At 41.2% G+C, this 143,530-nt stretch overlaps 3 protein-coding genes across 9 annotated transcripts; all 3 read left to right on the top strand.

Annotated features, from left to right (window-relative positions):
• The first annotated feature begins 20,963 nt into the window (after positions 1 to 20,963).
• Positions 20,964 to 25,566, top strand: abhd13 (abhydrolase domain containing 13). Its single transcript, XM_075479465.1, has 2 exons — positions 20,964 to 21,153; positions 22,484 to 25,566. Exon 2 carries the CDS (start codon positions 22,518 to 22,520, stop codon positions 23,571 to 23,573), a length of 1,056 nt encoding a protein of 351 aa, XP_075335580.1. The 5' UTR covers positions 20,964 to 21,153; positions 22,484 to 22,517; the 3' UTR covers positions 23,574 to 25,566.
• Positions 25,567 to 26,257: 691 nt separating this feature from the next.
• tnfsf13b (TNF superfamily member 13b) lies at positions 26,258 to 30,146 on the top strand. 3 transcript variants are annotated; one of them, XM_075478676.1, is made up of 6 exons: positions 26,258 to 26,995; positions 27,117 to 27,231; positions 27,966 to 28,022; positions 28,233 to 28,357; positions 28,632 to 28,782; positions 28,905 to 30,146. In XM_075478676.1, the coding sequence occupies exons 1-6, from the start codon at positions 26,774 to 26,776 to the stop codon at positions 29,015 to 29,017; spliced, it is 783 nt and encodes a 260-aa protein (XP_075334791.1). In that variant the 5' UTR covers positions 26,258 to 26,773; the 3' UTR covers positions 29,018 to 30,146. The 3 variants fall into 3 exon arrangements, with proteins under 3 accessions (XP_075334791.1, XP_075334790.1, XP_075334789.1); XM_075478675.1 differs by having other exon boundaries at positions 27,096 to 27,231; positions 28,245 to 28,357; XM_075478674.1 differs by having other exon boundaries at positions 26,259 to 26,995; positions 27,096 to 27,231; positions 28,905 to 30,144.
• Positions 30,147 to 35,361: 5,215 nt separating this feature from the next.
• On the top strand, positions 35,362 to 142,309 carry myo16 (myosin XVI). Of its 5 annotated transcripts, XR_012772546.1 has the most exons (36): positions 55,073 to 55,585; positions 62,800 to 63,069; positions 73,565 to 73,635; positions 74,027 to 74,170; positions 80,383 to 80,491; positions 82,179 to 82,303; positions 82,401 to 82,526; positions 85,155 to 85,230; positions 87,177 to 87,327; positions 87,454 to 87,604; positions 87,967 to 88,077; positions 90,719 to 90,784; positions 91,900 to 92,027; positions 93,457 to 93,562; positions 94,904 to 95,021; positions 95,459 to 95,606; positions 95,880 to 95,997; positions 98,626 to 98,743; positions 99,446 to 99,517; positions 100,523 to 100,664; positions 102,657 to 102,729; positions 106,821 to 106,973; positions 107,489 to 107,689; positions 110,241 to 110,316; positions 113,259 to 113,455; positions 114,474 to 114,554; positions 115,728 to 115,933; positions 123,649 to 123,751; positions 124,447 to 124,543; positions 124,646 to 124,919; positions 126,999 to 127,381; positions 127,501 to 128,754; positions 131,160 to 131,312; positions 131,667 to 131,749; positions 133,729 to 133,838; positions 138,291 to 138,378. XR_012772546.1 is itself a non-coding variant. In XM_075479463.1 (35 exons), the coding sequence occupies exons 2-35, from the start codon at positions 62,835 to 62,837 to the stop codon at positions 138,459 to 138,461; spliced, it is 5,820 nt and encodes a 1,939-aa protein (XP_075335578.1). In that variant the 5' UTR covers positions 35,362 to 35,493; positions 62,800 to 62,834; the 3' UTR covers positions 138,462 to 142,309. The 5 variants fall into 5 exon arrangements, 4 of the variants coding, with proteins under 4 accessions (XP_075335578.1, XP_075335579.1, XP_075335577.1 ...); XM_075479463.1 differs by lacking the exons at positions 55,073 to 55,585; positions 133,729 to 133,838 and adding an exon at positions 35,362 to 35,493 and having other exon boundaries at positions 138,291 to 142,309; XM_075479464.1 differs by lacking the exons at positions 55,073 to 55,585; positions 133,729 to 133,838 and adding an exon at positions 43,056 to 43,215 and having other exon boundaries at positions 138,291 to 142,309.
• The last annotated feature ends 1,221 nt before the right edge of the window (positions 142,310 to 143,530 follow it).

Genomic DNA, 143,530 nt, shown 5'->3' with positions numbered 1-143,530 from the left:
TAAGAGAATACACTAACTTTCCATTGAATTATTAAATGATCCGATCCGTTTTTATGTGCAACAACCTGTGTCATGAAGCACAAGCTTCACCGTAGGTCATCAAATCATTTTTTCTTTGAGGGGAAGGTGGAATTATATGAAGGAACAACAACACAACAGAACACTAGTAAGAATAAAGTCTTGAACAAGTGGAAGGCTGCTGAACAACCGTTGGGTTTGAGCTTGTTAGTTTGTCATTATTGTTAGATTCCTATAAATGGGTCCTGTCTCATCATCTGTGTAGCAAGCACACAGCTTGCAGCATGGCTCTTTAAGCAATTCTCCTGGTGGTTTGACAGGTAAGGGTAAAAAAGGGGGGATGGAGAAATAAAGAAAGCTACACTTAGAGTGTTGAAAGTAAATTACAGTATTTATCTCACCCTTAAAGCCACTAAGCCACAATAATTTGTATTTAAGGCCTTTGATTCTGCAGTTTGTTGTTGAGAGGTGGAAATTACTTCTCTTACATTACTACAATACATCTATGGACTTAGCGTCCCTCTGCCAAAACATGATGTGAGAACATATTTAAAACCCAGGAATTTAATACATAATTTACAATGGAAAAAGTTTCAGCACCACGGATAGCTCACCTGTTGTTACTTTTACATAAAATAATATGTGGAAAAACTGCACCCAGACACAAAACAAAAAAGAGCTAACAATCCCATCTTGTTGGGTATTTGATGACATTACACCTTTCACTGAGTTGTTTAAGCTAAAAAAAAGTTATTAGGTGTCACAAAGATTAAGTTAGTCACATAGTCACCTTGAGCTCTGCTGTCCTGATTAAAGGGAAGGCATTTTGCAGATGACAGGATTAGCATATTCATTACCAAAAACAGTATAGGTAAAATAATCAGAGTCCGTTTGATGTTTTGGGGGGCTTTCATCTGTGATTTGTATCTGCATGTAATGGCAGCTTAAAGTTCATGTTCAGTGGCCAGATTTTTATGGGAACATTATCTGGAATTGAAATGGCGGATGGTGCTATGGCAAACATCTGTTGTGTCGTTGCTATGGGTGCCTGAATGCTCATTCATCACTCATAGCTCTCACATATTATGTCACTGCAGGATACTGTGATCTTGCCTCATGGGGATAGATGTCCTACTTCGGCTGGGATTGTGTAGTCTGTCCTTAACTGTATTTGCTCAATTTCATGCTCCGTCTTTGACCCTGACTGTGATGTTTGTGCGTGGATGTGTGCACCTGTCTTCCCCTTGATGCAGGGACCCAGCGAGGAGCATCATAAAATAATTTCCATGCCTCCAGTTTGAGTGGTTTGAGCTGAACCCCTGACATATATCAGATCCTGAGAGGGTACTGGTGCACAATATAGGGAGAGTTGTCAGTTTCACACCACCATGGATATTTTCTTATCTGCTTGTGTATTTTTGCATGTGAAGGAGATGCAGGTAGTGTGAAGGAAAGAGGAACTGAGTAGAGAGAAAGAAGAGGGGAGAGGGAAAGAGAAAGGTAGAGCATCTGTTAGATGAATGCAGATTGCTGGCCCTTAAATCTGGAGCCATCACAGTAACAGTATGGGCTGGGAGACATGACTCATCCGCTATCCCCCTTCAACATGCGTTGAATTGATTGTACTGTCTCACTGCAGTGATAGCTCTTGCTAAATGACAGATAATTTGCACATTTTATTGCTTTGCCATATTTTGATTTTAAGTTTCTGGGAATACAACAGAAGGAAATAATGGTCTGGCTTGTCAAAGGCACTTGAATGTCTGTTTATGTCATTCAGATGAAGCGCAGAAATCTGCGCGTAAGTGTCAGTTTAAAAGAAAAACAAATCAAAATTAGCCAGACGTACAAGCTGGTGCTTGTTTTTAAGTGCCAGAAGCGGAGAACAAGGTCAGAGAAATGAAACAGGTGACATCATCTGTGCACATGGCCACTGGTCAAATCGTGTTATATCAACAACCATAACACCCCCTATACACCAGGTCAGGCATGGACAGGAAAAGGACCTCCAAAGATGAATTTGTCACCAGTTCTTTTGCCCTTCATTGTGTGTTTTTGCCCTTCTTTGTTCTTTTTCCTCCTTCTGATGGCACCATCTCTATACATCCTTAACTCCCCCTGACTTGGACGTGAATATTTCTTTCACTTTTCTCACTCATCGCTAACCCCTCTTCCTTTTCCCTCTCTTCTTTAGGCTTTCATCTGTCTGACGTCAGAGAGGAGAAAGAGACAGGCTGAGCATTGCTGATTGGTTGGAAGAGACAACACCCTCAGCACAGACTCATGCCCCAGCTTGGATGTTGCAAATTGGCAGTACAAGTGTGATATAAGCTCCATCAGGAACATTGGTCTATCATCTTTTAATATCGATTAATCAAACATGATTATCATTCAAGCATAAAAACGAATTAGTAAAAAGATAAAACATTGTAACTGTCTGCTGCAGTAAACACAGTTTTCTCAGCTCTTGTCACAGCAGGACATTTATTTATTTGTTTATTTGTTTATTTATTTAAGTGTATCTGGTATTCTAATCTTTAATGTATACAAGTGGGAACCACAGTGAGTTAATCCATTCCGACTTGATGCAACACTGGCGTCCTTTTAAGATTGTGTGATGCTTAAATCGCATTATAATTTCCAAGAAACACAATTACTGATAAACATATGGTGCAAAGTTACATTAAAAGCCTAATTTAACCCCTCGTATGGCTTTGCTTCATGTTTCTAGTGTCTTTAGGCACGGAGGAAAAAAAAGCTTTCAGTGGAGAGGTTTATACTTTCAAGTAAAATCTCTGATTTTATGAGGCTTTTTGATTTAAATGTTTTGTCTAATCTTTTAGTCTTTAGTCTGGGCTTAAAAACGCATCTTAATACATATGTAATGTAGTGCAGTACAACATACCAATCCAAATAATGAACACACTGTATCACTGAATTTGTATATTTCTGCTGATGTCCCCATGTAACTGAATAATCTACACAATTAATGGAACCCTGTTGCACCAGCCTTTCTCATACAGTCTTATGCAGCCATTGACAATCTTTGCACAAATATACTAATGTATTTATTTATATATATATACTGTATATACAAATATAAAGTCATCCCCGCCCTGTTTCAGCTACACATGAAATTTGAAGGAAAAATACACATATGCAAAGAAAGAAAGCAAAGAAATACTCATAACACTCGTAGATAATTATGAGCATACAGGGGTGAATGAAAATTATTGTTTGTCAATCTATTTAGAATAGACTTGCAAAGAAAAGGGCATGTCATTTTTCGAATTAGAAATCCAGAGTGACTGTTATGGATCTGGCATGTGTTTGAATGATGAAGTTTTTCCAAGATATTTTGACTTTTCCTAGTTTAGCACTGGTTAATTGGTTTATCTAATGGCTTGTGTTACTCTTATGCACAGTGGTTCACTACAAAAGCTTACAGGGACTCTAACCTAAGGCCATTATTAGTCCCACCTATAATTCTACTACCGTGTGACAGAGTCACGCCATTAAAAAGTTTGCAAAATACATTTGCATTGCTGAAGTAGTCAAGAAAATAGAGACTAGGAAATAGACAAGGACATGTATATAAAAAGATGAACAAATGATTGATAAGTAAATAAGAATTAAAAAAAAAAGAAAAATAAGAGAAGCGAAAAGATGGTTTCCAGTAACAAATACAATTATTCTAAAGCATGTCAATTCATTTTGACATTGAATTACCTGATTGCATGTAAAAAGAAGAAGAAAAAATGTAATTTTTAATTTTCTTCTTCTTGAATGAGCAGTCTTTTGTCTACAACTCAGTCCCTTTAATTCCTGGGATACACCCAGAGCTGATGTTTCTCATCAGTATTTTCTGCTACACTGCCATAATAAAGCAGGTCAAAACCAAGTAGTTTGGCATTGAGAGACAGGGAGTAGATTGTGATGCAGCCTTCTGAAGTTTCTGGTGAATCTTGTATTCAGTCAGTTTCTCTAGATTTATTTATTCATTTCCATGTCTCCTCGGTTCTTCTTACTCTTTTACATTTTTTTGTTTGTTTGTTTTTGTTTTTTTTACAAACGGCTATCACTCCATAATTAAACTCGTGAGGTATTAAAGCAGTGATGGAGATGTAACTGTGTACTTCAAGCTTAATCCTCACTCAGCACCACCTCTGCTCAACCTTGCAGTTTTACTCTCATGATCGATTGGCTCGCCCTATTTCCATTCCAGGAATCTCAGAGGGGCTTATCAATGCAGCACAGTTTCCCAAGGACAGTGCCCATTCCCATCATGTTCCTGTATTCCTGACCAATTGTATATTCCCATTGTGCAGCCTGGATGTCTGTTCTCAGCCAGCCTGCAGCTTCAAAGGAAATACCTGTCAGAGAAGAAAGCTTTCACCCTAAGAACAGAATAATATAGAATACAAAGACATATTGGCTTAGCTTTGTTAATGTTGCTATTTGCATTATTGTGTGTATTATCAGTATAATGCAACTATCATTTATATTCCATTTAGCCTATTTTATGGCATGCATCTACATTTTAAAAGGCCAAATATATTCAAAACATTATAGCTAAAGCATCTGGAGTCACAATATTACTAGTTTGCAACAGTTCTATTCATTAAAGTAATACAATGTAACTTCTCAAAAAGCCCACTATGGAGCTCCCCCTACAGGCTTGGAGGTAATGTACGGTTACAGTGTCGTAAATACAACACCCTTTCGCTTTCACGTTTCACGTTTGTTGACGAACCGGCGAGGAGTCAGAAGGTGCAAGCTATGTTGACCTAAAAGGTAAGAGTAATCAAATATACCTGGGAGCGTGAGAGGGGTCTATTTGTTTTTGCGGTAGGTGTGCCAGAAAGCAAGTCGAAGTACTTCCGCTCAGCTCCCGGGCCGGTCCAGCAAAGTTACATAGCGCAGTTTTTCCAACTTAGACCCCCGAAGGGCATAGGAGACAGGCCAATCGTAATTTTAAAACTCATTCTAGCCGCACAATTTTTTTCAAGCTGTTATTTTAAGGTAGAAATGTTACATAGTATTGCTTTAAAACATGGTTGCATGTGCAAATTATATGATTACATAGATGTTTATAAGTGAGGGTGTGGGTTTGTTTTCATCTGCTCTTACTCCGATGTTGCATCACTGATGGCCTGAGTCTGTATCCAGATGCTCTGCGTCTCTACACATTTTTATGGGGTGTGATTGCTCTCTCAGGGAAAGGACCAGCAGCGGAAGCAATGATCACACAGAGGACCTAACAGTTTTTTTTTTTTTAATCTTTATTCGAAGACCATCAAAGACTTTGACTCTTTAAGATGTGTTTCACAAATTACAAAATCCTTCGACTTATTAAACTGGAAATACTTCTTTGTTTATGATACTTTCACAGAACTGATGAGGAGGAGTTTACATATGATCTTATGTTTAATTGTTCCTTGAAGGGTAAAAGAAAATTCTGAAGTTATTTTAAGAGGGTTATGTCAGCAAGTAATTTAAATCATGAGATACAAATCAACATATTCATGAAGGACTGAGTGTTTAAGGGAGAAATGATGGCTAAAGAGTCTAGAGGATATCTATATGATATACCTATGGGCCAAGGGTTATTGTGGGATACTTTTCAAGCACTAAAGAGTTACAGTGCATTTACAAATATGAGTATAGACTTGACTCAGTGAAAATGAATCATCGTAACCTTGTTCAGAGGTTGCGAGCATCTGGAAATGGACCAACACAAATGTGTATTGTGATCAGACCAATCAATATTCAAGATTTCTTTTAGAAAAACCTTGTGAGACCAAAAGGATCCTCCAAACTGTTGTCAGCAACAATAGGCACTAATCTTTCTCCTTTTTTTTTCTACTGGCTGGCAGGGTCCTGTGCTTGTGTCATGTGTGGGCAGGCATGGCCTGGCGGGGCTGTTGCCCCTGAGTCCTGGGGGGCCTCTACCCTGTGGCCGTGGGGTCTTCGTCCAGGGCCTTCCTCTGCTGTCTTCTGGGTGGATGCGTGGTTGTTCCTGCGGTGGGCTGCCTCAGTTCTGTGCTCCATGGGGGCTGCTGGCTGCCTGGGTGTTGGGGCCCTCTCTGACTGCTTCTGATCCCGGGGGGGGTTGAGGTGGTAGCCCTTTACACCAACAACTGAGGACAATTCATGTAAAACTTGTACAATATATTTTGCATGTTCATGCACACGCGCACGTTCATTCACTCACTCACATGCTTATCATACAGCTGCTGTGCCATCCTGTTGTTTCAAGCTATCAGTATCCACATGTTCCATACTTGCTGCTGGTGCTGTTGCTGCTTGTGTTCTTTTTTGTTTGTTTGTTCGTTTATTTTTTCTTTGTCTTCCTGCAGATGGTCCTGGTTCTTTGCCTGATTACCCCACAGAGGCCGTAGGATGTTTTCTGTTTTGTCTTTCTTCAGATGAAGCATGTAGTTGTCCGGTTTTGTTTAGTTTTTCTCACTGTCTTCTCATGTAATTTCTTTGTATCTCTGTCTCATTTCTCTTTCTTTTTCTTTGCTCTCCCTCTTCCCTTGTCCCCCCCCCCATCAGGTTCAGCATTGACATGCATAAAGTATCTTAACAAAAAAAAAAAAAAATAAGCAGTACTTGGCCATCAAGGGGAGCTTTATATTCATAAAGCCTCCCTTGGCAAAGCAAATGTGTTTGGCATAACACGGTATTCAAATTACAATTCTGTTTGCCATGATGCTGGACAGGACAAGGTAAAAAAGAAAAAAGCATGCTTGGCCTTGTCACATGTCATGATAACAAAATGTTCTACCTATTTATCATGAACACATGGTATTGTCTTTTTAAAAACTTATCTATTCTGAATGGAAATTGTTGGGTTTTTTTTTAGCTCATTGAGTGTTTTAGCATATAACCAAACACTCTCAAAGTCAGAAGAATGTGAACTTTTATTTGAGAGTTGATGCTGTGTCAGTATGACTGCAACCTTATCTTTCCCTTTGCATTAGTTTGTCCTCCATTTACAGGAATGTTCGGATTCTTTCACAGCAGTAACCAGTTATGTGTGGCTGAAAGAAAATATGTTCTCCTCTTTGTTTGGAAGTCATTCGAATGGGAGTTGGCTGAGGGTTTGTAAGTTTGGTGTTCCCTGTTTCTTGTAATTCAATAAGTGGTTAACTCCACACTGGCTTGTAAAAAAAAATATGATCACTAAAAATAAAAGAGTAGGTCTATTTAGTTGGTTGTATTGTGATTGAACTGTGATCTCCAGCCAAGGAATCCTCACTATTTTGGTTAAACCCTGACTTTTACAAGCCCAAGTCGTCCTTTGCTTTTGTTTATCCTCCTCTTTACGTGAATTTGCTTAGATAGCATAAAGATGCTTGCTTAACATCATGTTGGCTTTAGTGCACTCCCGTCGATATCAGTTCCAAGCAGAGCTTCAAAAGGACACCGGCATGGCCGAAGGCTTGTCTTTACAGCCTGGGAGTACCTGTCATAAATAAATGTCATAAACAGAGGCTTTAGCAGAGCATTTCCATTTGATGTGTTTGATCAGTCCAGAGATATGTACACATTTCTGAAAAGATCCTAAACTCAGCTGAGTGTCAGGCTGAGTGTAAACAACAGACGGCAGAGTTTACAGGAACTCCAGAGCTGAGACCGAGGCTCCACACTCCAGCTGAGAAAGCTGACGCCCAGACTGAAGTGTTTATGTCACCAAGCATCCCTACTGTCGTCAGTGACCTGAGCTGGACCTAGTATACCTCATTTGCTCTCCAATCTTTCTATTAGTTGTCACCTGCTGGTCCTCTCTCTTCAAATTAGATTGACATTACATAAGAGAGATCAAACCGATTTGAAGTGGCTGCTCGTCAGCACCAGCACAGAGCTGTTGGCAAGAAATTAATTCAATATTCCTTTTGTGAAGAAAGTGTATACATTTTTATAAGCAATGGAGCAACACATAGAAGACCCTGGATGAACCTTTTTTATTATTATTATTATTATTATTTAAAACTTGATAAAGCCTCAATGTGAGAGCACCAAAAATGAGGCTGGCATCTTTAAATGTGCCTCTCGCTAATCTATGCAGTCAGAGAAAAGTACCTTCTGGAATATACAGGCCACCGGATTCGACTGGAGAGAAAAAAAAAAAAAAAGAAAAAAATGCATATTTCAGCTTCTGAAGGACTGGGAGCAAATCGTGGATAACATGCAATATAAATGGAATCCAGAGTCAGAAGTTATATGTTCAGAGCAATAAACGTGTAGGTTAGACATGAGTTGTGTTTGGAATGGATTAAAAAGAATGCCACTGTAGCTCTGCTGCAGATTTCTTTGTTGTTTCCTAAGCCTCACACTATGTACGTACACCGCTTACAGAGCGAGACACAATCAGGTACAATGTTTTCATTCCTTATGTAGCTATTTTACCTCTTGTTTTGTTTGATTGACAATGTAATATTTTGACTCCTTGAGAGAAATAAATGTATTATCTTCTTTGGTCTTGGGGATTACTGTTTGTGGTAATTCTTGTCTGTCATGTTTCCCTCCTTTTCTAAACTCTTTTCTGGTTAAGCATAAACTTCAAACCTGCTTGGTTCACTTGAGTAAAGTAAACATCCTGTTATGATTTAAATTTAAATGAAAAAAATGCTAAACTCGCTATGTCATTTGGTCCCGGGACATTGGGTTCTTATAGGAATACATACCACAGAAATTGGGATCATGCATATGATACATAACCATTAAAAGTTGAAATTTTTAACCATGCTAGCTGTATCTGCCTGTATGCTTGGAGTCTGACAATCAGTCAGCAGATCCTCCACTGAATCCTGTGGTTGTCCCTCAGCTTTTCCATAGTTCCTCAGTTTTATTTATACGCACAAATCACAACTACATTCATATTGCTCCAAGCCAAAAAATCCCAAAGATTTTAATGGTTTTTTTTCACTTCTTTATTCTATCTTAATCTTTAACATGTGACAATCATGTCGTTACTGTTGGCTACAGTTTGCCTCTCTGGGAAAAGAAAGATTAGGATGTTCAGCTTTTAAGTTTCCAGTGAAATGCATCAACAACAACAGCATGATGTCATGATGTGTCTACACACATTCATTAGACTGATAACTGAATGTTTTAGCTGCAAGACAGATGTAGATATTAGCGGCATTTTAAACAATTATGGTTTACATGGTCAAACATCATATCCACGTTACTACTCTCAATATTAGATCAGCATGCACACCCTCACAGAGGTGCTGAAGGGCCATATCGTTTTATTCTTGCTGGGTAACACAAGGTGGATTTGTAGTTGACGCGTGAAAAGGTGTTTCATTAAGTCCTTAATGTTGTCTTTGCTCTCAAGAAGTTACATTGATGAAGAAATCTTGTTGGAGCAGACCATAGACTTATAAAAAAGATGGATGTACTGAGAGGTCCAGAAACTTTATGCCTGATGTGTGGCGGCATTGCCTCCTGGAGTGCCTGCAACGACACTATAAATACAAACGTTGTGCTGTCGCGAAAAAAGTGTAAAACTCAAATGACACCAATCTCTTTAGGAAAACATTTATTAAGGAGAATAGATACATTTTTTTTTAAAAAGACACCAACACGACCTGACAGCAATCATCCCCTCCTGGCCATAAGGAGCATATTCCAAACATCTACTTTGTGGAAAAAACACAAGCTGCCACTTTATTCCTATCTTTTCTACCTAACAGTGCCGTTACACAAGTATCCCCCATTGCTACAATTTAGCTCCTGTTGCAGTGGTGTAAACGTTCTCTCGATGAGTGCTGCTTCTTTGTAAATAAAGCCAAGGTTCAGTCATGACATGACATTCTATGTCGCACGTGTAGCACTGCGCTGTTCTCAGCCTGGGCCCTTGTTCTGCGTCATCTATCTCATCACACAGACCAACCGACCTCAGATGACTTTGCAGACACACTCTGCAGTCTACAGTCACGTGCGGATCTCTCCCTCTCCCCTGGTGGTGGCTTGCTCTACTTCTGATCACATCATACATCTGTGCTTCGCTGGCCTATCTGAAATCTAAGCCCGAGTGAGAAAATCAAAGGAGTGCCCTCCATTAGCAACAGTTCGCACCTTGTTTTCATTTGTTTCTCTGTATCTTTATTTATTTATGACACACCGCCCAAAATTCATCTACCATGGGGTTAAGTGTAAGGACTGTGTGACTGTAAATTGTGTTATCTGCCCATTTGCAGCTCTCCGAGCACACTCCATAAAAGCAGCTTTGACATGAAGGATGTTTTTCTTTTTCACACATACAATCACAACTTTGCTCTACTTAAATGGCCATCCTCTTCTCTCTCGTGGACATTTTCCTCCTCTTTCTCCATCAGCTGCTCTCCTCTCTGCAAGGCTCTGCAAATATCTGCCACAGACAGAGTAAAGTTCAGGAAAAGGTCAAAAGTGATCAATTCCGCATTGACACCGTCCACTGTGTCTCTGCGTAAAACCAGAGTTTGAGGCCTGTTTTGCCAACTTTTCTTTCGATCAAGCATGTAAACCCTAACTCTGGTCATTAAGAGACGTCTAACGATAACATCAGTCCTCTGTTCTCACTGGAGCTGTGATGCATTGCACCACTCAGATGTTCCATTTAAAGGCAGAAGATCTGGGCAGCATAAATAATACACTAAAATTATGTCTGTAGTGAAATCAATCAGCTCAAGTGGATCAGTGTCATCTGATTCTGGGAGCTCCTGTCAAAGGGTGGGGCTAATTTATGGGGTCACAGGGGGGCCATGGCTTCGGCTGCAGTGATACACTGTAATCAAGGTGGGATCCAGAGCACTGAGGCCTGGGGAACATAAATCATCCAGATGAACTGCAGCTATATACTGCTGGGTGGTGCGCTAACTCACACACACACACACACCTTTGTCCACAATGTAGGACAAAGGTCCTGTGACTCATTTAAGCAGATATCAAATACTGTATTCAGGATGCACGTGTTCGCACACAGACACAGAACTGTCAGCTCTCTGTTAATTCCTGCCATTAACAGTGGTGTTTAAAGGTGTCTCACCAGTGCACAACTGCCAGTGTAAAGTACCTTTTCATTAAGCTTTTATTGTGCGGGCCTCAGGGGGAGGAAGCAAGGTGCTTGGCGGTGTGTACCTGCGCCTACGTGAATGTCTGTGTTTCTGTGCGAATATAGAGAGAAATGCTTGGAACAATGTAGAAATAAAGAGGGAAAGATGGGGGGGAGGAGGCTGTGATATATTGGCAAGATTCTGAAACTCCTGCCTTCAAATCACAAGACTGCCAGAGCAAAGGCTGTAGCACTGACTTACAGCAGGGTCGCATTACTTAAAATGGCAAGTTGGATCTATGTATATCACTGCATGGACTTGTTTGTTGATCCTTCCTCTGGTTCACCAAGGACCATTTTCCCTCAGTATTCTTCAAGCTACCATTTCAAGAGGACTGAGTACAATTAAATACAGTAGCATGCATACCTCTGGTCAAAGCTTCTGCTACTGTGAATAGCTATGTGTGTGAATAACCATCCAAGTTACAGTGGGGACATTTCCAAGTTAAAGATGATATATTTTTCAATATTTCTGACAACATTCTGTTTTCATTTCCACCTTTTACATTTTTGAAAACTTAATAAAAGGAAAATGATAGTCTAGGCTTACTAATATATCTTTAGTAATTATCAGAGATGTATTTAATGGCTCTGATTATTTGCAGGGATTTCCACTAAATTCCACCTAAAGTCTTCGTTTTTTTTTATTCTGTTAGCTCGATTCTTTCATTGGAAGCTCAAGAACAAGCCGGAGGAATCTCAAGTTAAATAAAGTGTTTATTGGTAGTCACACGTCAAGCATATCAGCGCTGGGCTCAGTGGAACAGAGCTCTCGTAGGAGATCCGTCAGACCGAGCCTCGATATCCGGGTATCATTTGCATTTATAGCTTCATGGGTTGGACTCACACTCGACCGAGTATGATTGGACATGAGTAGGTTCAACATGCTTCATCATATTCTCTGGATCAGCCAAACAATTTGTGCTTGTGAATCTTGCACCTGCTTTCCCAGGCTAATTGTTTTGTCTCCCTATTCCTGGATCACTTTAGGTCATCATGGAAAAGTACAGAGACTATTTCATTCATAATGTCTAAGAACAAAGCCAATTTAAACAATTCTTAGGCTGTATTGCTTACATTGCTCTACTGAGTCGTCCACTGTGGATTTGAGTGTTTGGATCATGTGTATTTTTGATCATTATTCTGTTATAGCAGACCTCCTCCTTTTATCTTGAACTTTTTTTACAGTGTCTCGTTTGCTCGAAAAATTGTCTTGTATTTTGATTTATCAGTCTTTCCCTTTACCCTGTTGGTTTGAAAAAGGCAAAATACCTATGCAGGGAATTGTCCAATATGTATACATTACACATATTTTTGGTCTCAACAAATGTAAAATGGAAATGTCTTGACATGGAAACGTGACTGTTCTCTCTGAGTTTTTCGTGGTCTTCCAGACATTGTCTTGACCTGCACCATTCTTGTTAACTTCCATTTCTTAATCACATTTTTCTTTTTCATCATGATGAAATGGCAACCTGAAAAAAATGCTTTGCCCTCTCAGCCATCCTCTCCTCAATTAGCATTAATTACTTTAAATTTCATGGTGTGAGGCGGCTGCTTACAGTGGAAGCACTAACAGCTGCTGATTTTTAGAGCAAGGTTTAAGATGAAAGACTGTTAAGAAAGCTCTGAAATTTGCTTTTCTTTTTCTTCCCTAAAGGTGACTGTGAACAAGAAGAAGATTAAGTTTTGAGAAGAATCTTCAACTTCTTCATCTTCTGCTGAATGAACTGTAAGTGGTTACAGAAATTTTGCCCAGGACTGGCATTCTGTGGCTTTCTTTGTACGTTATGGACATAAACTGTGTGTCTGGTCATTGGATTCAATGCATTGCTAAAGTGGTTTTGAGTGGATATCTAATTGTTAAGCCTTTAGTGACTAACAGAGAATGTCAGGTAGCCTCCAACTGAGCTGTTAAATTATTTGCAACCCAGTGCAGCATGTTTCTGCTGACATGCTCTGATGAAGAAGTACTTTCTCTTCCACTTGCATCATAAAAAAACATTACTTTCTAGGCACAGCCCTACTCTAGCTAATTATAATGTTGATACTACCAAAAACAGCCCTCATTTTGCTGGAATGTACGTAAAGGGACTCTCTTGTGCAATTTGCATTCAAGAGGGAAGAAGTTGAAATAAGCCATTGTCCAATTTTGCCTTTCTAAAGATACAATGTTGCAAATGTGACAAATCGTGACCTTAGTGGTCAACTTCCAAATTACAGAGGCATCATTATCTCCTTTTTTACATTTTGTCGTTCAGCAACCCTATTTATCAGGTGAGCTCCATTAATCAATGGTCAAAAACTACAAAAACTGAGCAACAATTACTCCAGCCTGCCTTTTTAACCCATCTTCTTTTTCAATAAATGTACACTCATACTCACGGAAGCATGCAACCCACACTCCAGAGCACAAACACACACACTTATTAAATGAGAAATGAAAGATGGCCTTTTCCGTCCCCACGGGATGAAATAGTAACCTTTAATCTGGACCACAACCCTATCCGTTTCTAATAGAAACTAGACTCTGCATGTCTTCTGGTATCAGCTTTATCAGGATTGATCTCCCAAAACAACTCAAACCATCACTTATTAGCGGTCTGACTGACCTTCACAAAGTGACAGAGCTTTCTCCAAATTGAATGAATTTGCTCTTTGAGTGAAAAGCGATTACCAATGTGAGCCTATGTGCCCAAAGATGCCCACAGATTACCCTCTCTTTACAAACCTCTTGACTTCACTTGGACAACTTGGCTTTATTTTTCAAGGACAGTAGATTCTACCACAGTGCAGAGTCTCCACAGGCTAAATCGAACACACTGTAATCACAGCCTGCCCTTGATATGGCACTTTTTCAAAATGGCCTCACTGCTGACACAATTTTATGGCTGCTCATCCCTCTAATAGAGAATTCCCCCTCGCAGAGAGGTACATTTTTGGTTTTCTCCAAAGCTGATGAGCACTAGGCAGCACATATTGAACTGAAGCCGGGGTTAAGAATTTGTGTATCAATAGGTGATGGCAGTCAGAGAGGAAAATTACCGTGTACATCATCAATTTCTGTTCTTCAGCACAGGTAGTTAACTTGACCATGAAAGGGGGGTAACAATGATTCATTAACAGTTCCATCAATTCATGATAATTACTCGCTTTACTTCTTATACATAGACTACACTTTCAAATCATCCAATTCGAACCAAAAAACCGAATGTTTCTGATTTTACTTTACGGACTCACTGGTGGCAGCTGAGGGGGTTACTCTCTCAGAAGAATAATTGGATCTTTGATGGAAAACAATTATTTGCTTTAGTGCTATGGCACAGTAAAAGGGACAAAATTAAAGACTTCTGCAAGGTCAGCCAAGGCTATATCCTTAATGATGGGCAGTGGCAAATGAAAGACTGGATATGACATGAATTATCGCCATCTCATATTCCACCACTTATTAAAGCCAGCCTATTAAAGCATGCTGTTATTATTGTACTGACTAATAGCTGGCTTCAACAATATGGCCTCCACTATCAGTGGCTGCATGGTGATGTGGTGTTGTTCCTGATTCAAATCCCCCACAACCCTGAACTGGATTAAGTGGGTATAGAAAATGGATGGATGGCTTGTCAGTGATCTTAATTTTGTCCCTTTTATTCTTCCATGTGTTCCTCTGACTTAAAGTAGCACACTAAACTCCAAACAGCTGTTAATAGGCTTAGCATAAAGTCTTTAAATGCAGGGGAAAGAGCGAGACTAGCTCTGCAAAGGTAAAAAAACATCAAGAGGTTTTGATTACCTTTGAACTTTGGATGGAGCCAAACTAACTGTTGCCAGCAGATTCCAATCTGTATAGCTAAACAAACTATCTCCTGACTTTAGCTTCTTGTTTAAGGCACAGGCATGAAAGAGGAGTCGATAACTGTTCTTGCACGGACCATTTTTAATCAGATTAACAGTCCAATCAGAATTAAAACGTCTAATGTAAACACCTCTTATCCGATCAGGCTCAATCAGAAATAATTTTCAATTGGATTGAGAAGAGTCGTGTAAACCTTTTTGATAATCTATGCAACGGGAAAGTGTTACCATGTATACACGAATGTGTTCTTTCTGAGTATGTTCAGACCACACTGGAATAAGGGAAGGAGATGAGTTTCCAGTGAGCAGAATTCTGATTGAATGCTTTGGAGCTTGAAAACAATAAGCTTTTCAGATCTCCTTATTTAGTGTTCTGGAAACAGTTTGTATCTCTAACCAGAAGAGATCTGATTAGATTTTACAAATATGTGTCCATGTGTTTGTCATGTCTGTGGGTTGTTCTTAGATTTTTGCTTGTGGTTGTCTTACTTTGGATTTGGGACTTCAAGTTTTCTGTATTAGTTGATTTAGTTTAGGTTTGGTATTTGTTTCATATCCTGTATTCTTGTTTTGTTTCCTCGGTTTGTTTAATGCTCTTAGTTGGTCCAGCTAATCTAAAAAAAACTGAATTCTGGCATTTTTACTTTTCTTAGAGAAATGAGGAGGAAGCATACCTGGATGGGTGAATTAATATAACACTTGAAAGCTGCTTTATCTAACAGCTATGGTAAGTAGTGGTGCCGCTCTGGAGTGGTCTGGGAAGTCAAAGAAAGCTTTCACTGAAAGTGTTCTTTTCAACTTTATTTTTGGCACAATGGCTGCGTGTCCTAATTTTCTATTCCTGTCATCAGATGAGTCGGGGCAAAGACCACAAAAGAGACGAATACTAAATGAAATCACTCACACTCTAAAGATAGTGAAGATCTGATAGGTGCCTTCATGGAAAATGGTGACCACTCTTTGTCAATGGCCCTCTTGTCATGGAGATTATACCGTATGAACAGTCAGGAGTGACTGTCATGACCCACTCATCATTACAGAAAAGCCACAGCTTTACATCACAATCCAACCTATTTATGAAACAATCCCCTTTTCCCTTTGTAATTACCTTGTGTATTGTTCATCATTACTTTATTGAATTGGAATTTTTTTCTACTGCCTCCCCTGCACTTCCTGCAGTTTAGCAGAATGTGAACCATATTTCACGCAGGAAAGCACACTCATGTACTCATGAACGCACAAACCTATAGACAGGTTAATTATACTGATAGATATCATCATGGGTATGACAGAAGGTTTATTTGCAAGGGAAATGAGGAAAATGTAGCCTTTGACAAATGTCTACCTCTTCACCACAGGGTACCTCCTAATTGCTGCTCGAGATATTCAACAATTTCCACCCAATTCATTCCTGGCGGGCAAAGAGTATAGGTCGCTCTTTGATGCATTGTCCCAGTGGCAGGTAGGCCATCGCTGTGTGACATACATCACTAAAAAATGCAGTGTTGTGTTTAAAACGAGTTGCCATGTGGCCACCCTCACTGATTCCGAGCAATGCTCTGTCTCCAAGGTGACAACACATCTTAAATTGTAGCCATGGACACCAACATCCATCACCTTACCTACAGATATTCAGTGAGCTGCAAGTCAAAGAGGCCTTACTTAAGATAATGTCATACAGACTCAAGTATGTCTTTCATAATACCCAGCAAACAATGCAATTTACTAGGTGTTAAAGTCACAGCATCAGTCACAAAAGGTGCCGCCTGATGGAAACATCAGTCAAGATTCTGCATAAAAGCTATTCTCATGTAATCAGAGGGAACCATGGGTGCTTTGTAGAATTGTATTCTACCGCTCTTTTGTCCCGAGCAGCATGGTGTGAGGTGAATGATAAGCATTTTATTTGGCCTGATGCTATGATATTCTCTGCCAGGTCATCACAGTCACTCCTCGTCCTATAGCAGCTCTGAGTTCGTGTTATTGAGCTTGGGCCCTCCAGCTGTTTAGAGAGCTATATTTCAAGTAATTGAGTCGTGGGACTGAAAGTGCCGACGCAGAGCACGAGTTTGTGCACGTGTGTCTGTATGCATTATATGTGTTTTGACTATCATGTCAAAGGTAATTGAGTTGCAGGTAAGAAAGAGGGAATTTGCCAGCTGTCAGTCACTTATAAACCGAATCTATCAGAAAGCAGCACTTCCTTTAATCCAAAGAAACAGGTATGAGTGTGCAGATGTGTGTGTGTGTGCGTGTGTGCGTGTGTGTGTGTGTGTGTGTGTGTGTGTGTGTGTGTGTGTGTGTGTGTGTGTGTGTGTGTGTGCGTGTGTGTGTGTGTGTGTGTGTGTGTGCGTGTGTGTGCGTGTGTGTGTGTGTGTGTGTGTGTGTGTGTGTGTGCGTGTACTTTGGAGCTCTTTGGCGGCAGATCATCTTTTTTTTTTCCTATGTGTGTACTTGCCCACCATTCATTCTAATGCATATATTAAATAAAATGTCTCCTATTCGGAACATCCTGTACCAAAGACATGGCGACTGCACCATGAACAGGAATTTAATTTCAGTGTTGGGGGGAGGGGCGACAACCAGAAAAATTTCTGAAGAGCAAATGCTGAGGGAAACACTTTGATGGCAATTATTTCATCATCATTCAACAAGCCCCTGCCCTTGTGCTGTAATTTGACTTACAGCACAAGGGCTTTCTTCTTGGTCTTTCCATCTCTCTTCTTCATGGAATAGGCGTGAGGTGTCCTCTATACTCTAAAGTACACACCGTGCAGCACAACACATGTTTTTGCTATTCTTAATGCAAACACCCTGTATCTCTCTGATAGTTTCTTTCCTGTCTGAGCCCAGCTCTGTTCTCTGTGTTGCTTCCCTCTGATGACACCTTTGTGAAACATTTTCATCAGCACGTCCTTTCCTTTCTCATGAAGACTTTATCAAGCGGCCTTTGATAGAAACAGGAACATTCTTTAAACTGACTGTATTGATTCCCAGAAAAATGACCGGATGTCTCTACTTCTCTCTCATTTCTCTGTTTCTCGGTTATTTCATGGCTTCCTAACAAGTGTATTAAATGTATTAACAAATATACGTACCTTATTCAGTACGACAAAAAAGCTAACAACACGAATACTTTGGGAACTACTATTTCATAGAAGTAAAGATGTTGACTAATTTAAACTGGTTTGACTGGGTCCCTTTTTTTTGTATTAGTTATGTTTATACCACTCAGGTAATGTTACAGTAGTATTGGTTGTGATGTTGCAGTGCTCACTTAAGCTAGCATATTAATTCACTTTATTATCAACTGTCTGTTTCATCTGTTGTTTACTACACTCACTTTGACCATCGGGACCTGAGCGCTTGAATTCGTTCTTTGCCTGCCTGGAAAGAAATGTAAGAATCCTTGTGAATTGTGGGTTACTTGAAGTAAATATATTTTTTCCCACATCTTTTCAGAGCTACTGTGCTCGCAGATCAAACTGTCTGAGGACTCACAGGGGGGTGACCCAATCTTTCAAAACATTCCAATCCATCTTTTTTGCATCTATAATCAGCATGGGTATTCCAATGCATTTCATTCAATTATGTCCAATAACATTGCCAGTTTTTAAATTCTATATTGGGAGAAAAACTTTTTTTTTCTTAAGATGGGTGTTTTCCTGACCTCCTTGTCGCCACATGATTTGAAACTACGCACTGCAGTGTGATTGTAGCTTTGAACTCAACTTAACTCAACTCAGCTTTATTTGTATTCCACCTTATCGAACACACAGATGCAGCCGAGAGAGCTTTGCAGAGCAAAAACACTACCACTGAAAAGACATGGGGAACATGAAATGTGAACAAAAGCTATTTGCAACAACTACAACAGTAAATACTCATGTGAACAGCTGTGAAATCAGGCATTCCAGAAAAAAAGGGTTAAAAACAAATATCAAAGTACACAAAAATTTGCAAAAATCTCATTCAAAAAGGCAAGTTTTAAGTCTAGTCTTAAAAACTTAATATATTTGAACAACCATCCTAAATAATAAATGTACTTTGAACGAAAACATGCTAAAACAAATCAGTTCAAGATGAAAAAGTATGGTGGCTCATCCTGTTTTTAATTCCGGGTGGTTTATTTTAGCAAAGTCACTCTCCCTCCAGATGCTGTTTTTCCAAGGGAATCTTCCTTAAAGTGGAGCACAGGGGAGCGTTTTTACCAACAGGAAATGGTCCGCTTCTATAAAGATAGTTTACAATCTCTTTTGTGAATCTCATTGTTGTGATATCAGGAAAAGCGCTGATCGACTGTTGTTCCAAAGGACGACAGCCGCTGATGTTAAGATTCTGCGAGACAAAATAAAATGGCATATACACATAAGCTACAACTTTTCGGTAACAATACGTTCAGCCACAGTACACAGTAATCAGGCAGATACATCATTTATGTCGCTGACACACGCTGGCTATATCTTAACCTCTTTTCTCCACAGTAATGTATACCAAACTTCTCCTCAGTGACCTCAATGTTTCAACTTTAAGCTTGTTAATAATACACAATTAATCAATGTTAATGAACTGATTTATGTTCATTAATACAGAAACTATGCGTTTTCATACGCTGAATATGTTTTTAGTTCACAGTATTCTGACTTGATTTTCTAAGTTTTAACCATGTACATGTTGTGATGCTGACTCGATCAACACAGAATCAAATCAGTGAACCTCAAGGACAGAGCTGAGCAGCCAACAGCTGCTCTGGTCGGCACGTAATCTATCCGTCTGCTGCAAGGTCACACTGAGCAGGAGCAAGATGTTAAACACAGTGAGACCAATGAGCAACCAACACAGACAGGGTAAATCTCAACAAATAAGCTACTTTTTTAATTCCGTTTAAGCTATATCTTGATATATATATTGATCGTTGTATTCTCCATTACAGTTCAATTTTTAAATTAGTTTATGGTTCACCACATAATTAGGTGCGACTCTGCGGGAGAAGGTTTAATTCCATCAGTCGGGAAAATTCCTCAATTACCTCATCTTTTCTCATTTTGTTGACCTGACCTTTTAATAGCAGCTGACGGGGCCTATTGAGCTGTTGTCCCAGGTAAACAGGAACTGAGATTAAGATTGTTTGCAGGATGAAGTACAATCTGCACTTTTACTGTGGAAACTTTGTTCAAAGACATTTCCATCAGCGCCTGACATTGTAAGTGTTCCTACTGATTTTGCCAGCATTTGAAACCTGTTTCAAGTGCTTTTTTTCAAAGCAACCATTTATTAGAAGGTTTACATGTATACTGAAATATATCAATATAACCTTTTTTCTTGCTGAACTCGACCCCCCTTACTAATTTACCCCTTTCACACAGTGTAAAGTCAATAGTTAGTGGTTAGTGTTAGGCTAAGGTTGAATATTGATTCACTCGCAGTGCTGTAAGTAAAAGAGTGGGGGACCATCGGAAAAGCAGCCTTTTGGTGGTTACTATTGATTTGTAAATGCCTTGGTCAAGATCAAGCATACGCAAAAATACTATATCATGAAAAGCAGACTAAAGTAGCAATTGTTTGCTTCTCCATGCAATTAAGCATTACATTGGTAACCCCCTTCTTTTTTGAAGGATCTATGAGTCGTAGAACTTCATCTGAAATTGATGTTGGGTTATCAAGAAAATATTCCAGAGCCGTATATAGAGAAATACGGCTCTGAAATATTCTTTGTAAGAGCAGCACCTGGTGGGCAAAAAGCGAATAACACAAGACTGTTTGTACAGTAGTGACAAGGGGACTTTACATTAAACCACTGTTGTCAATATTCCAAGAGCGTTGTGTTGTGTTGTACAATAGAGGTTATACATGTTATTTTATCAATATTATCAGCAGCTGCTACGCTCTCTTGGAGTTGTAATACGCTGGAACGCTGTATAAATTAATCTATACGGACCATAAATATACCGGAACTGCGGTCCTTATCTCCACCTCAACACGGAACTTACGAGAGTTACACTAGTAATGCTAATCTACTGTGTAGCTTCGCCGGTTGTTGCTGTCAGTCAGTTGCCTTTTCTGCATTAACTAGAATTTTGCAAGCCGGTACGGAGCTGAATGACAGCGACTGTGCTGTCTGCGTGCCTCTGTTCAGTAAAGATTCCACGCAGCTGTGACGCTAAAATGAGAGAAGGGTGAGTAGGTGGCTGCCTAGCCAACCATTTGATGAGCTGGCTAGGTAGCTAACTTAAAAAGCTAATTGTAACCGTGCTAACAGCACCAGGCGAGGTAATGCTAGCAAAGGAAAGCTTAATGGTTAGCATACTTGTCATTGGGCTAACTCGTTTGCAGCTAGCGTCGATTTCTTTAGGATTTAGGCCACGTTTTACAACACTCAGCGGTGACTGCCGCTAACGTTAGTTCATGTTGGACAGCTTCTTGTGAAAGCTCTCCTGACGGCTGCCGTAAGGAGAGCTTTCACCTTGTTTTGTTTTTGTTTTTTTTCAGGCTGGCAGCAGCTGTCACCATCTCTTCCTTGTGGGTGGGGTCGAGTCATTTTTAATTTTTGAATTCACATTCACTGCACCCAGCAACACTGAAGTTGTCGCTGACTTTCCGGAGAAGCCCCACATCATATATGCATTATATTTGACAAATATGCGACGCGGGGGCTCTCTAAGACGAGTTATGTCAGCTTGTGACAGACGAGGGATGCTTGAGACGGGTTGCATTTGTTGTCACCTCTGGAAAACAGTGGCATAGCATTTTTTTTATTTTTTTTTTGGTATTTCACCATTACTAGCAAGGGAATTTATAGTGCCGATTTCAATTGCTGAATGTTTTTTGATGACAGCTGTTGCTAGGAGTATAACCGTTAGCTTTTAACTGCTGTCGCGTCGTGAAATGTTTGACAGGTTTCGTTTAATCCCTTTTTGTTTTGCGTTTCCATTTTCCAAAACTGTGTCCACAAGTTGACTGTGTTCCACAAACCCGATTGCTTCCTAAGAATAGATTTGTGGTTGTTTAATCCTTACCAAAAAGGTTTTTTTTTTTTTTTTTTTGGTCTCCAGGGAAAATTGTTTTGCAGCAAAGCAAAAGAAGAGCCTTCTGTTGAGAATGCAATAACTCAGATTTATAACAAAAACGTGTATGTCAAACCACTAATGTAACGCTTATAGTAGCTTAAAATTAGCTGATTAACCCTTTCATCATATATATTTTTTTTAATGTGATCATGTCCAGTTAAACCACTGAAAGAAATAAAGGTACAATTTAAAAACAATGTATTTTAGTCCAGCCAAACTCAACACAAAAGCATCGGGAAACTACTGTCAAATTTCCCTACATTTTTATAGTCATTAAACTAAACTAAACACTCAATATTTGTTTGCAACGGCCTTGTACATTATGGTACATTGGTATACTAATATATCCTGGTAAATGATGTATTGTTTTAAACTGAGTGACGATTTCTGTACAGAGTACCTGAACATTCCCCTCCTGTTTGGCTCTCTGTGTTTGCAGGGTGTGCGTCTTGTGATTCAGATTGTGTGCAGCCATGGAGAAGCCCTGGAGGCTGTGGGGGGCAATGGAGTGTTGTACCCTGACTCTGGTCTCCTGGTCCTGGGGCGCCTGTCGAGTCTCCCTTTTGGCCCTCATCCTCACCTTCCACTTATACGGAGGTTTTTTCCTCCTTGCACTCATTCTGGCATCTGTGGCGGGAATTCTCTACAAATTTCAGGACGTTCTCCTGTACTTCCCTGACCAGCCATCCTCCTCCCGCCTTTATGTTCCGATGCCAACAGGAATCCCACACGAGAATGTGTACATTCGCACCAAAGACGGGGTGAAGCTCAACCTCATACTGCTTCGTTACACAGGAGGGGACGCAACTCCTGGAGTTACCTCAGGAAGTCAAGGCAGCCCCACTTCCTCTGCTCCACCTACAATCCTTTATTTCCATGGTAATGCAGGTAACATTGGTCACAGGGTGCCAAACGCTCTGCTGATGCTCGTCAACCTGAAAGCAAACGTGGTGCTTGTGGACTACCGTGGCTACGGAAAAAGCGAAGGAGAGCCCAGTGAGGATGGGCTGTACCTGGATGGCGAGGCCACGTTGGACTACATTATGACCCGCCCCGATCTGGACAAGACAAAGGTGGTACTCTTTGGTCGTTCTTTAGGAGGTGCTGTGGCAGTGCGCTTGGCATCAGCCAACCCTCACCGCGTAGCAGCCATTATCGTTGAAAACACCTTCCTGAGCATCCCCCACATGGCCGCAACCCTCTTCTCCTTCTTGCCCATGCGCCTGCTGCCCTTATGGTGCTATAGGAATCAGTTCCTGTCCTATCGGCAAGTGGCGCAGTGCCGCATGCCTTCGCTGTTCGTGTCAGGTTTGTCGGACCAGCTCATCCCGCCAGTCATGATGAAGCAACTGTACGAGCTTTCTCCTGCACGGACTAAACGGCTGGCTATCTTTCCAGAGGGCACACACAACGACACGTGGCAGTGTCAGGGCTACTTTGCTTCTTTGGAGCAGTTCATGAAAGACTTGCTGAAGAGCCATGCCCACGAAGAGAGCGCTCAGCCCTCAGCTAGCGTCACCATTATCTGATGAAACAGTCAGGACTGACTGTGTCTACAGAAGGGACTGAACTGACTTTCGGGAAGAATGTATGTGTTTGGGGTTTGTTCGGGTTTTTTTCTATGCTTTTTGATTGTTTTTTTTTTGTTTGTTTGTTTTTTTTCGCTCTTTTTACTCTTCTGTACATTTGATATGTTTAAAGTGTTTTCACAATTTCAAAGTTTTAAGATGTGGTAACAGCATCCTCCGCCGGGGCTTTTGTGTCGCAGCTGTGAACGCATGTATTTATGACCAGAGGATACGCGCCCACGCCGCAGCACGTTTCACAATCGCTGAGAGATTTGCCGTTGAATCCGCTGAAACGACTTGAAATCAGTCCAACAGTTTCTTGTAGTATCGGTACCGCATACAGGGCCTTCGAAGTCACTGAAATCTGAGAATTACGGGAATCAAAATGAGACGTCTCGGTATCTAAATTCGTGAGTTACAATAACCTGTGGAAGCGGGCTGTAAATGTATATATATTTGTTAATACATTGCACTTTTCTGTTTAGATTTAAAACCAAGTGTTTATTATGTGGGCTAACATCTGAGCAATACTTTAAGAAGCATGAGGATGTGTTTTATTTTTGTTTGTTTATTGCAGTGGGGGGGTTGTTCTCCTTCCCTTTAGGCATTAAACATCAGTCATGTCTATGCTGCAGTAAATAAATATTTATTTTCACACTTGACGAGTTTCTCTGTCGCACTCGCGTAAGAAGCCCTGTTTCACGACTATGTTCAACCTCGCTGAGTTGATGTGGTCAGAAACGTAAGGTGACTTTTTTTTTACACGCTGCCTGATTTAAAAGGAAAAAAAAAACTTTTGAACTTTGAACATCTGTTTGATTAAGATTAGGAAAAGCCACAAAGCTGCTGAACGAGTACCGCGTCCCGTTAAAGATGCAGGATAGTTGTTCTTTATGAAACGGGCCTCGGTCGAGCAACTTTGGCGTCTATAATTTGGTAAGAAGCATTTATGTGGTTTGCTATACATGGACAGGTTTGGTTTTGTTCAATTCTACCTTTGTACTTTGCTGTCAGAGTAGTATGTTGGCTGAAAGAGTAAGCAGCTGCTTTGATCCTCTTGCCCCAACTGATCATTTGGAGTTACGGTAAATCTGTTGGAGGCACCGACTCAAAAGCTATGATTTCGTCCCAAAAAAAGTGTTGGTTTTTTTTTCATCTTGTGCGTTTAAGATTGAGGCCTCAGTAGTCTGAGTAAGGCTAATGTGGTGAAGAAACAATCTATTGAGAAGATAGATTCCAAAAGGGGATTTTTGAGAAACTGATATTATCAGCTCAAGCTAGACTTCATGTTAACTTCCACCGGACTGTGGGTTTTGTCCCCCGTCTCATACGCTTGTTACCCCGGGAGGTTAGTAATAAATGACTACCTTGAACAGCTGTTCTTTCAACCTACATATATACAGTATATGCCAATGTGAGCTCTGTATCGAGTTAGCTTTGTGAAGACAAAAATGAACCTGTCAGGAAGTAGGAATAAAGTGTGAACGATTTTAATCAAATGTTGTGATTATTTACTAACTGTTATTATCAGCCTTGTAATTGTTAATTGGAGGATTTTGCCCCCCCCCCCCCCTCCCTCTGTGGCAGAATGGCTTTACTCTCTTGGAGGGCTTTTAATGAGCTAATTAACCTTTCTTGCATGTCTTCCACGGGATGGAGCAGAGCCTGACGATTGAAAACATTGTTCTCCGCTCCTGCTTTCTCTAAATGCAGCACGCTGCACTGCAGTGGTTTGGAAGCCATTCGAATGCATTCAAAAGATCTCTTTAGCCATATTTGATTTTAAAAAATAAATAAATAAAAAAACAAAAATAAAAAAAAGATAGATGGCATCGAAAGACCAAATCTGTGTGTTTGTCACCGTAATCACAACTTGAAAATTGTCTAAAGGTCACTATGAATGTAAGTGGTGGTCTTGAATGAACATGCTTTATAAAAGATTGTGTACTGATAATTCTTTCTCCCATTTGTGTGACTTTTCTTTTTTTTTTTTTTTCAAAATAGTGGATGTCTCTGCCAGGTGTCCAAATTCACTGTGGAACATATTTTCATATATGTTCATCTGTCCGGATAGATTGGAATGTACACTGTTGGCGTCATTTGGGATTCACAAGTTGCTTTTGCAAGCCGGCATGTGATCACTTTGAGCTGGCGTACTCCTGTAACGAGCCCGCATGGTGTTGAGATGCTCAGCTTTTCGTGTACCATGAGATTCATCGTGACTGTTGCTTTGAGGAAACGGCGATGAGGTACCTGCCCAAACAGACATCTGAATGACTTGTTGTTCTTTTTTTTGTTTGTTTGTTTCCCATTTTAAAAAGAAGAAAGTTGTTTTCTATTCCAAAACTCTTGTCAACTTCTTTTGTAAGCACACATTTTCACTTTCTATTTTCTGTACTGTTAACATGCAATAAATTGTTACATTAAAACGTCTTTTTTCTTTCTTTTTTTTTTTTTTCCTTTTGGGTGTTTTTTTTGGAGCTCCGATTTCTAAAACAATTAGTTTTTCTTTGTGTCACTTCGCATTTTTTAGTCTGGGCATTAGTCTGTTTTGCCGTGTTATGGTGCTGTTCAAAGTTGAAGTAATTTTTGCACTTCCTTTTTTTTATCAGTCTGCGTCAGATTCTGACGCGTGAGATATCAATAATAATGTCCGTTTCTCCTTCTTAGTCTGAGATCATTGAACCCTTTTTTCGCCGCCGGGTTGTCGCTCGGCTCTCCTGGGCAGAATTTGGGTTTTTAGTTTGTCCGGAACGGGAGGAAGCTGAGATGTGTTTGGTCGTGGTGAAGGAGGATGGTTGAGAGAGATTTCTGGTGGCTGCTGGTCAGGCAGGAAGCTGCGAGTGTGGTTAGCTGAGCGGAACAATAGAGGGGAAGCTGTTTGCCTTTTTTTTTTTTTTCTTCTACTGTATTTGTTCTGCGCAGGTTATAGATCAGACGACTGGATGGCAGAAACGAGAGCTAAGGAAGTCCGTCTTTCTTAGAGAAAGGAATGAGCTACAGTAAAGCTTAGAGCCTTTTCTAACAGAAAAACTAACAGAAAAAAAAAAAACAACCGCCATTCCAGGATCTGTCAAAAACAGAAGCGGTTCAGGAGTTCGGATGTTAAGACTGGTCATGCTGCCAGTGTGAGCTCTTTCAGGGTTTAATGTTCACCCGCAATGGCAGCTCTTGCCAGTGTGGAGCCGGGAACTGGACATGGTGCCGGTGAAAGAAGGCTGTCCTGGCCAGTTTTCCTGCTGACACTCGCTGCTGTCACCTCCTCCTCTCTTTCAGCTTTGTCCCTGTACCAACTGGTGGCTCTCAGAGCTGAAGTAGAGGGACTCAAGTCAGACATCAGTCGCAGGAGAGAAGAGGGACAAGAGGTCGGACGCAGGGGTCAGGTGAGACGACTGCGATCGCCGGGGGGGGGGGGGACACGGGCCGAGATGGGGAAACGACTTGTAAAACATGTAAGTCCGTGTGCCTCACTGTGTTTCTAAGGATCGGGTCGTGTCTGCGCAGACGGAACATATCGGCGGCAGGAGAAGCAGCCAAGAACCTCCGCAGCAACCCGGGTCTCAGCATGCCTTCAGCCTAATGAGGAAGAAGAGAATGGTGCCTGGAACAGAGATGTTAGGTAAGACGGTAGCAGAGGAAGGTCAGTGTTCACATACTGTATGAAATTGGGCTTTTACAAAGTGTGCATGTTCTAAAGATCCAGTATCTATACTGCTGTTTCATGCTGACAGACACACGCACACACAGTGGATCATTCGCAGTGATGAAAAGCAACTCAATACATTTACTTTAAGTATTGTGCTTCAGAGCAAATTTGATGTACTTGATGTACATTGTACATTCTGCTCCACCACATTTAATTGAAAACTTGCGCGTTCGTCTCATGATCTCATGACACAGTGCATTATACAGTAAGAGTTTGAATTGTATATAGATATTTATTTATTTATTTTGATCTCTTTTTTTAATTTGGCTACTGTCGCCAACAAAAAAGTGAAGAAAAAAAAATGTCCAGGTTAAGGCCAATTCCAGATGCCTAAGAATGACTGTTTTCTAACAAATGATGACATTTCCCTTTATTTTCACACCTATTTTTTCCATCAAAATCGATTTGTGCGTGGGAAGTTTGTTTTCACTCACTTTTTCTGCTTTCACCAGTCACCCCGTGATGTATTTGCTTCCACTTGTGATCGAGGTGTGAAAGTGCTTCAGTAGTGAAACAAGCTTGCTTGTGTGCTATATACGTCAGTCTGACCAACCAGACCTCTTTTACTTTGACTGCGTTTTACCTTTTTTCTTAATGAAAGAATAAATATATGTGCTGAAACAAAATTCTCTTGTGTTTTGTCTCAGTTTCTCAGCCCTGCCTGCAGCTGTTGGCTAACAACAGCAGAAAAACCTTCAATAAAGGTACATACTGACATTGTCTGACATTGCAGCAGGGTGGGACAGTGTTTTAAAATTTGATCTCATGTTTATTTGCTAAGCTCTCTTCCTCAGTTAACTGGCATCAATCACGCCAAAAATGACAGATGCAACATACGTCCCCTACTGAGACTGATAGAAACACGTTTGCGTGTTCACTTGAAGTGCATTTACACGCTTTACATCTTCAATCAGAACTTGCCTCAGGCTCGTACACAGGTATCCCTTGGCAGGCTGGGCTGAGGAGAGGCTCTGCCCTCGAGGCCGTCAGTGACCGCATCGAAGTCAGAGAGGAGGGCTTCTACTTTGTGTACAGTCAGGTAGGTCAGCTTGCTGCTGTTTTGCCTTTTTTTCCACAAGGGGCTGCTGTTACTCTATTACAAATCTCCATTTTATTTTTTTTTTTCTTCACATAGTGCAGTAGGGGGTGGGGGGGGCTGCACAGTTTAAGTATAGTTGGTTGATAGACCTTGAAGAAAGGTCATATAAAAAAAAAGAAAGAATGCAAATTAAACATGCACAGTATCAAATGCTCCACCACCCACGTAAGCACTGTGTTTCATGGATGTAACCCAGTGGTTCTGATGTGCGCAGGTCTTCTACACGGACAGCACCTTTACAATGGGCCACGTGGTGATCCGATGGAAGAGGTATGTTGTGGGAAACGAGGATCAGGACGTTCATCTCTTCCGCTGCATCCAGAGCATGGACCCCGTCCACTCGTTCAACACATGCTACACGGGAGGTGAGCGCGTTTGTCTCCAGTCGGGTTTGGTGGGTGGTAATAGCCGGGTCAGGGTGATCGATTTCTGTTGCTTGAAGTAAATGCAACTCCAGAGTCTTACGTGGACATTTGAATCCCCCCAGGAATTGTGAAGCTGGAGGTGGGAGACTACTTGGAGCTTCTGATCCCCCGGTCTATGGCCCACGTGTCTCTGGAAGGAGATTCCACCTTTCTGGGTGCTTTGAAACTTGCTTAAAGTGCGTCGCCTCACGCCGAAGGAAAAGGGATGATGTTGCTGGAGAGAGGTGGCGTAGTTGGAGGAGAGGGGAACAGCACAGCAGTTCTGGTGACCTTGCCTGACTTTTTGGTGTTGTGAGAAAATTGACAGGAAAACAGCCATTCCTCCATCGGCTGAATGACAGGCTGTGTGGCTCAATTCTGCTTTCTTTATATAATCGCAACGCCCGCAAGGTTCAACTTATAAGAAATGTGTTACTTATGTCAAATCGCTCTTATACTGTTTGAATCGCTGATACATTCTCAATGTTTCTCGCTCGTATAAGCTTTTTTCACAGTCTGATTTCTCATCATCGCGCCATCTTTTGAAACTAAGTTTGTGTGTTAAACTGACTAATTCAGTTGCAATAAAGTTACAAGTGCTATTAAGATTCTGGGTGTAGATTGCTGTTCCCCATTTGGTCACAAGAACAGAAGTCTTTCGTGTGGGAGAACAAAAGAGAAACATCACGCTCAGGGTGAGCAGTGACAGTGAAAATCAAGCATGAGAGCATATTTTTAGCTTCTGGCAAATTATGTCTGCACTTTCAAAGGAACTGAGAATCCTGGAGGAAACAGTGGACAGCGAGGAAGAGTCACATCTGGGGAAGTGCACCAAATTATGACTAACCGATATCATTTATAGACCTTTTACATACATTTTTCTGTCAAATTTGATTATGGCGATCATGTCAGATTGCATAGATTGTATATGAATCAAAGGAAATCTCACTAATCACTCAAAAAGCCTTCACCTGCATATGCTTAATATATTGCACCAGCGTCTGATCTGTACAACTTTAAACCCTGCAGATGATTTGCTGGCATACCCAAGTGCTGTGGACGTTCTGTTGAGTGGTGGTCTTTTAGATTTGAAACAGGATTTCCTGTGGGACAGTGGAACACTGGAATACCTCCGAACGGGGATGTGCAGATACATCGGCCGATACCAATGTGTTCTAATAGCAGTGGCCGTCGTTTATCTGGTGCAACCTGGTCGTGTAACATTAACTTTGCACTGAAGTTGACATGATTTGTTTGCATTTAATTCTGTTGGGTTGAAAAAAAAAGGGTGATTGTTAGTCATCGAGTTTTTGCAATGCACATCTCATTATTTCCCTGGAATTAAAGGTTAGAATGAATAAAAACTATTTACATCTGTTAATAGCCAAGTTATTCTCTCTCACATTTGTGTTGGTTCTGCCCAGATACCAACAATCGGTGCATCTAAACTGCATTCAAAGTGAGAATTGTTTTTATTTCTTGGCTTTTCATGATAGAAATTTTCGTAATAGAAGAGTATTAAAATCATAGTCATCTCCAGCATTGTCACACACCACAAGTGTGCGAATATCTAGAAAAACACAGATTATTGACGTGGAAAAAAATCTGGTTGCTGTTTGGTTGTCAGGGAACAAAAGAAAACCACCAAATCGTGCCGACCCACCGGAAACCCAAGTGTTTTGTTTAGCTTTTTTTTTTTTTTTTTTTTTTTTTTATGCATTTTGCAGAGTTTGTTTTAAGCCAGTTCCCTTTAGAGACCATTTTAAAAACAACAAAAAATCAATCATCTAAGGTGGTGGTTTTTTTTTTTTTTTTCCTGTCTTTCAGACATATTTTCTAAGTTGTCTCATTGGAGATGCTGAATACACCACGTGTCGATCCTCCCTCCCACCTGCCGCATTCTGCCCTGTCTTTCTGTGTAACTAGCTCTCACACACACACACACACACACACACACACACACACACACACACACACACACTCAAACCTATTCAGGCTTTTTGTCATTTAGGGTGAGGAGTTAGACAAAACCTAGTGGGTGGTCACTTCTTCACCAGGCATTTTGCCCCTTGTGTCATGATTCCATATGACTACAACTTAAACCAAATGCTGAGTAGGGAAGAAGACAGACTAAAATGGGAGTACGGCCAGGCAAATTTAAAATGGGCTTAATGGATAGCAGTAACTACTTGTGGGAGAGAGAAAAAAATACACTATGAAGCCAAAACCCATGAGTAGAGCAGGCCAGGCGCGGTGACCCAAAGAAGTCACATAGGCTCTTTGATGAGCCGCCGGGTCTGTTTACCAGAGCGGCCGGCTGAACAAGCAGCAATTGAGAAAAAGAAGAAGTAGGAGGGTATAAGAGAAGACCTCTCCGATAAATGTGTCAAGCATGATGCTCCTCCTTCCCTCAGGCCAGAAATGTCTTTGTGTGATACCATGGTGACGGCTTGTGTGTTTGCGGAAGCTGATGTCACTGTGGGCTCGGCTCTCAAAAGAGAAACCAGCGTCTGACCGGGGAATCAGGAAATGGGACCTGCTGTGTACACATGCTGGCACTGTGTGTAGTTCACACGCTATACGCTCACACTTCAAACACAAAAACAGCAGATATCCCAAACATCCATGAAAGGAAGAGTTTGGCATGTAGAAAAACAGACTATTCACTTTCTGGCTGGAGATTATGAGCGGATACCGCTGGTGAAATCTGTGAAGTCTGTATGAAGTCTCTATTTGAGCTTAACAGAAACATTCACAGACACCTACTGTGTCTTGTTCAACATGTACAAAAAGGCTTGCAATTTTTCCGCATCTCCATCCATTTTTGTGACGCAAAAAGCTTCTGGTTGTGGCTTCATCAGAAAAGAACAAGATCAGATTGGCTTTTCTTTTCAAATTTTATGTCCTAAACAGGTGAATTCAAAGGAGGCATCAGCTTCAGTTTGTTAAAGCTAGTCTCCCTCAGTGTTTCATTTTTGCGAGTTGCATCCCTGGAGGATCTCAACATTTCTCTGTCCCCATCTGCACTCTCACGTCCTCCCTCCTCCCCTCTCCCTGTTTGGTAGCTTTCAGACAGGTCTGACTGATGACAGAGACTAAAGGTGATCCTGAATCCTGATTATAAAACCCAGCATGCTCTTTTTCTGCAACGAATCGCCACACTAACGCACAAGTTCCCACACTGCAGCTTATGCAATGCACAGGTTCTCATTTTGCACGTATGCAAACATTCGCCTTTTACTGCCCTTCCAAAATGTGCTGCACTTGCATGTCTGGCGGGGCTTTAATATGCTACATGCTTGTTCCATGTACATACTTATGTAGTATTTGGGGATTAGTTCGATTTGCTGCAGTCAACCCACAGTAATCAGGCTGATCCAGAGCCTTCCAGCTGAAGAGGCAGCAGAGCTGCCTGGATTTCTCATTTAAGTGAGGATTTGGTTTATCGACAAACTGGATTGTGCCATCAGTTGCTCTAAAGTCTAAACACCATGCTCTGAGCTTGTCATGTTGTAGTTATTTTTTTTTTCTTTTGGATTCAGCTGGAGGAGACACTAATTGTTTTTGATCTGAAAAATGGGCCTGGCCCTGCAGAGAAATAGGTTTGTTTGTCTTTAGCAACGTTACCATTTGTTCTCTTTTTGTTTTCCTCCCCTGACTACTTAAGATCAGACTTGAACATAATCTGATCTATAATTCATATTGTTCTGCCTCTGTCAGAAAACAAACCACGATAAAACAGCAGGGGTACATTCTGTACAGGGAAAGTCAGAACAGATCTTAAAGTTGTCTCCGTTCAAGATCATCTTTATGAATTTTTTTTCTTTCTTTGAGGCATTTTTTTTTTCTAAGGACGTGAGATCATTACACAATAAAGGAAAAAAAAAACATCAAATGGATGAGTGCATAGAGAAACTCTTCCCTCGTCACCCAAATCTCTACTCCGCTTTAAGGCTCTGAAATATAACGTTTTAGAAGTCTTGCAGACAGCCACCAACATTTGTCTCCACACACAGATATGTCAGTGTTGCTGGGAGTGTGCAGGTTGTTTGTGGAATAAATGTTCTCTGTTAAACTCTTCTGATAATTCATCCTGAATCCTCCATCATGTATTATGTCATATATTAATTCACTATTTTTTTTCCATCCCTGCTCACTGCTTTTTAGTTCTCTTAAATCTGGTAGTTTGGGTTTATCTCACAATTTCTTTGTTAATCACATTGTTAGAATACACACTTATTGGTCAGGTAGTGGGTATTGATATTATTCAGCAATAATCACATAGACAGACTCCCTGTTAACTGAGAATCTCCACTGAAATACCCTCAGCAACATTTTGCTGTTTACATTTGCACTTTCAAGAGGAACACTGAATCTCACGTGTTTTCTCCATCACACACAGGCTCAATAAAGCCTAGACTATTCTTCCAATACATTTTTTTTTTAATTTTACTGTTGTTTACCTGTGTATTCTTTTGAAAGGCTTCTTTTACAAGACGTTGACAAAGTAAGGTTGACATCAAGTCGAAAGAATCTTAGGTAATTGGGTTTGTTTATGCACTGTTCTCTAAAAATCTAAAGCATCAAGACTGTCTCACTCACTGATTAATACTCCATATAAATGAATACCTTGCTGAATGTATTTAAAAAGGATATTACTGATATCTTTTATTTTACATAAGCCACAAAATGGGGCATATTTTGTATGGGATCAGATTTATGCACAACATCAGTCTGTTGGTTAGTAGATCTTATACAGAGTTACTAAACTGCCCATGAGGTTCCTTGGATTTGTAACTTAAACGTATGCAAAGTGCATCCAGTTGGGACAAAGACATAGTTTGCGGTGTGCAGGAATCTGAGCAGAGCCAGGGATTTATTTCATGAATGTTTATTTGTATTGTGACAAGTGCTTAACATTAACAAATGCAGCACACCACGGTGACCTCAGCTAATCTGCAATGTCCATCCCCAGATGGGCTTTTTTTTTTTACGGCAAAAAACTGAAAAATTTAAAGATGACCATTTAGAAAGACAAACACAAACAATATGCGAAGGAGCCAAACAATACAGGACACAGGAATGAGTAACAGTGCACATCATAAAGGAGAAACGGCAGGTCCTTCGTGACTGTGTACCTGGTGTTTCTTTAAAAAACATCCGTCTTCATTTGAAATGATCCCAGTTACGGTCCGGTGAGTGAATTCCTCACCAAATAAAGTCCACGTGTTAATCCCTTGTACAAAAAAAGCTGTCACTCCCAGTGACGATATTATGTAAAGGCACTTAACAATTCCCATGGAATGCTCAACGAGTCACTGAGCCTGTGAGTGAGCGGAGCGACAGGGTCAGTGAGCAGCTGAGAAGCCCGATCCTGCACACATTGAAAGATGAGTTTAGATATGTTGGAAAATGTAATGAGATGTTCTAAATTCATAACATATATCTTAACATTCTCCATACCTGGTACAAGTCAGATAAAAAAAAAAGCTCATTTTCCCTTTCTGTACAAGGGGTGAATTTTAACATGACTATAAAATATCTACTCTTAAAGTTGTGCATCCCCACCCCATGTGCAAATTGTTCAGGTTCTCAATGAGTTTCAGCTTTTGCAAGCTACCTCTGGCGCTAAATGACAAACTTAGGCCCTCAAAAGAAAGCGGCATTCCACAAATCAATAGATGAAGCCATAGTAGCTGACCGTATCTCACATGCAGGTATTTTCTTAGAAGCCAAAGCACTGTGCAAACAGAGATTATGATGATAACACTTAAAAGAAAACCCAAAGGAACTGCCAAAGTCATTGCAATTCAGGCTGAAGGGAATCGGAATGTGTGAACAAAATCTGATGGAAATCCACCCCGCAGGTGCTGAGAGATTTCGGTCTGGAATAAAGAGATAAACAATGAGCCACAGCTGCATGGCTAAAAAAATGAGCCACAAAGAATGTATCACGAAATGAGGATGGATAGGATTGCTAAGAAACGGTCTCGGTGTGTTTGTTACCCACTGTCTGGTCCTGAACCAGTAACTCTTGGCTGGAAAAGAAAGGTGAGTTGAGGTTAGGAAGGAAGGAGAGTGTGCGGTAGCTGTCCTTATGGCACATCTGCTCTTTGCTGCTCTTTGCTGCTCTTTGCTGCTCTTTTGTCCTTCTGTTTTCACTGTTTTGTCTGAGTTTTCAGTTCCCCTCCCCTGATACGCCGCAGGGTACACAAACACACTCACACAATACAGATGTGATAAAGTGCAGCGTGTATGAAGTTGGGTGTCAGTCAGTCCCACCATCTGCTTATGAGCTTGTGATAAGCAGCTGTAATCAGAGATTTAAACTCCTGCCTCCCTCTCTTTCTCTTTCTCTCACTCACACTCTCTCTCTCTCACTGACTCATGCTCTCTCTCCCTTTCAACTGCTCCCCTTTATTCACCCAAACTGGCACACTCCCCCCCCTCTCCCTCCCTCCTCCTCCCTTTAACTCTCCGTCTCTCTGCTGGGATGTCAGAGGAGGATTGTAGCCCACTGGTGTAGATGTAGAGGGAGCTGGGAGTCGATATTTCTCCGGCTTGATCTGTTTGAGGGTCTTAGATCTCTGCAAAGGGGACCAGCCTGTCTCAGGATTTTATTTCCAAACTGGAAAGAAAACACTAAGAACTAAGACGAAATGCTCCTGTGAGGTATGGTGCAAACTGTCTCCTGCTCGCCTGTGTTTTCTGTTAAACTGTGTGTGACAATGTTTGTATATCTATCAAAGAACGAAAGCCCTTTTTTTTCCATGCCAATTTCTTTGTAAAGAAAGGCTTTTGTTTCATTTTTCCCTTTCGTATGCTTTTGTTTGCCCCAGTAAATCACGCGTGTGTCAACTAGCAGTGCAGAGAAAAGGAGGCTTGTTGGCTTGCTGACTCTACACCCAAACACACACTCTTTACAACAAAAAAAAAAAACTCTGAGGCAAATCTATGCCAGTTGGGAATAATCCCAGTCTCTTAGGATCTTGGGCACTGTGTGGTTGTATAACGTCTACAGTGTGAGCCTTACACTGTATGTGTTGGTGTTTGGAGAAAAGAAAAGTGGGAATAAAAAAACAAGGGGAGGAATATCAAAACAGAAGTGTGGCAGTAGTGGGCAAGCAAAAACAAAGCTGCGAGGTGAAAAGATTTAATGGTCTGTAAGGCTTTCTCCTTGTGTGACAGAAAACAGTGGAGTATCAGGACTGTGTCTCCCCCAAAAACTCTTTTGTTTCACAGGGGCTCACAGATGGCCTCATTCAGACTCGCCATCGAAACACACTCAGTGTGTGTGAGAGAAACAGAGAGAGACTGAGCGCATGAGGGGTTGAACTTGTTGGTGTTAAACCTTCGGGATGAGATGATTCAGAGTTGTTCAAAACAGTGGAAAAAAAATCAATCATGATGTAAAAGGAGGATCAGGCTTTTTGGTCACAGCCTTTCTTTCAACGTGATGTGTTTGTGTGCCTGCGTATGCGCGAAACCCATCTGTCCCCATGCTCAGCCAGACTGCGGGCCTCTGTGTCTGGCAGCAATGCGCCGAGCGACGTATCATTCTTTTCTTAAGCTGAAAAGATTATCACCGCCGCGCCACTTCAAAAAGGCCATTTTCACCGGCCGTGCAGTGGGTCAGCGAGGACATCAGCGGCTCGGCTTTCACCGCCACTGCCAAGCTGCCACTGTTGGTCCTTGAGCGTGGCCCTTGACCTCATCCGATCCAGGGGCACGGTGTGCAGGCTGACCATGCCCTGTGACCTCAGCTTTTTTTTTTTTTCTTTTTCCTTCTCCTATTTCTGTTTTCACTGTAAGATCTGCTGATATCTTTGAGTAGGAGCTCGGAGCTGAAATCTGTAGTCTGTTGGGCTGTGTCAGGACGCCCAGTCCCCTGTGCTGTGGTCAGCTGTTGAGCCACATGGTCTCCATGTTAGAGTTAGTCACCACCCTCCCTGATAATCATGGGTTGATTTATGGGCTGGAGAGAACGATTACGGAGAGTAGAATCTGGGAGTTGGGTTAACTATGCTTTCTGGGACTTTTTCTTTGCGAGAGAGCTTTTTTTTTATGGTTCAGTTGCTGTCACAACTCAAGAGGTACTGGAGTAGCCCAACCCAACCCCCAACCCCCCAATGTTTCACTCATGTAAAGCAGCTCACCAGCTGTGTTTCAATTCCGAAGTCCTGTGGCTCTGGCAAGACTTGAACAAAATCGTTCTTACATGAATAAATAGGGGAATACTTGTTCGTAGATGTTAGTAGCAGAGGGTTGCTTGATTCTACAGCAAATGTCAATGCTGCGCACTCAAGGATTTTTTTCTTTTTTTGCACAAAATCCCAGTTTTCCTACACTTAAAACCGAGGGAATCCTGTCGGTAAAAAGCTTTTGTCTACATTTTTCTTGCTCGGTCCACCAGTTTATCTATTCTTAGATTGGACTGGATGCTGGATTTCCTTCCCAGCTCCCATGACAGACAGCCTATCAGTAAGCCCTCAGCAAGAAAAGGGCTCCTGCACACACACACACACACGCACACACACAAACCCCAAGCAGATAGATGCATTTCATTTGCCTGACGTCAGAAGGCAGACAGCTGAAAGAAGCAGACAAAAGAGGAGGTAAAATGGGATTATGGGGGGGTTACCGTTCATCTGGACGGAAAGCCATAGTTTTATTTCACCTTTGAATCCGATTAGTGCAAACTGTAATCCGTGGCAAGATGTGCTCTTTAGAATTGCACGAGTTTAGATGGATATTTGCGATTTTTCTATATTAACAGAAATCACATGACATCTAAAATATTTGAAATATAGATTTGAATAGAAACCATGCATATTATTTAAAGCCTGAAAAATATTTCGACAGCAAATGCATGAAAAAATTCTGAGCCCTCCTACAGAGATATCGTCCTTGTCAAAACCTTGTGGCTAAGTCACCCACAATGCAACACTGACTGTTTAATCGGACGTTTAGGTATTGTGTTCAAAGCAAGCTAATATGCAATAATCCATAACATTTTCTCATCGGGATTTTTCTTCTTCTTAAATAGCATCTCAAATGTCTGTATGGGTTGATGTCTGCATAGGATGAGATCCAGACCATTCCTTCGAGCAAGGCCCATGGGAGTGGGCAGTTGGTTGACTCAAACAGCAGCTAAGCTAATGACAGGTGGTTGGATGCACTGCTGGCAGCAGCCACAACATGTTATCTGGTCGTGGAACCCTTCCAGCAGGCTAAGATTAAACCCAAACCTTTGGTCTAAGTTTCCCCCTCTCCATCTGATGAAATGCTGTCATGAAATCTGTGTGCAGGGCGTCAGCACTAAACAGGTGGAGCAGCTGACATGAAGGTTGACCAAGCCCAATGTGATGGTTGTGTTTGTCAGAGGAGAGGGAGGCTGCTCCCCATGTGACCTCATTTTTCTATCGACGACATCCTCTTATTAATGCTGGCATGCCGCTGCTGGCATGTGACAGGTGGCCATAGTAACTTCGTTTCCCTTCCAAAGCTATCATTGCACACTGTGTCACTAACAGGGACATCAATGCTAGGGCCGGTGTCAGGACTTGCTTATGTTTTTTACGCACGTGTGGACACATATTCCTTTTCACTTGTTGGACAACGGAATGGGGAAGCTGCAATTCATGCGAAAAATTTGATAAAATTGGTCAAATTTCTCCGCGAAGAGTGGAAAAAAATACAAACACTGAAAGCCTTTCTGGGCATGAGCAAAGAGGCTGGATGGAAACAGAAAAAGAGAAGAGGGAATGAGAGAGAGCAGCTGGTTCTCCCACTTTTCTGGAATGCATACACAGGCAGGTGTATGAAATGTAGCCGCTTCACTGCTCCCATCGCCACTAAGTGTCTAACACACACTGGCCCTCCCCCTTGCACACAGATACTTGTCCACCTACTAGGTTATTTTACTTGTAGCCAGACAGCATGTATTAGAGTGCAGAGTGTGTTCCCAGCTGCAGAGCTATGCAAATGATTTTGAACGGGATCGGTTAAGCATTCCCTTTAAAAAGACTGCTTTGATGTAGTCGAGAGGCCGTGGGGGGAGTTTATACTGAGATGAAAGATAACGTCTGACTGTGATGTTTGCGTGGCTGATTTCAAACATGTCATCTTTCACATTTAACCTCAATCAAATTAAGCTAGTACCTAATGGGGAATGATATCCTACCCCTGTCAATGTTATGATCTATTCCAGCTCCCCCCTGCAGATCTCAGTCAAAGTGTTGTCCATAGTGAGGAAAGAAGAAAAGAGTGTTAGCCAATTTTTTAAGAAAATGATGGATCACGGTAAAGCAAAGGTAAGAGGTTCTAATGTGCGGGATTATGCAAGTGATGACAAGAAGGAAGGTGTGGAGGTAGTGGTGACGGAGTCTTGTAATAATCTCTGGTCATTTTTTTAAGAGCAGGAAGAATTTCTGAAGCTAGGAATAATTTCAAGGTAAAGCAGATTCTCAGACCCTACTCAGGACGGAATCACTTCTGCTTTAGATTATAGGTTCTCACCCAGGATCCCACTAGTCTGGTAATTACATGCTGCTACTGGACTTGAAACCCAACCATCTCTTTACACTTTTATCTGGTCTCCCTCTTCTACTTCCATGGATCATGCTTACATTTGCCAGTTGACCTTAATGCGGCGTGGATGGCGTTTACGCTCAACCAGGGCCACGGCTAAAGTCTGGGACAGCAGGCTATAGAGGTGCAGGAAAGGGTTGGTAAGTGAAAATAAGTGTGATGAACTCAAATCTTCATCAACTGATCTCTTAACTGCAAAAGTATGGGTTCATTATGACACCCTGGTGTTGAATATTTGCAGTGACGCCCCAAGACAGTCACAGCTGCTGGTCATTGATGCGATCCATTAGAACGATTTGTTCAGTAATGTCCTAAACCGGTTCTTTATGGCAAAATAGGAGAAATGATGAGCAGATCAATGAGATGAAAACTAAATCTAATGCAGTGAGCACGCATCCAAAATATCTCCATATATTCAATCATACAGTGTGTGTTATTTAATTCAAACATGAATCTGATGAAAAATGAGTTACAGATTCACATTGAAAACAAGTCAATTCAATCTCATCATCGACCACAGTCTATGATACAGTTCATATAGGGACATTTATGGATCGTGTAGCATATGAAACGTTGTATGACACACAAATCTATAACTTTGTAGATCTCCTGAACGAACATCACAAATCAAAACTCATCATTGTACACGTCGGCTTGTTCCAGTTGCTATGGTTACCAGCTGTGGGGAAAACAGTATGGTAACTGCCAAATGTAGTAGCCTACTTTTTTTTTTCCTGCAGTTTGCTGAATTAATTTCCTCTTGTCTGCTCTGCCATCAGCGATCATTACAGCTGCTCACAAATCAACACCATGTCTTCAGAATAACTGTAAAAAACCTCCATCCAAAGAGCCACGGAGCAGGCTGCTATAAGCAGCAACTCAGGAAGGTTGAAGGGAAACTGAAAATGTGACCCCACGGAATTTTATTTCTGCCATTCCCTTCCGTCATCTCACTGTTGAGTCGCACAGGCGCTCGTGCCGTGCTCACATCGCCCGCGCGAGTTAACAAGCGAAGCTAGTTGACATTTAGGTAGCTACTCAGCAAACACCGCCCACAGGAATATATTGTTTTATATTAGGGAGGTTTCACTACAAGAACTAACTGGTGAATTTAGGGCCAGACTTGAAAAGTGAAAGTGGTTGGTGAAGAAAAGTGGACAATGTCGAGGTAAGACAACGGCCATGCTGAGAAGTCAAGTAGGCTATTTTCAATAATTCTGGAAATAACTAAAGAGCATAGCCGACAATTGAGGTCTGTGGAAGTAATGAATTCAAACATGATTCACTCCAACTGATAACTGCTAACCAGGGTAATTCCGGAAGAAGTTGCGGTGGTACTGATGCAAAATAATTTAAGATGACTTGATTAAATGATTTAAAACTGATCCAAGAAGCTATGTTGATGACCAAATGTCCAGCAGAGCGAGTTTTAAGTGAGAGTTGGGGTTGCCATGGTGATGTTAATTGCAACGTTCTGTCCCGCGAACTGAAAATGGACTCAAATTTTGTCTCAAAGCTCTGATATCTAAAGAAAAATTGCAACTCTATTTCACACATTGGTGCCTCCATGAGCGCAGTGGGGCTTTCTCGAACATTAGTATTATTAGACATTAGACATTTGAGTTTCTGGAGTGCAACATGAAGCAACCAGTCACTTCTAATATTCACTGAAAATCTTAATCCCATTCTATATTGGAATGCATGGGGCAGCTGGTTATATATCCTTGTCATTACATGTTAGATTGAAGACAAATTCTCCCATATTTGGATTAAAAAGAAAAAAAAATGGCCATCTACCATTCTGCTCTGAATGTTAATTCCACCCTAGCTTTGATCATTTATATGTTCATTTTAATTGTATTTTTTTGTCCCCTCATGATCAGTTGTTGAGTATTTCCTGAACAGTACAACATGCATATGTGAATAGTCATGGGAATGGTTGCAGCACACAGCCACTCGTCTTTGCATTTGAACTATGTTAGCTTACACCGGGTTTTTTTTTTGTTTGCATAGCACCACCAGTGATTATGTGACAAACAAACAAAGAGATATGAAGAATTGATGGTTTAGCAGTGATGCAGACAGATGGAGAGATTTTCCAGGAAGAAAGCACAGGAGGCTAATTAAAAAAAAAACACATTATCGGCAACAAAGAGGAAATCCATTTTCCAGAGGTGCCTTTCACTGTCTTACTTTAGTATTTCTTTGTAAACTCAGTGATTTGAAAAAAAAATCTAATTAATATGAGTCATACAGTTTCTTGTATGACTGATAAGTGGATGGTTACACTTCTGTCACAGTTTTGTTGTGTCTGTTCCTCTACTTGTGTGTGTGTGTAAATATGTGTGTATATATATATATATATATATATATATACATATATATTAGGGGTGGGGGAAAAAATCGATTCATGTCGCGATTTGTTTTATGGGATGATTTTAAAAATTGATTTTTCTCCCCTGAATCGATTACATTACGTCATATCCGTGTCCAGAAAAACTTCATAAATTCATTACATTAGGTTATGTTAAAACTAGCCCACATTTGTGCTGTGGGGACATTTCAATTCATTTTGTGACTGTAAACTTCAAAAAATGCTGTACATGTTAAGTACCTCTTTTTGTCTCAGTAGAAATAAATGTCAGCTGCTGGACTGACTGACACAGACTGATGTGCATTGCTTATGGGAATGACATTCATTCTAGAATTGTATGATTAAACTTTTTTGTTTTTTAAGGAGGAAGAAAATTGCAAGTACTGATTATATCGAATCGCAATTATCAAGAATTGTGATACAAATCGAATCGACACCTTAGAATCGTGACACAATCAAATCGTGACCAAAGCATATCGTCTCACCCCTAATATATATGTATATATATATAATTTCAGATATGTTGACAGCAGGGTGGTAAAAGGTACGACTGCAGATTCAAATGACTGAAATAAAGTAGCAATGTACGCCTGAAGTTTGCGGGTGTTGTAAAGAAGGGGCTTGCTCAGATTGCAGGCGCACTGGTGGAGACGGGGTTGGCTTGTAATTGAATAGAGAATGTGATGATGGTCAGGTTTTTCTTCCACTCCTCCAAGGTCAGAATAGGATTTATTAGCAGTGAAGCGCCATACTAATGATGGTGGTTGTCATTAACTATTCATCACGGCACTCTAGACTAAAGGGTTTAGGCTTGTGTGCAGTAAGTGCTAACAGACACAGACTTCTGTACTTCTGCATTTAGCACACATTTATTTCTTTGTGGCGTTTTTATCTGCGTGCAGAAGGGATGGCTCACCTCTAAACGAGGAGGATGTCTTTGCGAACTTCTTCAGGTGCCACTGCGTCTCTCTTTATTTGCTTGTCATTGGGTTGCCTTGACAAGCTCAGCGCATATGACCACAAACTCATCAGAACATGCAGGCTACACGAGGTGAGGGGGGGGGGGGGTCTTTTTTTTTTAAAAAGCTCCACAATGTGATAGTGGAGAGTACTGAGAAGGGGTGGATGCTTTTGAGTCTAGGGGTTTAACTGCACCCCTCATATGGAGTAAGTGGGCTGGGCTCACCAGAGTCTGGAGAGGGGGAGGGATGTAGAAAAAAAAAGGCAGATGTACAAGAATTTACAGCTACAAGCGGCGTAAGAGTTTCCATGGCTACATGAAAGGGATGAATGAATGACATCAGAGTGGTGGGGAGGTGAGGGAGTGTGAAATTGATTTTGGCGGTGGAGCACTGGGGAGACGACTCTCGCGACACATTTCTCTCCCCTCCGTACAACACTGGCGTCTGCCGTTGAAGTGGCTTTCTCTGGTAAGGCTTGGCTTTTTTTTTTTTTTTCTGCTCACCAGCCTTCTTACAGTGGAGGTTGAACATGAGAGTAATGGTGGCTGTGAGTGGGATTTCTTTTGTTGTTTTGTTTTTTTTTCTCTCATAAAACTCTCTCCAGGTCTTAACAGCGTGCGAGCCGAGCATGGAGGCAGATCATGTGCCTGTGTTTCATGTGGCGCTCCCGGCGTGTCATTGGGAATGAACGGAGAGGCAGATGTGCCATGCAGTTGTCATGGGTCTAAATATACCAGAGATGCTTATTGCGGAAGAATGTGTGTGTTTCTGGCTTGGAATGAACAGCTGACTGTGGAAGGCAGATGTCTGTGTACACAATCCATGCTTTTAAGTTGATTGTTGTGAAAGCGTTTATTGTCACATGTTGGGGCTTCAATTTAGAGGAGAGAGATCTTTATTGCGTAGCTGTTAAGCAACTTGATCTCTTCCCTTTCTCTTTTTTTTTTTTTTTTTTTTAATGTTAGAGGAGCCTTTTCGTCACCGTTGAGCTGTGAACTTGACTCCGTGGATTTAGGGTCGCATTTTCCTTTCGAGTGCGTCGCCGTTCCGTGACGAGTTCATTGGCAACGCTTGTGCCGTGTACTTTCCTCTCTGATTAATGGAGAAGCTGACCCGCATTGACCCCTGTAGGACGAAAGGGTTGCAGAGGAAGGATGGGATAACACAGCAAAGTCAGTCCTAGCTTTCAGCGTGTAGACGGACGACGGGGATATAATGGATTACATTAGCAATCAAAGGATTAATATTTGTGTTATTTGCAAAGCATTATCCTTTACTAGGACGATCAATTGGTCCCTATTTCTGATGGGTTTAGAGCAAGCAAAGTGAATAATGTGAACAGCAGAATTAGCATGAGGTCACAAAGCTGTTATCTGAACCAGATTATCCTGTTTTATTCAGCACATGAGTTCAGACTGATAAGATAGTAATAGCTGAGAATCAGGAGGAAAAGGTGGAATATTAAGTTTTAAACACAGCAGGAGAAATATTACTCTCAGGGTAATCGCTGTGTCCGGCCTCAGCTCAGTTGGAAGGCTCAGGGCATCAATTATTAATATGAAAGTGGATGAATATGCATGAGCCTGTTTCCGACAACTTAATTTCAGAAATAAACTGCACTGCAGGTTTTGGCTACTGTGCATTTCTGTGTATCCAGTTCTTTTATATGAAACTCTTGGTTGACGGTAGCTGCTATTAGGTGCAACCGGTGTGGGTATTTAAAGGGCTCCCGTGCAGATAATATAAAGCCTGGCTGGCACGACCTCTGAGTCAGTTTAAAAGCTCAGCTGAGTCCATGAGTGTGTGTCTGCCAGCTTTTTGGATTGCATGGTTTGGGAAACAAGTGGGTCAGTAGCAGACAGCCACGCAAGATCTCCAATCTCTCTCCTTGTTTTACTTCCAGAACAAACCTGCCCTGCAGCAAAACACAACCCAATGTAGTTTTCTGTTATTTTTTTTCGCTTTTCTGTTTGTTTTCTTCTTCCCCAGTGTTGAAAGTAAATCGAATGGCGGATCTAGGCCATTCCACTTTTGGCCTCTGATTCTGCATCCCTCCATGTGTGAGCTGGTTACACAGCGGGTTTCAGTTTGACTCGATAATATGTTCACTCTCTTCTTTCTGTCATACGAGAGAAGAGGCACCGTCTCAGAGTGGTTACCTGGTGACAAGATTAGTTGAGCCTGTACAATATTGATCACATGTAATATCTACAATGTTACATGTGCACGTAGTTGGCAGGGCCGTCTCTTTTTCCATTTGAAGTTTAAATTAATTTGAAATTGAATGAAGCCCCCCCTTTGAGTCAGTATATGCAATATTGACACTTTAACGTCACCATCATGTTCACTGGCAGGTCAATATGACATGCGATGGGTGAATTTTTGACAAGATATTTTAGAGCACACTCTGCAGCACATCAGAGTTAATTAAGCAGCGGCTAACGAAAGTGTCATCCCAATGTGGATGTTAATATTTGAACAGTGTTTTTCATTTTTGATTAGGTTACAAGAGTCCTCATTGTTGGTCCTTTCTCTTTGTGTCTAGTTTTAGTTTAATTAGTTTCGTCATGCCTTTGTAATTTCTTATCCTTTAACCGTTTTAAGGCAAAGCTGTCTTTGCTGTCTTCGACAGGGCGGGAGGAATATTTTTACGTTTTCACACCGTGTCCGTGCCACTTTGTTCCACACTTACAGTCTCTCTCTTCGGTTACCCCCAGACAGCCCTTCCAATCACAATCGCAGTCACGTATTATCGCCACCGCAAAACAGAAAAGAGTTGAGAAGCTGAATTCACTCATTTGTTTGCTAAATTGTTGGATAACATAAGTGGAGTGTTTGTTTCCATCTTGAGGGGGGTGTAGATGATTGATTTCTGATATTAATTCATGTAAATAACAAAATGAAAGTAAATGGAGAGCAGCTTTACATCCACAGCCCATGATGATTTACTTACCCCGGCTTTCATAGTTCAAATCCTTTACTTTCAACAGCCAGAATCATTGGCAGATAACAGATTGATTGGATAAAATTAAACTGAATTCTTTTCACTTTCAATTCAATTAATTTTTATTTATATAGCGCCAAATAAAACAAATGTCATCTCAAGGCACTTAAATAATAAAGTCCAATTCAAGCCAATTGGAATTCAATTCATTGTAATCATAATTATTTACAAAATAATCCAATTCATTCATATAGAGCCAATTCAAAAACAATTTCCTAGCTAAGGAAACCAACAGATTGCACCGAAATTTGTCTTCAGTCCAACTTCCCGTCCTGAGCGTGCCTGAGGCGACTGTGGAGAGAAACGACTCCCTTTTAACAGGAAGAAACCTCTGGCAGAACCAGACTCAGGAAGGGTGGCCATCCGCCTCGACCAGCTGGGGTTTGAGAAGACAGAAAAGAGGGGGAAAAAAACACTGTAACACCATTCAAAGGATATCTGTTGAAACTGGGAAACACGAGTTAATGACCACAATAATGTCACATATACATAATATCATTTGAGAAATATAAAGTGCTGCAGTTTGTTGCTGAATCATCTTCAGGACACTGTTTTACTAATCAGGAGCTATGTGTGTGGGTGACTTTTTGATTTAGTTTTGTTTTATCATTTAAAAAAAAAATGTCATCGACTCTTATTTGACAGTATTTACAAATGTGTACAGATACACTAGCATTTGACACAAGTACCAACACATTTTTGAGCCACATTAACAGTAATTATTATGGCATGGCTCCCATCGTGCATCTTTTCTGAAGCCTCTGTCACTACAAACACTGTTACAGGAAGAGGCTGTCTTTAGGATCACCTTTAGCTGTATTCTTACCGCTGTAACATTGATGTTATTTAGCTCATTTGTGTGTAAATGAGGATATAAGACGCTAAGCACGTCACTATAATGGGCTATGATTTTGTTTTAGCTGCATTTGTCTAGTTTAATGTTTAAAATTGTTGCTGTTGGCGACATATTTTTATCTTTTATTCAAGAATTTACATTGTAGTTGGATGTAATGTAATAGAACTTGAGACCCTGTGTGTCAGAGCAGTCGTATCGGTGTGTGGCCTGTTACAGTCCAATGTGAGAAGGCAAGTATCCAAATAGGTCAAAGAAGACATCACGCATACCTGAGCATGGCAGCTACATAGTACAAAGTGCTGGTAAAGGCTGAATGAACCCAAGTGTGAACAGAAAAATTAATAAAAAAAATAAATTAAAAAAAGTGATTACGGTGGTTGTTTCTTCTATTACCTGCAATGTTCTGACTGGATTCGGCAGACCGTGTCAAGAGTTCATGTGTGAAAGCAGCTTTCATATCCCTTTTCACCTCTGCTCTTGTTGATTGTCTTTGTATTAAGAAAACACACACGCACACAAACTTTGAACATTGCTATATTTTCCTCAAATCATTACAATATGTTTTATTGCTTTAATACCCAAATAATGCTATTACAGTACTATAAAAAAGATGTGTGAACTGACTGCTGAATTATGCAAACTGTATGATCTTGGTTCAACTGGCTGGAAGAGTTGAAATTTCAAAGAAGCTTTTAAAGACCTGAATGGAAATGTACAAGTATGCTGAATCTCTTGCGATATTAGTAGTGCCAGAATTTGAAGCTTATATGCTGCTGGATAAAAGAAGTAAAAATGTTGTAATACATCTGAACCACTTCAAAAACATCTCTAATCCATGTAGTATTTATAAAAAAATAAAATAAAAATGGATAAAATGTGACCTGAAGTGCTGAGAAGTCAAACGTTTGAATGGAAAGCATGTAAAGAATGGGATAACTTGAGGAGGTGAAAACACTGATTTCTAAAAGATGTGTGTGTTGATCTGTGTGTTTGTGTTTTCTTTGTATGAGTAAGATTGGGGATGCGTGCGTTTGTGTGATCTTGCTCATCGAGTTGACTTGTGCTCAGGTATTCGTGTGCTGCGTGGTCTGTGTGAGCAGCCTTTTATGCGTTGGTGTATGAGTGTGTATGTGCGTGTGTCTGTTTGTGTATTGCTGCGTGTCTGCCAAATCATTTTCAACTGACCAGTCACCAACTTACATAACTCACTGTGAAGTAATAGTATTTCTGGTGAGATCTGTGTAAATGCATCTCAGTCCATGGGCGTTGTATGTGTTGTTGCGCGATTTAATGTAGCGGAGGTGTTTAAATGTAAAAAAGTGCTTAAAAACATGATGCGGAAACCAGAAAGGCTGTGTGATAAAAGTGCGATATGTTTTTTTTTATGTGGGTAAAAACGATGGTGTGTAATTTATGCTTCTGCTGCTGATGAAAATCCTTTCATCAGTTTGTATTGACTTCATCTGGTGATTAAGAGGCCTGATGAGACAAGAAATTTGAAGTCCACTTGGGTACCAAGTCAAAGAGAAGACAGATGTCCCCCACATTTCGGTGCTGAAGTGTTAAAAGCTGTAGACACAGTAACAGGTTTAAGAGAATTATTTTTTACCACTCCTTCAGTGAACTGCCCCACAGAGGCTCATTATAAACTTCAATGAATTTAGCTGAATGGGCGATCAAATTTTGAGTGTGACTTTTGTTCAGACAGTTGAGGATATTGAACATCTGAATGCCAGTTCAAGACCTCGTGCTTTCTAAACTTTGCAAAGATTGAATAGTGTCTTGAAGTGAACGAATGTGCAGGGAAGTACATTTTGAAGTTTGAACATTCCATAAATTCAGTTCAGTTTTAAACAAAAAAAGAAAGGTTAATATATTTGTCATTGTTATAGATGCGAGAAAGTTCGATGTAGGCACCCATTTCCTGTGTGAGCTGAATATTTTGGCGTTTTGTAGATTGATTTTTTTTTTTGGTTTTGTTTGTGCACATTTGATGACATGAACAGCAGGCGTCTTGGGGAACATAGGGGACTTGAGTTTGAACCGCTCAGACCGCAGCATGATGACATAAACTGTGTGGTGATGTGGCTTTATGGTTGAAGCCAACTCTGTTAGCTTCCTGCGACTGTTTAGAACTGTGTTTGTGTGTCAGGCAGTGGTCATTGGTTTCATCCTCAGCCATCGGGGGAAACAATAAAGGGAAGAGGAGGACGCTGTTTCTTTATTGAATGCAGCTCGAGTTAGAGCTGTTACATGCTGGCTTGTGCTTTCCTTTTGTTTGTCGGGGTATTGATTGCCTCTCGCTGAGGCTTGCACGCATCCTTTATGTTCCAGTGTTGTCCATTATGCTGGCTGCTTGGAAGTGGGAGCTCAGGGTGAGGGAAGCGAAGGATACACAAAGGCAGAGCAAAAGCTGAACTCTCTTCCAGTTTTAGGGATTCTGAAGTGGTTGAGAGGAGGGGAGAGAAGATGATTGTGATGTGAACGTGTAAAATATGGGCAGAAAAGTGATGCACATTGTACGCTATAAAGGATGAAAGGAGAGAAACTGACTCATGAGTTGTCAATTGCTCACCTCTGTGTCTCCTGTCTTTGTCGTGCACTCGTGCACTTCATTTGTCTTTGAAGCTGCCTTGACAATGACAGCTTCTCTTCCCAGAGTCCTGATGCCACTATATCCTTTCTTTCTTCTTGTCCAGCAATCATAACAAGCTGAGTCAGTCTGCCGATCTTCCACTCATCTATAATTCGGAAGATGACGCCGATGTCAGTCATTCTTTCAGCCTTCAGGAGTCTCAAACAATAAAATGACAGGAATACAGAGGTTATCTGCCTGCTGCATAAGCCCTTGCCTCAAAGCTGGCTACAATAATGCCACTATGGACTGATAGGAAGATTGCATTATATTCATTTAGCAGATTCTTTTATCCAGAGTGACCTACAAGTGAGAACACATTGGTTAGCAGCTTCATCTTTAGTGTTTATTCATATATACAGTGTCAGTCAAAACATTGGACACATCTAATCAATCCATTCGAAATGAATGAGTCGGTGCAACTCTGATTTGTTCATACTATCAATGTAACATTTGTTCATGCAACGCCTGTGTTATGGTATCAGTGCCTTGCTCCTCTTAGACGCCAAGACTTAGAAGGAAAGCAAACGCTGGATTGACTGTCTGGTGTTGTGCGACGACAGCAGGTGTAATCAGACATGAGTACATGGCTCCTGTAACCGCAAGAGCAAAACAAGAATGACCAGCATAACACTTGCAGTGTGCAGCAGTCAGAAGGCCAGTTTATTGTAACCACATGGATGTTCGAGTAAACACTTTTGCAGTTGAATCATTGAGGTTATCACGCTTATCGTTTGGACTGTCTGCACCAATGAGCATACTAACATGTTATGAAACCTTGTCATTTCTTCTTTGTTACTAAGCTTCCAAAACAAGGAGTTGCAGCTTTGCCAATTGCCTAAGGCCCCATCATGACTGAGCGCATGAGTAATTAAAGGACAAGACCGTTTTTTTGACATTGGGCCCTTGATTTCACATTATAACATGATGTTCTACTCACCCCTGCTTGTTGTTGGTAATTTGGAGCTGTTCCGAAGATATTCCAGAGGCGTCTGGCTGCTCTCTTGAGATATTCGGCCATGAAACGGTTTCCTATGGGCAACGTTATACAGGCACAAACTATGCTGTTTATAATTTATTAATTACTGTACACTAGCACTGATAACGTGGAGGTGCGTCGCTTACTTAAAAAAATCCGGGTTACTGTAATTTTGAATTTTAGCCGAATGAATAAATAGGCAGCCGAATATCTCAAGAGAGCAGCCAGACGCCTCTCGAATATCTTTGGAACAGCTCCAAATTACCAACAACAAGCAGGGGTGAGAAGAACATCATGGTATAATGTGAAATCAAGGGCCCAATGTCAAAAAAACGGTCTTGTCCTTTAACGTATCACTAGCAAAGTTATTTCACCATTCTTAACCAGTACATACACACATGCTGTTGGTCAAGTTCACTGTATTTTTCCCACAAAGTTCAGCTAGCTTACATTTACTTTTTCTGGAGTTAGCTTCAGTGGTGATGCAGTCTTTTTTACCACCATAGCTGTCATGTTATCCATCTCCCGTGTCTTTGTTTACTACCGTATCCAGCAGTTCTCCCATTATTTTATTTTATTTTATTTTATTCATTTATTTTAACGTTTTTACGTCCCTCTAACCACAGACTCTTTATGCTGAACTCTTTTGCACAGTCGCAACACCAAGTCGACATTTAAAGGATGTCCACATCTAGCCGTAGCTGCAGCTGCTTCCATAAATAAATGCATAAAGATTTGAGAGCAGCACAATGATAGTTTTAATGAAAAAGAAAAATTGTAGATAACTATAATCTATAATAACTATAATTTTTATACTGGCATTACAACTGTTAAATTGAAGTGACTTCAGATTTTAAACAGTGCTCACAGAAACGTACAAAAGGGACAGATGGCCAGGGATGTATCTGTTTAAATGTTTGGAAACTTTGGATGTCAAGTGCCTCGTTTGAAATAAAAAATGACAGTCTATGTTCTTCAGACCATTCGAAGCAGTTTGCTGTGCGATCCAACAGAAGGCGCTCCAGTAAAAGCGTAACATATTTCTTACAATGGCAAACGCTCAACACAAAAATAAGCAAATTTTGCCTGAGAAGTTGCAACAAAAATGGAGAAAACTTGCAAGCAAAGCCATCCTAACATAAAAATTATGACGCCAAATATTCTTTTACACTGTAAATTGTATTAAAATGAACAAAGATAATAAAACAGCGGTAGTACTCTTGCTAACTCGGCATCCAGGGAGTTAAATTTAATCTTACCAGTCTGGACTAAAGCGGGTTTCTTGCCAGAGGCTCTTAAAAATGCCATCACCAACAAGATAGCAAGATTTAAATGCAAATATGTGCGACCCATTGTTATTGTTTTGTAAGAGGGGTTTCAGGCACTTAGGATGTAACTGTAAGCCGTAGTGTGGCTCCAGTTCTATCGTGTCCCGAGGAAAGCATTGGTGACTTGATGGAGGAACTTAAAATCCTCCCACAGAGCAGTTGTAGCTTGATTTACAGTCAAAATTGCATGTGTGATTTGGCAACCAAGATATTACAGAATGCTTCTTGTCATTTTTCAAGTATCTCATGATATTGCCTTTTGTGTTGCATTTCTTTCCATTTACAAAATCTTACAATAGCACACCAATCCTGTTAGCTTTTGTCAGCACAGTAAAGGATTTCTGTCAGCTCTAATGTCTCCATTGTAGACGAAATGACGTTTTCTCATGTTTTTAATGTTTGTTTTTTTTTTACAGAAAAAAAGATGTATTAATTCTCTAATGTTGCTTGGAAGTCACCAAATTGGAATTAAATGACTTTGACAATGCAGGTAGAATAGGGAAGAAAACATAGAGAAATGGTTGATAACATGATGAGTAGCTCTGGATTAGCCTGGAAGATTTTCAGAGTCGGTGTGTGTGGGCGATGAGAGACTCTCATTAAGAGATTGTGATCATATAGTACAGCCAGAACACAAGGTTTATATTTGTATGATCGTACTGAGCGATCATTAACTCATGCAAATAGTGTTCTATATTTTTAATTTGTTTAATAAAATAAATTCTAGTTTGTGTAAACATATCACAAATTATTCATTCATAATTGAAAGAAGTCTCCTTTCATATATAATGCATCATTGCCAAAACATTCCAAGTGCCTTTGGCTGTGCCCTAATCAGGGAACCATTCCTGCATCAGGCATCCTGAAACGTTGGCGTCAATTAATTAGATTGCATGGAAGTACTCGCCTGCATACACATGATGGAAATGTTGGCAGTGCATGTTTGGATTATTGATTGACAGCTGAAGATTAAGATGGCAGAATGACAGCTGCGTCAAAAAGAATATGATTTTTTTTTTTCCATCTCCTGTGGGTCAGAAGTTGCAATAGTGTGAACTATATCGGCGCTTTGCAGAAGGAGAGAGGCACAATCTTAATGACGGCATGCGCTGCAGAATGAGCTACAGTCCAGGTTAAAAATACTCGCACCCTTGAGTTATAGTTGAATGCATGCTCATAGTATGAACATTAGAAGTTAAAGAAATGGTGACCCACATGTTCTGCAGTCAAGTCGACCTTGTCAAATTTTATCAGAAAACAATATCAGAAGCTTTGCTGTGTTGCTTCAGTTTCTTTTTTTTTATTATTATTATTTCCAGGTTCTTTTTTACAGTGATGAATACAAGACAATCGTATGAAAACACTAGAAAGACTGGCAGAAAAACAAAGCTACTCCAATAGCTTCAAGACAACCATCAACGGACCTGAAATCCCTGTTTTAACAGTGTAATGTTATTAAGAAGTTTCCCACCAATCTAACTTCAGAGAAGTCTGCAAAAAGATGGTCTGGATTGTGGAAGAAAAACACCCAGCAAGAGGTCTAAAAATAAAAAAATCTAACCTGAAGCTGTATGGAGCGGTAGTTTCAGCATGTAGCATATACTGCTTAATGACTCAAGTAGGGCTGTCAGGGTTATATTTTGTTAATCTCTGAAGAGAAGTGAAAAAAACTCCTTCAAACGTATGAGTTTGATCTCATAGCAATGGAAGTGTGGCAGAAACTACTGGCAGAGAAGGGCAAGAGGAAATGTCTAGACACGGTCAGTGAGTACGTTTAGATGGACGATAATATTCTGCTAGTAAGCGAATCACACGGCCATGTAAACGACCCTTTCTGATCACGTTGACCTTTGAAGGTCATACTTGGAACAGGCTGAACTGAGTTCAAACATCAGGAGTGTTCTGATCTCAGCATTGTAAACGCTGTCAATGACTTTCTCTTTGCAAAAGTTCATCACCAGTATTTGCTGCAGTTTTCCTCTTCGGTAGGGCAGTCGCACACGATGCCTTTTCCTGTTTCCTTAATTGTCTTCACTCTGTTTGTGCCCTCCATCAACCTCAGTGTTTCGGTGCTTGACCCGATTGTCACTGCAGAGGTAGAAACTGTGAATATGTGCAACCCGTTATCCTGCTGCTATAACATCAGAGAGCACTTACCTGCTAGCACGATGTCTCGCATTGAGACCGTATTTTATCTGTTGTTTCACTCTTCCAGCGAGTCACCACCATCTAAATGGTCTCCTGCTGCTGGTACAGATAACAGGATTTCACAAGGCGTTAATGCTGAATGGCATCTAGATGGAAAAGCATTGTATTTTTGAGTCTTTATGTCATGGGGGGAAGCATTAATGTGACATTCAATGTATTAGTCTGCACTAAAAATACTACTTTACCCAGCTACCGAGAGCACCAAAGGAGTGAATGTGTGAATTTTCCCGGTAAACGTTTGGGTGTAAGCAGTCTTGCACTAAATGCAGCAAGAAGTTTCTCTGACCTGATTTCCTGTGACAGGAATTACTCGAGCATCCAGGCACACATGTGACACGCATACACACTCCCAGCTCCCCGGTTCGTCTTCCTCACGTTTCCTTTCGAGCTCGCTGTGTTTGCTGACTGAATCTCACCAGCTTCTCATGTTCTTTTATTCCACCTCAACATGCCCGTGTTTGACAGCAGTGGTGAAATAATGGCTCAGATTCTCTCCCAGACAACTGAGCGGGCAATGATGCCTGTAGATGTGCGAGCCACGTGCTGCAGATCTCTAAAACCTGCTTTAGTCACATGCTGCATGCTCTGTCGAATTGTCCTACGCTCATCCATCTCTCTTCAATGACATTCTTACTCCTCCCACCTTTCTTTCTCAGTCACTTACTCTCACCTCATTCACACTTGGATTCTTACCATCCGTGTTCAAACGCTCTCTTTGATGCAAAGATAACTTATTCATTCGTGCAAATCAGCCTCAAACCACAGTTTTTCCCTGCAGACACGGTGGCAGTGCAAGCACATAGTTCACATTGCGTCACTGTGTGTGTGTGTCAGTGAGTGTGTGCATTAGTGCATGAGTGTCAGGCCCTATCGTTCTCGTAAACTATACTTATCAGTAGTTAATTTAGAGCCATTTTAAGACAGTTGATGAGCACTTAACCTGTCACCGCATCAAAAGCCGCACTGCAGCAGGTTCTCCTCTCTCCTTTGCTAGATGTCCTTCTATCAAATTTAAAGCGCCCCCTGTCTCTTGGTTATTTTTCTTTCTCTTGCTCCCCCTGCTGTATCTGCCTTTCCTCTACGTTCAAATCTTTTCTTTGAACATCTCTGTTTTCTGAAGCCAACCTCCCTTACGATCTCCGTTTCCCACTCTGTTAAATCCGTACAACCTTCCCACTCCTGCCCTTTTTTTAAATTTTTTTTTATTTGGCTGTGAGGGTAGACCTAATAACCATGCGTTGGCAAGCATCTTTTCATATGTGCGTGTATTTGTGGGGAAATGAGACCAGGAGGGGGGTGTGTAAGGCAGTGAAGAGCATTGCGTCATGGGGGTGTGTTGAGCAGGAGGAGGGTTGAGCCGGCTGCCAGTCATGACGCCAGAGGAGCACGTGTGTCGGCTATGGCTGGGAAGACGTTGTGCAGCGGTTATCTGGCTGTGGGCGACAGGAGCTTGAAACAGCCGCAGCTCCCCGTTGCTGACGGGTTGGCCGAGAGAGTGCATGTCTGTGAGTGAGTGCGAGTATGTGTGTGAGTCTGGGACTGTGTGCATGTAGAAGCTGCATGAGCAACCGGAGCTTCCACTGCTGGTGTTGAATAATGCAGAGGGAACGGAGTTTGGATAGAATGCAGGGAGCCAGATTAATAATGCATCTTATCAGTTACGAGCTCTGCATTGGTTAGTTTTTCTGGAACCTGTAGCTGCCTACTACCTGCCTGCCTGCCTGCTGCACGCCCGCCTGACTGACTGACTTCCCGCCTATCTCTGTGCCTGCCTGGCAGACTGTCTGACTTACTCAGAACATGTCTCACTACCATTTCATCAAATGTTGTAAGTAGCCATTCAGCCACTCTTTTTTTGCATAGTACTGTAGTTGTGTCTACCTCAATAGGTATGTTCCTGCTATATTAGCATTTACTCTCTCTGTACATATATGCTGATTGTCTTAGTGTATGAATTCCATGTTTAATAATTCAATTCATTTGCTGCACAGATAAAGAGAGCCTAAACTTAAAATGGGCATTTGTGTGCACTTGTGTGTGCAATAAGTGGGTGTGTGTTCTTGCTGCAGAGAGCTGCTGCAGATGTGTGAAGTTGACTGGTGAATGCGGCAGGTAGCGGCGAAGGGAAAAAAAAAAAAAAAGATTAAACAAAGCCGCAAAGATGCACATCCCATGAATGTCTGGCATGTTCACAATACACCGGCAGACCAACATAAAGAGAGCCATTTCAGAGAGAGAGAGAGAGAGAGAGAGAGAGAGGGACAGATGGAGAGAAACTGAGGGTGATTTGGAGGAGCAACTGAGAGATGGAGGAAATGGCAGTATTGGAAAATGGTGATGACGGAATGAGTGACATATGAGGAATGTGGCCAAGTGTTGCAAAGAGGGACGAGCAGGCTCGGAGGAATGGGTGAGAAAGATGCCGGTGCGGCAACGGCAAGAAAAAAAGGAGCATGGAAGAATAAAAGGGCAGACGAGTGAGTTCTTTAATAAAGGGGATGCAGGACGTCAAAGTCTGCCCATGACTCAGAGAACTGTATCTGTCTGCCCCCTCCGTCCACCCCTATCCCTTTTCTGTATATTTATAGCATCTGCAGTTTTAATCGTGTGTGTGTGTGTGTATGTGTGTGTGTATGAGTATACAAGCTATTTTCTAAATTACAAGCTCCTGCTGTGCTGTCAGTGTTATTAGCTGGAGCCTGCATGGTATATTCTACATTTAATCAATAACTGATAGCCTGGAGAGGGATGGCAGGAGAATAAAGCCCATGCTTTCTGTCTCTCACAGTTTTCTCACCACTCTTTCCTTTTCACTCAGATTCTTTTGGCACCATTTCCCATCAGAGCAACTGTCTTTTCCTACTTTCATTCACTTTCCATTTATTAGTTCTCACCCATTCATCACACAATGGGAATGACCACTGTATGCCTATTAAGTGCAAACACTATTCCCAGACAAGAAAATGTAATGGAAACGATTTGCAGTATTAAGTAGGTGTGGTTTCTTAAAAACCAAAAATGAATGAAGTAGTAATTCAGTGAAATGCGATTCTTTCTTCTTAGATTTTGATGTCTTTTGAAAACGAGAATACGAATAAAGAACTGCCCCTTGGGATCTTCTGATCAACTGATCATTATTTTAGTATTCATCAACTGGGTTTGAATAATACATTTTCCCATTTCAACCTTAATGTGAATGATTCGCATTAATATCTAGTCAAAAGATCCTAAGATCTAAATTTCATGTATGCCTTTTCCTTGTGCATGTGGGAAGCCTCGTTTTCATCAGCAGAAACTGATAACGTGTCACGACATCTGCTGTGAACATTATGAGAACTGCTCTGAACTGTAAAGTGAACCTTTTTAAGCGCTTTTCATTATTTGTTTAAATGAATAGATTTATGTCACAAGACCTCGGGCCGGATTCACAAAGCATTCTTAAGAAAAAAAAAAGTTCTTAACTGGTACTTTTATCTTAACTTTTGTCATAAGAAAAAAGCTAAGAACATTCCATATTCACAAATAAAATTCTTAAGTTTTTTCTTAACTTTCATGTTATCTTTTGTCTTAAGAACGATGTTAAGAATAATTGATATTCTTGAAAGCTTAGTTCTTAAGATTCTTCTTAGTTTTCCTCTTAACTTTAAGACAACCCTTCACCACATCGTAACACAGCAACAGAAAAAAGATAAGCCTCTAAAATTATTTATTTGAACACATTTCTACAAAAAAGAGAGAACCTTTGTTTAAACTTATGTTATGTAAGTTTGTTACCAATGTTTTTGTGTATGTTTTATTAATTATATTGGGTAGGTTATATACATTAGGCTCCAACTTATAGTTAGCTATTATTTACAATGGGCCTTAGCACTGTGTTTAGTATATAGGCTATTGAATGTAGCACACAGCACTGAGATATGTTGACCATAGATCATGAGGCCAAGGCCTATTTAAGTTAATAATTTAATCAGTCATTTCATGAGTTTTTTTCCCAACATTCTAATAAGTTCTTAAGTCATAAAAATACGAAGTTCCTAAGAAATGCCATTGTTCTTACGAAAATATTGAGGAATTTCACTTAAGATAAATCTTAGGAACTTCCTAGTTTTTTTCTAAAGAATCTTCCTAAGATTTATCTTAAGAATAGTTTTGTGAATCCGGCCCCTGAACTCTTTACTCACAAAAAGTCGTTTTGCCTTACGGTTTCACCTTTTCTGATTTGGTGTATCAACCTTACGCACATTCCTCCATGACATAGTGTCTACACTTTAGCGCCGTCTTGTTTGTGAGTCACGTCTGCACCAGTGTGTCATCTTGTATGACGTTTGTCATGTGCAGGGAGTCTTTGGGATTATGTGGCTGTAGCCTTGAAGGTAAGTTCAATAGGGGATGGATGCGTGTGACGAACAACAGTGAAGAATAAGTGCAGTATATGAGACCAAAGCAAGGACATAGCCGCAAAGGCAGAAATGGAGACGGCACATCGCTGTGTGTTTGACAAAAAAGTGAGGCGGCGTGTTTGTGATTTGTCTTTATTGCAGCACTTAGTGTTCATCATCACACTACTGGCCAAGTAATGGAGAGGAGACAGTTGAAAGGGGGAAAAAGTGCACTGATTTATTATTTATTACTTTAGTCTGGAAGATGTGTCTTGCCCTCATACTTTGATAGTTTATCACAAACCTATCACTGAAGATAAAGTTTCGTATCATTGTGCCTGTAATCTTGTCAGCACCCGTTTGTGGTTTCACAAAAGGTTCTGTTCGGGTTTCATAATTTTAGTTACCGTTTAAATATTGAAAGTTAATTGACAAGTTATTCAACACAGTTTTTGTTGTTGAGCAGTTGATGCAAATATCTTTCTGAATGATTTAGGGTTTTTTCTTTTCTTTTTCTTTTTTCAATTTTCGTTGCAGGAAGTAGCACCAATGAGGCAAACTTTGTCAGCGATGACTCGCTTCCATTTTAACAAGTCAAAATGTTTGCTGGTAATAATATCTCTTGTTTGCTCTCGGCATCAATAAGAAGAGACGACATCTTTACTGGGAAACTACTGACTAAAGATGCAGTGTTTCTAGGTTGTAAACCCTATTTGTGACATGGCGTTGAAATACTATCATGTACACTGTAAATACTGCGTCAAATTATTTTAGATAGCAAAGTGTTTATGTGCAGCCTCAAGTGACATGAGAACTTTTAACATATTCGACATCACGGACACATTATGCATGTCCATATGAAATCGCTTACGTGGCTCCGCGTGCCAAAGGCGCAAACTGCAACTCAGGAAGACTTCACATTTGACCACTTTCACATGAAGTGCTGCATATCTTGGTTGAAAAATAGTACATGGAAGTGGTAAAATGGGATGAAGGAAATCCAGAAAAATGACACTGATAGGCAACTAACATAAGATTTCCACAATGCATCATGTTAACTCGCGTGTGGCGCAGATATTCTACTGCTGCATCTGATGAGTGAAAATGTTATCTGTACATACAGGTACACAGCTCAGAAAATCTCCCCTTCCCATCTCTGAGTTTTGTGCTCACAGTAGTCATCGGAGTGAAGTGCATGTCTCATGTTAATGAAAGACACGTACAATCTTTTTGTTGTTGTTGTTTTTATTTTAGTGAGCTCATCAGCTTTGTGTTTTTCAGAATCGTGGAGAGAAAAACATCCAAACGGTGTATATTTTGCGTTCATTGCACTGCACTTTGTCTATTGAACTTTTCTGCAGATGGGTGACTATTCAGTTAAATTAAGCTCTTTTTGTCATATCTAAATCAAAATGTCCAGAGCCTTCTGACAGTAAGCTCAATAAGTGATCAAATCAGAGGGTTTTCAAATAAATTTGAATGGATGTATGTATTTCACTTTCCATATCTTTAAAAGCTTATGCATGCTAACCATTATTCACAAGCTCTTTACAGCAGGGATTGTTCTTATTTCATTCATGCCCTGATTTATACAGCTCTGTTTTATTTAATAGTGAAAGCAAAAGTTGGTTTCTGAGACTACTGACAGTTATTTGAATTATCGAGTGATAATACCACGCTGTAAAAATAATTAAAAAATAATGATAGCAAACAGCTTTCACTCTGATATGTCAACAGAATGTATCAACATGCTTTGCGAAGGGTTCTCCTTTGGAAATGTATGCCAATTAGCACATATACAGATGACCAACTGTGTTAAATTTTGCCGAGCACACGAATGACACCGTCCGCTTCTGTTGTACCTCCATTTAAGTGTAATGCATCCAGACTTCTGCTCTTAGATGTGTGAGTTGTTATTTGGCTTTGCAGTGAGACGCGTGTATGTGTCATGACAGAAGAGTTCATACAGAGAACGCCAGTGCGCTCATCTTCAATAGGTGTCTGTTTGTTATGAGCACCGACTGAACAAACATCAGCGGCACTATTGCAAGTGACATGTCAACGAGGCCACCAGAAAATGAAGCGTGAGAGAAGGAGTATGTGAGACAATGAAAAAAATGAGGCAATAACGGCGGGCTGAGGTGAAATTGAGCAATAATATAAGAAGAAAAAGCAGTAGGTTGTCTGTGTTTTGGGGAATTTACAGTATGTGTGTGTGTGTGTGTGTGTGTCTGCTCAAGTGGCAGCCAAGTTCCTAAAAAAAGATACAGTTGAGGCACCTGGCATGAACAGTGGGATAATGAGCCCCCCCCCCCAGCCTGGAGCCTCTATACAAAAGAGCTGTTTTTCACATGTCTAACCAGAGCAGATGGCACTGATGTATTGTCCAGGAGGTGTGTGTGTGTGTGTGTGTGTGTGTGTGTGTCAAACTGGGGTTGAAGGAGCAGGTGTTTGAATGAATGTGTAGATGTATATCAGACAAGAAAATAAGGACACAGAAACCCTGCAACTCCTATTTTTTCTTCCTGCTCACGTCTTTTTCTCCCTGATAAAGATCTCCTCCAAACACTGTGTAAAGCTGACTCAAAGTCACAACAGTACATCTGCGTCTGTTGGGGGGGACTGTATGTCCAGCTTTTTACTCCTGAATGTTAACAGTTTTCAAAGCAGAGCTTCGGAATAACATTGCACACTGGCAGCACCAGTGCCAGCAGGTACCTCTGAGGGAAGCACCGTTGCCAAACTTAGTCGCATTGTTTCTATTTTGTGCCATTAAAAAGAATGCATTGTCTTTTTTTTTTTACTATAAGATATGGGTGTAGTTATCATCAAACCCCGGAAGAGACCTATACGATAAAGTGTAACGCTGTTTATTGTGGAGAACATTCCAGAAATTAGATAAAAGTTAGATGAAAGTTAATTTTCCCCTTGAGAAAAATAGGACACAACCAGTAAAATGTTTAAAAAAGGAGATAATAGAAGTCAAAATCACTCACCCCTTTATGATAAGTTGGTGGGAAAAAGTGTTCACCTGACGGGCACGCTGAAAGAGAGATGATAAGAGGGAGATAATGGATGGATGGATGGAGAGAACCACTAAAGTGCTACATTCGAGCATTCAAAGCAAGACCCACAAGAGAATAATGCTCCGAGGAGGGAAGTATTAAAGCTGCAGTCTGCAAATCTTTTTCAAGCATAATGCCTGGAACTGTCCGGGGATTCTGAAAGTAGTACATTAAATACCCCAATACAAAAAAAAAATGAGTTCTCTAGGTCCCCTATATGTCCCTCCAAAGCCAGCAGGTTTGTTTACAAAATTGCAGACCGGACCGGTAAAAGGTAACCAATCAGGTTTACGAGCTGGGCTCTGCTGCCTGTCAATCACCGATTGTGCACGCGCGATACAAGGTAGGCTCGTCCCAACGCTTATTTATCTAGACTATTGAACTTCATTACGGGCTAGTCTACTTACTGTGTCTTCCATGATCGCAAATGACAGGTGAGTTGATGAATGAGGAGTCGTGTAAGCGCATCTGGCGTGCACGTAGACGTGCTGGGGCGGGACAGGAAGTTGAATAACTTTTTATTTTTCGGTTAAAAAATAAGCATTTCTTGCATTTTGCGACTACGGAGGTCACCGTTTTCAACTTCAAGCGTTCTGATAGATCATGTAAACTCTTAAAATGCCAAACATTAGGACTTTACGTATGACAACAACAAATCCTGCAGACTGCAGCTTTAAACCAGAAGAGCGAAAAAAGAACAGCAAAGATGAGATTAATACAGGAAATGACAGTAGGGCCAAAGAGACACAGGTTGGTGTGTGACGAAGAAAAATACAACTGACACCGTCTTTGCAAATGAATCTTCCTCCTTGTATTTTGCTTGTCCTCTGGGCTGAGTTTGTCAAGTCATTGGGACTATCAGTTCCACATCAGTTCCAACATGCATTATTCCTTTGTTGATGCTCGCACGCTAGCTTTAGGCCGACTCGAAGCAATCATTTTTCCTGTAAGTTCGGCCTCTCTTGACTTTTTTTTTTTGACAAGAGCTTTCTTTGTGATCTCATTTTTAGCCCACCTGCCGCACGAGCACTGAACATCCTAATCATCCAGGCAGACCATAATAGGCTCAGCAGCTGCCTCGTGATGACTTCTGTTTGGCTAAGTTCCACTGAGCGGCAGGGCGATTACGCACAGTCAGGAGAGTTGCCACAGTCTGTCGGGACTTGAGAAAACGACTCATAAAACGCCGCGAGGCCTCACTCAACCCACCTCAGGGCTAAACAGACAGCAAGTACTTTCCACAGTAAATATGCTAAATTGTTGCCCAAACACAACAGGGCAAACTGCTGACGCAGACATTGGAGCGCACAAAACAGTAACACAGATGCACAGTTGCGCCTGAAGGTGACACTAACAGCGTTAGTGTGTTTCATCACATGAGCCTTACCTCATTAGCTCAGCATCAGGCTTTTGAGCAAACACTACGGACTGTGGAGTTTTTACCAAATGACCTTCCTCACTCTTTACCATCATCAGAACCACCGAATCACAATAGATGAGGTATAAATAAGTTAGATTTACATGCAGCTGTGGCATTCCCCCCCGCCATAATCATTATCCTTATTTCTCCTTGTCTTTCATTCTCCCTTTCTCTCTAGGTTGTTTCCAGCTATGTAACGTCTTTCGTCAGAACATGGAGATAGACCAGTGTCTGCTGGAGTCTCTCCCCATAGGCCAGCGCCAGCGGCTGGTCAGGAGGATGCGCTGCGACCAAATAAGGGCGTACTACGAGAGGGAGAAGAACCTTCCGCGCCAGCAAGGTGGTATCAAAGTTCGGGCGCCGTCCACCCACCGCAAGAAGCACCGCGTCCGCTTCCGCCTTGCCGATGCCATACAAGATGCGATCATTCGTCATGATGACAAAGAAGGTGCTTGCGGGGGTGTATGTTTGCGTGTCTGTTTGTGCTTTGGTGTAGACAGTTAACATAAGACAGGGACAGCAGACCGGCGTGCACACAGATGCCGCAGCAGCGATGCCGAAACGATGCTGCTCACTGCAGCTGTGCTGGAGGCTGCCCACTCCACCGAGGAGAGCAGAGAAAAGCTCTCGTTCTAATTCAGACTCTCTTCAAGGACCAAAATACATCGGTGGGATGGTGTCTCACACTGAGAGCAAAGGCGTTACTTGTTCAGCAGATAAAACAAGCCCAATTGCTTCGTTTTCTGCCACCTACACTGTTGGAATCTGCATTTGCATAAACAAATGCTAAAAAAAAAAAAGGATATATATGTGTGGTACCACTGCTTATTTGTTTTCTAGACCTCACTGCTGTCGGTTATATCATTAATATTACATCGTTTACAGTTTCATGATTATATATTTGTGATACAAACACAAGAAATGAACCAAAACATGTTATTATATTGTAATGTTAGCCCAGGAGCAAAGAAAACTGGGCTTTGTTTCAGCCATTCAGTCTTTTGAAACAGCAAACAATGAAGTGTGCTCAGTGAGAGACTCTTGTGCTTCAGAGGCGATTCCTGCCCACAGAAATAACTCTGCGCAATGACCCTTTTTTTTTTAACAATTAGTAATAATTGTGATTGATTCTTGACGCTACAAATAATTTGGTACTGGAATGTATTTTGTTGTCACTAAATGAAAATGACTCGACAAACACAATCTATACAACCAGCGTAGCATATTGTAAAAATGTTTGGAAACTTTAGTTTGACTTTAACATGATTTTAACTACTTTTGATGAAAAGTGTCACTGTCTGCATATATCTGGCTATTTTGGGATTTTGACACCAGCGACCCGTCAGAACTTTTTCCAGTGCTTCACCCTTTTTTAAATATTTTGCTTAGACCCCTCCTTTTTAGCACCGAACGCATCATTTAGTCTTGTTTTGCTGTCTAGTGTTTCAGATTTCCCTTGTTTTAACAGTCTATGGTTGATGTTTGAGCGCTTAAGTTTTTAAGTGGAGATGGAACGGTGAAGCATCTCAAGCATAGATATTGCGACGCGATCGCAGCATAGAAGCTAAAGGAGAGGGTAGTTTTGTGCCGAGTGGGGCGAACTAAAACAGCACGGTGCTGGCATGTCTGTTTGGGAGAGTTGGTGAGAGGGCTCCAAATATAGAAAATCAGTTTTCTGATGGTTGGTCAAGACTGAAAATGACCTCAGTCTGGTGCAGGAGTTATAGTTTCTCTGTCTTTCTCCAACATATATCCTTCTAAGTGCTCCCTTAGATACAAAATAATTTAATTTAACATAAATCTGTCCTCTAATTCTGCCAGAAGAAGTTTAAAGTTTTGTACCAAACTCCAGCAGGCAGTGCACATTTGTCCATTTATCCAGGGTCATTTGGAGGAAAAAGGCTCTACCAGCTTTTGTCAGACAGACTATAAATCCTACCATCCCTGCAGCCCTTGGGTGTAAGGATTACACTCAAGTGCCCAGTAAAAATGCACTCAATGCTGTTTTTTTTTTTTTTAAGTTGTTAGATCATTTTGTCAATAAGCTCATGAAATTTAGAAGGACTTCACACACTATGGGGAATTGATTTCCGTCCAACCTCACCGTCTTTCCTTTTGTTTATGACCGTGAACGCCAGTCATTTACCCAACTGTCCGGTCATATCTGTGCCAGACCCATCAGGTCAATGTGTTAATCCCTGCTCCCCGGCTGCCTCTGAGACTCAGCTGGGGCCTCTGAGAGCAGCCGGTGTTCCACTGCAACAGTTGGACTGAAAACCGGGTTTCTTGGCTCAGCGTGAATTGGTTACCCCTCTGTTTAGTTGCCCACGCTCCACTGTGGCACAGGACTAGTACGGTTTTCTTTGCTGGATGAAGGTTTTCTGACCTCCTTAGTGGAGTTCAAGGCAAGAAATGAATCGAGCTGAAACGAAGTGGAAAATTCATAAACAGAGGTCCCTGCATGAGGGACAAATCCACTGCAAGCAGACTCACCGAGTGGTGGGAAATCTTTGATCATTTCATGTTGACCGGCCTTTCTCCTCTGGCCTTATTTGTGTCTGTTTCTTTCTGCTGACTTGCAGATCCCACCAAACCACTTGGAGGTTATTGGATGAGCTCTTGCAACATCTTTATAATGGTTTCTTAAGTGTTCTTTGGCGGTATGTTTTTCTTAGCATTGCTGCTGGACTTGGCTCTTGTCCTGTCTGTAAATAATGATAGGGTTTTGTCTCAGACCAGAACAGAATGATGTTGATCATTTCTCGACCTTTTTACTGTACCACAGAGACATTTTCAAAGAAAAGAGTTTGTACTAATCGCCCTTAAACAATGTCAGGGTGACCGTTAGTGCTTTGCCTGAAGAACGCAGGCACGATTATTGAGCACGAAGATGTGATTGCTAACTTTTACATTCAAGCTGTTTCTTAATTCCTAAATCAGATATGACTACAAAAGAAAAAGGGAAAAAAAGTCAATTTCTTGATTGCTTTTCTGCTTTCGGTGTTTCTCATTAAGCTCTCATTTCATGGAGCCTTTCAGAGTGAAGTGCGAAAGGAGATTGATAGACTGTGACAAAATGGGATAACACAAATAAACGCTTTTTAGCTGATAGACAGTCATTTCCCTAACATTGCCGTTATCTTGCATAAACAATTCATAATTATCAGCACCGTGCCTTCCAGATGGTGATGATTAATGATAAGAAACGATGAGGAGGCTTTTTGGTGACTCGTTTGAAAAGTTGTGACGACGCAAGAGAGAGAAAAAGATAAAAAGCAAATGAGACTCGAACAAAGACGGATGAAGACACGGAAAGACTGGATAGACCTGTTTATAGCGAAAAACTGCAGAAACGTCGTCTGCTGACGAGGCAGTTGGGTAATTACAATCGTATGTCTCTCACACACAGTCACAAAATGATTGATTTTCTTATCTTTTGCCATGTACAGAAAGTAAGATCAAGGAGAATGAGATAAAGAGAAGCACGGCAGAGAGGGAAGTGGGGAGGTTCAAGAAAAATGAAAACTAGAGAGTGGAAGGAATTGAAAAGAAGCAGGAAAGGAGGCATGAGCTTTGGAAGAATTTTCTGGGGTCAACGGGGAAAATATCAATAACCCACAGCCCTATGGCTGAGTGGGAGCGTACTACACCTCATCTCCCTCCTCCATTTCTACCCGTCACATGCAAACATCTGGCTCGGTTGCATTTTGACATTTGGTGGAATTGCTTTTCCCAAACCAATCTCTTAAATGCATCAAAGTCGGGCAGGAGAAGAACAGCAGCAGCTGTTGCCCTTGTAACCATTTTTTTTTTTTTTTTATGTCTTGCTTTTTCAAGAGAATAATATGTACTGATGCTCTGCGTCCGTGGCTTTAACCAGTAAAACACGATGTTAAAAAAATCTCTGCACCGGTTTCCAAGTCCGATCTTTTAAATAGGTTTGCATCGGTTTTAATGAATTTAGGAGCAGTTTCTATAAGCCATGGAATGCCAATCCAACATATATTAATACATTTCTATACTTTTGATCATCAGCTACATGAAATCAAGTAAAATCAATTTGTCAGTGTGCTCTTGAATATCAACACATCAGCAGCGCCAGTGCAGCTTTCTCTTAAATTCAGACCCTGATTCCTCTGGTGCACTTATCATGTCTTTCTTATACAAACAAAATCATTTAGTTTGAATATAACAAAGGTATCATTTTGTCACTTTTGTCTGTGTGTTCGTTTGTCCGTATGTGTGTGTGTGTGTGTAAGCTGCTTTCACATCTCTGCTCTAGAACATCATCAGTCACTTCAGCCCAGAAGAAAATGATCTCAGCATCCATTTGACGGATAGTTATAAAAGATGTACGTTATCCCCACAGAGAGAATCCTAATGTCTTTTTTTTACTCTCCTTACATCTTTTTATCTGGCACTTCTAGCTTCTTCAAGTTAAACCTAAAACATTTCCCCTCGGGCTAAAGAAACCACCCCTACAACACAATCGCAAGCATCGCTGTTCCCTTCAGGGGGCGAAGCAAACAAAGCAAGAGGTATTCTTGGTGGGATTGTGCCCAGGTCCCTGCATTAATTACACAATGCTTTTCCACTCTGCTTGTGTTTCCCGTCTGTTCAGTGTGTGTTTTATGAACGTGTAATTGCTGCGCGTGTGGTACGGTGCGGTTTGTGTCTCTGTGCTTTAGAGAGCATGCACATATACAAAGAGTTGGCCGCACTTTCTGTTATTGATTGTGTGCAAATCCATCGTGCAGGCGCAGCACGCATTCTGAGACTCCAATCAGTTCTCCACACCGAGGAAGTGAAGCAAGTAGAGGTAATGGCTTTCAGTCGTGGTGCTTTGCAGCATTGCTTTAGACACAGTTGATAAAACTGAAACATACCTTGCATAAAATAAGAAGGCTGTGCACGATATACCGCGTGCGGTGGTACATTGTAGTTTGTGTTGATCGAGATCAATGCTGCAACGCCTCTTCGCAAACGTTGAACAGTCTGTTTGACTAATGCACCTTCAGTAAGTACCTTTTGACCAACTCCGTGCAAAGTGACAAAAATACCATATGTTGACATGTTGTTAGATATTGTGCAGTTTTTAGAATGGATATTCCACTGAGGCTGGCTGTTATTTTAGTTGACATGCTGAGCATCATCGCAGCAGAAGATGAAAATCTGTGAAGCAATCTCGTGTCATGCTGTAATGTTGTCAACCTCCTGGCATTTTACTTTCAATTATTTATCAGTTAGCCTTCTGGTTATCTAAAATCTCTCCAGATGATAAAACTCAAACCAGAGGCAGAGGAAAGAGCAAAATAAGGGAATACGCAAGGTGGGGTGCCATGCTGATATGTGTCAGATATACACGAAGCTGGGATGAAAAGGTACATCAGACGTATGTCATGCTGTTGACAGAACGGGGCCTACACCCACAGAGTCGGTAGAAAAAATATGTCCTGGTATCTGTTACTGCAATTCTGTTTAAAACCGTCATAGTACCATCAAGCAGTTTGTTTTAGCTTCAAATATTGACTTGCAGGGGCGGCCGGTGGCGTAGTGAGTTAAACAGCCGCCCCATGTACAGAGGCTACAGTCCTCGCTGCAGCTGGCCCCGCTTCAAGTCCCGCACCGAGCGGCCCTTTGCTGCATGTCTTCCCCCTCTCTCTGCCCCCTACTTCCTGTCTCTCTCTAATTGTCCTATCATTAAAGGCATAAAAAGCCCCCAAAAATATTTAAAAAAATATATATATATATATATTGATTTGCGGTTGATTTTATTATTATTTCATTTGTTTAATCGGAGCTCCTTTAGCTCCATCCTGCACTGGATGAAAACTGAAAATACTTTGAGGAAAGTCTGAATGTTAGTTTAAATGCTTTATTTGGTCATTTATTTTAATTTGCCTTATACAAATGTGGACAGTTGTAAGATTTCCCCACAGATATTGTCAGGCAGGAAAATTGATTTAAAAAATAAGTTGCGTTGAGTTTGCAGTGCCGTTTTCCCCTTACCGCTCACAAGCAGTTTTATTTTGCTAGTTAATCTTTAAGCTGGATTTATGATGAACATTAACTACTTTATGGCAAATAGAAACACCACACAGCAGTACTTTATTATAATCTAAAGTATGCGGTTAACTACAAGAGAAGGCTGATTTCATTGTGTATCAGAACTTTTATTGCAAAATGTGCGATTCACGTGTTCTACTTTATGTTTTTGATTGCACAGATACCAGTGAAGCACATTACACAAAGTCGTAAGCTCACACTTATAAAGGTGCTGAGAGCTTGACTGAGGGCAACTTGACTTCCTTTTTTCTTTTTTCTTGAAGACGTTTCACCCTTAGTCCCAAAGGCCTCTTCACATCTAAACCGAAGTCGCACGACATCGAGCCCCCGATCGCAGTCAGTGACACACACGTGACCTCACTGACCCGCCAAACGTAAACGGTCTTTCAACTAGTAATAAGCCAAAACTCCCCCAGCAACTGGTACAGAACTGAAGAAGCCTTTCGGATGAGAGGTGAAACATCTTCCAAGAATCACGAAAAAAAAGAAGTCCAGTTACCCTTATTCCAGCTCTTAAGATTACCATGACCTGGAAGACTGAGGAATCTACAAAATCCCATTTACAAAAGTGTTTTTAATTGATTAAACGCTTTATTTTATGCCTCAAATACTTTGTCAAATGCGTTCTGGTGTGAAATTGTATCGCACCCTGCTGTATTGGGATGTATAGTATTGTTATGTAAACTATAATCCATAAAATCACACTGCCCACTTGTAGAGACCTGTTCCATCTCGCATAACCCGTTGTTAGATAATCTGTGTTCAGAGTTAAGTATTGTTTTATCTATTTGGATAGAAACAAAAGAAAACTCATTTCGAAAACATGGAGCAGTGAAGTGAGACGGCCTTTCTTGTGTCCATGACTGTGTGATAAGGACCAAAAATACACCAGTATTTATATGGATGATGGATCTGAACAGAATCTCATATTGCACTGCCAAGGAATGATGTTTTACCTGGGGAGTGCGTGTCTGGTTATTATATGGAGAAGGAAAAAAAAAAAAAAAAGCAATAATGCTGTAAGATGGGTTTAATAGAGCTTGCATTATAGAGATTTAATCAGATTCATAGAATGTCATGGTCCTTGGAGTGTAGTCACATTCTAGCTTAGCACCCAAATCTAAAAGTTGTCCTGCATGGAGAGGTGTGTCTTTTATTTCAGAAGAGAGCCTGGAGAGGTCTACTCAGTGTTTAAAGGCTCAATGTGTAGGATGGAATGAAATATAACAGCACAAACTAGGACCATAAGCTCGTATACATATCCCTGTGTCAATCAAAGATTCTAATTAATGCTCCTCCTCTCCCCACACACACACACTCACACACACACACATACACATACTCTCAAGACTTAAGCCTGAGAATCTGCATTCAGTGTAATCAAGCATTAACTGACTAATAAAGGTTTAACTTAGAAAATTACTGTTGTTGCTGTGAGAAATCGTTTTGCTCTTCCACCGTACCTTTGTAAATCTCTGCGATTTATATGAAATTCATCATAAGCCAATAAGGCCGGTTGTCATTTCCAGCAGCTTTAGGACAAGAAAGATTTTTATCCTTTCTGGTATTGATTTTAAAATATGTTTCTGTCTTTGTGGTTGAAACCCTTTGGCCTGGGATTTTTGATGGACTTTTCTACCATCAAGCTGTGACTTTACGGCTGTCGGAGTTTACGTGGTGATGCATTGATGTAATTGTTTTTTTTAACTCAGTAAAAAAATACGACTGCCTACTGGATTAGGTAATGATTAGATTCAGATGGTAATAATGCACCAGAAAATTGTTTGCCAGCTGCCAGACAAGTCGAGAAGAAGAAATCACTCTCTACTTATCCAGTGAGTGAGTTGAGATATCACAGCAGTTCATCCAGCCTACGATATGCATTCAAGCTAAGCACAAAACTGGCCTTGGTAATTTGTTGGACTATGCTCTGAAAAATCACTGTCGAAAACATTTAACGAATGTATCTGGATAGTCTTCAATTTGCTTTCAGTGTTAAGTAGAATAGAATGCTCATAACAATGAATGACCGTCGTTTTGAGGCATACATTAATGATACGTAAACAAATTCTTTAAAGCAATTTAACCTTAATTAAAAGACGTATAATACTGCTGGTACCCATCACAGTAATGAAAATATCAATTGGACATGGTTGTTGGGTCTTGAGAAACCTGCCAAATGGTAAAACGGTGCTATTGATTACTAATGGCTGCCTTTATTCCTTTTACTGCATGAGGGTCAATATGTACCTCTTAACCCTTCACCTTCCTTTGCACACATCCAGTAACATTCCATAAACTCAGACAGGTTTTTATTTCACACCAATCAGCTGTAACAGAGGGGATGTTTTATACGCTAGAGGCATGGACTGAGTTGGCAGGTGGCTGTAACACAAAACCGAAGTTGAAGTGCCTCTGTGTGATACTGCGCTGACAGACTCTTGGGGCTCTTTCTGACCGCTGTCTCCAATAGACTCCCATTCAAACACTGTCTGCTTCTCTCAGGAAATATTCAATCAGGATTGTATTTGTGTGCTAAAAATAGCTCCACGATTAAGAATATTTAGACTCGGGGAGCAGTATCTTTGTCCACTCAGCTACATGTATCACCCTATTGTTCAAATGTGGTCACATCTGGCTCCAAAACCAAAAAAGATGACTGAAGCTTAATGCTGAATTTGAGTCACCTGAGAGGCATTCCTCACACCAAGTGGTGTTGTGAGCTACTTCCACTTCTTAAAAGCAGGGTATGAATACAGGTTGCTGTGACCAATGCCACTCGCCAAACTTAAAATCAAAGTTAATCCGCATTAAGATACAAATCATGACGACTGCAGACTGTAGCTCCGCTTTCACTGTGGAGCTATAAATTCGATTGATGAACATAAATGAAAAAGCATTATCCATTCCCTAGTAACTACTTGAGCAGAAGATACAGAAGATGAGCCTTAATTGGTGCTTTACAATGCTGAGCTCTTTCAGAATATTGAAAACGGGGAGATAATTGTACAGTTTGGCTCCAGGCTTGGTCAGTTTGTTTCTCATTAACCATCTAAAGATCATTATGCACTTTAAGCTATCAGAGGAGACGAATGTCTCTTCACTGCTCTTGTTTGGCCTGTTTGGTATGCATAGAACAGCTGTCACTCTCCAAAAAATTAAGTTCGGCCGAAGTTGAAACGCGTGCAAATGCCTCAAACAGATGTTTTGAAGAAATGGCGGCGATGCCAGTGTGTGGATGTGTAGAGTTTTCAAAAATGATGAGTTGGTTAAAAGAGCCACAAAAGATTAAACCTTTTGGGGGGAAAAAAACGACTCTGTCTGTCACACCTTCTTTGATGTGATAAAATCTTTTTAAACTTTGAACACCTTAACCCATTAGGACCCAAGGCGCCCTCTGAATGTGAGGAACGCAATGTGTTGTTTCAGGTCTTAATAGGTTAAAGTAACTGGCTGATTCAGCTGATCGTGAATTATTTCAGCTCTAGAAATACGCTAGCTGTAGGCCATGATGTAGCTTTATTTGTTGATATGGGGGTGGAGTAGGTGCAAATGCCTCTATGACTGTTTACTGGTAAAATATGCTTATCTCTGTTTCTGAAATATTCTGTAAGTATGTTGCAGGGAAACCTCTTTTTTTTTTATGCAGTATGGACACACATACACGTTTTTGAGGCTGTGATTTGGGTGCTTTTGAATTGCATAACCACAGGTTTTATACAGAAATGCATAGATGCATGTGAGGCAGCACTAATGGCAGAGCTGTTCTATGAAATCTGTTTTTACAGAGGAGTACTTTGGCACCATACTCATGCCGATGTGACCTTTCAGCAGTGATTGAACATTTGTTGCATCGTGCAGAACAGATTTTGGTCCTTTTTATCTGTCTGCTATCTGGAGCACAGCTGTAGCTTGTTAATCAAGGTTAATGAGTCATGAATAGAGAGGCACTTGTTAAGATGTTATAGAGAGTGTGGAAATGTATAGGTCGGTCTACATTCGCTTATCAATTCTGGCCATTTTGTGTTTATGAATTGCATTGCTTAATATTGTAATGTGCTACTTTATATCTTCATTTCCTGTATTCCACTTAATCTATTCAGTAGATTTGCGATTTTTCTTTAGATAGATCGGAATTTTCTGCTCCATCTACTGTTTTAAAACATGACTGGTCTGTCTTTAGAGTGCGTATGTGACTGGGTTCAATTATATTATTTAAGCCCGTCTGTGCAAGTCAAAAGGCTCCTAGTTGGGAGGAGGGTCATCATCAGGGTTAATTGTATAGAATCACAAGAGTGTCTGCCGTCATAGCAGCTGGTTTTGCTCAAAAGCTCTGGTGAACTTTCTCTCGTTGTCCACCACTCTGTTTATCTGTCTTACACTCCAGCGCGCCTCCATCCCCCTCCCATCCCTCTTGCTCTCTGTTTGCTGCGTTCACACTGATTCCCATGGAAAAATATACAAGTTGTGTAGTAAAATAACTGTGACCTTGTTTAGACTACCACTCTCCGCTCGTCTGTTTATGGCCGACTGCGCAAACTTGCTCTTAGCGGCTTGTGTTTTCTTCAGCAGATCCGTGTCAGTGTGTTAGTGGGTTGTGCGGATCTCTTGGGCTTATAGTATGTGACGTGAATGCGTGTAACCCTGTGGCTTTCTTACCTGCTCTAGGGGGAAGGACCTACCAAACATTCACGCTCGCCTTAACACTGATCCACAGTGACGCTTCAAAGACAGTTATGGGACGCCCTTCACTTATTGAGTTGGACAGCTCTAGAGGCGGAGATCAGCGTGTTTATGCCTATATATGCGTCTGTGTAGCACACTGCCTGTCTTCACACATGACAGGTGTTAACACGTGGATGTTTATTGTGTTGCAGTGTTGCGTCTCCTCAAGGAGGGCGCGGACCCCAACACTCTCATTCCCTCTGGAGGATCATTGCTGCACCTGGTAAGATACACTCAAAGGTTTTAAATACGAAGGAACAGGAGTGACATTTTTCCCCATAATTCCTACTTGCCGGCTTGACTAACCATAAACCCAAGCATCCATGATTGTTATTTTTCCCTGCAGCAGTGTTGTCACTCCCCCAACACGCAGATGTGCTAGTAACCATCTTCAGTGCCTTAATCATTATAATTTTGCAAACTCCCCTGTGGCTGTACAAGAATATAATTATCACCACTGAAAATTATGCTTAATAGATTTTCACATGCATTAATCACCACGCCATATGGACTGAACCATATATGTTGTGTGCTGTTTATAGTCAGCAGTGCCTCTAAAAACACTCATTCTTCAAACTAGTAATAAGGTAATTTACTGTTTGTGCTCTCCGCAGTGCGCTCGCCACGACAATGTGTTCGCAGCAGAGCTTCTAATTGAGCGAGGCCTGAATGTCAACCGGCAGGACGAGGACCAGTGGACAGCCCTCCATGTAGCTTGTGCGTGTGACCATGCAGACGTGGTCCTGCTGCTGCTCCTGGTGAGAAAATCGCACGCAAGTGTGAAACATGCAGTATAATGAGAGGAGTTGTTCAGTTTCACAAAAACAGACACACAAATATATGTATGAGGTTGCACTTTTTTGGATGCAGCTACATATTTTTTATTTTTTTTCCATAGAGCCCTGAATTCTGAGTGTGTCAGCTACAAATTAGATTAGTGCTTTGGATTTGGTTGGTGTTCAAGTTTCATTGTGAATTAGCTTTGCACTGGTGGCTCTGTCCGTGTAAGTCCTCAAAAAATGTTCATCCAAGTGGAGCATCTTTCATTGATTAGTGTTTGTGTGTTGCTGAGGGTCCTTTCCTCAAAAACCCGGCAGAATCCCTGAAAATGAGAAGATTTAGACATTCTGCATTAGCATGATATCAAAGCGGAGGCCTATTCTGTAGAGGATGTCTTGACAAGAGCTGTGGTTGTACTGATTAGGTCCATAACGAGAGCTGTGCCAGCTGCAGGGGAGGGCATGCACATCCAGCGAGTCACTCAGTGGGCCGCGACTGCTCTGCTGGTGTTGATTAGACCCAGGGAGGGTTGACTGCAGTCAAAAGCTCTGCAGAATCCCGTGAAACCCGGTTCTTTTGATTGGGTCCTGAGTGATTGCTGGTGCCTTTCTGTGAGGCAGGAAAGAGATGATCCTCAAAGGGACGGATACGTTTGAAGAGCTCCCATTCAAATCGCGTGCAGAATAAATGTCAGACATTATTGTAGGGCCTCTGGGTTCATGTATGTGTTGCATGTCTATGTATTTGCATGCATTTAATTTCTCTCCTAGCAGAGAGTCCCGCAAGCTGTCTCGTTTGATGAAAGCGCAATATAGTTATTCTAAATGCATTTTAATCCAGTGAGTTATGCATTATGATGACCAAACTATGAGAGAGGGAGATTTGATATTGTGAAGAAAGTGCTTCCAATTGACTATGGAGAAAGTTGAGGAGAAAAAAGTGGAGTTCAAACATGTTCCCAGTCTCCCAAAACTAAGACATTTTTCAGCTTTCAAAGTGCAAAGGTATATTTATTTATTTATTTCTACCCCTACCTATACGTGTGTGTGTGTGTGTGTGTGTGTGTGTGTGTGTGTGTGACCTTTTGTGTGCTTGTGTGACTGTGACAACATTTGGTTCAGTGTCAGGCCTGGTAAGACGACACTTTAGTTTCCAAAAAGAGGAAAAAAATGTGCGTGGAGATGCACTTTTCTCTTCAGCATAAGATTTCTGGTATACTTGACATGGGAAGACGGATTATAAAAGGAGTGCTTGAGGATCTTCCTGTCTGCCATTGCAAAAATAGCTTTTGGGCAGCCATTTCCAATAGAGATGCAATGTCCTTGTTCTCCTTTTTATTAATTTTGGCACCCATCTCCGCCACTGACCCAGACAATGCTCAGTCACTCAGCTCTGTTCCCCCACCGCTCCCACACCAGAGCTGCAAGTGGGAGATCTGCACCCAGAGTTGAAAAGGTTCACATTTTAATGGGAACAATGGGTCTTACAAGAGGAGCTTGATTATGCCATCCTTATCTTTGATTGGCAAAGGAAGGAATTTGCTGAAAATAGGTTCCCCTTTCTGTGTCCTCTGCATGGCTGTCCTTGATTTCCTGTATCCAGTTTATACACAGAGGAACAGACTGGTTTTTGCTGACAGAGATGTTACCAATCTTGTCTTATGGGCAAAGAAGGGGGGGCGGGCTGATGAGAAGTCTGTGTGCACTGCTGTTCTGCACCCGGACCGACCACAATAATTCTCTTATCTCTTACTTCCAAACAGCAGGGAAGCAGGCCATTTCTAAACTCTATTATTTTCAAGCCATTCCTAAACCCATTTAACTCTATTTTTGGTTAATGTTTGTCATTAGTAATGCTGCAAGTCACAGTTGATAGTATTTAGGAGATGGGTGTGTAGTCTTTATAGATGCTCGTATAAAGGACCAGTATTAGTATGATGAATTGAGTAAAATATTCTGATTAACAAAAGAATAAAAACAAAGGATCTTTCTTTTCAAATAGTTTTTTTTTGTGTATTTTTGTGGCTAGGATATTTTAAACTTGTCCCATGCACTAACATCGACAAAAATTCTTGCTACGTATGAGTTCTGTTTGTCTTTTAATCAGAGGCACAGCCCACGGGATACTTATGAAGTCGTATTTGATAAGAAGTCAATTATGACTTCCTCATTTCATCTCCTATAAAATTGCAGTAAATGTCGATTGCACGCTTAGCCTCATTCGTTTTCAGTTTCTGTGGGAATTTGCCACCTTTTGGCTCAGAGCGGATAACGTTGAAAAGAATTTTGACCACCAATTAATTTCTGTTGGTCAGCGATCGCCTTTGTTGTTCTCTCTGTCGAATCCTATTTTAATGCAAGTTGTTTCGTGTAATCTCTGAAATTGTACAAATGTACACTGTAGCTGTGAGCTCCAGAGAGAATAATCTGCTCTGTCTCTGTTAAAAAATGCTGTCTCTTTTCTCGCAGTTTAAAATGAAGCGGAGGTAAAGTTGTGGAATTGACCCACTTTCCATGCTTGTAAATGAAGAATTTAAAACTGAACTCTGAGACTTTTGAAGTGAAATCATTAACGGCAAGCCTCCGGCTGTGCAGGACTCCACTTCATGTCATTTCAAGTACTTTTTTGGTTTTCTCGCTAATGATATTATGCTCTCTTCTCCAAACTTGATAATTGTTCTTTAAACACTTTTTGTACAGTCCTATCATCTATGTATAACCTGTTTTAAGCCCCAAAGTTGCTCACAATAATCCTGTGAACAAACTAAAGGTTAAATGTAGCACCTTTGATTGACTGGTGTTTAGTTGAATATGTTATATATTTTGTGACTAATCTATGTTTTAGAGTGGACATAACAACATTTTCTTTTTCTGGAAGTCTTGATATCAAGAAAACGGGGGAGAAAATAAAAATGGGAATCGTAACGTACTTTTTCCCAGCAGGCAATGTTGTTAACACAACATGATAACATGGAAGCCACAGTTTTTTGCTAAGCAAGTGATAGTTTGGCAGGTTTGACAGTTCATGATGCCATCTCAACACTTTGACTCACCCAAATCTTCCAGCGTTTACATGTTTAGCATACGGTAAGGTACTCCAACTGTGTCTACTCTAAACATAATTAAATCCTTCGAAAGAGACACAAAGCTTGATGCATAATCCCTGTAGTTAAGCATGTGGGAGAAAATGGGTTTTGCAGCCTAAAAATGTGCTTCAGGTCGCAGCCACACGGGTGTATAAAGTACACATCACATTTGACCAATCACATCAGCTGTGTAGACGGCTGTATTGGATAACATAAAAGCCTATCGTCAGACATTTATGGGACAGATGTCTCAGTGTATGCAAGCCATTTTTACTGGTTAAATGTCCACTGTAAAAGTGTCCAGCTGAGCAGTCGCTTCCCCCAGGGACAGCTTTCAGTAAACCTCTGCTTGTTGTTATCGATTGCTAGTGGTCACCGTGTTACACAACTGAAACTCAGGGAATGGGATATTAACTGATATCCATCTTTGGAACGTCCAAGGTGGATCCATCATATTGTGGTTTCCCAACGTTGGGTTAGGAGTCAGTTTGTTAACCCCCTGCAGACCGTCAACCAACACCAACTCATTTCTTTTTGTCAGCATCTGTCATGTGAATTATGATGCATGTCTCTGTTTTGATGGCCACCATTTTCTGGGGTTTTTTTTTGTTGTTTTTTTTCAATGTAATCTGTTTCTGCTGATCTTTGAGCTTTTTGTGCGGTAATGACACTCTAGACCAATTATGTCTTTTGTTAAAGTTTTCTGTTGCAGTTAGATTTTTGTACAGTTAAGTTCAGAATGTCAGGTTTTACCTTTACATTCTTCGAAGGGCTTTGGTCTGTTATTTGTGGCATTGTGACTAATGCACAGAAAACAGTTATGTAAAATGATGCTAAAACTGATAATGTAAAACTACTTTATTCCATCATTGTTGGTATTTTGCAGGATTATAGAATGTAAAATCTTGCGTCGTTTGCAGTTCTGAAAAGGAAAGCACACCCTCTGTCAATACACATTAGAACAATGCATGAAAACCATCTGATCCTGACTAGATCTTAAAGTAAGGTGAATCCAACCTTAAATGTACAACAACTAATGAGATGACATTACACTGTGTCATTACTTATTTAACAAAATAAGTGTGCAAATAACTTGGTGCCACACATGATTTGATAGCTTTTAAAGGCACCTCGAGGAGGCCTTTTTATGTAAAGTTTGCATTTTGTTTTTTTTTCTTTTAGATGCAACTCTGCATACCTGTGCTGTGCTACCTTGTTCTTTTTAAAAAATAAAAATACCTTCTCCAAGCACCTCTTCCAAACAAACCATGCTAGTTCAGTTTTTCTCATTAACTAACATTTACCTAAAATGTAGCTGTTGGGATTCTTGCAGTTTTTCTGAGCATTGCACCACCCGATCTTGGGTGGGAACTTGTTGGGAAGATTTAACAAGTGCCTAGAGTGAATAATCAAATCTCCAACTTATTTGGAATTGGCCTCATCGTCCTTCCCAGACTGTTGTGCAGCAACAATTGCTTCTTGCCTCTGCATTTTGCGTTAGTTATGGCGGATAAACGACACAGTGTAAAATCAGTTGTTGTTTATCTGAAGTTGTACTAAAGTTAAAGATGTGGTTGCGGTCACTTCTTTTTTTTTTTTTTTTTAAAAACAACAACTATTATGTCGTGATATTTAAAACCTTAAGAGTGAACATAGTGTACTTTCTTTGCCACTGTTTTCCTTAGTTTGATGCTTCTGCTTTTTGTAGAGCTGCAAGTAAAGGTGATGAGAGTGGCCTCCTGGCCAAGCAAGATAGATTTGTATGCCAAGTTATAGCTTAATTCAGCTAGACGTCTATTGACTGTTGCCGGACACTTCTTCACTCCCAACTGTTTTACACGCACAAGCATACACAGACAAAATCATACACTTTAACCATGGCACCCTGAGAGGAGCCCTTAAGCTCTAAAGGAGGTTTTGTGAGCACAGATATTAATGATATGCTGTTTTATGGAAGGAGTACAAACAGGTCATGAGCAGGATAAGGGTGTAGAGCAGAGTGTGTGTTGTCTGTTTGAATGTCAGGTGGGTTTGCTGCTTAGATGTAGCACTCCTCGTATGTTCTCCCTCTGACTCACTCATGATTTCAGCGGCTGCTCTTCACCGGTGCTTCACATTGTGATAAGGTTTCCTGCTTTTCATGAATAGTCATGAAGCAGCAGCTGATAATTATTAATGTTAATGTAATCTTTTTGTTAACCCCTAACTAACCCTTATTAAAAAGTCAGTTTAAATTATAAATCAGTTGGACAGCTCCAGGCTGCTTTCAGGATTTAAGATGAACTGGTTGTCGGAGTTGAACCGATTTCATGCTGTTCTGTCAGCTTGCTCTTTCGCTGCATTTTCAACCCTCGTCTTCCAATTTTTTTTTTCACTTCCTCTACCCCTTCTTTCTTTGCCTGCCTGAGGACTGGGTCATAAATCTCATTGCCACACTGCAACTGTGTTGTTAGAATTCTATTTGCTTTAAATATTAAACAAGGACCCTCACTTACAGTCCCCAACCCTCTTATCGGACCTCGTCCAGCTATGATCGTTACACAGGCCTCTCTTTTATGGTTTAGTCAAACCACAGGGAGCGATTTATGGCATAGATTGTAACGATTGCCACTTGTCTGTTACTTTCAGTACCTTAACCCAGAGAGGGGATGATAAAAATGAAAAAGACAACAGGAAGGCTCTGTCCCCGTCCTTTTTTTTTTTTCCTACAAACTTACCTACCATATTGTAACCAACTACTGAGCCGTCATCAAAGTAACAGTCATTAAAGAAGAGGGAAAGGCCTCTTGTGTTATCTCATGTGACAGAAGGCCACAATGACAGGGTCCATGTCGAGTGCACACATTAATCTTGTCACATACACACGCACACACCTCCAAGTGATGGTAACCAGTGCCCCAACTCTTTATAGCCCCCCGCAGTTATCTAATGAGTTCTTTAATTCACTGTATTGTCTCTTAACATCTCCGTGATTCTGTTCAGATATATGCCGCTGGGGAGACAAGATAATTAGTCCCACTTAATTATTGATTCAAGACTGATAAATGACCCAAGCTAAAACGCAGATTGTGTCTTTTCCACTGTTTTCTGCCCCTCTTCTGAAAGGCTGGAGTCAACATTCTGCTGCAGGACATCAACGGAAACATTCCTCTGGACTACACCTTCGAGGGTACAGAGAGCAGCTATATCCTCCGAAAACACCTGGACGAAAATGGTAAAGCTCTGGTGGCGACTTTGACATTTCCACATTGATTATGGGTTCTTCTCAGTCACATTTGGTGTCTCACAAACATGTTGAAAAAGAAAAATTAAGCATATTTGGGTGAATGCTTCTATTCATGTTTAAATTAGGAAGCAATGGGATGATATGAATGGTTAGCATGAGGTGGTCCATCTGTGAATGTGTGCCTGTGTGAAGGTGAAGTATACCCACAGGCCTGATAATGTCAGATTGTGATAGGGGCAATGGGGGTCCCACAGGGAAAAGAGGTCGCTGAAGCTGCGAATGAGAGAGGTGGAGGCAGAGGGAGTAAAAAGCAGAAAAGGAATGACAGAGGGAGAAGCAGGGAAAGATGCCAAAGAAACACAGAGACACACACACACAGTGAAAGAGGATCAGGAATCATGCTGGCAAAGCCAGTCAGAAACGGATACAGACAATGATGGAGGGTTTTTCCTCATCCATCTGCCAGACATCACATGACAAATGTCAGCTTCTAAATTAGGACAGCTAACTTATCAAGCTCAGACCACCGTACACAGAAACACACACACACACACACACACACACATAATGATTCCCCAGTCACTGAGTGTCGTCTTCTGTCTGCCAGCCTCAGTGGTTATATCTGAAACCCACCCCCTTCCCACTGGGTTTTGCCACCATGAAACATACTCTCACTCACATGGGCTCTCTCAGCCTTTGTTGCCATAGTAACATGGCTGCATGCTCTCTATCCTTATCAAGTTTATATGGTTATGGGAAAGACAGACTGTCCATGAGTCTCTATCAAAGGGTCAGGAGGTGAAGTGTAAATGTCCTTTAAATTTCCCAGATTCTTCTCATTGTACTAGCTGTCACTTGCTTTGCATGCTGCACTAGCTTCATTCAAGCCGTGGCTCTGTGGAAACTGGTAATTCTCAGCTAGTCTGATGTGCTATTGCTCCTGTTAGTACGTCTTAAATACCTCTGGATTCCGAGGCTCTCAACTCTTTTTAATGGCAAACTTATTGATTCACTAATTCAACCAATGGGTTTGGAAAAGTCCCATTAGTTAGAAATCAACAACCTATCCGAGTTACATATAGGCTGACTGATAATCAATCTATGCTATTACGGCTACCAAAGTTAGATTCATGGTGTGCGTGTGATCACGGAGCAGTGCATTGATCTCCATAACTTGGAGCAGGCGCCCTTGTAGACCTCAGTTTCTCTGTGTTGGCCCAGAACGTGGGTTCCAATGTGGCCGACTGTTCAGCACAGTCAGCTCCAGCAATCCCCGTGCCAGATGACAACAAACAAAAATTCCCTGTAGCACTTCATTTTACCCTTGAATTTTTTTTTTAAAGAAAGTGGCTGCCCTGGTTCTAAAAATTGCTCATTTTGAACTGTAAAACCAGATGGAACCCTGTACTTGAATGTAATTTATTATGATATGGGACCATTACTCTTGAGTACCGTATGTTCTTTATTTTTAGAATAGCATTCACATCTGCTTCTACTTTCCCGAAAGCAAACCTGAGCTAAATATTTCCCTCTTGTGGCTTTGTTTTTAGTTTAAAGCTCGGTAAAGAGATTGATACCCTTGTACAGTTCTTGGCAAAAACTTAAAAGATTCAGTAGAGATCCTTTAATTATGATATCTAAAGAAAAGAGTCATGTTAGTGTTGGTGTTTTTTAGGTGTAGATGCGTCAGCCATGCACACCATGAAGACGCAGAGACCCAGCACCATGTTATCTGATGTTAAACAGCTTGTTGCCACGGCGGGAAGCCTCAACCAGCCCAATGATGACGGCGTTACTCTGGTAAATATATCCGTGGTGTCTTCACCTCGTTATAATTTTCTTCTTCTTCTTTTTTTTTTAAATACAACTCTCTCTTTGCTTTTTCTTCACTCTGAAGATCCACATTGCAAGTGCCAGTGGTTACAGAGAGGTGGCGTCTGTGCTACTGGAGAATGGCGCGGACCCTCATCCAGCTGACAACAACTTTTGGACCCCCCTCCATTTGGCAGCTAAATATGGGCAGGTAACTTACAAGCAGCACTGAAGTGTCTTAATGTTTTTCACATTTTTAGCAGACCCCTTATCCAGTGTGAGAGCAGCCATTAGGGAAATGACGGGGAAATTATCAATGAATGGATGCTCAGATGAACATGGTTCCAGTTATCTGATAAGCTGCACATTTTTTTTTTTTGCCTAATGATCAGAAACCATGAAACTGCCGGCACATAGCCGCACTGTATAATTTTAAATTAGCAGTTCAGTGGTTTCTCTCAGAACAGAGGGGGCTGATTTCCAGATGAGCGGTTGGAAAAGAATGGAAGTCGGATCTGATAGTTTGGGAGGGTTCCAGCTATCAACAGAAGGAAGTGTTCGCATTCAGATATTGTTGACCCAACTCGATATATAATTAGTCTTTAGGCTGTGTGTTTGCTGGCAGAGAATGTATTCATTCGGAATTTGGTTTATCTGTCCTAAAGCAATCTATTATATGGACATCCTCTGCCTTTGTTTTCTCTCTCTACTCTTACACAGTTAGTTCCACCAGTTGTTAGATGGTCAGTTGATAATTAATGAGTAGATCCACATGCACAAATCCAGACCGCAAATGGATTTTAACCTTCTTATATCTCATACATTATTACACAGCATCTGTGTGTGTGTGTGCACTATGTAAGTGTATCAGACTTAACAGTGTTAGTCTTGAGGATTGGAGAATTGATTGGGTTTTCTTTGCAAGTGCTAAATCACCTCGTTGTCTGCTCTGTACTAGCTCCAGTGAATTGCCTTCTGCATACAAACTACTCCTTACATCACCTGCTATTTATATTGTTCTTCTCAGATGTTTGCATGCATCCAGCCCTGTAAATCACTTTTGGCACATTTATTAATATGAGATAAGAACAAACCATTTCTCGGAAATGCTTGCTAGCAACTGTAGCCCCAGCTGGTACATTAAAACCCAGAAGACCCTTTGTGCTTGGAGGCAAACATAATAGTCGCACCCTTTAAGAAGATGTATAGCCCTATTACTGCGGCTAATTTAGGTTACCTGTCCAGGTCTTGTGATAAGTTTGACCCTGCCTCTTGGCTGCCCTGGTTGGAGTCGAGTCTTTTTAAGTTGTGCACCCTAGAGAGAAAAAATGTTTAAATAGTTTTACATTGAATTTTTAGATAATAATGACAGGGTATTAAGATAATGCCATGCTTGGATTGGATTAATTTATTTAGTTGGTAATTAAAGCAACAGCAAGATTTATATTGTTTAATTTTCTGAGGAACTTTAATGATAATCTCAAGATTAGGTTTTACCTCTGGCAAACATTTAGAATGTTTACTTTTAATTGGCCCCTACTGAAAACGATTCTGTCTTTCTAGAACTGCATCACAAAACTACTGATTTGTACCTTCCGATTCCTATGAACTCATAACCTTTTCTGTACCCTCTTTCAAACTTTGACCTGCTGAAGAGTTCAGATCTCATGGCGCCACCGACATGTTGAAAGTATATATAGAGCGTCAGTGTTGTTGTGTTGAGATGCTGTGGCCTCATAACTGAACAGCTGATGGCATGGTTCATGGCTAGTCTTCTTAATGTGCTGTGTCACTTCCCCCTGAATTACACTGATGTTTCATTACTGCACTGCATTACAAGACATGTGGAGCTGATGCTTATAAAGAATGATGCAGGTAACATGGCCGCTGACTGAGTGAAACTGCCTTGATGTTTAAAATAAGAGTGATGATTTATTGATTTTGTGATCTAAATGGGTCTTACTGAAGTGGGACTGATTTTTATTTTTCTCTTATACACTGAATTGGTTTGTTCCAACTAAAAGGCATACACATGTTGCATTTATGGAATGGTGATTTAGCTGAAGTGTAATTATATGGCTTATTGCTGTTTGAAGTGTCCTGAGTATAATGCTCAGATGCTCAGTAGTTAGGATTAGAGCCTGTTGGACAGGTTTTAAGTGTGCTGTAGCTGTCTTGAATTTCATTTGATTCAGTTTTTCCTACATGATTGAAAAATAACCAAGATTCTCATTTGCTATCTTACCTATTCTTTTCTGCTTGGTCTGGAGCCCGCTGCGTTGGTTTCGGATGCACAGGGTTCCCCCAAAGCATTACTCTTGGACACTTTCCTCATCTTTAAACAAGTACCTTTAGCTCGTGCCACAGTAATAGAGGAGCAGACTGAAGGAAGTAACGATAAAGATGGGACGAATGTAAAAAGTAAAGTTAAAAGGACCGGTTAAAAGTTAAAAAAGTGCCATGAAAGTCTCTTCACCAAGCGTTAGTTTGAGATGAACTGGGGATGATAACGTGTCGTGATTTCGTTGACTTCAGCCACACACAAGATGTATTTTGGCAGAAAGACATGGTGTATTGAGGAAGAAAGGAGACCTGAACAAAGTGTTGGTCTGAGAGGAAGTCCTTGACAGAACAATGGGGAACACCTGCTGCTGCCTGTTGAAAGTGTTGAAAAATTGAAGATATCACATTGAAATATCTATCTTTCTCTGAAGCTGTAACTTTATTTGCCGTGACTTTGTTGAGGGCTATTTTTTAAAACAATAAGTGATCTGTTAAGTTTTTTTTTTGTTTGTTTTTTTTCACTTTGATTTGTCAACGTTTCTACTATCTCTTACAGACGAGCATCGTTAGCCAGCTCCTTAGGCACGGAGCAAACCCGACTTTGATGAACTGCAACCAAGACAAGCCATCTGGTAACACATTTACTGTACACATTTACACAAATGTACACGTGTACATGAGCATACGCACACAAACACTGCAGCTGGAAAGGCCAAATGTAGTTTAGCAGGTAGGGGGTAATGAAGCAGAAAATAGAGAAATTGATTTTATAAGCAAATTCAAATGTAAGGAAAATCACTGTGATACCGTAAATCACAGTGTGCATATGTGAGTATATCTGCAGGTGACAAATGCTTATAAACACCTCACTCATGGTGTAAACCCATAAACACACACATGCTATGATTGAATTTGGGGGTTAGCAGGCATTACAAGAGGCTTTTTTTAAATATTTACGAATGAGCGTGACGGTAAAAGGTCATTATCCCGAACACATGTATTGCTTTTCAGTAATAGAGGAGCAACAGAAGACACTAAAATTAAAATGGTGTTGTGCTGAATGTGTGCTCATGAATGTCTAAGACATCTACTCTTGTTTTGACGAGTAGCCAGCAAGATCTCTGGAAAGACAAGAAAAAAATAAGTTACAGACTGATCCTGATCAGTGATACGAACTGATCGTAATGGCAAGTCTTGATGCGTCATTACAGTCCATGTAACTCTTACCGCGCTGAAGAGACATAGCCTGAAGGTCCGCAATAAACCGCTAGGACATTTTTTGGTTGCTTTAGATAATGAAAAGTTTTTTTTCCTATAAACCCCTCTGAGCATCTTTGAGTTTAGCTCGCATGTCGGGAAACCTTCTGTTTCTGTAAACTCGGAGCGCTCTGACTGCCGTCTCCTGCAGGTATGGCACTGACAACTCTCAGCTACTTCACACAGCCCCACTTCACAAGAATTGAATTCTCCTTTAAGTTAATCCTTCAGCTAAAGCGAGATTAAGCCGTAATTGTTACACTTAAGAAGAAAGCGTGGAGTGCTTTGTACAATTTTGTGCAAAATAGCGAGGCTGTAATTACATTTTTTGTGCACTATAGTCATAATATATCAAAGCGGCAGACCAGCTGACAAAAAAAAACATCAAGTCGGGGCTGAAATAATTTGCAGTTCTAACACACTCTAAACATAGCAAATACCTACATCTAAAGCCAACAATGTAAGCAGTGTAGTTTCAGAATTTCAATGAAATAAACACATGGTAAACAGAGACTTTAGCAGCTAGTGATCATGTTACAAATGTTGTCATTCAAACAAACAAAGTGTGGAACTTGCTTCATCTCATGTGAAAGTGATGAAATGTGTCATAAACTGTGGCTTTGGATTTACTTTCTAACCCCCCTATGCCTCTCACCATTTACTCTCATGGTTTAATCAAGCCTTTGACTGCCTCCCTCTGTTCCTAATCAATAGCCCCTTCTTGAATGTAGACTTAAAAAGGATGTGAGACAAGCCCTTACGGCAAAGACAATCCCCCTCTTTTTCACTTGGAGCTCCGCGCTCTTTTCTATAGCAGCCAAGTGATGAAAGAAAGACGGAGCAAGAGATGGGTGTCAAGGGCACTGTCTGTCACATGGAAATAAGAAGACAGGATGAAGCCATTCCCCTCCCTTGGGCCCTCTTAGACCTCATTACAGACAGGGGGATCTTAACTCCCCCTTCCTCTTCTGCGTTGTGGATTGATCCACACTGGGATTCACATCCTCCACAATTGAAGGCTCATCCACATGAATTGTGAGGGAGGTTTGGCATGACAAAGGAACAGCAAGGTGCACTCGTGCCATGAAGGGTGTTAAGGTCTCTCCCTTACAATTTCACCGCCAGTCTTCTCACCATTATCTTTACGATACATCCAATTATTTGAGGGAAGAAGAGTGGTGACAAAATCTTTGTTGGAGATCAAAATCTGAAAAATTGAAGATTTCATGTGCATCAAATTTAACTTGCACCTGAGGATGTTCCATATCATTGCTAATCGCTTCACTGATTAGCCTATTTTTTTTTTGTATCATGTCATTAGATATTGCTGTGTCAGAGCCCATAGCTGCCATGCTGCTGAGTGCAGAGGAGAGCTGGCTGCAGAGACTGAAGGACCCCTCTGCTCCTCTTCCTTCTACCGACCAACGCTATGATGGCGGCTCTCATGACCTCAACACTCCTCTCAAGAACTTGTGCGTTAACACTTTCATGTGCTTAAACGTAGCCTTATTTTTCTCTATTTGACCAAATCTGTTCATTCTCCCAACTTCTAATGTGTCTCTTCACCCTCCATTTTCAACTATCCATCTATTTTACAGAAACCCCCTTGGTCTCCCCATCTCTAAGCGGGACAGTCTGCTGGAGAAGTGTGCCATGTTCAGAGAGGCAGGTGGAGCACTGAGCCGACAGCCCTCTCAGGATAATGGCCTGGATGGCCCCTTTAGCTCTGGACCCAACAAATTGGAACAGGTACCTTTTCTTGAGGGCTCACACAAGAGGAGTGTATTCTTCCAGTATATTCGCCTCTGAATTGTAGTAGCCTCCAAAGAATCCCTGCTTTGTACAATCTCATTGTCTATTTGAAGTTAAACAAACACAAGTGTTTTAGGGTCGTTTGATGTTGGACAAAACCTTTCCTGTGTGCAGCTTTTTATGAAAACCATCCAAAATGGTTTATTTGAGGCATAAGGTCATTGCTGATGTTATGGTTATAGTCTTAAGTAGAAGTCGGGCTAATTGAAGGAATAAGATGTTGAAATGTTTGATTTGAGCAAAATTCTTACAGACATTGCTATCTCAAAGGTCAAACAAAGCTGACTTTATGTCTTCAGGTCAAACTGATGCCTCCAGCACCCAACGATGACCTGGCGTCCCTCAGTGAGCTGACTGACAGCAGCCTGCTCTATGAGATGCAAAAACGCTTTGGCAATGACCAAATCTATGTAAGACTCCACTGTCCTTGTGCCACTTTCACAAAGAACCCCACACAGCATCAAACATGCAGTAAAGCCGAGAGGACACATAAAACACAGAGAAATATGAAAGATTGTCTGGTGGGCATAACTCTGGCAGCACAGTTGTTTACAGCGGAGTGTTGTTCAAGGTCTGGGAATATCAGTGCGTGATGTTTGGATCACATCACACATTCTTCATACCCATGAGGTCCACATTATGGTGTGTTTCCCTCCAGCATATGTACATCAAGGGTACTGAAGTACACACACGCTCAGTGCATCACAAATCCAGTGTTGACATACTGTTCTGAAGATTGAGATGAAGATAATTTTTCTGTTACCCTTGACTGTTATTTCACTAAATGTTGATATTTTAGACCAAATTTTGTGTCTTCTTACAAGGCTACTACAAGGAATAAAACCAAATAAAGCATTATGTGACTTGCCTTCAAAAACCTCTGCTACCAATGGTGGAAAACACTGTGTAAAGCTACATTTTCCTTCAATGTAAGAAGCACAAGGGCGCTCTCATTTCATTTGAGGCAACTGTATGCATGCTGTCCCATTAAATATGTAACTGAGAACAAATGCGGTATTTATTTCAGTTAAAAAAAATATATTAAAAAAACTTGGAGGTATTGATTAATCACCTACGACATTGTTGGATTTGTTTGAAGGGCAAATTATAAAATGTAGGAAGCACGAGTCTCTACCTGTAAGTTTTGATCAGTCTATGCAGTCTGTACATGATAGTAGGTACTTTTCTTTTAATCTGAGTCTCCTTTCTGTTTCATCTTGCTGACTTGCCAAAAAGCGAATGAATGGAAAGAAAAAACTATAACTACATTCCGAAGTGAAATGCTTTCCTCTCAAACTGTTGGTGCACTTTATATCTCATTTTTTCCTCCCTTCGTCCAACACTCAAGTCTCGCTCCGTAGGGATGGAGGTCTATAAAAATGGGAACCGAATCAATGTGGAACTGTCGGTACACTGTCCTCTGTGAGGAGCCACTAATAGTCTGTGATTACAGGAACCCAGATGGGCGACTGACAGCGGGGTTAGCCACAGCGGGAGACTAAGATAAGGAGATGACAATGAAAGGAAGGGCAAGTGGTAGATCGAGAAAAGAGAAACGATTAGAATTCTGAATAATGAAGCTTGATAGGAGAGGCGTGGTCCATTTGGAGGGAGTGGTGAAAGGAGTTGCAGCTGTCGTGGGGATACCACAGTATGCCTGATGTAAAAATCTATAACATTAAGGTGGAAGGTGAAAAAGTCTTCAATTGTGTTGCTTTTTGTTTATTGCAGGTACATTTTTAAACCAAAGCCATGGAAACAAATAATTGCTTTGCCTAAACGTAAAATAAGCAGCATACAGTATTATCATACAAATTAGTATTAGCATACAAATTTCTCTCCTTTATCTTTCCATGCTAATGTGCTTGACTATTTGCGCAGAGTAGAGATGCAATGAAGGACATGAATGGGGGGAGAAAAAGGCAAAAATATCCCATATGTTCCCAGCAGGGTAGTCAATGAAGCGACTTTCATGAGTGGTTGCTGCCTTCTGCCTGGACAGAAAGACCAGTCCTCCACTAAATCCCCCAAGGACACAGAAGGGAACTGGGAAAGGATGCAACAGAAGAAAGTGGTGATGGCTGGATCGGTGACAAGTCATGGGATTGAACAATTCCTCAGTGATTTTCGGAAAAGTTTTACCCAGTTAATAAAAAGAACAACCACGAAGAAAGCAATTTTGTTCCAGGTCTGCAAGCAGTGGGAATTTGTTCACGTCATTAACCTTGAGCCGGGGTCTAAGGACGGAGTGGCACGATACAGAATGTTTGCAAAGCTTGTGCTCTCCCAGGGGCACAGCGTTTAGCTCCCAGAAAGCCTTCAGGGCTCTTTGCGAGAGGCAGAAGGTTAGTGGTTCGGTGGAAAGGGTCAGAAATTTTGAGTTGGTTAATTACTTGTTCTTACGAGTGTTAGTGGCCGAAGGCTATGTCTGTTGGACAACAGATTTGTTGTCTTTGTCAGTGAAAGGTCATTACTCAGTTTAATCATTGGCTGTCCCTCTTTGTCATTATTCTCCATGACATTACCATATTGTTAAAGCAACAGAAATTGCCAGCACTCTGAGCAGTAGCTTAAAAGACTGAGTGGGACGGCACCTCTGTTTCCAGGTCAGTGTTGGCTTTCGGCAATCACGAGTAATTTTAACCCAGCTTCGGCCTCTTTGTGCCACAATTGACTGCTGATTAACAACTGTGCCACCTCACGCCTCTCCTCCAATTAGATATAGGTTGTATAATTCTGATATTATATGTCGCAGAGGAAGAAATAATCTGGACATTCCTGGCAGCTGATTTATAAAAAAAAAATGAAAAATTGAAATAAATAAATTTAAAAAAAAGCCCTCCCACATACTCGTTTTGGTGTACCAGAATCACGATTGCTTGTATCTCTTACCAGCCTACTCTCGGCTGATTGAAAGGATCCTGCCGTATTTGTTCAGAGATTGTTCATATGTCTGTCATTTTCTTATGCAATCTTGTGTTGTGCAATGAGAAATAAATGGGAGTCTTAAAATGTATCTTAATGACTGATGTTTTTTCTGCATGTTTGTAGACTTATATTGGACACATCCTGCTGCTGGTCAATCCAAACAAAGAGCTGCCCATCTACTCCACTTTGGTAAGCATACAGTTGAATTAGTAATCCAAATATTGAATTTACCGATACGCATCCATTCTTAAAAAACAAAGGCTTCTTTGTTCAGCTATGTCTAATCTAAATGAGACGCGTACACTGTGTAATAACCAGAGCAGGAGCAGATGAAATGGACCTTTTTAGTTGATGAATAATGCAGTCTTCCTGTTAGTGATACACAGCATAAGGCAGACTCAAGATCAGCCGTAGAAAAGACACACCTACATATACACACCACTCACACTCATTGCTGCAGTACCTCTCAACTAGAAATTTGTTGCACAGCAAAGCAAATAAAAAATGAATGAGATCCTGTATGGCTGGTGATTGACAGACTCTTACTTTTATTATCTTTAGTTTAATGTTGCAGCAGTCAAGAGTGATTTTGAAATAGCTTAGCTGGTGCCAATTGGAGGCCGGCCCTTGTAGGAGGAGGTATCTTCTCCTGCTTTGATCAAATGAAGCCAAGTTGTACCATCCCAGCCGCTGTCTGGACCCGTTCCGGGCATCGATACCCAACAGAGAAGTTGTGTGTGGGAGCAATGAGGAGACGGTGTGAGAGGGACATATGTCACAACATGTGTGGTCTGCTGGCAGGCAGTCGAACCACTCTGGTGTGGTGATTCACAACCCATCCTTCTTTCTCTTCTCTACAGCTACAAATACAACACTGGCACATGTCTGCTAGACTGGCCACACAGGGATGTTGTAGTCTCAGTTCAGTGTGAGACGCAATAGACGCTTCACTGATTCTGTACACTTTGAATGTTACGAATATAGACCATTTCTTATTTATTAGTCTTAGTTATGAATTGTGCAGCATGTGTTTTCAGTGGTTCTTTGAACAACCATCTTCAAAACTGCTTTCAAGATTCTGTTTTTACAACTTGATTTAAAGCAACTGAGATCTGCGATAGCTCTCGGCGTTAACACTGGGTTTTTCATTTTATCTCTTGTCATGGCAAAAAAAACAAGTCATTTGGACAAGCACTCACAGAGAGTGATGCCCAGTTTGGTTTCACTTCTTTGTGAAACTTCATCCCGTGTTTCCCAGCCCAGTTGTGCACCCACGTTACATAATGTCTGCCTCTCTTTCTCAGGTGAGTCAGTTGTACCTGAGCTCCACCGGTCGCCTGTGCTCCTCTCTGCCACCTCACATCTTCTCCTCAGCAGAGAGAGCTTTCCACATGATGCAGCAGGAGAGACGCCCGCAGTGTTTCATCTTGAGGTGAAGAGTCACACTCACCCTCTCAGCTGCCGAACTATGTGATTTAGGATTGTGAGTCTAAAAAAATCTAGACATTTTTATGGTGGAATAATTGTGAGTAATTGCCAAACTGGCCACCAGGTTTGTTCACGCCCCTTGGCCACACACCTGTTAAACACTCCTTGAGAGATTAATGGCTCTCAGCCTGAGCTGACCTGCAGACCTGTTCAGTGTTCACACAGAGATGGATGTTTGCTGGGAGCGCTGCGGCATCTCACTCTTTGTCCTCGACCGGACTGAAGCAACTCCCTGATTGCAATTAAATCCTGTTCCGGCTCTCCAGTGACATTCCCACTGAGTCGTAACCAATCTGGCAGAGAGTTAATGCACCCTGGCCACAGGCTATTCATCTCATTCACACGCACACACACACACACACACCCAAACATAGTGACATTGTACTGTGCACTTACATGTATACACATTCTTGTTTCTTCAGTCTTTTCCTTGCACTTTATCATTCCCTCTCTTGTTTTGCTGTACTTTGGGCTTGCTGTTACACCATGCATCACATCCCTACCTCACACACACACACCCTCCTACACGTTTAAAGGCAATCAGTAGCCCTGATCCCCCCCGAGCCTAGTGCTTTAGCAAAATGCCCTTGAAATCTAATAAAAACTAGCAAATGAAAAGACAGTAGAAAGACCTCTTGACTTCACACTCAGCGGGGCTTTTAGTAGGAAATGTAGCGAAATACATGCACACAGACAAACAGCGCACCACAACACGCTGCGGTCATTAGTTAGGGCTTCTGACCTTCTGAAGCCATCTGCTTGGTGTTACTATGCAGGTCTCAACTCTCCGCATGTCAGTGAGTGTCAGAGCATGTACTAGAGAGGCACCTTATGTCAGCCTTAATATCCACTTAACAGAAAATTAAAAACGGGCCTCCAGTGTGCAAAAATCGGTGGTCAGTGGAGCAGTTATCAATGTCACAAGGATTAGATTATGAATTTAATGGGCGGAGGTCCCTGAAGGGGTGATGTCAGGTGGGTGGAGATATTTAACAGATGTTTGAAACACCCTGATGACTAACGCATCCCACCTACTCTTCTGAGACACATGAGGACATCGAGCTCGCCTTCCTGTGTTCTATTTTCTACGCCTTTCTTAAAACGTTAAAAGAGATGAAGACAAAAATGTAATCATATGGGAAAATGCTAACAAAATGACTTTGATACTGAGTATTTGTTACCAGAAATCGTACATTGCAATGGTTTAACATTTCATTGATGCAACATCGCAACAGCACGGCTCACATTAAGGATCATTTAACATCTCGGAAGTATAAAAGACTGACACATTATCAACGGAAATTATAGCAACTGTCACAACAACATGTAAAACAATAATAACGTGACCTAAATCTGCGTCTGTGTCTCTTCAGTGGTGAGAGTGGCTCGGGGAAAACTGAGGCATGTAAGCACATCGTGAGACACCTGACAGCCCGCTCCAGCCCCAAAGGCTTTTTGCTAGAGCCCAGAATGAAACATGTAAGTCTAAACGTGTCTGTTTGCAAGGTGTTTGTCTCTATTTGCATTTCAGTCAGTGGGCAGGGACTCCTGACTGTTCTCATGACTGATGCGATGTCTGTACATCCTTTGCTTGATTCCTGGATTTTTATTTTTATTTTTTTCCTGTTTTTTTCTGCTCTCTGAGGCAAAATACAATTTTTTTGCTATTTTTCCATCAGTCCTCATTGACACCCTCAATGATACCTGCTTGTTTTAGTTTCTGTCTGACTGTCTCACTCTTGTTTGTGTCCTGTTATGTGAATCTGGCACTATTTTTTTTACTTTTTTTTTTTTTTTTTAAATCTTTCTTATCAGTATTGTGTGTGTTGCACCCGGGTCCACACGCAACAACGTTTCGCTCATCTTCATGCCCTGTATGTAGCAGAAAGACAGTAAAAGCTGAGTTGGGTTTTGTCACCTTATGCTTACAGTATTTCTCACTGTGCTATTTTTTTTTTTATCCCTGCGGTCTCAATGATCAAAGCATCAGGCTGCACACGGTGCAGTGAGCCAGTCATTATAACTGTGTGAATGTGCCCTACTGTAGTGTAGAGAGTAGATGTGTGAATTTGTATAGGTCACAATGTGGAATTTCCTGAAGTCCTCTTTTCCGCTGCATAAAGCTTGTTCATTTAGAAGATTCACCATTGGATCTTTTTTTCATTGGATCATTTATACTCTTTTTAATTACATTGTTTGTGTCTGCAGCCTAAAGGGTGAGTCCAGAGAAAGATGTTTATACGTACAAAAGATCAGCAATACCCACGTCCCCTTTTATGACATATTTTCTTCGGAATAAGGGGTGGTACAGAAAAATATGCTATTTTTGCTAAATTTTTGCTTTTCATTAAATGTGAAAAATGAAGAGACATCGTGAGTCTGGGATGTATAGAAGTCATTCAGGTTGCCGCCATGTCTTCTCTTGGTGTTCCAGCTGTGGTTTAGGTATTTTCCTTTGCACCACAACATTTACCCGCTCTACAGTCGGTCCATATATTAGTCAACCACTGGGATGTGTAAATGAAGCAATGTGCGGTGCTGTGTTCACATGAAGTCATCGTTATGTAGTCGATATCTGGGTCAGCTCATCATTCTGGGACACAAAAATACCAAATGCTCAGGTAGTGGATGAGCACTGACATCTAGTGGTAGAACTTTGAATAGAGTATAGACTACAAATTGTTTCTGTTTTGTAAGTGAGGTACTTTGTGTAGTTTTATTGTATTATGTAAGAAGATCAGTTTAATCTATTGTAAAAGTCTTTTTTTTTTACCACTGCAAGCATTGGTAACAGTTCCTGTTTCCCTGTGGAATGTTCAGGTAAACTGTATTCTGGAAGCCTTTGGTCATGCAAAAACTCCAAGGAACAGCCACTCAAGCCGCTTTATCAAGCTGCTGACCATCCAGTACTGTGAAAAGAGGAGATCAATGCTGAGAGGTAGCCTGCACTTCTGTCTCTATTGCACTGGAACGTTAAAGTCATTTTCATACATTTTTTTTTCTAGTTGAGGGACATGACTCGCAACACACAAAACATAATACTTCATTTTTGCAATGTTTATATTCTGCTTTAGTTTGAATTAAATGACAGTAAAACCAAACCACACATTTGTTCAGTACTGCACTGATGTCGTTAATCGTATAATCAGGTGCTCTGCAGTGAAAACGCCAGCAGAGGGCAGTAAAAGCCCATGAATCCACTTTTATACTTGTTTTCCTCCAGCGAATTTGATCAGCCCGCACTGGCAATTGAGAAAAAACTACTACTATTACTACTACCACTACTATTACTACTACAACTACTGTTATCGGCCTTTGGAAAATGTGATTCACTCACTTGTAACTCTGGTATTAAAAAAATGTTTGACGTTTAAGCCCGTGTGTGCACCTACATGCTGGAGAAGTCTCGTCTGGTATACCTGCCTCCTCAACAACACAACTTCAGGATCTTCTACCTAATGGCTGAGGGCCTTTCACCTGAGGAGAAGAGTGCTCTTTACCTCAACAATGTCCTGGCTCATAGGTATGAGGCTGTCAAGTGCATGTGAATAGTTGACTAAATCACTGGTTCAAAACCTGGCTTCCCTGTTTTCTCTTGCCCAGACATGATTCTTGGACAACAAGTGCATGAAACTGTGCAAAAAGCCCCCTCGTCAATCTTTTGTTTCTAAATCCCTCTGATCTATATTTGCATCCAGGCTGGAACTCACCTTGCTCTCTATATTTATTACATTTTTGCAGCAGTCTAAAAGATTTGTTAAATCTTGATCTGCCCCTTGTGTCTTTGTTATGCCAGATACCTTAGTGGGGGACTTCCAGGAGAGACCCCTCCAGTGGCCACAGCCTCTACCCAAAGCAGGGGACATCTGGCGGCAGTCAAACAAGCCCTGCGAGCCCTGGGCTTCAACAAGCAGGTATTGATTGGCACATTCTGCCTGGTCAAATGATACTGGCAGCAGAGAGATGGGAAAAGCATTGATGTCAAAGACCCTGAAGTCCCAAGCCTCTAATTAGGTCATAGGTGAGAGTTTACCACACATATTTCTTGGGTCTCTGAGTCCAAAGTGCTTTAGATGCTGTTTACACATACCCGGGTATTTTGATAAACGCATATTTTCTAACCTTCGTTTGCAAAAATAACTAGGTGCACACAGCCCCGTTTTTAAAAAAAAACACGTCTACATTGATCAGCATAAATACGCTATCAAGAGCTATTAAATTACGCCAAGCCTGACGGTGGCAGTGTTAGAACAATGAGAATTCCACACAAGCCAATCAGAAGCCTAATAGAGAACCGCTGACAGGAAGAACTTCCGGATCCTTTTCAAGAAGAAAGTATGGCGCCAGGCTCATGTGTGTGGACTGACAGCGAGACTGAGTTACTTTTAAACGTTGCGCTGGGCGTTTTCACGCTAGCATCCTGCCAACATGGCGGATAGGGGCGGCGCTCTGTACTATGACGACAACTCCTCCTTCTCAATTGCCCAAAACTCCGTTTTTGTCTCTTTCAACCAGTTTATACACAAACGCTAAACGGAGTTTTTAAAAAATCTCCACTTTTGCCGGAGTTTTTTTTATGCTTCGTTTTCGGAGGAAAAAACTCCGTTTGTGTATAAACGAAAGGCACAAACGAAGGGAAAGGTCTTCGTTTATCAAAATACCCGGATATGTGTAAACAGCACCTTAAACTGCAGACTGAACCATGAGCCTATCTGCAATAAAAGCAAATTATTAAGACCTTTATTACCAGAATTATACAGAAATACCTGTGAAATGATGGCATTGACTAAATTCCCAAATCTACTTCTAAATAACTAACCTTTGAAAGATGGATGAGAGGATACTGAGCACAACAGGTGTTTCGTCGACCGTCTACAGCATGTAAAGTTCTAAAAGGTATGATCAAATGAAGAGGATATTTAAAATAGCATGTCTGTAATGTGCATTGGTACAGTTCACCCTGTGCACCACCAGTTGTGTTCCCAGCCCATTATCAGGTTCTATTCTGAGATACCCAGTCAGCATCTATCAGCAGTAAGTGACTATCTCACCTTTTAATCCAGCAGTAGCCATTACATGCAGGCAAAGCATAAGGGACAGAGGAACAGAACAAACGATAGTGTTATTATCAGAGGGCACTACCATCCACTGGATAAGAGACCAAGGTACAAAGGAGGGGGTGGGAGAGTGTTAGTGGAAGTGATGGACCACCCATTGGTCTCTGTCTAAGCTCTCATCAGGAGACGACTCCCAGTCCAGACCCAAAGGTCAATCGTCATTAACGCTCCCTATCGCTTCTCTTCTCTTCTCTCTCCCTCCCTTCCTTCTCCTCCCTAAGCAGGGGGGGGTCGCTCTGTGTATAGAGTGTCAGACAGAGACTAATGCTTGTGTTTATCTCCCAGATATCAGCTCAAATATCCTGCCTGAAGAGAGGGAACACACATATTCACACAAGCACACAAGCACACATTCTCCAACTCAGACATCCCCCTCTCAGAAATTCAGAAGTGGGGTATATTGGGGTGTCCCCTACTGAAGGGCACAGAGGAAGGGAGAGTGTGAGAAAGAAGAAGAGAAGGGGGTGAATGGGAAGAGGATGGCGGACAGTCTTTTTTTTGTTATTATTATTTATTGTTATTATAGTTTTTTATTGTTATTGCTATATATTGTAAGATGATGTTGCTGTGATCATTGTGCATTTATCCTGTTCAAGAAATTCCATTAATATTCAACAACTTAATGTTCATTCCGTCATTGCTGTCCAACATACAAACTTTGTCAGTAATTTCTCTGCCTTAAGCCAGTTCCTTCCTAAAGAAAATTGATATCTTTGAAAATGGTTCATACAGCTTCACGCCTTAAAAAAATAAAAATAAAAACCAAACAAGCATTTAGAATTTCCCCAGAATTTAAAATGAGTAACTGATGCTCCTGTCTGTCCATACTTTCAGTACTAGGGTGCATGTGGGATTAATATAAAATAAACTACAGGGTCGGGATAATAACATGTTCTGGCCACAAGTGTCAACCTGAGGTCGCTTGTGACCAGTCTATAGCAAAGAGGACTAAACTTAATAAGGCTTTGACTACAAAGCTTTGGCTGTGAAGGCTTGTTATAGAAGGGCTATTCAGTAAGTACGATTAGTTTTTGGTTTGTTGACATCAACAAATCTGTGACTTCAACCTGTGCTGTGACCCAGGGGGTAGATCCCAAATGCGGGCCAGCACTCTCCATCGTCTCAGAGAGTTCAAATGGTTGAGTCAGAAGGCCGTAAAGCGCTTTGTGTAACTGCTTTGGTCAAAAGATTTGTGTAAACAGAGACCATCTAGACAAATATGAAATAAAGCCTGTCATTTTTTTTTTTAAAGAAGTTAAATTACAGAAAATGATTCGTCTTTCATGTATTGTAAGTATGACAAATTAGTAGGTCAGTATAGGTAAAAAGAGGGCGATCGATATCATCAATATGGGTGACCCTACCCCTGTTTTGTTTTTTTTCATTCTTTAACCTCTTTCTTTTTTTCTATTTTCTCTCTGCTAGGAGGTCGACTCTGTGTTTACGCTGCTATCTGCTGTGCTCCATATTGGTGACCTACGTTTTACTGCACTGACAGATGCCCATACGGCCTTCCCTTCTGACCTGCAGCTGCTGGAGAGAGGTCAGTGCCCCCGTGCCCCCACAGATGGGCCCAAATCCTCACCTTTGTGGAAGTAGTACTGAATCGGGGGATGGGGGAGCCTCACCCCCCTCTTCTTCTTTACCACGTTCTCGTAGCTCTTCGTTCACTCTTCCCCAGCTTGCCAGCAATAGCTTAAGTCACCTGTTTGGTAAGCAGAGTTTTCTGCCAAAACGTAACCATGGTGAGGAGAGTCCCCGACACACTCCCCACTGTTGGGGTGAGTGTTTTCTCTTCTCTGCCTCATTCTGTTATTGCGCACCCACTTCATGTGCTTGTGTGACCCCCGACCTTTAGTAAAATGGTAAACAGATGACATCAGCTCCCAAACGGGAAAGAGCCAGTCGTTGTCAGGGAGATGTAATGTCATGGCTGGTGATGTCAGCGGAGGGTTTCTGGGTTGCCATCACCTGTTTTGCTGCTTGTTTATGGTCTCTGCTCAGAAGCCCAGCGATGACTAACTGCTGCCAGCTCTGCCAATCAGTTAAGCAGGAATCAATGTGGCAGAGGCCAGTGTGTTGTGCTGTCAGCGTGATGTCATCATCTGACCAGTGCCAAGCAGACACGCAAAGCTCTGTCATGTTATCAGCACTACCTCACGGATGCTTGCTTAATGTTTAATGCTGTTATTTTGTTATTTTGACTCTTTCTTATGTCTCTTTCTCTCTGTCTTCCTTGCCATAGTTTCTGGATTGTTGCAGGTGTCCTCCAATGATTTAAGTTCTGCTCTCACATCTGATGTCCAGTACATTAAAGGTACCTACACGCCTTTACCAATGCTTTTTATTTTGTTTGTTTGTTTGTTTGTTTTTTACAGCAAAGACATGTACAGTAGAGGAAAAAATCTTATATTTAATATATGGAGGAAATCATAGATTATGTTTATTATAGGGAGTAGAAACATTTAATCTCATTTTTATTCCTTAAAACTGTACATTTGTAAGCTCACAGAAAGCTCTCGTGGCCTTTATATTGTGTGGGTTTGACTCTACAGCGTGTTCCTCATTCACTAAATGAGGATCTACGGTTATGCCACTCTGGCTCCGCCCACATCTCTATTCATTGGCAGATGGCACTTCCTGCCCCATCTCCGCTTTGCTGGGCGAGTGCCAGTTTTAACAACTGGTAATTCAGCCGTATATGTTCTCAACTAGAAAAAGTTAAATTCATGTTCGTATACAGTGTCAAGTATCAGACTGATATTATATTCACTTTGTAGATTCGACAATATTATAAATGCTCCTGTCAGCTGCCTTCCTGCTTGGCTGGTCGAAAGTTGTTGTGAGTTTGCTCTCTTGGCCTTTACCTCCAGCTTGAGCTAGCTTCTCATTTCATAAGTTCTTCACAACACTTACGCTAGCAGTCAGGATTCGGCCATTAAATGGTACATAGAAGCTGTCTGACCTCGCCTTTTGGAGGCTGTAGGTGGTGCTCTGCAGATTCAAAGCAGGTATCCTCAGCCTCAGATTTGATGGCTAATTTTTGTTGTTCTTTTATACTTTAAAATGTTGTTTTGGAAATTATTAGCAAGGTTAGAGATTAGATTTTTGTCTGAGGGACTATAAATTGTCAGTCATTGCTGAAAGAGTACCTCACGTTTCCGAATAGTAGGGCACCCCCTGGGGAGACCGATAATTCTGGAGATTCGATACTGTAAAGAGGGATATCCAAGCTATCTTTGTTTGGCCAACTTTAGCAGTTAGCAATTTCATCTAATAGTCAAATGCCAGCAAATGAGTTTTCATATTCCCTTTGTGTCAGGTGAAGCGATCACCCGACGCCACACAGTGGAGATGTCAGAGCAGCACAAAGACCAGCTTGCTAAAGCCATCTACGGACGCCTCTTCAGCTATTTGATCAACAGTATCAACGAGTACCTTCAGGGACAAGACGACTGCATTGGGTATGGCTAAATGTGTGTTTGTTTGTTTGTTTATCTGTGCCAAGGCATGTTTTCACTGGAAAGGGAACCATGAGAAAACTAAAAAAAAAGAAAACTGTTGACATCTGTTATCTCAAACAACACCTTTGAAGTACATTCGTCACCGCAGACAGGTAACAACTCGTTCAGGGCCTGTGGCATCTTTAAAGGGGATAGAGAATCAAAATCATCTTTTTCACGTTTTTGGTGTTAGTTCTGAGTCTCCCCGCTGTGGGGAGTACACACGAAGTGCCAGCAAGTGTCAGAACCTCTGTTTCAAGTACTTCCCTTTTTTGAATATCCCCCAGAAAGAGTGCCAATCCGTTTTTGTGAAAAAGTGATGTCACTTTTTCAGCAATCGCCCCCCCCCACACACCCAAATCCACAGCCACCCCGTTTCAGACACGCCCCTTCGGCGAGAAACAGCAACTGGTGAGCCTTCCAAGGCTGTGAAAGCGGACTACGATCCCGGAAAGCAATGTTCGCGATCAATGGCTTTTATTTATTTTTAACAGCATCCCCAGTACATACAACCGCCGACTTTTCCTTTGCGCTGCGCATTTCACGGAGGACAGTTTCACAAACCTTGCACGATTCTGAGCAGGCTTCAGTTGGAATTTTGCTCAGTACAGGGTCAGTGTCGACAGGGACAGACACAGACAGCAGCGAGTTGTGCGCTCCGCTGAGAAGGTGATCGGCTGCAGCCTCCCATCTATCCATGACCTGCACGTCTCCAGGACTATGGGGCGAGCAGGTCGGATCACAGCTGACCCTTCTCTATTTGCACCACTCCCCTCGGGCAGGAGGCTTCGGTCCATTCGGACCAGAACCTCCTGTCACAAAAACTGTTTTTTCCCCCTTGCAGTTGGACTTATGAACACTTCATAATCACCTCATAACCTGCCCAGTCACTTTACCGTCATTAAAATTGCACTAATGAAGCTGCACTGTTGTTGCTCTGTATATTGGATACTTTGTATTGTTGTACACACCTTGTACATTTTATATTCATATATTTTTATTCTTTATTTTTTATTATTATATCCTATGTTACATGTTTGCACCTTACACCGCAGCAAATTCCTAGTTAGTGAACACTGTTCACTAACAATGGCAATAAAACAAATTCTGATTCTGATGAGCTTTCTTTTTAGTCAGTGTATTACTCTATAGCTCTGTTTTCAGTGAGAGCAAGGGCAGCCAATCAAGCAACGGCAACCGAATAGCGCCAACACCTACCTGCATTTCATAATGAGGTTGCCAGATAAGCTCTGAAACGACGCCAATAAGGGCAAACGACGCATTCTAAACCCAGCATAGTAACAGCTGTTTCAGAGAGCCTTTTAGGGAGGTTCTGAGCCAGTACAGACCCAACCAATTTTTTTTGGGGCTACATATCACATCACAGAACAAGGATTAATGCCCCATTCGACCTTTCTCTATCACCTTTAACGTTGATATTGTACCGTGACTCATAGTTTGAAGTGGAGCTTTTTAATAGTTTACATAGCATTACATGGACGTTTAAGCGTGTACACTGAAATGTGAAAGGAGCAGAGATGGGGGACACACCCAAGGATTATACGGAAGACTCAAAAGCACACAAAAAAACTTAAATACACACACTCCCAGGTGAAGGTCATGGGATCCTTGGCGTTGTTGATGTTATGGAGTCTTATCGCAGTTTGACAGATAACCCACGCTACATCCTCTGGAATGTGTTTGCGCTTCGCCTTGTTTAGACGGCAGTCACAGAATGTAATAAATTTGTCCACCACACACTCGTGGCACACCCCTCTAAGATGTTATTGTGCACACACACACACGCACACACACACACACACACACACAGGTAAGATAATTGTTGTCAGAGTAGCACAGCTCTCAAACTGATTTTTGAAAATTTGTGATAGGATTAAAAACGTTGTGATATAATGTGTTTCTAAGAAGTTTGTCTTTGTTTGTTTCTCACAGCGATCCTGCCATGGAAATTGGGATCTTGGACATATTTGGGTTTGAAGAATTTCAAAGGAATGGTTTTGAGCAGGTGGGATGGTGATTTCTTTTTTAGATTTTTAGTCACTTAAAAAGAACAAACAAAGAACTTCCAACAGTGCAACACTGTTCTTCCCTTAAATGGAATTCTTGTGGCTGTCCTGAGTTGCTTGAATATAATGTGTGCCGTTGTAGTTTCAAACAGATCCTAATCAAATTGCTGAAATATTTTGAGGTCTTTTGTCGCCTGGCATTTTTGTCTGTAATTGTTATGAATGGGGTGGAGGTCTGTGGCTAGCTGTGGCGTGATCTTCAGCTGTCCTCAGATGAACTGACGACTGACACGCTGATTGTCTGAGTGCAAGATGTGGGCAGCATGGAACCGTGTTTGTGTGCGAGTTGGGGACGGGTATTATAAGATTTTTAATACCACCAGTATGTAACAACAAAAACGGGAGGGGATCTGAAACATTAAAAAACGGTACACCCAACAACAATTTAGAAAATAACATTTTATTTAGCTAAATACGGCTTTTTCATGAGGTGTGTCTTCCTAAAAAAAAAATTCTTGTTCTCGTTTCTGTCGTCCTTGTTTATCTAACGTTGTCACGTGTTGCAGCCGAGGGCCACACATCAGTGCAAATATCAATATAGATCATTGCTGATTTTCTGCCCTTTACGTTTTCACACAAGCAAAAGTTAACTTTGTTAAGTTAAAAGTTAAGTTAAATAGTTAAGTTTGCTTCAAGGCTTAATGCTAACATAGTTGTGCACTGCTCGAAAAAAATGTTTATTTGGTTAAACAGTAAATTCAATCAAAATTAGTTGGCTTCACTGACAGTTATTCTAAATATGCAGCAGACTGGATCAAATTGGAAGTTAATCTATTCTTTGATGGTTGGTGCACAATATCCAGCCAATCTGCAGTCCCGAGTTAAACCAGAATTAGGTTGGTTGAGATTGATTTCTCATTCTCCACTGAATAAATAACATTCTTCACTGTAGAGGTAATTACTTTTTAGAAGTTGGAAATTCTAAAATGTTATTCATTCATTTGAATTTTTTGTCTGGCGAGCATCAGACAGACAAGTTTTTCGTGTGTTAGTGTGTGCAATTTGTAGTCCTCAAGAGACTTAAGTGTTTATTTCTGCCATTCAAAACTTAAACTTCCTCCCGGAGGAGCTTCTGGGTTCTCCCAGCGTTTATTAAGAGCGGTGCGTGTGTTTGTGCTTGTGTGGCATTAAGATAAGTGACTTTACTCATCTGGATATTTCTAATCCAAGCGGATGGAAGGGTTTATCTAATCTCTCCTTTTCTGGTTGTGGAAAGTGCCAGAAAATAAAATGATCTAGAAGGATAGCCGACAAAGTCAGCAAAATCAAGGTGACTATCTCTGTATATTCTCTGTACTAGTGTGTATTCTCCATTCAGAAGTGGCTTCTTATAGCACCCCGCTCAAAATGCATGCATGGAGAGGCTGAGAGGAGCAAGTTCTGGATAAACAAATAGTGGCACTTTGGTAGAGTAAATACGGCACATTGGTGATGAACAAGCTCCGACTTGTTTATACACTGATGTGCACGTGTACAAAAATGCACACAAGCACGCTTCACATGCGCAGCATGATCAGGGTTATTAGTTTGTTAATTAGAACAGTGTTTGTCGGGTTCTGTTGTACCTGCTCAGCACTTTGCTAATGAGCTAACTCAATCAACCACCTGCTGGGACTAAGCTTTTAATGGGCTAAGCTAGCTAAGAGATAAACAATAGACAAGCACTGATGAAAGAAAAACATGACCATAGCCACTACCACCATGAAATAATCACGCCTACTGTAGATCAACACCTCTCAGTCAATCAGGGACCCAAGATGTGGGTCATGGCACTGTTGTGACACAATTACATGACAGCTAAACAAAAAAACAAAAAAAGGCTAGCAAAAAAAATCAGCCCTACAAATGACTGGTTGTCACTCAGCAAACCATATTTTACAAAGAGCTGCAGAGGGTGATGGTGGTATTTCTGATCTTCTTTTGTGTTCCCTTGCAATAAATGCGCAATAAATGCATTCAACTGGAATCAGTTATTGAATTGCTCCAGTCATAAAACTACCAAAGGGAGGGTTGATGTGACACTTTACATGAGCTTCACGTGCATTTATTCCTCATTACTCATTTTAAATAACCAAATGATGACAGTATGTAGCTGCTGGCTGTGAGTGCAGCTGCTCTGTTTGGCTGTGCTGGTTGAAGATGTGAAAAGTCTTGATCCACCCCTCAGGTTCTCATATTTTGCTTCCAATGTGTCAGATTATTTGTAATCTTTAAAAGGATATTGAGCAATAGTTCTCCAGACTTTCTGAAGGTCCTTCAAAGAGTTTTTTTGTTCCTTCATTTTTTTTTTAATTTTTTTTTTAAACCACTTAACAAGAATAACAAAGGCACCCAACACTTCTTTTGTTGCATCTTCAGAAAGTGCCAAAGATAACACAGTTTGACAGACAGTAGTTTTGGACCAACAAGGTTATTCACAAGAGCTATTATTTGAAAACTTGACATATCCTGGCAAAGTGTGCAGTGTGTACCTAAATAAATGAGGAAAATGGACAGGTGGAGGAAAATAAATGGTTTAAGTACAAGCCTAAGCCTGTACTGGGTTGCTAGGCATACCCAGAGTATCTGACACGCATGCAACAGTGATTATCAACTCGCTAAGTCAGGGGTCTTCAACGTTTTTCAGGCCAGGGACCCCCAAACTGATGGAGAGTTGGAGCAGGGACCCCCCTACTATTTATGTGGCATACAATTGTGTTTTATATTTAACGGGGCCTAGTGCCGTGTATAAATATAGCTACTCTGTTATTGTACATTCAATACTAAGCTATTCAAATAATACACAGGTTAATATATTCATGTTTTTATTTTAAACATGTGCAAGGTACAGGGTGGCCGTGCCACTGCCATTTATAAACAAACATCTTGCATACAACCTGAGCTATTCAAATAATCCACAGATTTTAACTTTAAACATGCATGTAGATGGGACAATGAATCCTCAAACCATCTGTGGATGGCACACAATTTGTGAGAAAAACTGTTTGAAAAAAAAAAAAAAAAATTTTTTTTTTTAAATGTTAAAAATCGTCTAATCAACCAAAGATTTCGCGACCCCCCTGCAGTACCTCCGCGGACCCCCTGTTGAAGACCTCTGCGCTAAGTCATTCTAGGGTTTCCATCTTTAGAGTGTGTTCGTGCAAAAGACGCTTGCATCAGATGACCAGTTGCAAACACTGCCACATCAAGAGCTGCATATTTCACACAAGAAGAAACCATCTTCTTATCATTTCAACAAATGCAAGAGCTTTAGGCTGCGGCTACACGAAAACGTTTTTCACTGTAAACGATACTTTTTCTTATCGTTTCGCTGTCGCGGCCACACGGAGCCGGCGTTCCCACTACCCCAAAACGATAGTTTTTGAGAACGGGTTCCAGAGTGGGAAAGTTTGAAAACGAGGTCGTTTCGTTTCCATTGTTACAGCGAAAACGTTTTTGCGTCAGTCAAACGTTGACGCTGTGAGACTTCTCTATTGTCTCACAGCGTGGCGTGACACAGTGGCGTGTGTACTGCATCGTTTCATCGTTTTCATCCGTTTTCGTCTGGACCTGAGTCTTTACCGCAGCGTTGCCGTGTGGTTGCAAGAATTTTCGTACCCGTTTTTAAAAAAAACCTCGTTTCGTTTCTGTGTAGCCGTAGCCTTAGAAATGCTGCAGACAGAAAACCTGGCAAGAAATTGTTTGTTTGCAAATTACAATTGTAAATTCCAATGAATATTGTGTAGCTCAAATTCGGTCTGTGGATGTAAGGCCATTTTAACTTTAACAGTTTTCGAAGGAAGTAATTAACAGAGGCAATATGACATTGAAATGAAACTATACAATTATTTTAACCTGAAACTACACCTTCTTTTAAATCTTGAACGTAACAAGAGCCAGGCTGTGCTGCTTGATCCGGTCTCTGGCTCTCCTATGAGACCCTCCCTCTTCTACAAATGTTGACACCATTTTCCAAGATATTGTTTTGACAGAAGGCAGTGTTTTCATGTGTATTGATCGGCAATCAAGACCTGTACTGTGTGCGTTCCAGCTGTGCGTGAACATGACCAATGAGCGGCTGAGGCAGTACGTCTCTGAGGTGCTATTCCAGCAAGAGCAGGCAGAGAGTCTGCAGGAGGGCATCGCCATGGAGATCCCCCGCTCCCCCAGCAATCACCCTGCCGTTCTGGACTACTTTCTGCAGGTAGCATGTCTCTCGTTTTGACCAGTCTGATCGAGTTTGAATTACACTCTTGATGCGATTCAATACTTCAAGCCCTCTAAGTGATTTGACCAAAGGTTTAAAGTCACGGCCAAATTCAGTTAACAGATTTCATTATTTTTTTCCAAGTTGAAGCTGTAATCGTCAACTAATATGAGGATTATAAAGATGACGCAGAAAAAGGCAGGAGGGAAAGCTGTACAGTTTGGTAAAGATGTGTACCACATAGCAACAACATGTTAGTTTACTGAGGCAAGGGACCCCCCCTCCCCATCCAGCATCTGGACCATTTTTCTGTTTGTATGATCTATATCAGTATCGACCCCAAAAGCACTGAAACAAATTAATATGACTGAATCTACTTTATATCAGAGGGAGAGCTCTACCATATGGGATCAATACAAATGTCACACAGAATAATGTATTACTAGGATCAAATGTGCTTTGTAAGTATGACCAACATAAATAACGTGAACATCTGTTTGTTCTTGCACCAGAAGCCTCAGGGACTCCTTTTCGTGTTAGATGAGGAGAGCCAGAGCTTGAGGCCCGTGGAGCAGACGCTTTACAAGAGGCTGTCAGCCCAGCTAGACTCCAGTCCGATTCATGGGCTTTCCTTCACTACCAAGGATGGCAACGGCAACCCCCCACCCAAAGACCAAGGCCCAGCATTCATTGTCAGCCACTATGCAGGACAGGTTTGTGTCAAATAAGGCAAACATTTCCATACATATTTTGTTAGAGGAATGAAACCACAGAATATGAAATCCTCATGGGCAGTGTTGTGCGTGAACGAGTTCAAAAGAACGCGTTCATTGAACACGCTCATTTTTTCGTGAATGTTGAACTGAATGCAACACATTTTTTAAAAAAGAACTTGAACGTGAATTAGTTCACATTATGTTTCATGAACTGCAGACATCACTGTAAATGAACGTTGGAATTTGTTTTCCATTGAAAACTGAGTGACATCTGTTTTCTCTTTTGAAACGCAACGAGAGAAAGTTCCTCCCTCCTGTATTCTCGCTGGTGCCGCTTAAATCATGTATCACCAGACAGAAATGGTTTTGACATTGTGTGCGCAATGCATTGCGGGCAACGTAGTGTCCGGCTGAGAATAGTTGAATAACATACTGGCTTCCGCACGACTTTACCCGTGATGAATTGCAGCAGAGCGGGGTAGGCATAACAACGCCACGTAGCAGGCAACGACGAGAGCGCGGAGGGCTGGAGGAGCGACCGAGCAAGCGCGCGCGAGAGAGAGAGAGAGAGAGCGCGCGCTGCAATTTAAAAAAAAAGACAGACACCGATTCTCCTTATGAACATGTAAAACAATTTTACACTCTTGCAAACCAAGACCCCGACGGCATTTTATATTATATATTCTTTTTTTAATTAAATGCTGGTAGATTTCATTGCACTAAGTATAGAACTGGTCTACCTTGTCTGTACTGCTGCAAGTTTCATCACCTGGTAAGAAACCAACAATTGCAGTGTCATGAGCAAATGTCTACAATGGAGCAGTTTCAAAGAACGTATAGTGATTTCTAGCTCGTAGTGTGAAAAAAAGTATTTATTTGAATATCTCACGAAAAAAGTAAAATGAACTGAACTTTGAACTAGTTCAGAATTAAAACTGTGAACTTTGAACGTGAACTGTTCACTTTGAGCATGTATGAACTGAACTTGAACTAGTTCAGAAAAGCTGTGAACTGGCACAACACTGCTCATGGGTCATAGATGTCAAACTCGGGCCTCCCGGCCAGATGTGACCTTCAGTGTAATTATATTTGGCCCGCAAGATACTACCAAATGTGTACTAGAGCTGGTCGGCCGGTAGACGACGAATGCAGCGCTAATACTACAAATCCCAGAATGCTCTGCTGGTGCGTTGGGGAATCAATCAGGATCCGCTAGTGCCCCTTCCTCTGTTAACATTCATTAGCGATTTTTTATTTTTTTTTTAAATATATTTACAAAATTAATGCCACAGATGTGTCTTTTATCTGACATTTGATTTCACATGTGTTTATAGTATTAAGCTTTGCTTATTCCAGATTCAATGTTTAAGCAAAACTTAACTTTGTTTCCATATGAAAAGGTTCATTATTATATCTGAAGAGAAGGAAAAACTTCCTCAATTGTAAACATTTTTTAAATAAATATCAAGGCTTTGATATGTGCCACTTTGTCGCACATTGAGGCAAATGGAAATCAGTTGGATGTTGCACTGAAGGCTCACTACAATCAGTTCATCAACAATTAGCTGTTTCTTCTTCCTAAGAATTTTGCTGATGTGACAGAAAAGTCTGTGTTTCCACATAAAACGAAAATCTCAAAAACTTCAGGGGTTTATTTTTTTGTTTTTTTTCCCATATACAGCCATGATAAATAGTTGTGTTGGTGCCTTCTTCCTTTAGGTTTTTTGTCTGCAGTGATCAACCGCAATACTGTTGATCGCCATGTAAAACACAAGCTACATCATATACAATGTACACCATGAGGGTTACGTTTGCAAAAAGCTGCATAAAACGCTTCTGCATTTGAAATGCTTGCTTGTCGTGTGGGATCTTCTGTTTTTTACTCATTTCGCGGCCAAGCAATCCCCGCCATTTGTTGACACGCCCGCTGTTCTTTCAGTATTGTTTTGACTGGAACAAAGTGTTATATATTTGAAGTCATTTTCAGAAAAGGTCAGCAAGTTACCGCTTAAATAAAAGATAGGCTTCAGGCATACAATATTCTTACAGACCCGTTACATTTGCATTTTGAACTGAAAAAAAAAATCTACATTTCAGCTCACGATCTCCCCTCGGCGACATACAGTGTTTTTGGCTTATCTAACTTTTTTTCTATTTTTGCTTAATGTAGGACACACAAGGTTTATTATCTCACTTTGATAAATGTAATCTCTTAATATTTGCTCATGTGTTCAGAGGGAGAGCACGAGAAAGGCTGCAATAATGAATGACAATATATCATCAAATATACATGAAGTATCAATGTTTTTTAATGATACTAGTTGGCAGAATTTCTCATTTATTGAAATATGTGTCGTGACAGCAAGTGAAAAAAAAAAAAGAAAAATTTAACCTCTGTTGTCAGGTCAGCAGCCTCGTGCTAGAAAACGTTGTAAATATTTTCCACATATCGCAGCTCTAATTGTGTATTTATAAAGTAAATTTGTATTTTGAGCATTTTTGCGAATTATAAATGTGAGTGTCTTTGTGTGATTTGTTTTCCTACCAGATTTCATATGACCTCACAGGATCTCTGACAAAAAACAAGGACTCCCTTCCTCAGAATCTCCTGTTTACAATGAAGTGTAAGTATTCAATGAGTTACACACGTATGACCGCATTGTGGCGTCACAGCCCACTTGAACACAAAGATGCACTCTTGTCTCAGACAAGCAGCACACAAAAACACTTCTTGTCTAAGTATGGTTGGGTTTGTATGTGTGCGTTTCACGCCATATGCAGCAGACACCGTCTGTGTGTATATTGTCTATAGAAGTTGCCAGATGTGGGGTGTTGTGGCTAGCAGGACACAAGCAGTCGTTGTGTGACTGCCAGCCTAGTCTTACGTCGAGCAGCCTAATTGCTATAATTTCCATGATGAAGCTAATCTTCTAAAGGCTAGCCCTTCACTCATGCTTGGCTGTTATCCCTCTGTCTGACAGGTCGATGCATCGCTGCCTTTCATCCACACACAGACACATACAGTGTTTGTTTGTTTTTTGTTTGCCCCCCCCATCAGTCATTATGATAAAAAAACGTTTTTTTAAAATAAGTAAAAACAACGTTGAGAAATAAGAAACTACTACTTCTTCATAGTTGCTGTGACCACTTCTCTTTAATTCTTGTATTGTTTGTAGATTGGAAAAATCTAATATCTTACTAAGATTCTAAAAATTTATGTGAAACATGACTGAAAGACTATCAGTACATGCAATTGAGCTTCTTTGATTCTCTTTAAAGTAATGTGTCTAAACATGTACCAACTATATCCTCATTTTGGTGTTATTCATGGCGTTATGAATGAAAAAACTTTGAAATAGCAGTCCTGAATGAGAATGTTGCTGAATATTCAGCAGCTTCTCAGTCACGGAGTGCCCTGTAAACCACCTAACATTTGAGCGCTTTGCTCCAGCCAGGGAGCAACACAATGAGAGGGCACTTTAACAAGATGAAGAGCAGATCATGAGATCAAAAAAGGTCAATCCTGGATCTAGAGGACAAAGTTCCCAGCAAAATCAGCCGGCCAAAGAGAGAACATAGGCTCTGAATCTGTACAAATGACATGTTGAAACACTTACAGTAACCCAGTCCATGCTTATTGGTTCCAAAAGGCTCTTAAATTTAGCTGAATTTCTGATGGTTCTGCAGCATTTCAATCCACACAGCTCTGGACTATTCACACGTGATAAAAGCTAATGCTAGAATTAGCTATAATAGTCTTGCAATGTGCAACTGCCAAACAAACAAGGGTTTTACTATTTTTGTGGGGTTATTTATATCACAAAGTAATAAAGTGGGTATTTGGTTTCACTGGCCTATAGTTGTGCCTAATTATTGTTGCCTACACTCTTGCTGCCAGCAACACAGATTTAGCTTGATTTACACATATATTAATCACTTTTGAGTTGGCTAAGCTGCTCTACTGAGGAAATAACAAAAGTTTTGTCAGCAAGGTTGGCAGCGCCAATCTGGTTTGGACATTACACCATAATCTTAATGGCTTATTCAAAACTCAATTCAATACAGAAACAAGAGAAATTAATTGATGGTCCTTTTTCAGATTTTGCGGGATGCTAGTCTCTCTGGACTATTAGCAGAATGGATTCTAGCAGCAATGGTTGGTGTCTTGACTACAGTAAAATCTTCCCACTGCCCTTTCATAATTTAAATCAAACTCAAATGAAAGTGCTTCCTGAGAAAATTTCAGCTTTTAGTTACATAGGAAGGCCACTTTTCACCCTTACTTAGAACACATCAAGGAACAGCCAGTAAATACAAAAAAAAGAAAAAAAAAAAGAGTTTGCCAACCACCAAATAGACAGGTAATAGAAACATTAGCCACTTTATGGCCAACAAACACACGGTGTTAAAATGCAGAAATGTGCTGTCATGGCCCTCCTATTATAGATTGTGTGGCAGAGGTGCCTGAGAAGTGTTGAGGCAGATCTGTCTGATCCATCTTCCTCATGATATTCGTGAAGCCTACGAGCACCATTTCTACCAACATCGCCTACCACCCGTCTCATTTTCTTTCAATCCATGTCATTTCAAAGTATATAATAGTGTTTGCATTTACCAAGCTCTGACCCCAATTTTTTTGGTTTCCTTTCTTCAAATCTTAACACTCTAACTTTTATCTCAGACCCTGAACTCTTGCAGTATATTTCCTCATGTTTGTTGAAAAGTGTCTGGATTGTTGAGTGGAACTCTTTGTGGCTGTGATACCTCTTATGTTCACATGACCGACACGACGACTACAACACTTCTCTTTATCTTTTCCCCCCTTGCTGCCACTTAAAATCATAGTGGGTATGGTTTTAAAAATCATGCCATTAATTTGCATGACTAAACTATCAAGTATTAAACTTCTCACACCGTTCAAGTAGAATTGTTTCTTGACTGCGTTGGCACCTACTGTATTTCATTCTTTGTGTCACGCTGTGTATGTTGTCATGTTGGGTCCAATCAGACACCTCCACGGTGTTATTTTTGAATGAATAAGAATCAAAACAACTCCACTGTCATAAACTTTTGCACCACTGATGGCTTAAAATTAAAAGACAGTCACCCCTTGGAGCTGTGGGTAGTGAAGTGTTAAAATAAGTTCTGGAGTTTTGTTGTTTTTCTTTCCTTACTCTGCCTACCTGCCATCATCCTCTGCACATCCCTTTTTTTCTGCCTTAGCCTTTTATATGAGAAACACTCACCCACTTTCGCACACATGTTGTTTGACTCTCTGAATGAGCTCATTGTTGTTGTGGGCTGCTCCACGTGTTGTAGAGTGACATGGTCCACCCCCTCTTGTTGCCTCGCTGATTGTTTACATGCAAGCCTAACTCTATGCATCCTCCCTTCTCCCACTCTCCGTCATCCCTCTTTCCCTGCTTGGTTAAATTCTGCTTTTTGTTCCTTTTTTCTTTTCATTCTTCTTCTGCAAATTGTCCTCCTCCCTCTTTCTCCACCAATGCCGTTCCTTCTTTTACCCTTATTTTCTTCTTTCCGCATGTGTGTGCTTTGTGCCCAGCAGCCAGTGAAAGCGTGTTACTCCAGCAGCTTTTCCAGTCCAAGCTGACTCAGACCGGTTCTCTGGTATCAGCAGCCCAGGGCCGCATAGGGCTGAGAGGGCCCAAAGCAGCCTTGTTGCTCCACAGGATGCCATCAGCCTCCCTTGTCAATGCCACCTCTATCCCCCAACAGCCCCGGAGGTACCGTGATCTTACTAAGGTAAAGTATGCTGTTCACTGTAGGCTGCTGAAGTCTGCTGTTGAGCTGCACATTCAATACCTTCATCCAACTTCAGGACAAGTTTTTTTTTTTTTTTGTCCAATGAAAATATCTTCAGCGCTCGGCCAGCAGATTGTAGTTAAACATTTACTCATAAGTTCATTGATCAGACTGTTGTGGAAGCTGAACAAATATCTGACAGAGAGGTCAGGAGCTATCTGTTCCAACTGGCAACTGACTGCTGTGACCATCAATGGAAAAACTGGGACAGTATTTTTAGAAAAAAATATGTCCACTGTAAGCTACTCTCCACCGCACATCTATAAATAAACCTCTAGTAAATGCATTTATTTGTACAATCATATGAGATAACAATTAAAAAAAAAAAACTCACAGGAATGCACACACATGCATAATAAGTTAGGGTACGAGTGTGCCTGTACACTTTTTTAATCATTAAGACAAATGACGCACCAAAATAACAATGATCTTAACCAGCTCCCTTCTTCAGTGTTTCATCCACTTCTTTGGGCCTCACTCTTCCTTTTTTCTTTAGTGTCTTAAAAAATACAGTGTAGTTATGCACATATGAGTGAGAAGCCTGTCTGGTTGTGTAACCTCCAGGAGCTCCTTTCTGCTGTCTGTGTGGCTCATTAGCCATCTAGAGCAACGGCTTACATAAGGCCCCTTTCACCTCCCTGATCTGTCCCAGCAGCCTTATACGGCAACATTTGGTAATATTGTTACATAGTTGTGTAACACTGTAAAAACACCATTATAACACACTAAAATGCTTTAAAGCATAAAAAAACTGAACCAAGACCTAAATTCCCCCGTGGGACTATTTATTGGGACTGCAAATGCCGCACACAGACTCCAAGATACCACTTCCACCTAATGCCACAGTCAAATTTGATAATAATGCGTGGAGATCATTTTCTATATTCCTCAGTGGCTACTTGGAGTAAGATGCTTAGCTAGATGATGATTTTTTTTTCTTTCTTTTTTTCATTGCCAGATCTTAAAAAAAAAAGGCTCGAGCTCTTTCCTCCAACGACTGGAGCGCTGTGGACCCATCACAGTTGGCGTCCAGCTGAGGGTATGAACTATTCCCAATTACAGGAATGATGGAAAGCTTCCAAATCTTCTGGCTTTAGGGTCCTTACTTTTTATGTATGCATGTCATCTGCATAAAGCTGGGGGTTAACTGTTATGAAAGAGGCAAAACCAGTGTGTCTGCGTTGCCCTGGACATTATTCTGAATATGTTTCCTTAGTTAACTCTAGGCATCTGGATCTAATCTTACGTTTATAAAAACATGCTGTTTGTTGAGACTCTGATTTCTGTGTGTTTCATTTGATTCTTATCTCAAGCAATCACTCTAGTTACTGTATCACTCATAGTAGTCCTCACAGCCTTTGCAACAGTGGAACCCTAAGACCTACTCAGTGTAGGGTGCTGTGATTTCATAACTATATAAAGCAACAATAATAGTCACTTAGCAGCAAGCAGTTCGGTGTCCGCTAGTGACGCAAGAGAGCTGAAATGTGGTTCAGAGAAGCAGTACCTTTGGTCTGAATGAAACCAGTGTGTTGCACAATCAGTTGTGGATTTGTGGTCAAAGAGCCCCTGAGGGAATGGCAGCAAAAGAGAAAGTGGGCTGAAGAATGATGCTGTACCAAGCCAAACATGAAGCCCTCCACATGAATGAATGAATGAACAATGAACAACAGCCACTGTGTTCTGTGCGCACGCGTTTGTGTGCGTGTGTGTGTGTGTGTGTGCGTGTGTGTATGCGCACATTTGCAGAGGATGGTAATGTGAATGCTGATTGTGGTTTTCAGAGATGAAGGGTTATATATTGAGTATTGTGACTAAGGCTAAGCAGATCAATCTGTGGACTGATGTCATTTTAAGGAGAGGCAAAAACACAGATGTAAGTGTTTACGCAAATGTCGGTATGACCTTGGATGCGGTATCTTTGAATTCAGGGTTTGAAGAAAAGCTCTCTCGCACACCCTCAGATAAAGAAAAGAGCTCTTTGTGTTTTGCTGCCTCCAGAGGAAAGACGCACACCCAAAAGTCAGACCACTTTTGTCACTAACTACAGTGTAATCTGACTCAATAGAAATGCAACATGGGCCTTTCCTTCCCTTCTGCCGTGCTTGCTATACACTAATATAGGTTCATGAGTAGCATTCTTGATTATTCTGTTGTAAAATCACCAATCAGTGCCACTGATTGTACTTCCTTTCTCTTTCCCCTCTTTTAGAACTCTCTGTCAGAGTTGATGAGTAAACTGCAGACTTGTACTCCCCACTTTGTGGAGTGTGTGCGCCCCAATTCCACTGGTCAGCCCGACAGTTTTGATAGCTTCCATGTGTCTGCCCAGCTGCAGTACATTGGAGTACTTGAGATGGTGCGCGTGATCCGTTACGGATACCCTGTCCGCCTGTCCTTTCCAGGCTTCCTCAGCAGGTGAGTCCCCGAGCGTGTCGTGTAATAAAGAGTGCAGCTCAACTGTCAAAACTTGTCCTCTTAAAGTCCAGTTCTGTCTCTGTGTGATTCATCGCTTCTCGTCTCCCGGCATCTTCTTTAAAGAAACGGTCTTAAAGATGATTGATTGCTCTGTCCCCCTGCTCTCAGTCGTTCAGATACATTATGCTCTCAGCGGGTCACTGTGGTCTCTGTCACGTTAGGTATGACAGGGCCAGCGGGTCAAAGCAAGCTGAACGTTTGACAGCATGTGCCGTTGAATGCGTGGGCATATTACACAGGACAAAACACTCACACGCAGACGGCTACAGCGAAAAGTCACGGCAGCCTTTTTTTTTGTTTCGAGGTGCAGTTTGACTTAGAATGTCTTTTTTAACGATTATGGGAGACCATAACTTTTGATAAATGTCAGTATCACATTTCCTAAGGCAGCCTGACATACAAGCGTTTACCATTCAGTTGTGTGAAAGGTCGCGGTGTTCTAGACTGAGTTTTTGAAACTGTTACTCCCCATGAGCTGCTTTCTTCATAGGCTTACTATCTTACTGCCTCTTTGGAAAAGAGCACAATCCCATTTAGCCCGTTTGGTGTGTCAGGTTGTCCTCGCACAAGATATTTTTACATGTGACCATTGGAGATTTTCCTTTGCTGCAGACTTTTTCCACGGTTGCTTTTCACACATGCACATCACAGTGGGGGGCTTTCTGCTGGAGAAGCGCTCTCCTTGCCTGGAATTGCGAGGGAGTGAGTGTGGGGGAATGGCTGTTTATAAGACGCAGGAGGCTGCATGTGATACAGAAATGAAGCTGAGGAAATAGTTGTGTTCTCTTTAATATAAGTTGGGAGTAGCAGGTGAGGATCCTTCTCGAGTTGTTTCGACTACTGCACGCATCTGCACGTATCCCCAAAGTGGGGAGCGAGTGGAAAGCAGTATGCAGGTCAGCGGGAAAGGACAAACTCTCAACAAAAAAAAAAGTATCTACAGCAAACGTGTCCCATTATTTTCCTGACACACTCATGGACACTTGTGGACTGGATGAAAAATGTCATCAAGAGGTCTGGAGCAAATGCTGTGGACGTTTGCGCTCTACTTCAGGCTGCTGCATCGGAGCGTCTTTACAACATTTCAAGACTCCAGTCCGTGTGTGAAAATGGCTACTCTTGGTTTTTCGCTCCTTGTTCTAGCGTTTCTGAGAACCAGTTCAGCACTGACAGGATTTCACTTTCAGTCTCTTTTCTTTCTCTCTTTTTGAGGATAAAGGGATTAACATGAGCATTCCTGCAAGATAATAAGAGACGACAAAGCTGGTCAAATGACCCCCTCAATCCCGCAAAAGTTTCCACTACTCTGCTGTAAATATTATCACATCACCACACACACGCGCACACACACACACACACACACACAACATTACTGGCCTCTAAATGCCATTTCCTCATGTACCAAAGTTCAGTGAAAAGAAGACAAGGATGTTTCACAACTAAAGATTTTTAAGGTGGGGAAGTGGGCTTCTTATTACCAAAGATAAGCAAAGACTATTATTCACATTGTTATCTGGTATGTAGTCCTGAATTCTTTTTTTAAAGTGGACTTGTAAGTAATACTTAATAAGTTAATGGATTAAAAAGAAACCAGCTTTGTGGCCAGACCTTTGGGGGAAACAAGCGATAGGATTTATGGAAGGAAGTCCAAATGAACTGACGTGTCACTAAGAAATGAAAACCCCATCGGCCTTACAGAACACATTGTTTGTTTGGAACAAGTTAAAACTAGTACAGACAAACACATCAGCCCTGGATTAAATTTTAGCTTTGTGAAGGTTGTAATATTTTATTCTTTAAAAATACCTCTAAACTAACATAGATGTTGGAAAACTATTTTGTCAGTTCAACTAAAACCGGACTTTTAAGATGCACGTAAACATGACATCATGTTAAAAGGAATTCCTCATAGTCGGACTACCACACCCAGATAATGTGTTTGAGAATCAAACACTCCTGCACGTGTGTGTGTGTGTGTGTGTGTGTGTGTGTGTGTGTGTGTGTGTGTGTGTGTGTGTGTGTGTGTGTGTGTGTTGGACTCAAACTGGTCAAGGTGCTCTACGCATACTCCACAGTTCGTATCCCCAGCTTCTATTCGAAACGGAGGAAGCCCGTACACGGAAGAAAAAGAAGCCAGTAAACGCAGAATAGTCACAACGGATAGTGTGCATCTCGTTGTACGCACCTACAAAATGTATAGGGATGTAACTCTGTCCAATTTACTGCTCACCATAGTACCAATTCGTCATCAAGGGAATTGTTTGTTAATTTGTTTGGTCTATTGCAAACTGGAGCTGAAAGGGGGCATATCGCCACCTGTCAAAGCAGAGATTTATAAACTTAAGTCAATAAATCCAAAACTCTCCTATAATGTCTATGCTATCTTTTTATTTAAACATAATGCACTATAAAAGCCTAATGTGCTCTCCTAAAGCCTGATTCTTACTCGGCGCAACCTCGCTTTGACCCATTCTTACTAGCTGGTCGCAAATGGCGCAAACGATCACGTGACCCTAAATTCCGCCACGCCCCTCGTCGCAAGCTAAAAAAATCCTCGCGCGTCGCAAGGGCGCGCACACAACTTTTTTTCTGACTTCGCGCGAGCTCAACCGGAAACAGCTGACCAAGAGAAAGGAAACATGAACACTGCAGAGACCGCGGTGACCGAGAGGGTGCGCCTCTACAAACATCTGTACGACACGTCTATGAAGTTACACTGGGACTACGTTGTCCCAAAGGACAACGTTTGACAAAGTTCGTCTTGTTGCAAAGAACGAACATTCCACCTTCTCTTCTGTTTTTGCCGCAGCCGCTTAGCTCTGAGATACATATACAGTTCTACACCCAGAGTAAATTCATTCAGCATCCGCATCAGATGTGCCAGCCTCTGCTGACGCCCGCTGGTCTGGAGAGAACTGCAAATGTGACGCATACTCGGCGCAAACTGCGCTTATGAGCTGAAGGACCTGTGAAGGGGCTGGCGCTTTCGATGACGTCAATAATGGTTCTCGAGCCAGAACAGTTGCGCGGTTGCGCCGAGTAAGAATCAGGCTTAAGAGAGACAGTCCAATCATAAATTTAACAGATGTAGATTTGCACCTTTTTCTAATTTCTTTTAGTTAGTTATTTATTGATTCTAAGCTTTTTGGCCCCATTTCTTGAGACGCATGTGGATGTGAGCATGTGTTTGTGCATGTCCAGTACTGAATGCGAGTCTTTGATACAGTTTCAGGCAAACACGTGTTGGAGGATTATCTCGTCTAGTAGCATGTGTGACAATCAGATAACCTATCACCAAAAAGGCCAATGGGTTTCCAGCAAGAAATGCAACCGTTGCTGTACACGGTGGGTGAGGAGGAATGCTGGCGGCGTGACTCCAACAGGAGAGAATGTGTGTGTTTTTTATGAACCAGTCAGAAATGGGCTGAGGTGAATTCAATTACACTATTGTAATGCACAGGCCGGAAGTCATTGCCAAAAGGTGGACTCGTACATCGATGAAACTTGATATTTTGGTATGCCACAAAATTGAATCTGGTCTGATGCATATTCACTAAGATTTGAGTGTAAACTTAGATTTTAATGGTCACTGTACGCAGTTTTGGCCATCACTGAAACTTCTTCATTCTTGGCACAAATGGCCACTTGGGATGAGCTCCATAGTTTTATATGGTCAAATGTCAAGGGCTCACATTAATCCTGCTCTCATAAATGTGACACTTATCGAAATTTGATTTATTCTGAAACGAACAACCTCACAAAATATTTTTTAACTTCAAGTCTTCACATGCTAATTATGACAAAATACATAACAAACGGACATGGATGCGAAATGCAACCTGGAGAACAAGTGAGAGGGGTGTTAAGGGAAGTAATATGGAATTAGTAACTGCTTTAGCAATCAGGACAAAGATGAACCTAGAATTTCATGAAGAATTTTATTCACCGTAGCACAAAATACACTTTGGACAATAGCCGGTCTGAAGTGGTGAGTACCAGCCTCCACTCATCCCCCTCCCAATGCTGCAAAGGCTGCTTGTCAAACCCTGAACTCAATATGAACCCCATAGTGATATAAACAAACAAACATGCTAATGGATCAAGGTACTTTTGTTCATAAGTCTCCTGTTGTGATTTGAGAAGGTGTTATGTTATATGTGACATAAGGCTGCAATTATGTGCTTTCCATTTACATCACTCAATGAAAGAAATATACCTTAACATTATGTATCGGTTTTGATAATTTATGTTTCTTTGTATAATGAACAATATTTGAATTGCTGGTAGTTCAGTTGTACAAATGACTAGTTAGGCAGTCACTTGGCAACTCTCAAGGCAACACATTTTTATGTACAGTTTGAGCCAGCTGAGATGATGTGACATCAATTCAAAGCCACTTTAATGTCATTGTGCATCAAATATGAGACTTTTCTTCTATCTACCTCCTAACAAAACTAATAGAATCCCAGAAATCCTATGCTAACATTGTGCCAGTTAAAGTAGTAACTACATTTTTAATTGCAATATTGTATTTCCTTTTGAAAAGTTACCAGTATGCATTAAACATAATGCATTACATAACTTGTGTGTATATTTATACATGTTTGTTGTGTTCATACATAATGGACTGTATGTGTGTGTTTGGGGGGGTGAGGGTCTGCTGGGAGCCACTGCCTGTACACTAAAGCCGAGCTTAATTTAAGTGACTGCAGCTCCCAGAAACACCAGTAACACCCGGTCCAAGTGTCATACATCTCTCCGTCTCTCCTCCGCTGGGCTCAGCACAGACGGGGCCAATAAACAAACAAAGCTTTAGCCAAGGGAGCGGGGCTGGACTACTCTGTCTTCACAGAGCTCTTTCACACTTAAATTTGGATCCCTTCCTCACATCCTCTTTTCTGAACTACCATTTTTTTTCTCTTTCATCTCCCTCTTTCAGAGCAGATCCTGTTATTCTCCATTTCTTTCACTTTTTTTATTTCAGTTTTTCTCCCCATCCATGTTTTTTTTTTCTTCACATGGACAGACCAATTAAATCTTTTTTTTCTTTTTTTTTTCTTCCTATTTTGTTCCTTCTTTCTTTCTTGTCGCTCCTTCAGAGCAGGTCCTGACCCTTGACTAATCTAAATGACAGGCCTATATATCAACTATTAATCTTGACGTTACTATATGCTCTTGAACATAAAACGACCAGTGTGTGTACACTAATACACTTGCACCCGGGAGCCATGCAGGCCTCTTCAGTAAGTCATAGTGGCTGCCTGAAGCGAATTACATTAGTGTCCTGGTAACCGGAGTGATTTATGTGGAAGTCTATTTCACTGTTGCTTTTATTTGTCTTTTATGATACTCTATGTGTTTTGTGACCGGGTTTATTTTTCTACCAATGTGTAAGGTCAAATACAGCCACTTGAACTTTGTTTGCCTTCAAATCCAAGCCTTCTGGTGTATTACTCTCCTTTGTCCTTAATGAAAGGGAAGTTTGGGAAAGACTGTATTTGAAGAGCATGCCAGTAACATGAATCACAAGCATATACAGTATGTCATATATTTTTTTTGGCTCGTTTCCAAGCGAGTTCTTATTATGTTCATTTGATGGTCTTTTTTTTTAGGGTTATTAAATTATCTGTAGATAGTATGCGTAATTCAGTCCTGACTACTCTGTCTGAAAATCTATGACAAAGCAAAGCTTGTAGATTATGAGGCACATCAGGGTTTGTGCGAAAGCATCTACAGAGAGGAAGGGAGCATTTGAATTGCAGGTATATTGCTATTACCACATTTGTTAAGTTATAGTGACCAATATAGTGACCAATGATGGCCATTTGGTCAAAGTGAATGATGTTGGTGCCGTGTAGCCCACCATATAAACTTGTATCAAAGGGGTTATTTCACTTCCTTGAATCCACACAAAGCCCCTTGGGTCTTGTAAAATGAGGGACCATCGATGGTTTTCATATCCTCATAGGAGAGGCCACGGTTTTACAGAGTTCCTTTGTGTTTTATGGGCTCAAGGGGAGAGCGTGAGTCGTCTACTGGGCTGGTATTACCATAAAGAAAAAGGGTTAGGCAGAGTTCAGACAGACCCCAGTTCAGCAAATCAAACATATCCAGCATTCACGTGAACTCACTTACTCACTATTGACAACACAAGTGGTTTATGTTTCCAGCCACCTGCTTGTTATGTTTGCCTCATCACATGTGTGACATCATCAGCAGGCTCTGCCTCGTGGACAACAGAGCACATGGAGCGCTCGCCGACAAAATGGGATTTGTAAACGGTGTTTTGTTTTTCTCCAATATTTCAATCTAATTTAGAAAAGGTCATTATTGCTGGCGATCGTACAGAATAAACTGTTACCTTTCCTAAATACCCCTCAGTATATTTCTAAATCAATGTCTGAATGGTCTTTCAGACATTGGTTTTAATGTGGCGTAGCAATAAAGGCAGGTGACATATGTACACCTCTCATGTATGCCAATATACTTCTACCTTTCATGAAAAGTACAAGTATATAATTGTAGTAATATTTAGGAGCTCTTGATCACCTCTAATATTTTATGGATGAAAGCATTTCTTATGTTTATGTTTCTTTATACATAGTGTAAGCCATTTTACGCACAAACATTCTGACAATAGAAGAACCACAGGTGTAAATGATTGAAAATAATACATTTCATTATTCCATTTCAGCTACACAGTCCTGTTGTTTTCGTGCAGCTCACTTTCATGGCTTTACAGGTATAATGAGGGGCCATTAATGATATCAGTAATGCATTACTACAATGGCAGGTCAAGCAGAGGGAAAAAAAATTGGAAAAAGCCCCTTTTTTTTCTATTTATATTGCAACTCTGACTCCATCTTTGTTTAAATCAGTAATATAGGTTACAGTATTAATAGTAATGTAGGAATGTAGTTACTGCACAATTCTTCCTTTTTGTATTTTTTTTGTCACAAGTATAATTACAGCTGTTGATCTCTGAACAAAAGATTTATCAGCTGGCTGTGGTGGTAATGCTTTGAGCGATCAGTGCAGTGCATATAGAACATTTACAACACACCCACATCAGTACCACCAACCAAACAATGTTTTTGGCTGCTGATTACATTCCATTTTTAGCACATTTGTCATGTTGATTTCATTTGCTGAATTTTCAACCGTTATAATTACACTTAAGGCTATGTGTTTAATCAACCAGCCCTTTAAAATGAGCCACTTTTGAGAGAAATCTTTTTTTTTTTAATTTTTTTTACTTCAGTTACATTTTCTTTAACCAGTCAAGTTGTTCGAATGAGCAAGTTTTTCCACAAAAGCCATCTGCTGTCACACGAACACTCATCATTTGTCCATGTATACACATCAGCGCTAACATTTTGCACAAAAACATCTGCAGTTTTAAAGGGCTAATACCTCATGGTCTCCTCCACCATCCCGTCACAAACAAACCTCTGACTCAATCCAGCTGACTATTCATAGCAATCATTGCCCAGAACAACGCCAATAGGAACAGATGCTGTTTGGCTATATAACCCCGGCGACCTTTGAACCCATTGTTTCCAAAAGAGGCGGTCACTACGTCTCATCTGAATTTCTCAACTCAGCAGGTTTATCTCTGTAGCTCTGATGTCTGTTGTTTTCTTTGTTGTCCTCAGATATAAAGACCTTGTGGTCCCGACTTTGGGAGACAAGAAGAAATTGTCAGCAGAGGAGAAATGTCGCTCAGTTCTTCAGCAGTCAAAACTCCAAGGATGGCAGGTGTGTTTGTTTCCTCCATCAGTAACAAAAGATTTGCCAAATGAAATAATCCCTGACCTTCTGTTTGAAAGATCCCATGGAATCTTGACAGCTCGTTCCAGCTGTCCAGCTTCATCATAATTCTGCTCACACACACGCACGCACTCAAACACACACACCCAGCATGGACCCCTCCACCCCCCCTTTCTGTCCTGTCTGCCCGACTGCTGTTGTGTCTGAATGCATGACCCTGCAGGTCACACACGCATACACACTCCCACACAATGCCCTGCAGACAGTTTTCACGCAGGCCTGTTTTACACACACACACAGACACACACACCCTACCTCCACATGTAGCTTCTGTTGCTGTGAATAGTGCGATCAGTAGAGGTATGTCACCTTCACAGTTCCATGCACCTTGTATAGCGTGACCTCTATTGCCCCCCCACCCCCTCAAATGACCTTTGAGCCCAGAAAATGAATGGATTGCCAATATGCAAATCCCCACACCCTGTTGAAACTCCACCCCCCCACATTATCATAAATTATTTCTACATCATTACGTCTAAACTACCACACACTTTCCAACTGAAAACATCTTCACCGGGCCCGATTGCTACTTGTTGAAACTGATGAGAATGGAAGTGTAATGAACAATCATATGTATTCGTATGTTGAACAGATTGCTCTTTTGTTTGTGCGTGAATGTGTAGATGGGGAGCAGTAAAGTGTTTCTAAGATACTGGCAGGCAGACCAGCTCAACGACCGCTGCTACCAGCTTCATAAAAAGATCATCACTTGCCAGAAAGGTAATATCCAAAGTAAACCAACAGCCAGCGTGTTCTTTTATGATTTGTCTTATTCTCTGACACTGGTGATGTTTTCATCTTCATCTACTTCTGACGACTCAGTGGTTCGCGGCTGGCTGGCCAGACAGCGGGTCCATCACAGGTTGTCATCACAGCACAAAGAGGAGTGCAGTGTGCAGCGTTTCCTGCAGGGAACGGAAGACATGGGGCTGCGAACCTACGACCAGCTGGTCATCCAAAATGCATCCGACATTGCGAGAGAGAGCGACCGTCTGCGCTGCCATGGCAACAGCCTGCTCAATATCCTCAGCAGCAGCCCACCGCTCGGGGAGAGGCCCGAACCAGTGGGCAAGGAGGAGGATCAGCCGGTCAGGAGGTAAATTAGAAAATCCGACACAAATTCACACTTTTAATCTGAAGGCAGAAATTCATGACTGGGATTTCTTTGTTCACATTGTGGCCATCTCTTTAGGTTTTAGGTAGGTTTTTACCAAGTTTTTTTCAATTGATTAAGGATAGATTTCCACCTGGTCAATAAGTAGAGCTGTATCAAATTGTCCATAAATCAAGTAGTCAATCAACAGAAAATTGACCAGAAAAAACTTCAATAATCGAGAAATTTTATTAGTTGTTTTCAAGAAAAGGAAAAAAAATGAACGGATCAAAATTTTGACTCTTGGTTGAGTAAAAGCGATTTGATTAACTTATCTTTGGTTTTGGAAAATTTCAAGCCAGCCTCGGTGGCCATTTTCTGACATTTTACACACAAAGAAATCTGATTATTAAGCAAATAACAGGCACACTCATCTTTAAGCTGTAATAGAATAATATAAATCGATAATAAGTCAAAACCACACTCCTCCTAGAATAGTACTTTTAATACTGACTACAGTGTGGTATACATTTGTAAATATGATGACCTTATGGTAACTGTGGTATCATTCGGCCCTGGAAAGTAACAAGCAGCCGACAATTTCTGTCATTCACAAGATTTATGACTATATGAAAGAATCATTTGCCTTTCTAAACATGTGTGTGTATAATCATGTGTGCATGGGTTTCTGCATGTGTGTGCCCATGTCTGCGCAGCATGCGTTTCGTGATTAATGATGTCATTCTATACCTGTGTGCTGGGGACTTTTAATTGTAAGCTTCATGATGGATAGTCAGATAATGGGCTGCGTTATCAGATTGTATAGTGTTGCACCTATGGAATACAGTTTCAGTCTCCATGTCATTCTCATATAGCATATTACCCTTGGAGGAAATGGAATAGGCCCGAGGGGCTGAGTTAAAAAAAAAAAAAAAAAATGTAAAAAGGGGTAATAAGAAGCTCTTTCGGAGATGTCGCGATATAAATGACCTTCATTTTGAAAGGTAAACTTCTAATTTCACAACCCGTAAGCCCAAAAATTTGTGCGTATTTTAATGCATCATAAAAGCATTTATTTCAATATTAACTTGCTCCCTTTGCAGACAAAGCATTACCATATCATTTGTGTTGATTAATGCTTTTGTCAATACCAATGATGATAGAGACTCAATGATTGGTGGCTCGTATGCAAACATCACAAAATTTCTTGACAAATTAGGTGTGAATCCCATTAGTTACTTTGCTTGAAAGCATCTCAAATCAGTGGCTGAAAAAGCTTGAACAAATGCAACTAAATAAATTGTCCCGTGTAAATTTTGACAATCAATCAATGCACCTGTATAATGCAATGTTACCCCACAGCACTGACTGCAACAGCAAGATGTGATATATATATATATATATATATATATATACATACATACATACATACACACAGGATTGTTGTAACTTCTCATGTATCATCTGCTGCTCAGACAGGAGACAAGGAGCAGAGGGAGGCTACTAACGAGAGAGAGGTTGTCGGGGAGGCGGGGACTGGGAGAGGAATCAACATTTTAAGTATTTAAGAATTGTAAATGGGAATTAAAAGGCAATTGCATGCCTACATTCTCTTCTACTCAGCCCGTTACTTTGCTTGTTTCTTAAATGCCTTCCCTGATCCCCTCCACACATGCTCAGTTACCCCCCGCCTGCTTTCACGGAAGTAACAGATGGCTAACCCAGATTATCCAAGGAAATATCAAACTGGATGTTATCCAATTACTGCAAGAAGATTTAAAGCATAATCTCTTTGGTTGTGTTCATCACACTGCCCCCTTCAGCTCGAATTTTTTTGGCATGATCCTTGAAGCGAGCATATGGTTTTCAGTTGACTGATGATCTAAACGTATCACCAACTCAGTCTGGATCAGATAAATATTTTGATGAAAAAGGGCATTTATCAGTTTTTGGGAAGAAGCATTTTTCGGATGCAAATGTTGGAGATTGTACACATGGTCCGCCACAAGAAAGTCTTTGTTTGAAAAAAAAGTGTCTTAGACTAAATCATTCCTTATAATTATTTTCTCTGTCTGTTTGCAGGATGGTGGAGAAAAGTGGGAAAGTCTACGAGGGCCCTGTCAACGGGGGGAGTCGAGTTATTCGCCACTTTCGTTCTAGCTCCGTACCCATCCCCCTCGCCGTGGAGAACATGGTTAAGTTCTCTGCCAGTCCATCCATCAAACCAGCCTTGCAGCAGGTAGCCCAAACCAATGAAGACGCAGCAGGCAGCGGAAATCTGTCCTCTCCTCGGAAACAACCTCCTCCCAAACCAAAGAGGGACCCTAACACCCGCCTGAGTGCATCTTATGAAGCAGTTAGTGCAGGGTTGGCAATGGCTGTCAAAGAGAGCTCTACACCAGAGGGGTACGGTTCACCAGCTGGAAGTCCCCCTAAATCCCATCTGTCCCCCACTGACCCAGCAGGTACATCTCCTCTTCTTATCTCCAAAGCATCCAAGAGACTGTTTTCTATCTTTTTGTGCCTTACTGCTTTTACATATTTCATTGGATTCCTCTGTGTTTATTGTTTTTGTTTTTCTCAGCCTCGTCCAAGCCTCGTCCCCACAGTGATGACTACACAACCATGAGAAAGGTACCACCCCCCAAACCCAAGCGCAGCCCCAACACTAAGCTGACAGGCTCGTATGAAGAGATTAATGCCGCAGCACCCCATCTCCACCAGCTGCGCCCCGCTGATGTAAAGCTGGCCTTGCTTTCCCGCGGTGGGGTATTTGGAGGGTTTGGAGGCTTGATGCAGAGAGCAGCCTCTTTAGATGCTCCACAAGGGGTAGCATTAAGCCTATATAAGGGCCGCGATGAAGAGGACGTATACATAGAGATGATGGGGTCCCAGCCACGGGCTCGGAGCCTCCAGGAGCCCCCTGATAGCCCTGAACAGGCAGACTTGGAAGCTGTTTATGAGGAGATGAAGTACCTCCCTCATGAAGATGGTGGAACTCCTGCTGCTGCTATCACCAAGGCAGCCAGACTGGAGGCTCTAACCTTGGGCTTGGTGGGCTTTGAGACATCTCCTCCTCGAAGCGGGGACACCAAACGAATAACTATGGGGCTGACTGCTGCTCTGGACATAGCTCAGTTACAGAATATGTGTAATAGCGGAGCTCCCAAAACTCAGCCTGGCAAAGATGGAGGCTGTGACATCCCTGCTCCCTTCCCTAACTTGCTTCCACACCGCCCACCTCTCCTAGTGTTTCCCCCCTCCCCTGTCACCTGTTCTCCTGCTTCAGATGAGTCACCCCTCACCCCTCTAGAGGTAAAGAAGCTGCCGGTGTTTGAGACAAACCTAAACTATGCCACTGGCCCAGATAGCCCTCTGTCCCCACAGTTTGCCCGCCAGAGGGCTGACTCTTCCCCTAGCCTCACTGTCCTCATGCCAGAAAAGAAGTCTACACCTCCACTCACTCCTCCACCTCCACCTCCTCCCCCAAGTGCCCCGCCTCCTCCCTACAGACCCCCGTCACACTTCCCCTTCCCACCTGAGGCCAACTTCTTGGCTCTTACTCGAGCAGCATCTGTTACCGGGAGTTCAGATTCCCCCAAAACATCCTCACAAAGGGCAGGTGGGGAACCACTAGGAAAGCCACCTCCATACTCACCTGTGAGGATGTCACGTCCTGAACCACGTAGAGCCCATTCATGCTCATCATCTCCCCTGCTATTTAACCCAGCCAATGGTAGACCCCTGACCAGCCCCCTGGATGAGCTCAACACTCTCTTCAGCTCTGGTCGCAGCCTGCTGAGGAAGTCGACATCTGGCCGGAAGATGAAAGATGGAGGTCTGTCAGCATTGCTCACACACACATACCCAGTCAAGTAGAGAGGGGCTCTCTTACAGATTCCCTCAATAGTTTTTGCCTTTTAATCCAATCATTGTTTCTCAGTGCATCTACATTAATGGTTTATCTTCTTCCTGTAGAGATAATCTTGATAGACGGAGCCCAACCACCACATGGCCTTTTTTGTTTGTTGGGATTGGGAAGATAACTATTCCTTTTTGTTGTTTTGTAAACAGTACAGATGGGCTTTGTCTGTGTTTGGTTCCATTTTTGCAGAAGATCAAATGCCCATTATGTGTTGTCGATTGTAATGGTTAATGATCAAAGGCTCACCCTGGTCTGTGCTAGTTGATTAATTGTATTCAGGTGTATTAGCTTTCGTGCAACAGGGGTCATGTGGGCTACAGATAAGTAATTACCTTGTTTTGTATGTTGATATAGATCGATGTGATACATGTTGTGCATTTGAATAGTAAGGGTTGAGATTCACCAGTAGCTACAGCCTGTCGTATTAATTCAGCTGTTGTAACTTGCCACCTTGCTGGCCTACTTGCCACAGCCCATTTGTTACAGTCTCCAGTGTGGTGCCCTTTGGCTGCTGCAACTGCTTGCTAGCATGTTGGCTAATAAGCTGGCTAGTGCAGCCCACTTGCCATCACCTGCCCTGTAAGTATGTTCTCACTGGGTTATTATGTGCTGTAGCTTAGTGCACTCCATTTAGTGCAAAGCGCATGTGACACTGATGCAAACACTGACCTTTGTAAAACCAGGTCAAACATATTTGTCACACACAAGCAGTGACAAGGGGGGTTCCTAGGTCAGAGTTATCAAACCCACAAAGAGATCACTTTGCATTGCTCTTATGACAGTAAATATTCAATTGACAGGCCATCTTGGCAATGCACGAGCCTCTCAGAAACTCCTTCTGTGTTTTTATCTCAGTCTCTGTTTCCTCAAAGTGTATTACTTGTGGCTCGGTTAATAATACATAAGCAGTAGAACGATGAGGATTAGGCATCAAATATTAAACAACTCACTCATGTTCTACTAAAGGTAATGTGACTGCCCAGCTTGAGTGAACAGCTCAAACTGTACCAACTAGCTAGTAGACAAGTTATGAAATTACAAAGTAGCCTATTAGTAAGTATGTAGTGAAAGTATTTTTGTAAATAATTTGTCATCTTAGAGCCATCTTAGATATGGTGGAGTTGCTCGATTTGTGTAACAGACTATTGTGTCATACTTCTATAATTGTAATAATTATAGAAGTATGACAAGGTCAGGGGACTGAACTCCTTATATGAGACGGTATGCAAGCAAGTCTGTATGCTTACGCATTTACCCCACGTGACATAGCGCACTTGAGTCTGCGTCAGCACCTGGACCTGCGCAGGAAAGCGCTGGCATCATGGAAACGATGTGTGTGACCGGGTGGGGGTGGGGGTGGGGGGGTGCAGGCAGGCACCAGGGTATTTTGAGCGGGCAAACCAAGGCGGTCCTCTTAGATCTCAGCACAGAGGGATGCCGATGGGCTTAACAGGACAACCCACTTCCGTTCCCTCTTGGTGGCTTAATGACTGAATGTGATACCTGACGCTGGGGGAGTGGCCAGAGGTTACAGTTGCTATCTCAGACATCTCTGTGAAGAGCAGCTGACTGCTCCCCACCACCCGTCCTCATCTTTTGGGAATGAGAAAACCACAGGAATGCCAGGGAAAGAGGGCAGGTGGTCTTGGCAGCAAATCAGTGTCACAAGACATCTCGTACTTCAACAGCAACATACAAAACTCTAAAACTAAAGTGCAATTATTTTTCATTTTATTCCATACTGTCTCACTTGGCCCTGTTTCTGTACCTGGTCTTTTGTCCCTCTCAAATCTGAACCTATTACATGGGACATATAATATAGTAGAGTTTGCTAAGCTTATTTTTGGGCATCTTGTGACCATGGGGGGAACCAGAAGGCGCACATTCTAAGTGTGGGACAGCAGCTGGTGGATTCCCATTCACACTGCCACACACATATCTGAACACAGTCACTAACTCATGCAGTATGCAAAATCATGTGAACCCGGATGAGCTGCAGAGGCAGCGCCTCGTGGAGTCAATCTACAAGAGGTCTGAATGAGAACTGTCTGAAAAGCCAGCATAGACATGCCAATAGGGGTGGCACCAAGTGGTGTAAAGACACTGGAAATTCACATGAGCGGAAAAACCCCACAAAATGGTTCATTAAAATTTGAAAATATCAAAATTATGCATATGTTAAAACAAGTTGCCTTAAAATTTGCTCTGCCCCAGAAGTACTCCAGTAATATTGCACATGATGGAATCCAAAAGTGTCTTATTTTCTTCTATAAAACGTGTACAGATATATGGTTTTCCTCTGGTTATATTCCTTCCAGGATTCAATTCTAATATCAATCTGCCAGGAAGGGAAGACTGTGGCTCTGCTCCCACCTCTCCATCTCTACAGCTGCAAGACAAAAACGCCAACAACCACTCTCTACACTCCTCAAGCCCTGTCTCTGTAGAGAACGGCAACCAGATCTCCAATGGTAAAAACCCAACACTCTACATTTTAAACTCAGAATGCAACGTCATGCAGTTCAAGAACACTTTTTTTCTTTTTTTTTGAGAACACGATTAAGAAAATACAGAGAGTCAAACAGAGAGTCGTAATAATTTAGGGACATTAAGTCTTGTTTTACGGATATTGATGCAAATTTATCCAAAGATTCATCAATGTTTTACTTCTGCGTTTCTTGCCTTGAGGATGTGGTTCATATACTATAAAGCTGAGTTTGCTCACCTTCAAGCTGATTCAGTATCATCAAACCTCATGTTTAGAAAAAAAAAAAAGTGTAAGTATATATGTGATTTGCCAAATGTTTCTGACTTTGTGTGGTCAGGGTCACTGGAGGATGAGAGTCACAGCAAGTCAAACTCCAGCACCACCTCTCTGCACAGGCACATGGACAGCCATCACACCCAGGTATTCATACAGACAAACCTTTAAATACATTAACATACAATCTGCAGGGCACGTACGTTAACACACATATTCTTACACTCATCCACTCGCGCATGATTACAGCGCAACTCCATATATAAGGACTGTATTGTGTTTGGGTTAGTTGACAAAGTGGAGGAAGAAAGTGACCTCTTTTGAACAACATGTGACACGTGAGCTTTTTCTGGCTCTCCAGGCAGGTGTTCGGTTACAGGATTGAATTTATCGTTCCGTGCGCTTGCACCCAAGCTCACGCACCTGCTTGTATGCACGCACCTACACAGACACACACAGCTTCAGTATATGAAACTGATAAATCTCCCATGACAAACATCAGGCTATTTTGATTGAAAGAGTCTTGAAAACTGACACCTACCACAAACTGATGGCATATTTGTTTGAGAGCCTACAAATATAGCAATAAAAATGCTTACAAAGTGCAGTCACACTCACATGATGATCAACCCAGCATACAAGATGTCCACAAGGAGAGCCGGGTTTCATAATGGTTATCATGTGCTTGTACCGTCACCTCAGGCAAAAACACCCAGTAAAATCTTCCTTTTATCTTTCAGGACCAAAGTCAAATTATCTTGTGATCTGTGCCATCTTTCATCTTAATTATCAATCATTAAATGGAAAACTGACCCTGTGGTTAATAGAGAGATTTAATCAGAAACAATTCAAGAGCCACAACATTCCAAGAATACTCTTCATCCACCCAGTAACTCCCCAGAATTTCCTTTCTAAATGGTTTCAAGCAATTCACACTGAATTGTTATAATGTGATAAGAAATCCCCAGACCCCAGAGAGCATAAGATTTGATTATCAATGATAAATGCACTTTTCACTATTTACTAATGTCCACTGCATTCAGCTGTATCTCATTTTGGTTTATTCACATCCAGATTCATGACACCTGCTGGATACGATTTTAGCCAGAGCACGAGTCCAGGTTCTATAGACTCTGAACGTCATGCAGCCCCTTTTACCTTTCCACCTCAGTATGAGGAATGTTTTTCGCAATGTCTCCAAAATTCTGAATTTCTGCATCAACTTTTAATGTTGTTTTTGATTTGTTCAAGACTATCGTTTTACTTTTGTACGTAACGACGCAGGCGAAGAAAAGCGGGTCATTGATGCTATGCTGACCTGCAGTCACTACCAAGCTGATAGACGGTAGATTAAAGCATTATTTTCTTATCACAACATTGTCAAACACAAATATAAGGTAATGGCAGCAGCCGTGCCGTGTGATCGGCTATACTGACATTCAAAAGGAGTTATAGCATCCATCTATCAGCTGTACTGTAGAACCTGAAGAAAACCCGCATGCAAACTGGGGAGGACATGCAAACCGCATTCTTAAGGCTCCAATTCACGGAGCCAAAGTTTGCAGACATGTAAGACGTGAACTTTATAACAGTTATCTCCATTTTAGCCATTTTATTCTATGAGGAGAAAGTTTTCAATTAAAGGTGTGCACTGCATACTATAGTTTATATTCCAGGATGTTTTGCCCTGTGCTGAAAGAACTTTTCAGTGCATGGAAACTAATTGGGATTCATCACAGACTGTTTTAGTGAGTGATTGTCACTGTCAGTGGGGCATTAAGGAAAAGAAAGAGCAAAGGACACGGTGTTACGGAGGAGCTCGGAACACACCCTTTAAAAGAGATCTGAGAGTATGCCGTGTTCCCTCTTTACAATCCTCAGGTCCATAAAATGTTTTGCCCCTGCATTCACAGCTTGCTTGAGTTCACTTTATGCTCCCTTTTGAAGCCTGTTTGTGGATTTGAATTAAATACATATGTGCCGGACTTCTTTATCACAGCAATTACAGAAGTCTTAAGCACGTGCCAGCACCTAATGACGTTTTTCTCACTTCTTTTATTTTTAATGAGCTTGCCTTTTACTCTCTCTCCCTCCCTCCCTCCCTCCCTCCCTCCCTTATTTTCCAGAGGGGGCATCTCAACTTTTCTCCATTTGGTGCAGGGGCTGCCCTCTAAAACAGTGAGGGGTGGGGCTGGGGGGGGGCTCACTGGAAGCCCTTTCCATATATAGGGATGTGGTGAGTGTATGTCATGCCATGTTGCTCTCCACCCTTATAGAAGCAGCAGTGTTTTTCATAGACGCTGTGTACAGTCATGACAGCAGTGATACCCAGTTTGTAAGTTTGCCTGAATTCAACTCTAAATTAAAACAACCCAAAAGTATTGGTGGCAGAAAAAAAAAAAAGACGAAGGTGTTTTTATTCCCCAAAAATTTGTTTTAATCAAAAGCATCACTTCATCTGAAACTATGGGTCACTGTGGAAGAATTTCTGAAAAGCACTGCTTTTGCAGGACATCATCTCCAAATGATTTGCTCCACCTGTTGAGACAGTCATTGATGCTTTCCACCATTTTTATCCTTATTTCTGAAAAGAAACTGCAGCTCTTGGCTTGGGATGGAGTCTCTCTCCACCCGTACACCCATATATTGTATATGGATGGTAATTAACTATTTATTTCTGTGATGCTGTCATTGGTTCAGCAAATGTAACAGATGTGCAAACAAGCATGGATGCTAATATTTAAACATTTGGATTTAAGAGTCACTGATACTCAAGCTGCAGTTTTTCATTCTTGCTTTTTCATCTGCTGAGATTTTGTGTTGAAGCTATCATTTTATCTCTCTTAGGCCTTCCTTACTCTCTTTTACCAGCATCACCATCACTGCTGTTACGTGCTATTATTGGTGAGGCAGGATTCACGTGTACGCAATGTTTTAACTTCTTATTGTGACTGTCGCTGACATTTGGAATCATAGCAAAAACCACATGGTTCGATTGGCTGTCACCTCCACCGTTGCTTGAAAAGTTTCAAACTTTTATCAGTCTTATCACCACAAGCAGTGCTGAAAAAATGACTAAAGATGTGCAATCCTGTTTGGCTGTGCACAGCGCCATTCATTTCAAATCCATGAAAAGCCAGAAATGCGTTTCCAGGAATCCTGCCTCATACGCCCCTCACAGTCATTCCGGATCCTCGTGCCGTCTAAGATCATGACGGCAGAGGTCTTACAGACAAAGTGTTACTTCTGGCAAAGATAGGACATTTATCTTTGCTCTTTACCTTGCAGCAGCTTCATCATCATGGGGTTTATTTATTACCATGAAATGCGACACGTGTTTCAATTTTCTACATTCCAGACTCTGTTTTTATAGGTTTCTGGGAATTATTGGGATAAATGAACAAATGATGGAAGATGAAGAAACCAGCTGGTTAAGGAATGAATGGAGTGTTTTTTTTTTCCTGTAGTGAGCAGACAACAGTAGTCTAGACTAATTATATAACAAATTGACAGACTGTTAAATGACTGAATCATCCAAAGATTGATAGTTCTGTTTATCCCCTCAGACAATGTCTCACCAGAGGCGATGACATTTAAAGTAGGAGTGCTTCTCAGTCACACTCCTCATTATTTATATGTATCAGAATGAAAAACAGTGTGTGCAAGAATCCACCTATTAAAGAAAATATCCTGAAAAAAAGCTCACACATAGGTCGTCAGGGGTCATACGAGCTGTTCTTCTCAACAGCTCTATTCTTGTTCTTCCATTTGTACTCCATCTTCCCTCCATCAGTCTGGGGAAAAAGATCTCTAAAATCCAAGCTGTTGATTGGAAAAACACTTTTTTTGTTTGGTTCTTGGAAGTGTTTGTTTAAATGGACCAAAAGCCAAATTTACAGGCTTTATCAGAGCGATCAATGAGAAAAATATGTTGTTTTTGTGTGAGATGTAAAAAACAAAAAAGCGTTGAGATTGTTGACACACCTTGTGTCTCAGGAAAGCTATTCTGTGAGTGACAGTGTATTATTATTTATATTATTATTTATATTATTATATGATCCAAAACTGCTTTGTTTTCCTTTTATTTACTTTTTTTCCCGCGGCTTCTGAATGCTCCATTATATCTTATCATACTCACATTTTCAAGATGATTTCTTCAAAAGTTGTACATTTCAGCATAAAGGCCAGGCACTATGAGTCTCACAAATGTATTACTCGTCAGACTGTATCTGGGGCTCATTGCACTTGTTTGGGTGTGTGTGTTTGTGTCCGTCTGTCCATGTACAGTCATGCATTGCAGAAGGACATGGCGTTCCCTCTTGTCTACAGTTCTAGTAGCTGATGTTCCTGGCTGGCGCCAGTGCAGAGAATAGCTTGGCAGGGAGGTGTAAATTATGGATTAGATTCTAGAGTATTGTGCTTGTGCAGGCAATCAGTCTGTGTGTGTGCGTGTGGGTGTGTGTGTGTGTGTGTGGGTGTGTGTGTATGTGTGAGAGTGAGCATGCAGTTGCTCACAGGTTTTCTCACAGGATTTCTCCACATAAATGCATGTACTCCATTTATGTTATTATGTCATAGGTGAATTGTGTGTATTTGTGTGAAAGTACTGCTCACTTGGTTATGATGGAAAACCATACAGGGATGGAGTGAAAAAACTTTTGCTGAAACTGATTTATGAAGAAACTGCAATATCGGGCATAGATTAAAACAAACAGAAATTTGGTTCAATCCTCCGTTGTTATCCGAAATGTTATTGTTAAGTGCATCAATAAGCCACTCGGTTAGATATGGTAGAGCAGTCCCAAACACAATTTTCTGCGTCTCTTTTGAGACGATTTTTTTTCAAAGACATTGAACATCTGGTCTTATTTACCCCTACGCTGCCCCTACTGTTCACCTACGTAGTGATTCTTGTTAATGTGGAGCATTAATTTCAACAACCAACGCTATCGACAGGACGCAGCTGACATGTGGCAGCCATCATATGCATGTGAACATGTAATTAGAACCAAGTGTACCCCTGGCTTAAGCCTGCTGCATGGCCACTGTCTGTGTCAGTGCTGAAAATGTTAGATGACAGGAGACACAAAATGTCCTTGTTTCAAAATCATAATGAATCATTTTGGATAACTATTTCTTATTTTTATGGCAATGCATGTATGATTTAGGAAATTCTGTGCAATAGGAGGCAGTTGGCTTCAGTTTTGTCTACGTCAACATGCGTTTCTAGTGAGGTGATTTAACGTGAAACTGCATTTGAATAGCCCTTTTCTAGTCTGAGCATTAAAAAAGCACTTTAAAGGATTAAGTGTATTTATAAGTGTTGAGCACATTGGAGTTGGGACCTAAGTATCTTTGCAGTATCTTTCCGAGGGACACTTGTGGACTGGAGAAAGTCAGGGATTAAACCACCAACCTTCTGATTGGTGGATGACTTTGCTTTTAGCAGTGTGAGGGCAGATGTGCCCTCTGAGCCGTGCTGAGTGACCAGCCAGTCAACTGATGTGCCTTTACCTGAGCACTCTGGTTTCCAGAAAAAATTGTAATAATTTCAACCTTATTGCTAATTATGTTGTATATGTATGCAGAATAATTCAGCAGGCAGAAAATTAAAGGTCTTCCTTCCTTTTTTTTCCTCACTCACTGCCCAGTCTGTGTCTGAGTAACCACAAGAACAACACTGTACATGAGCAAACTGCTCATTCACAGATGCTGCTCGCTGTGGTGAAGAGATACCCTTTCAGACATTTTCCCAAAAAGATGATAGATTTGTCACTCGGTGTTATTTGAAAAACAAAAAAAACTAAAGCAAGAAAGTGGTCTGAGAAGTCCATAAATCTACAGATGAAGTCTCTTGTTGAGGTGAAGTATGATGCTCGCTGTGAGTGGCACACGAAGAGATCCATTTTAATGTCGGGCGTAAACCGATGCCGTCCACTTGTGATCAGATCACCCGTGACAAATGCTATGATCAAGAAAAATCCGAGACGGTAGCACATTTCTCTCTTTGATGATTTCAGTGGACAGTAAGAGAAAAAAAAAAGCATACACTAGAACAATGTCAGATATATCTGTTAAATCTGAGGATGAAGACTCACTTTTTTTTACCTTTAACAGCTCATCAACTTTTAACATTAAAAACCGCCGGTTTCTAATCTGGCCTGGATCATCAAGGCTCAGCCCTCTTGCTGGTTGTACTGACTGAAGGAGATTGGAAATCCTGTCTGATTGATTTATCGCTTATTGACTCGCAGATGACTGATGTCCTCTATACGGACTGTTGTGCATGTGTGAGAACCTCTGTGGTTTGAAACTGTGAGTCTGAGAAAATGGAAAAGCCTCTTCGAGCTGCTTCCTGCACACTGCAATTCACAAGCCCGTTGATGAATCAGACAAAACTGTGCGCTGCTTTTCTTGCTTTGCGAGTGGTCATCCCTAAAGGGAACATAAGAACATATTTTAAGATTCTCCCTGCCATTTTTATGCTGCCAAGTCGGAACAAGTTTAAATTCAGAGTGGTTTAATTAATAAAACCCCATGTTTTTCATCGCTTCATTTCATGAGTCATAGCTTCATCATATTAGTGTCACTGAAGACAAATGTGATTATTCCATGTGTGTTTCTCCACTTCTATTTCTAATCCTTCCTTTTTTTTTTTTTTTTTCTTTTTCTCCCATCGCCACCCCAGGTCTTCCAGCGGCTACGTCTGTCCAACGGGGAGGAGAGCGCTGCCCTGGGAGAGCTTCTGCGCTGGCGGCGAATGCAGTGTGAGGGCAGGAGTGACTGCAAGCACCGCCCGCCTCAGTCCCCACCCCTGCCCCCCACACTGCTCTGGACCAACAGAAAGGCCTCTCCGTGACGGGGCTTCTGCATTGCCCTCAAATCATTGGGACTGTGTTCTAAGTTCCCCCCTCCTGTCCTCAGCCACACTCGCATTTGCTTTTTAATGCATTTCTTTTGTTTTCTTCTTATTTTGAATGTAGGCCAATGATCTCATCGTCCTTTGGCTACACTGGCTCTCTGAGCCCTGAAGGGTGAGCCTAATCTCTGGGCGCAGGATCCTGCCTGTCCTCTTTGCACTTGACTATGAAAGATGTCCCAACCTATACGATAGAATCTCAATGTGACACTGACATTTGAAGAATGTGTGAAAAGCTGACGGAGGTTCCTGTGGAGGTGGGCGTTATTCTGTGGTCAAATATTTTATTAACAAAAAGAGACAAATATATGATTAATGTATATCATATGACTATTTATTTTCAGTTCTTCTGAGATAAAGATATATGATGTCGTTTAATGGGAGGCTGAATTTAAGAGTAAAACAGCAGCGTTTTATGGTCATCAGATATTGACTGAGCTTCTTATCAAGCCAGTTACGATGTACTGCTGCACACGGATGAGTCTCCCCTTGAAAACATGGTGCTGATAATACTTGACATGCTGTCCTGTGATGTCCCCACTAGTTCTTACATGTTCACACCGGAGTCTCAGACTTCTGAAGTTTACAAGCAAACCAACGCCTTTGGAATCCTCCAGGTTTTTAGCATCGGTGTACTGGCTATGACCCAGCGGTCACTTTAACCACTCATCTCTGGCCTCTAAGTGCTACCGCAGCCCTGGCAACGAGCAACCAGGGGTCAGGATAACCTCAGTATCATCCCATGGTGCATTTTTCTTCCTCCTTGTTACCACCAGCCTTTGAGGAACAAAACCCTCTGGCCAAATTCCAAACTACTGCACTTACCTTTACGATGAGAAGGGGATCCAACGAATCTAACAAACAAGCCTGCTTTGGTCGAAGGTACAAATGTAAAGCTAAATTAACAAAGCTTTATCTAAACAGATGTGAACCGTATTTCCTCAAATAGAACCCAAGGTCTTTATTTACTTCAACCACTTAGGGTACCAGGCCTGTGTTAGAGGCAGGCATTTATTGCTAATGAGCATCGTTATGAGAATGACGTCATATTTTCTTACAGTGGCTGATTTTAATGTTTCCGCACACCTTTGTGTATGTGACTGAATGGACTTTGAGTCAACCGAACTCCATTAAATCCAGGTAGGTATGTTTGTTTGTTTATTTTGCCTCCAGGATTTGCCTGGAAGACGTTGGAAAAGCTTAGTTTTTGATTGCAGAGAGCTAATGTAGCTAATAGGCTAACAAAGTACGAGATGACAACTGGATAGAGGCCCTCCTGACATATTACTGTAACAAATACTAAATCCAGTACAACAAAATTTTTTAAATAATATGATTATTTTCCTTGAATTCGTAAGATAAAACTGTTCAAAACTGAAAATATTGCAGTCTTTGGTACGCAGATTGCAGTGATGGCCTGGTGCACGCTTCACATGTGGCATCTGTACGACTTTTTTATGCTTATCATACCTCCTGTACCACTTCCTCTGAAGCTATTCCTGTGGTGTTGGGGCACCGTCGTCTCAGCAGCGACACATACTGTTCCTGTTCGAGGGGAAACCTGAGTCATTCGCTCACCCAGTGGCCAATTCGGCGAGCGTGATCACGGCTTTGTCAGCCCCACATTCAAATGAGCTTTTAAATGAAATCTGCTTTTTATTTGAGGAAATATCGTAAGTTCACATGGTGAAAATGAAACTCTGTGCCAAAGTGATACAACAAAACTAGTTGTAAAACTGATGTAGACAGTAGTCTTCTTGTGTAGAGACTGATCTAAATGACCAAATCATAGCTGTTTCTTCACTTCAGTGGTGATTCTATGGACTATTTCTGAATAGATCAGAAGTATATGTTGCAAATAAGGAAAACACACTACACTTAGAAAGTAGCAATTAAACTCTCATTGTGTCTGAACAGGTGTGTGTGCTTGTTGCTCAGAAGAGCTCACGCACAGATGAACTCGACTCTTGTATACAGACTCTTCCATTGTGGGCGTGTCCTCACAGTCATATCTCCTTTTCCTCGTTTGACCCCAACAAACAGACCTTTTTCCCCACCTGGTCCCTCACCCCTCTGACCCAATGGATAAAACCGGCTTTACGGGTGTTTCCATGGTAACTACGATGTAAATAATAACTGGTGTTGTAAGTCCTGGGTTTCATTATAGCAGAAGAGCTCATGAGATTGAAATGAGAGACAAAGGATGAAGAAGAGGTACGATAATACTGTCTGTGATGGTGAAAATGAGATTTTAAGAATGTTTTTGGGTTTGATGCAATGATGGAGGTAACGTAACGAGAAGAGGTTTATTTTAAATGTGAATATCTTAATTTCTTTTTTTTTTTTTCCAGAATGACTGTCCACAGCTTTGAAATTCTTTATATTCTATTTAATATTAATTGCTGATCTCCCTTTCAACCCCGTTGTATTGTTCTTCTGATGCAAACCAGATGTTTTTAATGTATACGGTTGTTTTACTGCAGAATGTTTACGTGGTGTTGCGTTGACCTCTGTAACGGCTGGGTGTGTCATGGCAAGCTGTTTGATCTTTGAAGATTGGTCTGAATTGTTAGAGCCACAGAGTATCAATGGCTCTAATTGATTTCTCATTCCCACTGATCACCCACGATGTGTCTGATTGATTCAGCCCTGCAAATTAGCAGCACTATCACAGAATCAATCTCAGCCGGTGTCTGTGCATGACGGTGCACAAATACTCAAGAGGAATTAGGATATGAACAGAATTCATGGTGCACTAGCTGAGCTGAATTTTTGCCTGAATGTATAAATGCAAACTTTTATTCCACTACCTGTCGGTATCATTGAATCCCGTTGTAGCTTCTTACTGGAACATGCGCTTGTATCTAGAAAGTACCTAACTGCATAATGTGAATAATGTCTTCAGAAGTTATGTAAACAGTTCATTTCAAAGCAACTTATTTATGGTAAAGTACTGATTTGCTTCATGATTCATGCCTTGTGTGCTCTGATTAGCACTGCATGAAAGCTGCAATGGAGAACTATGTCAAGCATTTTTAAGGAAGGATTTAAACTCATCTGTGATATAAAGATTATATAATTGCTGGATCAAGCTGGTCGGCCTGGCTCATGCCATTTAAAAAAAAAAAACGACATATGCTATTCATTATGATCAGCGTTCTGGTTAGTCGTGCAGTTTTGTGTATGCCCATAAGTCATAAACAAAGACATATCAGTGCTTTTTATCTTGCATGATCAATATGTTGGGCCTCTCCATAACATGCCCGTGTTGGAAAAAGATCAAGGCTACGAAATGTGAAGAACTGTTTCCCACCACACTGTGAATCACTGCACTGTCCCCTTTGTCTTCTTATTGTCCACCTTAAACTGCCCGCCAACACAAAACCTTGATGAATTAGCTCAGTCTCTCATAAGCATACCAAACTCTCGCAGGCAGATTACTGCCATTCATCTTTGTAAGTCAAGAATCTATAAATCCTCTGCTCTGCGATCAGCTTCTCTGGTGCTACAGCCAGTGTAGAATGGCCATTCTGTTGTCAGTTCATGTATAATTTTTTTTAGAGACACGATATTTCTGCACCTAAAAAAAAGAAAAAGAGGTATGTCACTGCCTTTCATTGTGTCTTTTTTTTCTAGTCTTTCTTTTGTACATGACATACACTATTTTAATCTGCATATGTATGTGTTTGTGCAAAGAAAAAAGATAGTGATATTTCATAATTATGATGATCCTAATGTTTTATAATACTGTACCTGTACAGCAATAAAGCACAATTGTGTCAATGCCAGTCCTTTTGTATGTGTGAAAGAGGGAGAGGGGGCAGTTTTTTTTTTTCTAAACTGGATATTCCGCATGTTCAACCTTGATACTGTACATCAGCGAACGGCTACATTCTGTGTGGTGTTCTGATGTTTTTTTTCCCTCTGTGTGCTTTGTAATCCGTCCTCTTGTGTTCTGTGTTGTGGCTGTCATGTTCATGTTAGCGCACAAGTCTCTCCAGTGAAGATTTTCAGTTGTTATTCCACTGAATAAACTAAATTCTCTACCCAAAGCGCCCCACACAAAAACAGGTTAGACTGGAGTCTACATTGCTCTGATTTTCCTGAGATAATAAGATCAAGGAGTTGCTTGAGGGGCTCTAAATTAGGTTCCACTTTCTATTTTGGCTCTTTGTTTTGAAGTGAGACTGCTACTGTTGTTCAACACCCACTGGTTGTCTATAGCCATGTATTGGACCTTTTAAATAGGAACTTAACCAACTTTAGCAGTCAAATTGCTAACTCTAGGCTACATATTTGAGAGAAATATTTGTCCCTTAACAGGACATCAACCACCACCATGACCACCAGCTCCTAATCCACTCAGGATCAACAGGACCTGATCCTGTGGCCGAGTGAGGAAAATTGGAATTCCTGCCTAATTGACTGATTAATTTATGGAGATATTGACCTGCAGATGACTGATGATTTGCCCTATACAGACTGTCATGGTTATGTGTGTCTGCACACACTTTTCCTACTGTTTGCTTGAGACTGGTGCCTGTTGAGTAAGTATGAGCTGAACAAGTTTTGAAAAGTCAAATTCTGACTCTTCGTCTCACTGCTGAGTGAGCTTCGGGTGAATTGATTGTATTGTAAGGCTACATTAGTTAAATATTTCTTCAAACTGAAAATAGCGAAGTTGTTCCATATGGCAAAGTATATTCTGAAGTCAAGAGGCCGGATTTAACTTTGACTAAAAGCATCCTAAGAAGCTAGACCAGCTTTGGATCAGCATTCTTTGAACAGATTGTACGAAGACCAGCTCGTCTCAGGATGTTGAGAGGAAAAATCTGCAATATCGTATCCTCTGTTAAACGTATGGAGGCTGTACAATGACATGACTTTCAAAAGCCCTTGGTCACTAGTACTTAATGATGCGAGTGTACTTTCGGCTCAGAATCAGCCAAATACAACAAAGTTGACCCAAAACATATGGTGAAAGAAACCTCTGGATTAATCGAAGATAA

Source organism: Odontesthes bonariensis, chromosome 12, assembly GCF_027942865.1.
Source record: "Odontesthes bonariensis isolate fOdoBon6 chromosome 12, fOdoBon6.hap1, whole genome shotgun sequence".
NCBI lineage: Eukaryota > Metazoa > Chordata > Actinopteri > Atheriniformes > Atherinopsidae > Odontesthes > Odontesthes bonariensis.
The sequence above is the reverse complement of the archived record's forward strand: the minus strand, read 5'-3'. Positions and strand labels throughout refer to the sequence as shown.

Bases quoted from the DNA above. Each gene is read 5' to 3' on its own strand.
- abhd13 (XM_075479465.1), top strand. From the start codon at position 22,518: ATGGAGAAGCCCTGGAGGCTGTGGGGGGCAATGGAGTGTTGTACCCTG.
- tnfsf13b (XM_075478674.1), top strand. From the start codon at position 26,774: ATGGCAGCTCTTGCCAGTGTGGAGCCGGGAACTGGACATGGTGCCGGT. The intron at 27,232-27,965 runs GTAAGACGGTAG...GTTTTGTCTCAG, and splicing joins GCCTGGAACAGAGATGTTAG to TTTCTCAGCCCTGCCTGCAG. The intron at 28,358-28,631 runs GTAGGTCAGCTT...TGATGTGCGCAG, and splicing joins TCTACTTTGTGTACAGTCAG to GTCTTCTACACGGACAGCAC.
- myo16 (XM_075479461.1), top strand. From the start codon at position 55,558: ATGTCTCACTACCATTTCATCAAATGTT. The intron at 82,527-85,154 runs GTAACTTACAAG...TATCTCTTACAG, and splicing joins TGGCAGCTAAATATGGGCAG to ACGAGCATCGTTAGCCAGCT. The intron at 102,730-106,820 runs GTGGGATGGTGA...TGTGCGTTCCAG, and splicing joins AAAGGAATGGTTTTGAGCAG to CTGTGCGTGAACATGACCAA.